General features: G+C 36.5%; 4 protein-coding genes and 1 long non-coding RNA gene across 18 annotated transcripts; 4 read left to right on the top strand and 1 right to left on the bottom strand.

Moving 5' to 3' along the window:
- Positions 1-31,770: 31,770 nt before the first annotated feature.
- On the top strand, positions 31,771-47,529 carry LOC131149756 (peptidyl-tRNA hydrolase, mitochondrial). 14 transcript variants are annotated; one of them, XM_058100483.1, is made up of 13 exons: positions 31,788-31,929; positions 32,013-32,115; positions 32,262-32,303; positions 32,414-32,473; positions 35,416-35,517; positions 42,124-42,292; positions 42,391-42,475; positions 42,566-42,633; positions 43,288-43,338; positions 43,426-43,499; positions 45,601-45,659; positions 45,759-45,835; positions 47,064-47,529. In XM_058100483.1, the coding sequence occupies exons 6-13, from the start codon at positions 42,185-42,187 to the stop codon at positions 47,193-47,195; spliced, it is 654 nt and encodes a 217-aa protein (XP_057956466.1). In that variant the 5' UTR covers positions 31,788-31,929; positions 32,013-32,115; positions 32,262-32,303; positions 32,414-32,473; positions 35,416-35,517; positions 42,124-42,184; the 3' UTR covers positions 47,196-47,529. The 14 variants fall into 14 exon arrangements, with proteins under 14 accessions (XP_057956465.1, XP_057956469.1, XP_057956470.1 ...); XM_058100489.1 differs by lacking the exon at positions 35,416-35,517 and having other exon boundaries at positions 31,777-31,929; positions 32,057-32,115; positions 42,128-42,292; XM_058100488.1 differs by lacking the exon at positions 35,416-35,517 and having other exon boundaries at positions 31,777-31,929; positions 32,057-32,115.
- Positions 33,427-35,091, top strand: LOC131149757 (uncharacterized). Its single transcript, XM_058100491.1, has 2 exons — positions 33,427-34,582; positions 34,861-35,091. Exons 1-2 carry the CDS (start codon positions 34,285-34,287, stop codon positions 35,016-35,018), a joined length of 456 nt encoding a protein of 151 aa, XP_057956474.1. The 5' UTR covers positions 33,427-34,284; the 3' UTR covers positions 35,019-35,091.
- Positions 47,530-50,577: 3,048 nt separating the features above from the next.
- On the bottom strand, positions 50,578-61,257 carry LOC131149755 (uncharacterized). Its single transcript, XR_009135291.1, has 3 exons — positions 56,283-61,257; positions 52,538-53,347; positions 50,578-51,421 (listed from the first exon to the last, which is right to left on the bottom strand). It is a non-coding gene; the product is annotated as an uncharacterized LOC131149755 (long non-coding RNA).
- On the top strand, positions 51,417-53,695 carry LOC131149754 (myb-related protein Zm38-like). The gene is made up of 2 exons (XM_058100475.1): positions 51,417-51,978; positions 52,468-53,695. The coding sequence occupies exons 1-2, from the start codon at positions 51,584-51,586 to the stop codon at positions 53,330-53,332; spliced, it is 1,260 nt and encodes a 419-aa protein (XP_057956458.1). The 5' UTR covers positions 51,417-51,583; the 3' UTR covers positions 53,333-53,695.
- Positions 61,258-75,637: 14,380 nt separating the features above from the next.
- On the top strand, positions 75,638-106,618 carry LOC131149753 (pheophytinase, chloroplastic). Its single transcript, XM_058100474.1, has 8 exons — positions 75,638-76,069; positions 77,493-77,585; positions 87,914-88,125; positions 101,299-101,443; positions 101,542-101,614; positions 105,082-105,228; positions 105,345-105,470; positions 106,264-106,618. Exons 1-8 carry the CDS (start codon positions 75,783-75,785, stop codon positions 106,354-106,356), a joined length of 1,176 nt encoding a protein of 391 aa, XP_057956457.1. The 5' UTR covers positions 75,638-75,782; the 3' UTR covers positions 106,357-106,618.
- Positions 106,619-144,179: the final 37,561 nt, after the last annotated feature.

The raw sequence follows: 144,179 nt of genomic DNA, 5'->3' as shown, positions 1-144,179 counted from the left end.
ATATTTCACTGTACTCTCAAGAACTACTCTTACTAATACCAGGCTAACAAAATTGTACCCCAAAAGCACTCACCCTCAAAAAGGACGGACTAACAGCTCCTCTATCTACGAGCCTGCTCCGCTCGCCCTGCTAGCTCACCTGAAAAATAATTCAACACTGGAATGAGCCAAAGCTCAGTAAGACGAAACATGCTATCACTAGTGTGTGGCTACTAAGATGTAGATCTGTAAAAATTAATCCGAGTTAAGAGTAGTACAGATAACTAAAACTGAAAATGTTGATGTTATATAACATATTATAAAACCTTTAACTACATAGTTTAACATGTCAAACTGTATGAAATTACTTTTCATAATAATATTACTATTTTGGAAAATCTGATAATACCATAATATCTAAAAATATTTCCCTGGATGGTTGTATGTCATGATTTAACCCCTCATGGCAGGGTTGTGCGGCCCGAAGTCTGGATCTATCCTAGCTAGCCTACCAAGGTAAACCACTATACTCCTCGGTCAGATAGGCCCTCCTCAACCCATATCTGATGGGGAGCCTGTCCACAACTAGGCACGATCGACCTCATACCACTTACTATCTGTGTTAAGAGGTTGCACTTTGAACTGAATATTTGTATATCTGTAGCTACGATACTGTGCTCTGCTATCTAATCCATCAGAGTCTGATACTATATAAAACGTTTCTATATACAACTAACTGTTTTACCATGATTCTATAATAACTATATAAACCATGACACAGTAATAATCTGTAACTATATCAACTGTATTTTTATGAGATAAATTGTAAATCTACCTGTTATGGTGCTGTAAAACTGTAAAATCATGGTATTCTGAAAGATACTGTAAACGCATTTCACTATTTATATATTTTGTAAAACATATTTCTGAAAATACTATAAAAACATGTTTCTATACTGTATTCATACTCTCATGCCACACAATAATTTAAAATATTTTGACATCAATAATAAATTACATGAATTTCTGCTCTGAATAATAATATGGTAAAAACATAAACTTCATACTAAAATCATACTAGGTTTTCCTAGCATAGCATCTTTCCCTTACCAAACTGTTGAAAAGCCCCTATCGTCCAATTCCATACCCTGAAAACCACATTTGCCAAAATCGAATATCAATATTTCTTAACCTACGTCATTTCCTACAACTACTAGAAGGTTAAAAACTGAATAAAAGACCTTACCTTGATTCTGGGGAGAAATTCGACTCAATCCCACCGACGATCCGCCCCAGTAGACTTGAAGAGAACTCCGCCAGGAGCATCGTGGTGGCCTCAGATCGTCGATTCGGCGACTAAAGGAACCAAAATCAAAGAAAAAGGGAGGAAGAACCGTCCAGGAGAGAGAGAGAGGAGAGATTTAAGCTGAAAATTATGCGTATAAACCAAGTTTAGGCTATTTATACTGCGGATTTCGTCAACGAGGTCAGGAGACAATTCGTCGACGAACCTTGCCCTTCTTCGAAGAAATTCAAAGTCACCCAAACATCCTCTTAGTATTTTCTTATCGACAAAACTCGCCCTCGTCGATGAGGTTCTGCTATACCCTCATCGATGAATCCCCTGTATTCGTCGACGAGGACAAAGGAAAAATTTTCAGCTATTACCCCCAAAGTGTAATGTCATCGACGAACGTGACCGTCTCCTTCTGTTTCTTTTTCCATTTCTATCCCTCTTTATCATTTAAATACCATTATTCTTCGAGTCACTACATTCTCCCCTCCTTATAAAATTTCGTCCTCGAAATTCACTTATTCATATGTGTAACGACCTGCTCCTTTTTCACATATATTTTTTTTATATATAAATAAATTATCATCACATCATACATCCCAGCTCAGCAGGTCACAATCCACCTGGGCCCGTGGGCACCAGGGATATAACAAAACATACAGCAGAAGCCTACGCAGCAGAAGTATAAAATCATATACATCTCATCATAATGTGCATAACACATACCAGAGTCACTACAATTACTATCTCACAGTATATACATCTCAAAAATGAAATCTAGGGACAATCCCCCACAAAACCTAACTGTCCCTACCAAAAACTTACCCTTCCAAAGAGGGCAAACAACTGATCTAGATCAGCGGGGCTTTTCCTGCTCTCCTATCAGGGGCTCCTGAAAAATATATAAGATTTAGGGGTGAGACACCTCTCAGTAAGGGAAATAAACTAATACCAGTGTGTGGCAACATGAGTATTCTGTGTTCTACATATACCATACATAACATATTCAATACTGTTTATCAAATATGGGAAAACATATGCATATCAACACATAGCAGAATATACTGCATTTTCATAAACATATCTCATCTCATACACTAATAATAACATAAAACAATCCTGGTAGGTTAGCTGGCTGTTGTCATGTATTACCCCCACATGACTGGGTTGTGTGACCCGAAGGCGGGACCTGACAATGGTTGGCCGACCACTGCCAAGTCAAACAGTAGTCTGTAGGTCCGATGGGTCTACCCAGATTGGTCCGTACACCAGGGGCGATAACAGCACACTTCTTGAAAATAACCACATCGACCATCCAATCTCACACCACTCCGTACAACGGCGTTAACACAGATATCATGATCACGAGGACCATGGACACATAGCAACGGTACCGTGCAAGTGCTAGCCTAGACCAAGCCAACCAGGTTCTGATATCATATACATATACTAAAACCGTGATACATAAATATCTCATATCATTTATTTTCACATCAATCATATCATTTCACATATATACATGTATCATGAAAATCATCGGCCCGTACGCCGGTATTACACATTTTAACATAGCACGGCCCGTACGCCGGCAAATCACATAGCACGGCCCGTACGCTGGCGAACCACATAGCACGGCCCGTACGCCGGCAAATCACATAGCACAGCCCGTACGCTGGCAAATCACATAGCACGGCCCATACGCCGACAAATCTCATCCACATAGCACGGCCCATACGCCGGCAAATCACATATACATATAAAAATATCTTGGCCCGTACGCCGGTTTTCCATCATAGAAATCCATATCGTCCCCATTCCAAAAAAAAACAGTATTTCACAACATTTTTATACTCATGCCACACTAAACAAATTTTCTACGTATTCAACATATCATCATTTAAACAGTATTTTCCAAATATAAATCATATATATAAATATATTTATTTTTCCTGAAACCAGATGCTATATATATATACATACATTTTCTCAAAACAAAACTAGCTTAGTTTATCCCCTTACCTGATTCCTGAAAAGCCCCTAAGAAAATCTTCCCCGTACCCACAAGGTTCTCAACTCAACACCCTGAAAATGAAAACTCGTAGAATTAAAGTTTAGTATTTTCGTACGTATAACATTTTCTATAACTACCACTAAGTCAAATTCGACTTAAAAAGTCTTACCTCAACTTAGGGATGATTCCCAACGTTCCCAATCAACACCTTGGAACTGAAAATTTTCAGTATTAAAGTTCAGTATTTTTACGCGTATATCTCTTTCTTCAACTGCCAAAAATCCAAATATTGAATATAAAGCCTTACCTTGGATTTGGGATGAAATCCAACTTTGTTTTCCTGACGATCCACTCCGGCAGACTTGTAGAGAACTTCGCCAGGAGCGTCGTGGTGGCTTCGGTTTGTCGATCCGGCGTAAAACTAGCCCGGAATAGAAGAGAGAGAGAGTCGTAGGAGAGAGGGAGAAGAGAGAGAGAGAGAGAGAATGAACTCAAAGCTTCTTAAAGAAGCTTGTGTTATTTTATATATATATAATAGTAAACATTTATTAAAGTGTAGCTTCTTGAAGAAGCTTTTATACTTTATATATATATATATATATACATGCTTTAATATTTATATATATATATATATATATATATATTTGTTCCTTATCATACTATTCATTTTACTTGTTAATTTAATTAATTAATTTTATTTTATTATTTTATTATTATTATATATATATTTTTTTTTTCCCGGTTACTACAATATGATTTTTCCTTCTCGAAGGTAAATGGTTTACTTATTTTATTACTTGCCCTCACTTTTGGCGGAGGAATACCATGGTTACATGGGTAGTCCTGGGAGATTACAACCATAAAATAAAATTTTCCCCAAAACCAAAATACTACCTAACCTATGCTCTACATTACAATTACACTGGATTCAAAAAAATAAAATTACCATCTTAGCATATACATCAATACTATAATTCATCGAACAAGTGGGGATATTTCTGTCTGATTTCATATTCAAGCTCCCATGAGGCTTCCCAAATTGCGTGGTTTCTCCATAGAACTTTTACTAATGGTATCTTCTTACTGCGCAATTCTTGTTCTTTTCTATCTAAAATTTGTACTGGAGCTTCTTTATATGTTAAAGCCTCACTAACTTCTAGTTCTGCATGGCTGATGATATGGGAAGGATTTGGATGTATTTCCTTAACATAGAAACATGAAATACGTCATGAACTCAAAATAGAGATGACGGTAAAACTAATCGATAAGCTACTGACCCAATCTTCTCAAGTATCTCAAATGGGCTAATAAACCTAGGGCTCAACTTACCTTTCTTCCCAAATCTCAAGATTCCCTTCAGTGGAGTTATTCTTAGAAATACATGATCACCTAATTCAAATTTCAGTTCTCGGTGGCGAATATCCGAGTAACTTTTCTATCGACTCTGCGCTGCTCTAATCATGTCTCCAAGTTGGACTTTATTACACGCTTGCTGAATTATCTCTGAACCCAAAACTCGCCTTTCACCTACTTCATCCTAGAAAAGAGGAGATCGACATCTCTTTCCATATAATGCATCGTAAGGTGCCATGTCGATGCTAATCTAATAACTGTTATTATAAGCAAATTCAACTAGCGGCAAAAACTGAATCTAGCTACCTCCAAAGTCTAGCACATAGGCACAAAGCATATCTTCTAATACCTGGATTATTCTTTCAGTATGACCATCGGTCTGAGGGTGGAACGCAGTGTTGAATGCTAGCTGAGTCCCCAAAACCTCCTGTAGACTCTTCCAAAATCGTGATGTAAAACGAGGGTCACGGTCTGAGACTATGGATACCGGCACTCCATGGGGTTGAACAATCTCTTGTATATAAATCTCTGCTAACCTGTTCATAGGGTAGCTGACTTTAATGGGCAAAAAGTGCATTGTCTTCGTCAACCTATCAACCACCACCCAAATGACATTCTGACCATGTGGCACTGGCGGCAACCTAGTACAATATCCATGGATACGTGATCCCACTTCCATTCGGGAATGAAAAGTGGTTGTAACTGACCAGCCGGTCTCTGGTGCTCAGCCTTAACCTGCTGGCATGTCAAACACTGCTGCCACAAATTTTGCTATTTCCCTCTTCATTCCACTCCACCAGAAATAATCCCGTAGATCCCTATACATTTTCGTACTGCCAGGGTGAATACTGTATAGAGATCTGTGTGCCTCTTCTAGAATCATTTTTCTGATGCTGACATCCGCAGGCACACACAATCTGGTGCGAAATTTGAGGGCCCCATAGACCTGGCAAAATGGATAAAAATCCGTTAATCTGACCCGCATCTGATCCGTTTTAACCGACTTATCATCAACCGCTTGCTAAATGAGTCGAATATGGTTTTTAATTTTCATATCCGCCTCCTTAGCGGGTCAGGTCGGTTTTATTCGGTGGATATCCGCCAAACCGCTTAAAAATCCATAACTAATAACCCATAAAAGCGCAAGCCTAGCAGCCCGCCCAAGTATGGAAATGGCCAAATGGGAAAGCCCAGTGCGACAGTGCCCACTACCCACTGCCCACACAGCCCACGCTCGCCACATATTGGCATTTGGCACGCACGGACAAGCCCACAGCCCACTGCCCACACCACATGGCCTGAGTCGCCTAAGGGCCACAAGCAGCCCCTTGCCCCCCTCTCAAATCTTAACCAGATTCCTATTAGGGTTTCATTTTCATCCTGAGCTCCTGACCTTGAAAGTTTCATCCTTTCCAGTTTCCAGCTGCGCAACCACATCCCACGAGTCCATGACGTCGGGTCGATGGTGATTCCTATTGCTGTCGCTGATTGCCACCCACAGCCACGGCCACGACTCATGAGCCACCATTTCCTCACGGCCTCGCCGACGCCCAGTCTTCCTTTGCGGCTTGCAGTTTCTGTTTTGTCTAGTCATCTTCGTCTCTCGCCCAGTCGCTAGCCACTCAGCCTCGCCCAGACTGCCCAGTCTTCCTTTGTGGCTTGCAGGCCTCGCCCAATCTTCCTTTGCAGCTTGCAGGTTCTTAATATTGCATAATTTGCATATGTACAATTTTTTCATTTTTTTCATTATTTCATTTTTTTTCATTGCATATTGTTTGAAATTTAAATTTAAATTTCATTGTTTCCATAACCAATGGCTAGTTAGTTATAATGTAGAATATGTAAAACATCAAATAATTTTTATTTATTAAAACACTCTTCTATAAATATTTGTTAAACAATAAAAAATACAATATTAGAATAATAAATTTACACATAAAAATAATTTTCTTGCAGTGCAAAAATATAAAATAAATTTAAAAAATTAATTAATTTTATAATTTTCTGCTTCAAGATAAATTTAATCCTTTGCTGGCCAATGAAAACATTTAATCCCATTTCATAATTTTTTGCAGTGCATTACAAGGATTTGGAAAAAAAAGTCTCAGTCAATAGCCAATTCAATTGGTCAAAATGATGAAATGAGTGAAGAAGAAGTTCAATTGTCAGATTCATCAAACACAGAACCTACAAAAGAAACAACTCCACAGGTAAAAAGAGCGAGGAAAAAAACATATAGTATTTGGACAGATTTTGAGTTGATTGAAAGTGGAGATAAACAATATGCCCAATGTAAGTATTATCCTAAGAAATATTTCTACCATAGTAAGAACTCTGGGACATCAAACTTACATTGTCATACAAAAAAATGCATGGGAAAGAAAAATAATGATCTGAAACAAATGCTAATGAGTCAAGGTGATGGAAAGTTGTCTCTGCATACATGAAAACTTGATCAAGTTGTACAACGTAGGAAGTTGGAAATGACAATTGTGAGACACAATTTGCCATTTTCTTTTGTTGAGTATGAAGGAATTCATGAATGGGCTTTAGAATTAAATCCAGAGACAAAATTTGTGACACGAAATACTGCAAAAGCTGATGTTATGAGAGTTTTTTTCAAGGAAAAATAGCACATTCGTGAGCTTTTATTGAATAATTCTAGTAGAATTTCTCTTACTTCGGACTTATGGACTTCGTTAAATACTGATCGCAATTTATGTTTAACTACACATTTTGTGGATAAAAATTGGAAGCTTTAGAAGAAAGTATTGAGTTTTTCAAGCATGCCTCCTCCACACATTGGTCTAGCACTTAGTAACAAAGTCATGGACTTATTGGTGAATTGGACAATGCTACATCCAATGATTGTTTTGTAGAGTATTTGAAGTCTAATTTGAACTTGAAAAATGCTTTGGTAAGGGAAGGAAAATTTTTTCATGTTCGCTGTTGCACTCATATATTAAATCTCATTGTCCAAGATGACCTAAAATTATCTCATTTCGCTGTGGACAAAATACGAGATTATGTCAAATATGTGAAGCATTCACAACATCGAAAGTTTAGATTTCATGAATGTTGTGAAAAGGTGAGAGTGCCACGTGTGAGAGGATTTCGCCAAGATTGTCCTACTAGGTGGAATTCTACTTATATGATGCTTGAAAGTGCTTTATACTATAGAGATGCTATTTGCCAATTCAGGTTTAGTGAGGAGAATTCAAGTTTTGCCCAAACGATGATGAATGGAAGGAAATTGAGAAAATTGCTAGTTTCTTGAAGGTTTTTTATGACTTGACAAATCTTTTTTCTGGGACATCTTATCCAACTGCAAATTTATACTTTCAAGGAGTATGGAAGGTACAAGTAACTTTACTTAATGCAGCAGTGGGTGATGATGTCTTTTTAAGGAATGTGGCTACTCAAATGCAAGGGAAATTTGACAAATACTGGTCAGATTATAGTAAAATTTTGGCAATGGCTGTTATTTTGGATCCTCGTTTCAAGATACAATTTGTATCTTTTTGTTTAAAAGAAGTGCAACCAACGTCTTGGAAAGATCGAGTAAACGACATCCAGCGTGAGATGCATTCACTTTTTGATGAGTATGTGAATCACCACTCCCCTTCAACTTCTAAGAAAATGCCTTCCTTTGAAGCAACTATTAGTCATGATCGTGGTCATATGACACCTATTGCAACATCAGTTGATATGACACTAAAAGTAAGATTTTTTTTTAGTACAAATTTTATTTTACTTTTATTATACATCTATAGAATTTTTATATTTCTATTGTTATATACTTGTTTTTAGGGTTTTAAAGCTTTTGCTAAAGAAGATGAAGAAGCTCCAATGTCAAAACTAGAAATGTTTTTTAGAGAGAGGATGGTAGATTGTGATAAAGAATTGGATATTTTGGACTTTTGGAGGAGTTATGAATATAGGTATCCGATTCTTTCTCGAATGGCAAGAGATATCTTATCAATTCCAATATCAACTGTTGCATCGGAATCAGCATTTAGTATTGGAGGAAAAGTGATAAATATGTCACGTAGTTCTCTTACGCCTGATAATGCTGAAACTATCATTTTAACTCGTGATTGGTTGTATAGTCGAGGAGGTATGCTTATTTAATTATATTTCTATGTTATTATAATTACTATGTATTATGCAATATTTATTTATTTATTTATATTTTGAATTTTGAATGCAGTTGAAGATTTTGTAGATAAGGAAGAACTTACCGAAGATATTGCTCAAGCTGAAAGAGCAGGTCGTACCTCATCTAGTGTATCATCTTGCTCTGTTTGACTTTATTTGAATATTACTACACTAGCACAGGTTGTGCAGCTAGTGCTTTTATTTATCTTTGAAAATTATGTAGTCAATAAATTATTGGTTATTTGTTGTTTTAACTTGTTGTGTTGAATAAATTATTTGTAGATTTTTTTCTAGTTTGATAAATTGTAACTTTTGAGATGCTAATTAATAAGATCAATTTATGTTATTCGATTCATAACTTAAATTATATTTTGAATTCTTTCATGATAGGCACACGAGGAGAAGAAGATGAAAGCTTTGATGTCACAAATGAAAGCATTTCAATTAATTCAAGGCATTCAAATGATTTTGAAGTTATTTGAAGGATGGATTGAGATTTTTTTTTTAGTTTGTTGATTGTTTTATTTTGGGAGATTCACACGATTTGACAATAGTTGTATTTAAAGAAACTCATATGCTGTAAGAACAATTATAATGTTTAGATTTTAGACTCACACGAGTCACATAGTTTGAGTTTTTATTTTGAGTTGAATTGAGATTAATTTATTATGTTTTATTGCTTACAGTTTTACTTGCATGAATTAAGAGTTGTTAATTAGTATAAATGATTGAATGATTGATATAGTTACTAAAAAAGTTAATACACAAACTAATTGCAAGTTATCGTATACAATTTAAATTATTATGACAAAAATAAATTATTAATAAAATTATATTTGAGAATGGCGGATTATCCGCCCATCCGCCACATAAACGAGTCGAATATGGATTATGATTTTTTCACCCGATAATTCGCCTTATCCGTCATGGATAAATCAACCCGATCCGCTTTGCCAGGTCTAGGGCCTCATCATCGGCAATACTGAATTCCTCTCCTTAACCCTCCTGTATTCTGGCAAGCACCTCCACTAACTTTGGATCATCTCTCTGAGTAGTTTTAATTCTCTCATACAGTGCAGATTGTATCACTAAACTAACAACAAGCACCTGAGGATCATCCTTCACTAATTCCACACCGAGCCTTTCCAAGTCCATTTGAATTGGGTGTTGAATTGCTACTGCTAACTGCACTGTATCCTCTAGCTTACGGCTCAAAGCATCAGCCACCACATTTGCTTTACCTGGGTGGTAACTGATGGTGTAGTCATAATCCTTAATGAGTTACAACCATCTCCTTTGCTGCATATTCAACTCTTTTTGTATGAATAAATACTTTAGGCTCTTATGATTAGAGAATATCTCACACCTCTCACCATAAAGGTAACGCCTCCAAATCTTCAGTGCGTGTACAACCACAGCCAATTCCAAATCGTAAGTAGGGTAGTTCTTTTCATATTCTTTCAACCGCCTAGACGCATACGCTACCTATAACGTCCCTTAATTTCTTAACATAAAATATCACATAATAAATAAAATGGTCAACCCGAACCCGTGGGTAGCGGGGACACCTGTCAAACACAGCGGAAAACCTAGCAGCAGTAAACATAAAATCTCAAACATCCAATCATAAAACATAATACCAGAGCATTCCATACATCCTCACATACATCCAAATATCTCTAGGGTCAACACAAAATAACTCTGACGCTATTACAAAATCTTACCCTTCTCACAGGGTAATCTCACTAGCTCAACGGCGGCCCTGACCCGCCAGTCTCTCAGAAGCTCCTGAAAAATTAATTAAGTTTGGGGGTGAGACACTTCTCAGTAAGGGAAAATAAACTAAATACAGCTATGTGGCAACATGAATATTTAATGCATTTGTACGTATACAGTACATTTCATAATTCTATAAACATAATCATATCGTACTGGGTAAACATATATTTTCACATCTGTTAATAAATCATATCATACATAAAATCATCTGTTATAACTGTAGTACTAAAAACAAACCCAGGATGACTAGCTAGCTGGTGTCATGTATTACCCCCCATGACGGGTTGTGCAGCCCGAAGGCGGGACCCGACAATGGCTGGCCGACCACTGCCGAATCAAATATGTCTGTAAGTACGATAAGCCCGCCACACCCTGGTCCGGACTAACAGGTGGACGTCCACACTCTACTGAAAGCCACATCAACTATCCATCTCCCATCCCCTCGTGGGACGGTAGCACTAATAAGGCCTCGTGCCAAAATGAACCCATAGTTACGGTACCGAGCTCCTGGTCTGAACTAAACTAACATCCTGGTTGTGAAAGCATATAATACATGATCACACGTAACATCATTACGGCCTCGTGCCGAAAACATAGATACGGCCTCGCGCCGAAATCATACATATGGCCTCGTGCCAAAATCATAGTAAATATGGCCTTGCGCCAATAATATAAATACGGCCTCGTGCCGATAGCATAAATACGGCCTCGTGCCGATAACATAAATACATGGTCTCGCGCCAATAACATAAATACGGCCTCGTGCCGATAACATAAATATATGGCCTCGCGCCAAAATTGTTTCAGGTATATATATACTGAAAATACATCATTTATTACATAATCGTCAAAACCATCACAACATAACTCATATTTTCATAATACCTGAAATCATGCTTGGTTCGTAAAATCTTTCACATCATAATACATTTCACATAAAATAATATTCATGCCACACATATGCTGTTAAAAGTCATAATTCATATTCTAAAATCGTGAATTCCTTACATCTCATACATACATATACATTTTAATCATCATAGCAGTATTTTCCCAATCCTACATTTCGTTTGTAATACACAATATAACATATGCTTTTCTGAAAATAAATTTACTCATAATCAATAATAATTTGTATGGAAAAATTACTGCTTTAGTTTATTCCCTTACCTGGTTATTGAGAAATTCCTTAGGACCCAAATCCTATGCCCTTAGCACCCGCAATTCAACTCCTGAAATTTACATTTTTCCCCAGATTAATTAATCTATTTCTCCAAAATAATACTCATCTAGCCTTCCTTAGGCTCCAAATACCTCAAATTAATATTTAAACTATTATTTAATATCCCTACTTAATTTTTCAAATTTTGTCTGCGGGTCCCAAAATTATACCCGCGGCGCTCACCCGAGCCCTAAATTTCAGAAATCCTACTTCAGTCTCAAATGCTTAATATTTTAGCATTTCTAAATTAATGCTAATTAATTAAAAATAAGCCCCTTAATAATTGCCGCACCCCAAATTTGGAGTTTTGGCCCGACACCCCCACGAGAATTTCGTCTCACTAGACTTGTAGAGAATCATCTCTAGATTCTCGTGGTGGTGTCCGTTCGTCAATTGGGCTTATAGTTTGCAAGAAATTAAAGAAAAAGGAGAAAATGACTTACCCTAGGGAATACGCTTACACCACTCCTACCACCGATCCGCTCCGATAGAAATGACGGCGGCGGCGAATGGAGTCCAGTGGTATCTTCGGACTTTCAATTGGGTGAAAATCCGTCACGAAATCGAGGAGAGAGAGAGAGAGAACGTGAGGAAAGAGAGAGAGATTGCAGTTGCAGGAAAATAAATAAATAAATAAAGAAGAAGAAGAAGAAGAAGAAGAAGAAGAAGAAGAGGATAGAAGATAAAGTGGGGGGGGGGGCGTGAATAATTAATAGAACTCACCTGAAGCTTCTTAGGTGAGTTTGATATATATATATATATATATATATATATATAAAATAATAATAATTTATTTAATATTAATAATAATATATTTTACTAATAAAAATAAAAATAAAAATAAATTTTTAATTAATAATTTTTTTTCTTTTTTTTCTCTTTTAAATCCGATTAATTAATTATTATTATTTATTATTATTTTTATTTATTTATTTTTTTGAAAATCAATCCACTAATATTTTATATTTCTTTTTGGGGTTTTTACACTACCACCCTACCATGCTGCATCAGTACACAACCGAGCCCTTTCAGAGACGCATTACTGTAGATAACATAACTATCACCTCCTGATGGAATCGTCAGTACTGGTGCAGTGATGAGCCATTGCTTTAATTCCTGGAAGCTCTGCTCGCATTCTGCATCCCACACAAACCTGGTATATTTCCTAGTCAAATGCGTGAGAGGTCCTGATAAAGCTGAAAACCCCTTAACAAAATGACGATAATAACCTGCCAGTCCTAAGAAACTCCTAACTTCCTGCACATTCCTCGGCCTAGCCCAACTCACCACCGCTTCAATCTTGTTGGATCTACAGAAATACTGTCTCCTAAGATCACATGACCTAAAAATGCAACCTTCTTAAGCTAGAACTCACACTTGCTGAACTTGGCATAGAGTTTCTCTTCCTTGAGCGTCTGCAGTACCTGCCTCAAATGCACCTTATGATCCTCAAAACTTCTTGAGTACATCAGTATATCATCAATGAAAACTACTACAAACTAATATAGATACTGGTGAAAAACTTTATTCATCAAGTCCATGAACACGACTAGGACATTCGTCAGACCAAAAGGCATAACGAGAAACTCGTAGTGCCCATACCTGGTCCTGAAGGTTGTCTTTGCGACGTCCTCTACTTTTACTCTCACTTGATGATACCCGAATCTGAGGTCGATCTTGGAATATACCCTTGTACCCTGGAGCTGATAAAAAAAATCGTCTATACAGGGTAGAGGATATTTATTCTTAATAGTAACCTTGTTGATTTCTCTATAATAGATACACATCCTCATAGACCCATCTTTCTTCTTTACGAACAACACTGGAGCTCCCCACGGCAATACACTAGGTGTATAAACCCCTTGTCCAGCAAGCCTTGCAACTACTCCTTTAATTCTCCCAATTCGGCTGGAGCTATACGGTAAGGAACCTTAGAAATTGGTGCAGTCCCTGGAGGTAAATCTATAGGAAAATCCACCTCGCGTATAGGAGGCAACCCAGGTAACTCCTCTGGAAAAACATCTAGAAATTCTCATACCACTGGGGTGCTGTCAATTTTCAATTCATTTTCAGATACTTCTTTCACAAACGCTATAAACCCCTGACCTCCATCCAGGAGTAATCTGCTCACCTGCACGGCTGACACCAACTGCATTGGAGCACATACCCATGAACCAATGAATTTGAATTTCTACGTACCAGGGGGTTTGAAAATTACCTCTTTCCGACAATAATTAATGCTGGCGTGATTGGTAGCCAACCAGTCCATACCCAGTATTATATCAAATCCACACATATCAAATACAATCAAATCAGCTGGTAACACTTTCCCCTGAATTTCTATCGGATAGCCCCTAAGCACCCTCCGATATCTGATCACTAACCCTGATGGTGTAGCTACTGACAGTTCTATATCTAATGACTAGGTCTCACTCTCAGATAATTTAACATAAGAAACAGAGATGAAAGAATTAGTAGCACCCGAGTCAAAAAGAACAATAACTAGATATGATAAAATAGTAAATGTACCTGTCACCACATCTGTAACAGTCTTAGCATCACCTGGCGTTAGAGCGTATACTCGCGTTGGGGCCACATTCCTCTGTTGGCCACCAAGTGACGCCTGATATCCTCCCCAAGCTGCTTAATATCCTTCCCGGTAGGGTCTAGGAGCTAAAACGTGGTCCTGCGGTCCTAAGCATACACATGTCATATGGTCGGGTCTCCTACAACGGTAACATACACCTCTCCCAACCAAGCACTCCCCCAAACGACGTCTTTCACACGTCTGACATATCGAGAAAAACGGTGTGTCCTGATTGTCATGGGGTCTTGTGGTCTGCCTCTGACCTCCTCTATCATGACCTCCTCTCCATGGACCCCTATTGGAGCCAGCCTGGAAACCCAGAGGTGCAAGCCTCTTCCGCTGACTCTGAGCTGCTAAACCCTTTGAATACCACTCTCAATGATCGCAGCTTTGTCTATAACCTCCATAAAATTCTGAGCCCTAAAGCCAATCACCTACTCAAATAGATTCTTCCTCAGTCCCTCTTCAAACTTCCTTGCCTTTTTCTCTTCATCAGGTGCTAGATGTGGAGCAAAATGTGACAACTCGATAAACTGAACCGCGTACCGAGATATAGTCACTCGCCCCTGTACCAGATACATAAACTTTGTTGCCTTCGCACTCCGAACGATAGTAGGAAAATATCGCCTAAAGAACAGCTCCTTGAATTGGTCCCACGTCACTAGCATTGGAACCGGCCTATGCTCTTCTATCAGTCGCGCTGATCTCCACCAGCACTTCGCTTCTCTCATCAGCTTAAATACTGCAAATACAACCTTCTATTCATCTGTACAACGAAGCACTGCCAACGTCTCTTCGATGTCCTGGACCCAATTCTTAGCTACAATCGGGTCGTCTCCTCCCGTAAAGGATGGGGGCTTCATCCGCGTAATCTACTCAATCAAATAGCTACACTCCCCTGAACTCTTGGCCATCTCAGCCATCACCTATTGGGTGACGCTGTGTAGAACGAAATCCGTATCGACACCTCCCATACTGGAAGGTCCTAGCCTGTCTCCCCCAGCATTTGTGCCGCTGCTTCCTAGATCCATCCTAAAAATAAGAAACACACTTAAGAACTTTATCTCCTGTACAGACCTACCCTATACCCATTCAGAATTAGTTATCTTCCCTAATCTTAATTCAATATCTAGTTCTGTCACCTAGACACACGACCCAACAATAGTTTACTATGGTCTTCCTGAAATTGTCACTGTAGTGACCCGAAGAATAATAGTATTTAAATAATAAGAGAGAGAGAAATAGAAACAGGAACAGAAGGAGGCCGTAGAGTGTTCGTCAACGACATTGCATTTTGAGGGAAATAAAAATTTCAGAAAATTTATAGGGCTTCGTCGACGAACACAGGGTTTCGTCGACGAAGGTATAAAGGATTTTGTCGATGAACACAAGGCTTCGTCAATGAGCAAATACCGAGAGATGGTTCGGGTTGCTCTGAATTTCGTCGACGAATACAGGCTTTAGTCGATGAATTTTATAAAGGGCTCGTCGACGAGGTGACGTGTCTCGTCGACGAACCTGACCCTATAAATAGTGGAAACTCGGGATTTTTATCATTTTCACCGCGCCTCTCTCTCTCCTCTCTCTCTCTCTCTCTCTCTCTACGTCTCCCTCTTGCTTCTCTCTTCGATTCTGGGCCCACTAGTCGCTGGATCGACGATCCGAAGCTACACTCTTGGCAGAGTTCTCTGCAAATCTGCCAGAGTGGATCGTCGGGAAAACAAAGTTGGATTTCATCCCAAATTCAGGGTAAGGTCTTTTAGACCCTTTTTGGCCTTATGGCTGTTATAGAAAATGATGTAAGCAGAGAAGTACTGATATTATGTTCTGGCATATATTATTTTTAGGGTGTTTTGTAGGAAGCCCTGCGAGTGTTAGGCTAGTATTCCCTAGGGGCTTTCCAATAGTCAGGTAAGGGAAATATGCTATGCTAGACATTTTTAAAATATTATGCAGTTCATTAATTGATGAAAATTATGTATTACAATATCGTGTGGCTTTTGATTATGAATATAATACGAATATATATTTTATGATATTTCAGTATTCTGATTTTACGATATTTCAATACCATGATTTTATGAATCTCAGTACCATGATTATACGAATATCAGTATTATGATTATGCAGTTTCAGTATTATGATTATGCAGATGATAGTGTTATGATTATACAGTTCTCAGAATTTCGTATGAACTACAGTTACAGTTTATGCAGCATCATGGTTATTTCAGTACTTCAGAATCATGGTAAATCAGATATATATATATATATAGAAATATATTATATGATATCAGACCCTGTTGGACTTGCAGCTACAGAGCACGGTACCGTTGCTACAGATACTATGTTACTTTATAAGTGCAGCCACCTATTTAGATAATACGTGGTAAGGTCGATCACCTAGGCCCTTGAAGAGGTCAGACTCCCCATCCAGATATGGGTTGAGGTGGGCAGATCGACTGACGAAGTTGAGTGATTTATTCCTGGTTAGCCAGCCAGGGTAAATCTCGCCTACGGGCTGCACAACCCTGTCATGAGGGGGCAAGTCATGACACACAGATAGCCACAGGGAACAGTTTCAGTTACTATTACATACGTACGGATTTATAGAAACAGGGACCATACTTATGTACACTAGAATTACTTTGAATTATAACCATAATACTGTTATGTTAAGCAATAGGGAAAATGGGTGGTGTATTTTATTATTTGTACGGTACTTTTGTATTCAGCTAATCATGTTTATGTGAAAACAGATTTCATGATATATAGTAGCTCATTTGCCACACACTAGTAATAGCATATTTCTTCTTACTGAGCGTTGGCTCATCCCAGTGTTGATATATTTTTTTGGTGATCCAGGTAGGCGAGCAGACCAAGCTCACAAATAGAGGGGCTTCAGTAGTGCCCTATCAGTGGAGAGTGAGTATTTTTTTTGGGGAACATGTAGTACTCTGGTATTGGTTTTTGTATTGTATATATTTACATATGGATATGTTTATTCAGTTTTGCTTCTTACTACTTAGGTTTATGATTGGGTTATTCCACTATGGTATCAGAGCATGTAGAATATTATAGTATATATATATATAAACCCAGTTTATTAAGCAGGTCGTTACAGTCACCCTAGGAAAAACACAGAAACCACCACAGTAAATCCTGTACTCAGACAACAGAACCAATCTCAAATCCTTTCCTATACTCTGGTATTGCTTCCGCAACACTTTGAAGTCTACAGAACCTAACAACCTAAGCTCTAATACCACATTGTAACAACCTCCTTATAAAGATAAATTCTCTACTATTTTAAATTAAAACAATTTCCTACACAGCGGAAAGCAAATAACATGAAACACAACCTTATATATATACAATACCAGAGTGTCTAAATATTCCACAAATATTACATATTTCACTGTACTCTCAAGAACTACTCTTACTAATACCAGGCTAACAAAATTGTACCCCAAAAGCACTCACCCTCAAAAAGGACGGACTAACAGCTCCTCTATCTGCGAGCCTGCTCCGCTCGCCTTGCTGGCTCACCTGAAAAATAATTCAACACTAGAATGAGCCAAAGCTCAGTAAGACGAAACATGTTATCACTAGTGTGTGGCTACTGAGATGTAGATCTGTAAAAATTAATCCGAGTTAAGAGTAGTACAGATAACTAAAACTGAAAATGTTGATACTACATAACATATTATAAAACCTTTAACTACATAATTTAACATGTCAAACTGTATGAATTTACTTTTCATAATAATACTACTATTTTGGAAAATCTGATAATACCATAATATCTAAGAATATTTCCCTGGATGACTGTATGTCATGATTTAACCCCTCATGATAGGGTTACGAGGCTTGAAGGCTAGATCTATCCTGGCTGGCCTATCAGGGTAAACCACTTTACTCCTCGGTTAGATCAGCCCTCCTCAACCCATATCTGATGGGGAGCCTGTCCACAATTAGGCACAATCGACCTTATACTACTTATTATCTAAGTTAACGGGTTGCACTATGAACTAAATATCTGTATATCTATAGCTACAGTACCATGCTCTGTTGTCTGATTCATCAGGGACTAATACTATATAATACGTTTCTATATACAACTAACTGTTTTACCATGATTCTATAATAACTGTATAAACCATGACGCTGTAATAATCTGTAACTATATCAACTGTATTTTTTTGAGATAAACTATAAATCTACCTGTTATGGTGCTGTAAAACTGTACAATCATGGTATTCTGAAAGATATTGTAAACGCATTTCACTGTCTGTATATTCTGTAAAACATATTTTTGAAAATATTATAAAAACATGTTTCTATACTGTATTCATACTCTCATGCCACACAATAATTTAAAATATTTTGACATCAATAATAAATTACACAAATTTCTGCTCTGAATAATAATCTGGTAAAAACATAAACTTCATACTGAAATCATACTAGGTTTTCCTAGCATAGCATGTTTCCCTTACCAAACTATCGAAAAGCCCCTATCGTATACCGATCCTACACTCGCAGGGCTTCCTATTCCACACCCTGAAAACCACATTTTCCAAAATCGAATATCAATATTTCTTGGCCTACATCATTTCCTACAATTTCCAGAAGGTCAAAAACTGAATAAAAGACCTTACCCTGATTCTGGGGAGAAATTCGACTCAATCCCACAGACGATCCGCCCCAGCAGACTTGAAGAGAACTCCGCTAGGGGCATCGTGGTGGCCTCAGATCGTCGATCCAGCAACTGACGGAACCAAAATCGAAGAAAAAGGGAGGAAGAACCGTCTAGGAGAGATAAAGGAGAGATTTACGCCAAAAATTATGCGTATAAACCAAGTTTAGTCTATTTATACTGCGGGCTTCGTCGACGATCAACGTCACCTCGTTGACGAGGTCAAGAGACAATTCGTCGACGAACACTGCCCTTTGTCAATAAAATTCAGAGTCGCCCAAACATCCTCTCGGTATTTTCTCATCGAAGAAGCTCGCCCTCGTCGATGAGGTCCTGCTAAACCCTCGTTGATGAATCCCATGTATTCGTCGACGAGGACCAAGGAAAAATTTTCGGTTATTACCCCCAAAGTGCAATGTCGTCGACCGTCTCCTTCTGTTTCTTTTTTCATTTCTATCCTTATTTATTATTTAAATACCATTATTCTTCAGGTCACTACACCTTTAACTGGGACGGAGTTTCCCTTACATCCGCTGCTTATAAGAGACACAACTTCCTCCTCACCCGGTTCACAACCCGAACCATGATTACAATTATAGAATTTCAAATCTGTAAAACCACTCATTATTACTTCTAACAAAGCTAGTGAGTACAATGGAAAACCTAACACATATCCATATAATGAAACTTGAAGTTCAGTATGTATGTAACAATATAATCGTTATATGAATGATATGCTTCACAAAATTTTTCTTTTATCAAATCTCCCAAAATAATTATATAAGTAAATACTTTAGAGAACTTAGGGTTCTAGTTCAACTTTCTAGATGCAAGAATACCAAATGTGATCTTATTAAAAACTTTGTCTTGAATATTATAAAGATCTAGAACAATAAGTTTTCTTCTAAATATCGAAGACACAATATGATTTTTGTATATGGATATGTATATGTATATATGATATGAGTTCCAAAGATTAGAAACCTAATATAATATTTTTTAGAAAATATCCCACAATAATATATATAGTTATGAACTCTAAGGATGTTTAATCAAGTGGTTTTGTAATATAAAAAATATCGAGTCTTTAAAAGAATATACACTTGAATTAAAAATATTTAACTAATGGCAAAACTTTTCTTAAGTAGTAATTGTAGAGACCCAAACCCAAAATAAGCTAGGTTCGTTGACGAAGGAGTCACGTTCGTCGACGAAGTCCTTCAAAGCCTTGTCAATGAGCAAATACCGAGCGGGTTAGAGAAATATCTAGAATTTGGGCTCGACGACGAAGGGATGGCTTCCTCGATGAGCTGTGTGACGGATTCGTTGACGAAGACGCCGCCTCATCGATGAGTTTGACTCGGTCAAAGGATCTATAAATATCCATTTTTGGTTGCTTAGAAGCTAAGTTTCTTTCCAAAGCTCTTTCTCTCTCTCTCTCTCTCTCTCTCTAAACCAGCGGAGTTCCTCTCTCTCTCTCTCTAAGATTCTTTGCCGTTCGACGTCCGTTTCTAAAAACGGAAGTTCTTGCGAGGATCAGAGGAGGAAGTTCCACAACTTTAGCAAATCGGATCGTTGTTTTGAAGATTTTTAGGTTTTCCCAAAAATCGAGGTAAGGATCTGATTTCAATTTCGATTGAACATTTGGATAGTAATCGAAATTATAGTAAGATTTTGTTCAGTGGTTTTTAGGTTTTGAAGATCCCGGGTTGTCGGTTTGGATCGATTTTCGTATGTAGTTTCGTTTCGACTTTAAGGTAAGGGGAACTTGATTACAACAACATTTTTGGAAAACTAAACCGCTAAAAAGCTAGTTTATACTTATATGTATGATTTAACTGCTTATTTGCTAAATTCTACCAAGTAGAAATGTCAGTTTTATGATTTTACTTTTTTTTGGTAAAAATGAGGATTTTGGCGTATGATCTCCAAATTTTATGAAAATCACCTATCTGCATTTATACTGTAGTAGGAGATGCTTGAATCCTTTACTTTTACATTCAAATGATGTTTACTGGATTGTTATCATTTAGCGGATTTTTGGATTAAACTCGTGTGATATATGTTGAAATGGAAATGTATGAATTTTCTATACTATGTATATGAGATATGGGAGCTAAAGTTCCAAATTTGTTATATTGAGAATCTGGAAAACAGAGACCGGTTATACACCGAGCTGTATCAGTGAAATAAAAAGGGGTAAACCGAGTGGATAGGCGTCGGTTTGAGCCCGATGTGATTATTTAAATTTGTGAAAATATTGGAATTGCATAGGTTACTATATTTTGCTATAAATTACATATATGATACCGGAACCACAGCTTGCGACCAAAAGAAGTTGAAAAAAACTTCAGTGATGGGGTTGAAAAATACTTTAAACTGTTATAAGCACGGTTCCGAAGCCGGCAGTATAGTGCAACCATACATGAGGGATCAGTATGGGTACTTTAGATGGTTGACCTGCGAGGAGTTAGTAAGCTGCTGGTAAAAAAAAACCAGGGGGCGATCGAACTATAAAAGATGCTCGACTTTGTCTACATGAACATGACACTATCAGAGGTATCAATGCACAACCCGTGCCATAGGGTAAACAGGAAAATTGTCATACCAAGCTGGAAGTGTTCTAATAATCATATGCATGATTTAAATACTTGATTGTGCAGATAAATTTTATATGTTACAGTATTATAAAAAAATGTTCCATATGTATGAGTTATGTGCTTATATGCAGTCACATACTGTTGTAACACTTTCTTCCTTACTGAGAGGTGTCTCACCCTATTATACAACCTTTGTTTTCAGGTCCATCAGTACATCGATCCTAATAGCTAGAGGGACTGGGAGATAGCCTTTGGTTTAGCATTACGTAAGCATTCCAAATTATGTACTAAACTTTGATGAAGTTCCTTTTTAGAGGGTTGTAATAACAGGTCATATTTTATGTTCGAATTTATGTACTTGAGGATGTAATAGTAAGCTCTGGTATAAGTCTAGTAGAAATCTTAATGAATGTTTATGTTTTTTCGCAACATTTACATTGTAACTATATATGGGTTACACTCGTATGTCCCTGTTTAGGGCGGGTTGTTTACGTATCTTGAACAGGTACAAGTATTTTGTATTTGGGTTAACGGTGCTGGTCTGTATAAAGGGCCGGGTCGTTACAGTAATCTTGTCAAAATAATCTATATGTATATAAGTACACTCAAGATCAATCTCTCAAATAATATTCAATAATAGATATTGAGATGAAAAAACTCTTTGAGAAAAAGTATTAACAAACAAATCGATTTACCAAACCTCAATACCAAGTTGAATACACAACAATTGCTAGAGTGCCTTTTGAAGATCAATGTAGCCTTGGCTCAAGTATAAGCTTTGAAATTCCAAGCAATAATTCAGTAGTGTGTTCAATGTTCTCCCAAGTTGTGCTAAACGTTCAAGACACTCAATCGTATGCCAAAAGTTGAGGCACTAGGGTTTAGATGTTGATTATATAGGTAACCTTGCCCTTAGGATGAGTCATAACCGTTGGATCAACTTGATTAAAAAATAACTCATGTGTTCTCTCATTTAAAGATTAAATTTTTAATCTTCCCAATTCAGACGACTGAGTAGTAAGGCTCAGACTACTGAAGTTCCTTAGAGCTTCTAAAAATTAACCTGGACATAGGGTCAGACATCTGAAGTTTGGGTTCAGACTTCTGAAGTTACGGGTTCAAACGACTGAAGTAAGGGTTCAGTCTTTTGGTGTGCTTCTACCTATTTCTGTGTTTCTCCAATAATTTTTTAGACGACTGAACTTAATTTTTGGTCTTCTGAAGAAATTCTTCAGACGACTGAGTGTACACTTCAGTCTTTTGAAGTTGACACTTCAGACTTTTGGGCAAGGAGTTCGGTCTTTTGAACATAACATTTTCTCGATTTTTCTTTTTAGTTTCAAAAATCTATTTTTGCTCTCTTTCTTTGCTCTTTTATAAAATATTTTTGGGGGTTTTAAATATCTTTAAGTCAATAAATATCCCCTAAAGATGTTCATGTGATGCATGAGCCTTAAGGTCAGTCTAGGGTATATTTTAAGCTTCGAATTAAGTCATATGAAATATGTAAATACATTCAATTCTAAATACCCATTCCCATGACATTCTTGAACTTGCCGCTTGCATCTTCATTCTTCTACTATTTTTAGTTCCATGAATTATGCCAAGATGTATATACTTTAATCTTCATGGCTTCTATGACTTTCTAACCTTCCGTGTATGCTAAATATTGTTCCTGTTCACAATCTCAATGCACATATCAAATACCAAGTAATTTGTTATAATTAAAACATGATTGGACTTATAAAGTCAACAATTTCCCCCTTTTTGATTATGACAAATACACGAGTAAAAATATAAAATGGGTTACGCCTAACAAGGCTCCCCCTCAAATAATGCACAAACAAATATGTAGCAATATGAAATATGCCCATACTATAAAGACCCAAAGAATTATGGTATTTAAATAATAAAAGAGGGAGAAAAAGGAAGTTGTAAAGGAAGGGTCATAGTCGCTTATTGGGGTCGTCGATGGGGGTGCGTCTCGTCGACGAAAAGATACCGAGAGGATATTTTTCTAGTTCTGAATTTCGTCGACGAGGAGTAAGTGTTTGTCAATGAACTCCCTTCGTGGCTTCGTCAACAAGGTGACGTGGCTCGTCGACAAGTGCAGGTGTATAAATAGCTTAAACTCGATTTTTCCAGCAGAATTTTCACGCAAAAACTCTCTCTCTCTCTCTCTCTCTCTCTCTCTCTCTCTCTCTCTCTCTCATTCTTCCCCTTTCCCTTCTCTCTAAGATTTGGGGCTTATTCTTCACTGGATCGACGATTCGAAACCACCACGACACTCCTGGGGAAGTTCTCTTCAAGTCTGCTGGAGTGGATCATTGGTGGGGCTAACTTAGACTCCATCCCAAATTCAGAGTAAGACTTTAAGTTAAGTATTTGACTTTCCTACAATTGTAGAAAATGTAGTACTCGAATAACTACTGAAATTTGGTTCTGCGAGATGTTGTTTTTAGGGTGTTGAATGGGGAACCCTGCGGGTGTAGGGCTAAACATTGTAGGGGCTTTTCAATAGTCTAGTAAGGGAAATATGCTATGTTAGGAAATTTTAGTATGATAGTCAGCAGAAATTATATGTTTTACTAGATTATTATTATTCAAATTATAATATATTTATATAGCAGAAAACACAGATTTTAGAACAAGCGAATTTATTTATTTAAATTGTGTGGCATGAGTTTATAGCAAACTAGTACAGTATTTGTACGATTTACAAATACCATGTTTTACAGTTTATTAGGAAAAAATTATCATGAAATAAATATATGTTTTATAAAATGATGATTTTCAGTATACATACAGATAGAAATTTTATAGAATATTCAAAATACCATGATTTATCTATTTTCCATGATACTATGATTTATAGTATATGTATATAAACATATATTTACAGCATATTCATAATACCATGGTTTTAGTTAGATAATCAGTTACACAAACAATAAATGCTCAGCCAATTATTTAGATTAGCTGATCAACTTTACAATGTTTTAGTTATTATGATATCATGGTAAAATAATAATATAGATATATCAGTTACATATATAGTATCAGACCCTAATGGACTAGATTCAGTTAGCAGAGCACGGTACCGTAGCTATATTCAGTTCAGAGTGCAACCACATTACTCATATAGTATGTGGTGTTTAGAAGTCGATTGTACCTATGTTGTGGACAGGTTCTCCTTCAGATAAAGGTTGAGGGGGCGGATATGACTGTCAGAGTTCAGTTGACTTACCCTGGTCGGCCAGCTGATGTAGGATGGGAATGGTCGACCTATGTCCTACGATTCAATCCTCACACAAGCACATACACTTAAACACTTTAACTTAAGAATTTAATTATTCGAACATAAACACAATAAATCATACTTTATTTCACATGTTCAAGGATTTTAAAAAGGTATATGACTTGTCCAACAGTTAAGTCCAATTGGTTCTTTCACGAAGGAATCAAGTTATATGCTGAAAAGTTGTTATTTCAAATATTCAAGAATAAAAGTTCTATGTTAGCAAACTAATATTCATACAATTGATTTTAACTCGCAAGTACCAATATTGCAATCTATGGATCAAATGGGTTATTCAAATATGTGATTTTAATCTACTAGAAAAGGTTCACAAAATATAAAAAGGATTCAAACACAAGTACTGAAGTTACTAAGATATTGGTTTGGATGACTTGACGTTGTTCCACACATATTTAGGTCACACCATTGGTCCTTTGTACAAGCTTTGAATCACAAGATGAACGCAGCAATGGAGTGTAGATGATGATCGTCGTGTGGGTGTATGAAGGTGCTGGCCGTGTGGTGTTGATGGGAGCTGTGAGAGTATTAGATGGAGGAGGGGTTGATGGAGTTGTTGGATAGTTTAGTGGTCTCTCACCACTTGATCTCCGGAGAGAAAGTCGTAGCCTCACACTACTCACTCACAAGGAGAGGAACAAGCTTTACAAGCTCAAGCAAAGAGATGTTTTTTCAACATTCAACTTCAACTTTATGTATCTTGTTCTTACAATAAGAAGACTATTTATAGGCATAGCCTGGGAGACAAAGCACTAAACACTCAACAACTCTCAACAACTTTCAATAACAACTTTTAACAATTTTCAACAACTATTAACCTAACACAATTAATACTTGCTAAAAAACAAGGAACTCCAACTTATAAGCACACAAATCAAGCTTAGTTGTCTTGCATTATTACAATTCAAATTTGAAATTTAAACATATTCCAAAAGGAAAGCCAAAGCCGCGTGGGAGCCATGTGAGGTCCACATGGGTTTTTAGTTGGACTTTGTTTCAATAATTCACTTGGGTCTTCAAACATGGTCTTCAAGCACCTAATAATCTTGAAATAACATATCCACAAAAAATATAAATTAACACGATAGCAAAGTCTTCACATAAAAAAAAAGTCTTTCATCAAAGAAGTAGAAGATCTTCAATTAATCCTGTGTTCCTACAAAATAGATATAAACAATAGTGGACATCTGAAGGTCGTCTATGTGTCACCATGTCAGCAAAGGAGTGGACATCGGGAGGTCGTCCATGTGTCATCATATTAATAAAAGGGATACATAAGGCATGTTGATCCCCATCACCAGCCAAGATAGGTCCCGCCTACGGGCTGCACAACCCTATCATAAGGGTTTAAATCACGACTTTCAGTTATTCATCCAGGGAAATTTTCTCAGTTATTATATATATGTATATTCAAGTTTACAGAAACCATAGTTATACCTATGAATATTAGAAGTATTATGTTTAGAAAATTCAGAAAAACAATTTATGTTAAGCAGCATAGGTATGAGCTATATTGAAATGATTTATATGTGTTTCGCAGACTCAATTATTTATGGTAATTCCAAATCAGTTTTATAATATGTAAACTCATCTGCCACACACTAGTAATAGTGTATTTCGTCTTACTAAGCGTTATCTCATCCCAATGATTTAATATTTTTCAGGTGATCCAGCTAGGTGAGTAGATAAGGTTCGTAGATAGAGGGGACTACAACACTGCCCTATTCGCAAGGTGAGTGTTTTGGGGAATTATTTTAAGTAATCCTTAGCTTCATGTGAGGGTATTTTGAGTACCATTGTGTATGTATATTATGGGAAATATTTTGGCACTTTGTTATTGTATATTTATGGTTATGGATGTATGGATTATGCTTCTCGCTGCCTAGGTAGTCTATGGTGTCTCAGATTCCACAGGTCCTATCTGGACCGTGATGTTGGATTGATTTGAAATTAAAAGATATCAGAGCAGTAGAAATTTTACATTTATTATATATATATATATATATATATATATTAAAAAATGGCATGTAAAATCAGGTTGCCACAGTTTGGTATCAGAACCTAGGTTGCTAGGTTCTATAGACTTTAGAGTACAACGGAAGCAATATCAGAGTATAGGGAAGGATTTAAGGTTTTGTTCTATAGTCTGGGTGCAAGATTTTCGTAGTGATTTCTGTGTCTTTCCTAGGGTGATGATTTCAGGAAAGCCACAATAAACTATTGGCGAGTCGTGTGTCTAGGTTACAGGATTTGATTATGAATTAAGATTGAGGACAATAGTTAAATGTGAATATGAGAATTTGATTAGATGAAATAAATTAGATTTGCTTGAGAGATAGGGTCCTTAAAATGTGTTCTCTATCTTTTCATGATGGACCCAAGGAGTAGTGGTACGAATGTTGGGGGTGATAGAGTAGGACCTTCCAGTATAAGAGTTGGAGATACTGATGCAGTATTGCGCAGCGTCACCCAACAGGTGATGGCTGAGATGGTCAGGAGCTCAGGGGAGCGTAGCTGCACAATCAAGCAGTTTACGTGGATGAAGCCCCCATCTTTTGCTGGAGGACCTGGTCCGATTATAGTTTAAAATTGGGTCTAGGACATTGTGGAAACATTGGTAGATCTTCCATGTACAAATGAACATAAGGTAGTATTTGTGGCGTTTAAACTGATAGGAGAGGCAAAACGCTGGTGGAGATTAGAAAGATTGATTGAGGAGCAGAGGCTGGTTCTAGTACCGGTGACATGGAGTCGATTTAAAGAGTTGTTCTTCGAGCGATATTTCCTAGCTATTGTTTGGAGCGCGAAGGCAGCAGAGTTTATGCACTTAGTCCAACTGTCCAAAGGTAGATGATAGTATCTCAGTACGTAGCTCGATTTATTGAGTTGTCTCAATTTGTCTCACATTTGGCACCAGACAAGGAGAAGAAGGCAAGGAAGTTTGAAGAAGGCTTGAGGCACAACTTGTTTGAGCAGGTGATCGGTTTCCGGGCTTAGACATTCACAGAGGTCGTAGATAGGGCTGCGGTTATTGAGAGTGGCATGCAGAGAGGCATCGCAGCTCAGAGTCAGAGAAAGAGGCCCACGTCTCAAGGTTTTCAGGCAGGTTCCATTCGGAGCCCATTGAGAGGAGACCGTTATAGGGGAGTTTAGAGACAGACGACAAGACCTTGTGAGAATCAGGGAGTGTAAACCTACCCTGTGTGTCAGACATGTGGGAAAGGACATCTAGGAGAGTGCCGAGCTGGGAGAGATGTCTGTTATCAGTGTGGGAGACCCAGCCACATGGCACGAGCATGTCCAGGACTGCCGATCCAGGTTCCAACTCTCAGACCCTATTGTGGAGGTTATTAGGCGCCTCGTGGAGGCCAGCAGAGGAATATAGCTCCGGTGAGGGTATATGCGTTGATGCCAGAAGACTCCGAGGCAGCTGGAGACGTCTTCACAGGTATCTATACTGCTTTCCTGTATCAAACTGTCATTTTATTTGATACAGGTGCCACCCATTCTTTTGTCTCAATGGGATATACTAAGTTAGCTAGGATTGAAGCACAATTGTTAGATGTTGAACTAGGTGTAGTCATGCCAACTAGATCTGCTATGAGATGTGGGAAGGTACTTAAGAATTTTCCAGTGGTCATTCAAGGAAAAATATAACCAGTTGATCTTGTGATACTAGACATGCAGGGGTTTGATGTAATACTGGGTATGAATTTGCTGGCAGCAAATCACGCCAGTATACAAACCTATCCTATTCCAATTCAAAATTGACTATCTTCCCTGTCCTCAACTCAATATCCAGTTCTGTCGCCTAGACATATGACCCGACAATAGTTTACTATGGTTTTCCTAAAATCGTCACCCTATGAAAAACACAGAAACCACCATGGAAATCCTGTACCCAGACAACCGAACAAACCTCAAATCCTTTCCTATACTTTGGTATTGCTTCCGCTGCACTCTATAGTCTACAGAACCTAGCAACCTAGGCTTTGATACCAAATTGTAACGACCTGCTATTTAACTTGGGGTTTTTTTATACTATAACATTTATAATGCTCTAGTACCAAACTGGATTAAACCCAACCATCAACCTAAGCAGCGAGAAGCCAAAATCAGATGAACACAACTATATATAATTATATACAATACCAGAGTGCTAAAATGTTTCCCAAAATATACATATATGTCTGTTTTCCAAAAATACCCTCAACTAGCTAGGGCTATACAAAAAAATACTACCAAAATACTCACTTGATTGTTAGGGCAATACTGAGACCCCTCTATCTGCGAGCCTGATCTGCTTGCCTACCTGGATCACCTGAAAAATGTTAAAGTAAGACGAAATATGTTATTGCTAGTGTGTGGCAATTGAGTTACAATACTCTGAAAACCTATTACTATATAATCATGTATCACTGAATCTGTAAATACAATACCAGTAATATAAACCATCACCTTTTTCCTGTTGCTTAACATTTCTGTACTTTAGGTTTCTACTCAAAATACTTCTAATATATATATATATATATATATATATATATTTTCTGTCTCTGTAAATTTGTATAAACATAGTAATAACTGAAAACTTCCCTATGGATAACTGTGTGTCATGATTTAACCTCTCATGATAGGGTTGTGCGGCTCGAAGGTGGGGATCTACCCTAACTGGCCAATTAGGAATAAACCACTGTACTCCATCGGTCTGATCAGCCCTCCTCAACCCATATCTGATGAGGAGCCTGTCCACTCGTGGGTTCTATACGATCGACCCTTATACCATGTATTATCTGAATAGGTGGTTGCACTCTATATACTGTATGTAGCAACGGTACCGTGCTATGTAAACTGTAGGGTCCAATAGCGTCTAATACTATATAATACATCTCTATATACAATTATCTGTTTTACCATGATTCTGTAATAACTGTATAAACCATGACGCTATGATAAACTGTATTTGTATCAACTATATTTTCTGAAATAAACTATAAAACTATTTGTCATGGTACTGTAATCTGTATCTATATCAACTGTAGGATCATGGTATTCTGTAATTACTATAAAATATATATTCACTATCTGTATAATCTATAAAACATAGCTCTGAAAAATACTGTAAAGCATGTCTATGTACTATATTTATATTCACAAGCCACATAGTAATTTTAAAACATATTTAACATACTTGATAAACTGTGTAAATTTTTGCTGTGAACTATAATCTAGTAAAAATGTATAATTTATACTAAAACATACTACAATCGCCTAGCATAGCATATTTCTCTTACCTGACTATTAAAAAGCCCTTGTCGTATACTAGTCCTACCCCCGCAGAGCTTCCTACACGACACCTTGAAAACAACATTCTCCAAAACAGAATATCAATATTTCTTTTCCTACATCATTTCCTATAACTATTAGAAGGCCAAAAATTGACTAAAATGCCTTACCCTGATTATGGAAAGAAATTCGACTTGATCCCACTGACAATTCGCCCCAGCAGACTTGAAGAGAACTCTGCCAGGAGCATCATGGTGGCCTCAGATCGTCAATACGGCAACTGACGGGGCCGAAATCGAAGAGAGAAGGAGGTGGAGCCGTAGGAGGGAGAGAGGAGATGGTTTTAGTGAGATTTCTAAGTAAGAAAATGAGTTTAACACTATTTATACTGCGGGGTTCGTCGACGAGCCACGTTACCTTGTTGGCGAGTCCTATAGAAAGTTCGTCGACAAACCTGCACCCTCGTCGACAAATTTCAAACATCCCAAAAATCCTCTCTCGGTATCTTCTCGTCGACGAGACGGGACCTTGTCGACGAGATCCTGAAGAACCCTCGTCGACGAAACCCCTGTATTCGTCGATGAGGCCTGGAAAATTTCTTGGAATTATTACCTCCAAAATGCAATGTCGTCGATGAACTCCTTCTGTTATTGTTTCCATTTTCCTTCATCTTTATTATTTAAATATCATTATTGTTCGAGTCGTTACAGTTATAGCCTTTAAGGACATTGACTTTGATGGTTTTGTAACTGCCCCCATCAATGTGTGTGATTTGGTCTTATCGTGTGTTTATGGAAGACATTTTAACGAGGAAGTCAAATTCCGGTCTCCCTTTTTAACGATGATATTTTTGGGGTGTATCAATACCAATATTTCAAAACATAATATGTTTGATAAAGACAATAAATTTTTACTAGTTTTGTAATTCATCGAATAGTAACCTAATAGCTAACTTTTTTATAGCCATAAATATTACACCTCCAATTGAAACTTAATTTAAGCACATGGTGAACAAATTGGCTATATATACATATATATATATATATATATATTTCACTGCTAATAAAGTTTTTGCATAATTGTTTTACGCCTAGTAAATGTGCATTAATTCTTTATAAATATTTAATTAAATGGTAAGAATTATTATGTGTTATTTGTTTTTGTAATAGTTTCTTTTATTAATTATTAAAGTTTTTAATTGTGTATAATGCAAAAGTTAAATTATTAAGAAGTCGAAAATTGACTTGCAAATATCAAGAATGTATAAAGAACTATACATGTGAATCAACTAGATTTATAATTAATTTTCTCGATTTTTATTTTTTTACCTAAGATATTTGTTGGTGCTTAATCATTGATTTTTATGTGGTTATTATTATTTTAGAGATGCAATAAAAAAAGGGCATGCAAGATGGGAAGAAATAAATTCTAATTTAAGTATTTTTTTTTTACGATGCCATATTATATGATAAGTTGCATTTTAGTTCAAAGGGCGTGGGGAACGGCGTCGTTTTTTTCATTTGGATTCTACTCGCGCGTATTCTCAATTCCGCCCCAACCTCTCTCCCTCTTCCCCAATCCTCTTCGTTCACGGCGGCCCGCACCACGGCGATACTCCACCAATTCCCGGCCGCCCGCAGCGATTACCGGTGAGCAAAATAGTCCGAAAAGTTCCTAGAACAGTACAACTACTTCTTTGACCGGATTCAATAGTTAAAGTTTAAATTTTTAGTCATTCATCGAGTGTTTTCTTCAACTTTGTTACGTGTATTCAAGTGTACGAGGAACCTCGAGAAAATAGATTTGTTGATTCATTCTGGATCCCACCCAACCCGGTAGAAATTCATTTTTTATAAGTATTATTTATTATTTTATTTTTTTATATTTTTACTGCACAGCTTTATCTATCGAGTTTGTTTACGATGATTTTTTTATTTTATTTTGGGAGTGTGTTTGGCCTAATTTTGTTGCTATTTATCAGGTTCAGCAAATGCGATCCCAGTACTCCCAACTGGATTACTGAGTATGTTTATTGTTCAAATTTATTTTGAGTGCGTTTATCATGCAGCGTGTTTGGCATGATTTTGTTGCTATTATCAGGTTGATTAACGCAATTTCCTTGCTTGCAAACAGACCTTGGAATGCTTTAAAGAAACAAAATTTCCTAATTTTCTGTGTCCTCAAAACCTGGAAGTATAGCCCTTTCCTTCATATGTATTTTCTTTCAATATCACATCTATAGTTCTCGCGTTATACTATATTTATTTGAATATTGATTTTGATTTGGAACTTGTCCTTGGTTGTCGCTTCATTCACGTAGCTCTGCAACTACTAAATTCTAGTTGATTGACCTTTAACTTCGAAAATTCTAATCAGCACCCTCCCCTCAATTCTTAAATTGTGCGATTGATTTGTTCAATTAACACATGTAAATATTTGTTTTTTGTTGATTTGAGGAGCATGTATGAATGATTTGGTTTACAAAGACGTGCAATATTTCATTTTGGTTTACAAAGATGTGTGATTATTCAAAATTTTGATATGGGTAAGTGGACTTGAAAGAGTGGCTTCAATTAAGTTTCTGCTTTTGAGGTGGTTAGGGCCACAGGTTTTATTTGATTGTCTTATTCTTAGAATGAATAATGTTTTATTATGTTATATTACTATTAGAGTTGATGCTTTCTTTGATCTGTACTGATTATCCATCATAGTAAATTTGTCAACCTCTTGTTTCTTCTCTCTCATTATTTCTTCAAAGATGCTAAAGATCTCTATTCAATTCCTTCAGAAGAGATCCCTATTGATTTGTGGATGGCTTCCACTATGTGGAGAGTGCTCCCCAATTCTTGTTGGACGACTGCATCTGAGGATTCGACAACCTTTCTTTTTGTCAATCATTCCTTCTGTAGGGACCTTTGATCCTTTGTGCTGTTATCTTCCTCATCACCATCACTCGCTTCTCCTACCTTAGAGTTTTTTTTTTGAATTTGTTATCACTCGCTTCTCCTGCCGATTGCTAATTTTTTTTCCCTTCGAAGTTTGTTTTTTTTTTTTCATGTCTTCTTGGTTGCGGAGGTGTCTCTCGTTTCTGTGGCTATTGTGGGTTTGTTCTCTTCTAGAAGTTTTTTGGTTCTCGTTTTTTTTTTTTCCCGATATTTTTGTGGCTGTGGCTGTTGGAACACCTTTTTGTTGCTATTCCGGTACTTCTCTGTCATTGTGATTCTCGGAACAACAGTTTTTTTTGGTTTGCAATTTATTTTTAGTGTGGGGAGGTTGATTGGAACAACTTTCTGTTGCTGTTTCTGGTGCTTCTTTGTCCTTGTGATTCTCGGCACAATAGGTTTCTTGGTTCAAGATTTAATTTGTAGTGCAGGAAGGTTGATCTTGGTTCTTGCTGTTGTTGGTTCTGGTGCTTCTTTGCCCTTATGATTCTTGGCACAACAGGATTGTGCACCCAATCCTAATAAATCCAATGATTCAACGACTTGTCCTTCATGGGCTGTGCTTGATGCTCGGATTGAGCCGCATATTGTCCCCAACTTACGACCTTATCGCACCGTTTAATCCACGTGGACTTATTTAAAAGCAGTATATCATCAAGATAACAATGCCCGTCGTTTTCAATTAGGGCATGCGATTGCCATATTTCAACATGACAATCGTTCCATCCAAGACTATTATTCGGCATTTTTGACTCTTTGGAACGAATATTCCAATTTGGTTACCGCGGATGTTCCTGTTGCCTCTCTTCTCATTGTTCAACGTCTTCACGAGACTAATCGTCGTGATTAGTTTCTTATGAAACTCGGCCTTGAGTATGAATTTGTTCGCTCTTCTTTGTTGAATCGTTCTCCTGTTCTTTCTCTTGATGTTTGTTTTGGTGAGTTACTTCGTGAAGAACAACGTCTTAGTACTCAAGTTACTCTGACACAATCTCATGTAGTTCAGGTTCCATCCCTGTGGCTTATGTTGCTCAACGATGAGGACCGCCTGCGCATTCTAGCATGTTGCAGTGTTTTTGCTGCAAAGAATTTGGGCATATGGCTGCTAATTGTTCTAAGAAATACTGCTCTTATTGCAAGAAGAAGGGTCACATTATCAAAGAATGTCGTATCCGCCCGCAGAATTGTCAGGCCCAAGCATTACAGACTTCTGTTATTGTACCCCCCACAATGACTTTTGCGGCCCTTGGCTCTTCTTCAGGCGAATCCTCTATTCCTGCACCTCCTACAGCGAATTACTGCACACCCAAAATGGTGCAACGGATGCTAATTTCAGCATTATCAGCAATGGGGCTCCAAGGTAACAATTCTACTAAACTTTGGTATGTGGACTCGGGTGCCTCTAATCACGTAACAAATAATCCCACTACTCTGTGTCATGTGCGGCCCTACGCTGGTAAATCTGCTATTCAGACTACCAATAGCCGTTCTTTACCAATAGATGCTGTCGGAGATGCCTTTTCTAAGTTCACTAATGTGTTTCTTGCTCCTCAACTTTCCACGAATCTTATTTCTATGGATCAATTAGTTGATAACAATTATGTTGTTAATTTTTCTAGTGATGATTGTGTTGTGCAGGACCAAGTAATGGGGGGAGCCGATCGCGAAGGGACCTAAAGTGGGGCGCTTGTGTCCACTACTTTTGCTTGTCCCAGCACTTTCTTCAGTTTCTTCTATTAAGTCTTTTGTTTGTAATAATGTTTCAGATCTTAGTATTGTGTGGCATTGTCGTTTAGGCCATCCCAATACACAGTCTTTTCTCATGTATTGAACTCTGGTTTACTTGGTAATAAAAAAACATTATTCTTTTTCTCTTGAGTGTGCTTCTTGCAAACTTGGTAAAAGCAAAAATCTTCCCTTCCCTTTGCATGCTAGTAGAGCTTCTTAGTGCTTTGATCTTATCAATAGTGATGTTTGGGGGATCTTCCTCGGTTACTTCACATGAAAAATTTAAATACTATGTGACTTTAATTGATGATCATAGCAGATACTTGGGTTTATTTTCTTCTCTCTAAATCTGAGGTTTTTCGTACTTTCACTAAGTTTTTCGCGTATGTTGATAATCAATTTTTTGCTTCTATTAAGACATTATGCACATATTTCGGTGGTGAATATTTGTCTACTGAGTTTCAGGCATTTTTGGCTTCTAAAGGTATTATTCATCAACGTTCATGTACCACTATTCCCCAACAGAATGGAGTAGTAGAACGCAAAAATCGTCATCTCCTAGATGTGGTACGTACTCTCTTGCTAGAATCCTCTGTTCCATCCTTGTTCTAGGTTGATGCTTTGAAAACTGCTACTTACTTGATTAATCGTTTACCTTCTCAAGTCCTACTCATGGAGTCTCCCTATTTCCGCTTATTTGTTAAGCAACCTAGTTACGATGACCTCCGTACCTTGGGTTGTGTATGTTTTGTTCATTTACCTCCATATGAGCGACATAAATTGTCTACTCAAATTTGTTCGATGTGCATTCTTGGGATATAATGTGTGTCAAAAGGGATTTGTTTCCTATGATCCTACATTACATCCTACATGCATTTCTAGGAATGTTATTTTCTTTGAAAATCAACATTTCTTTCCTGTGTCCTTTGTACCCTCTTCTATTGTGATTCTCCCCCCCTTTGAGGAGTAGTTCTCGGATCCTCATCAAGTCAGTTCTCGTTTTAAACTAGGTATTGTGTATATGCGATGCTCCCGCCCACAGTCTCTTCCGGTGGCTCATCCGATATTTGATCCAACCACGCTCCAAATTCAATCAGTTGTAGCACCTCCAAAGCCTTTGGTACGTCGCTCTTCTCAAGTGTTTGTACCCCTGGATAGGTATGGGTTTCCCTCTTCCAGTTTTGGCAATTTTGTTTCAGCTCTTACTACTACATTTCCAATTTAGATATTCCCATATCCTACTCACACGCTGCCAAACATGACTGTTGGCGACAAGCTATGCAGGAAGAAATTGCCGCTCTAGAGGCCAATCACACCTGGGACATTGAGCCTTGTCCCCCCACCATTGTTCCTCTAGGTTGTAAATGGGTTTACTCAGTCAAAGTTCGATCTGATGGAAGTCCGGATCGTTACAAAGCTTGCCTTGTTGCACTTGGGAATAATCAGGAATATGATGTCAATTATGAAGAGACCTTTGTGCCTATGGCTAAGAAGACTACTGTTCGTACGATTTTGGCTATTGTTGCTTCCAGTGATTGGCCACTACATCAAATGGATGTTAAGAATGCTTTTCTTCATGGGGATCTTAAAGAGTGTATTTACATGAAGCCACCCCCGAGCTTGTTTTTCTCTCCAACTTCACATGTGTGTAAGCTTCGTCGCTCTCTTTATGGTCTCAAACAAGCTTCGAGGGTCTGGTTTGATAAATTCCACACCACTTTATTACAATTTTTATTCAAGCAGAGCAAGTATGACACTTCATTGTTTCTTCAAAAATCAGACATGGGTATTGTTGTTCTTTTGGTTTATGTTGATGATATTGTGATTACTGGTTTCGATTTTGCTTTACTTGCTCAGCTCAAGACTCATCTCTCAGAATCCTTTCATATGAAAGATCTTGGGTCTCTCACATATTTTCTTGTTCTTGAGTTGAATCGTAGTCCCTCTGGTATTTCACTCAATCAACATAAGTATGCTAGTGACTTGGTGGCTACAGCTGGTCTTTAGGATGGTGATTCTGTTGATACTCCCATGGAATTAAATGTCAAGCTTCACAAAGAGGAGGGTGACTTACTTGCTGATCCTAGTTTATACCGGAAGCTGGTAGGTAGTCTTGTCTATCTTACCATTACTAGACCAAACATTTCTTTTGCTGTACAGCAAGTTAGTCAGTTTCTTCAGACTCCTCGTCATCTTCATTTGGCTGCTGTCTGTAGGATCATATGCTATGTTCGGGGCACTTTTGCCATGGTTTATTCTTCCTTGCAGGCAATTCTACTCGCCTTGCTGCTTATAGCAATGCTGATTGGGCTGGTTGTGCGGATACACGTCGCTCCATCACTATTTGGTGTGTGTTCTTAGGTGATGCATTGATCTCTTGGAAGAGTAAGAAGCAAGACAGAGTTTCTAAGTCATCAATGGAATTTGAATACTGGGTGATGTCTCTTGCTTGTTCTAAAATTATTTGGCTTCGAGGTTTGCTTGCCGAGCTAGATTTTTCTGAGATCGAGCATACACCTCTAAATGCCGATAATACGAGTGCTATCCAGATCATGGCTAATCCTGTCTATCATGAGCGCACGAAGCATATTGAAGTCGATTGTCACTCTATCCGTGAAGCATTTGAAGCTCATGTTATCACTCTTCCACATATTTCCATTGAATTACAAATTGCTGATATCTTCACCAAGGCTCTCACTCGTCATCGACATTGCTTCCTACGTAGCAAATTGATGCTTGTTGATCAACCCGCATCAATTTGAGGGGGGCTGTCAACGGAACAGCAAACAACAAAAGATTTCTTTCCCTATTTCAGTTTCCTTATTTCAGCCCACAATTATTTCCTTATTTCTCCATTCATTATTTTGTATAGTTAGCATATATATTTAGTTTACATGTATAGGGCTTGACAGATTATAGTTTACATGTATAGGATTAGAATCATGCTAGAACTTACGTTCCATGTATTGCATTCTTGTAAAGTCTATATATAATATACAAAACTCAAGGCCAAACTATTCGGCCATTCACACAATACTTTGGCAAGCATTCCAATGGTCCATGACAGCCTGAATAAGAGAGATAATTCCTTCGAAGGCTCTTATGTTCTTTCTCTCTGCACAACCCAAAAAATAGCGAGGGGAATGAGGGAGAGAGATCTTCTCCACTCTCTTATTTGATTTGATCCCTTTCCAAGTAAGCCTGGCAAAATGGATAAAAACAGAATGCGACCTGTTTAATGACAGATCTGCACATTAAATGGGTCATATATGACTTAAAATTTTTTTGATCTGCCTCTAGATGAGTCGGTTGGTGGATTTCGGGTTTTATCCTTTGGATATCCACCAACACGTTAACAATTAATGCCCGAATCCATAGATAATTCCATATGCTCATGCTTATTAGGCATCAAACCTGCTAGCATAAGCCCAATTGGCTAAGAACCAATACCATACTCCCAACTCTTAACACTAATGTATGCGCCTCTTGATCTGCCCCATGCCCCCACTCAAACTCAAACACAAATACTCAATTCTCGTGGTCAAAACAAAAGTCCTAAATTCATGATCTGAAAAATAAAAAAAAAATTATAATTTTGCGATTGGTGATTAAATGTTTAGCAATTTTTTTTTTTTTACCAAATTATGATTTTAAAAATAACTTCACTTATTATGTTATGAAATAAATTGTTCATTGGATGGTAAAAGAAAATTATACTTGGGATGGAAATGACGGATTATCCGATCCAAACGGCCATAAATCTGCCACTTATCTTAGTCGGATATGGATTGTAATTTTCTCAACTGATAATAGCCTAATCTGCCATGGATTATTCGATCCTATCCGCTTTGTTAGGTCTATTGCTAGCCCACATTTCACCTTCCAATGTAGCTGCAGTGACTTTTGATTTACAATGAAGATGGCTAAGTTCCACCATTTCTTGGTCCATGAACAATGCAGGAGGACGTGATCCATCTATTGACAAGAAGGAGACCTTTTTTCTTAAGATTATCTATAGTAAGGTTTATTCCAAGAGTAGCTTCCTATGTGAAAACAGCAACCTTTGAAGTGGCCGCCGTTCTCCAAATCAGCTTCCAAAGGAAGTTAGTGCTGCTCCCAGCTGGGGAACTAAGGTGTTTATATAAAGGGCTGACAATGAAGTTCCCATCTTTCCCTGAAACTCTTTCGGGCTCATCAGAATTGGCCTAATAATGAAACTAGGAGAGACTGTTTAAAAAATCTGTAAGAGTATCAAGTTCCCAATCAAAAGCATTTCTTGGAATATCCATACAAACCCTTGACTGGTGAACTCCATCTGTTGGCTAATAAGGGCATCTTTGTTGCTCGCAAATCTGAAGCTGGAAGGGAAAGAGGAGCTGACTCGTGAATTACCGCACCAAATATCATACTAGAATAAAATATCAGCTCCGTTCCCATGGAAAGAGGGAAGAAATTCTCCCATCCCCATCTAATATATCTGCAATACTTGTACTGTGAGCTTCCTTTGAAACATTGGAGGTCCAACCATTATGATAAAGACCATACTTGACAGCAATGACATCCCTCTGGAGGTGTTTTTTCTTAGTTATGATTCTCCAAATCCATTTCCTCGAAATCGAAAGGGCCTTATTAAAGATAATAAGGGATCTGAGCCAAGGCCACCTTTTTGTAAAAATTGTTTAATTACTCCCCATTTAACAAGATGATACTTGAAAACCTTTCCCTTGTTCCCCCAGAGGAATCTTCTTTGGATACCCTCAGATCTCTTGGCAGCTGCACTAGGGATAGGCGAAAGAGGCATCAAGTAAAACCGGCAGATTAGACAAAGTACTTTTAATGAGAGTGAGTCTCCCACTTTTGACAAAAAGTTCCATTTCCAACCAGTGAGTTTCTTTTTGAACCAGTCAACAATCGGATCCCAAATCCCCATGTCCTTAAACTTTGCCCTCAAAGGGAAGCTGAGATAGGTGAGAGGAAAGACACTGAGTTTACAACCAAGGATACTTGCAAGCAAAGGACCACAATTGCTGGTCCCCAGTGGAATGGTTTCACTTTGTGCAGATTTACTTTTAAGCCCAAAATCACTTCGAAACTGAGGAGGATGCATCTAAGATTAGGAATTTGTTCCAGCTCATCCTCACAAAAGATGATAGTGTCATCTGCAAAAAGGAGGTGGGTGGTTTCCAAGGAATCCTTGTTCGTTTGATGCTAAGACCCTTTATAAGGCGGCTTCATTTGCACTAGTTATACCAAGACTAAACACTTCCATGACATGATAAGCATATGAAGGGAAGGGGGGGGGGGGGGGGGGGGGAGGGAGGAGGGGGGCCTTGCCTTAGACCACGAGATGGTCTGAAGAAATCAATAGGGCAGCCATTAACCAGAACCGAAAAAGATGATTTCGATATACACTGCTGGATGCATCTGCATCAAGATTCCCTAAAACCCATTCTTCTGAGAATGTATAGCAGAAAACTCTAGCTAACGTGGTCAAAAACCTTCTCATATCTAACTTGCACACTACTCCTTTTCCCACCCTTCATGTTAGCATCAACAACTTCATTGGCTATCAGAGCAGCATCCATGATTTGCCTACTCGCAATGAAGGCGTGCTGGTGCTTACTGACAACATCCGAGATTTCATGTTTGAGCCTAGTTGCTGGGACTTTGGATAGGATTTTATGTAAGCTGCCAACCAAGCTGATCGGGTGAAAATCTATGATGTTGCAAGCCCCTGGTTTCTAAGAATCAAGGAGATAAATGTTGAGTTGATACTGGACACAAAATTGCCAGTTCTATGAAAGTCTTCGAAAACCCCAATGATATCCTGCTTGAGAAAATCCCAGTCTTTGACAAGAAAGCCATATTAAAGCCATCTGGACAGGTTCTTTATCCCCGTTGCAACTCTTCAGAGCTCAAATATTTTCCTCTTTCTTAAAAGGCCTCTCAAGCCACCGGGCTGTGGAAAGGCTCAGGTTTCTAAACATAATACCATATTACCATCAACTGTTGGTCTCCAAGACTCTGCTTCAGTGTTCAAGGTTTTAAAAAAGTTGCAAACATGACTCGTGATTTCCCCCTCATCCACCAACATCTCTCCATCCACTTCTACTCTTGTTATCATATTAAATCCAAGGGGCATATTACCTGCACGATGGAAGAAACTGGTATTTTTATCCCCGTCCTTGAGCCAAAGAGCCCTAGATTTTTGCCTCCAAGCCACTTCCTCTAAAGAGATGATAAGGGCAAGATCTCTTTTGAGAGCTAATCTTTTAGTCCTGTTTTCGGCATTAACTCGCAAATTTCCTTATCATCCAGCTCCTTAATGCTGTCAATGGTCCCTTTTTTCTGATAGTGATGTTGCCAAAAACTTTTTTGTTCCACCATTTCAATTTTTCTTTGAACAAATTTTCAGCTTTGAGGCAACCACAAAGCTGGCCTTCGCTTCAATTTGCAGCTCCGGCCACCATTTCTTTACTCGTTCATTGAACTCTTCATGTTTAAACCCCATGTTCTCAAATCATATCGGGGTTGGCCCCCAGTTGACTACCCCTAAGTCAATGAGGATCTGGCTGTGGCCTGAGATAGGGTGCAGTAGTAAGGATTGAGTAACCTTTGGGAAGTATTCCTCCCAATCAGAGGAAATTAAGAATCTATCAGTCCTAGGGTGTGACCTCGAGTTTGACCACGTGAAAAGGCCACCAATGAGAGGGAGGTCAATGAGAGAATAAGCATTGATGAAATCATGAAACTTTTTCAGAAGAAGTCCATTTCTTTTTGTGAGGATAAAGGATCATATTGAAAACACCCCCAAATACCCATGGATTATCCCATTTGTCTTTATTTTCCTTCGTTCCCTCTTATTTCCTATTGGATTGGCCCTCTTTCAGCAGAAAGGTTGCTGGGGACTGGGGATATTGGGTTTCTGTTATCAGCAGTAATTTATCTTCTTGCAAGTTGTGGGTAATGATATAAATATTTTCAAGCCAAGAATCCTACTCTTCAGTATCTTTTGGTTTTTTAAAAAATTTAAAATTTATATATTTTTTAAAACCATTGTTAGTGCAGGAGGTTCAGTCAATTTTTTTGTTTTTTCTTACCTAGATCATGTTTGATGATTGTCAGGAATTTTAAGTATTTATTGATTAATAAACTTGTCTCTGAAAATGTCAGCCAGTTGTGTAGTTGGAGGTGAAGAGTCTGCTTAATTTAGGAATTAAAGAGATGAGCAGAGATGCTTAACAGATTTTCTAGACGTTGGTTCTGCAGTGCTTCTCCATCGCCATGGCTTTTCGTGGGCTTGGGCAACCCTGGTGATAAATACAAAGGAACAAGACATAATGTACGCCTAGAGTTTTCTTTCTTAGAACTTCAATTTTAGCTTGCTTGATGACTTGATGTTATATAACTTTAGGTTCTCCCTATCTTGGCATGAAGCAGGTGGGTTTTGAGATGATTGATGCATTTGCTGAATCTCAAGGGATCCCATTGAATACAGCTCATTGTAAAGCTATATTTGGACAAGGCTAGTTTGCTTCATTCAACTCGTTCTCTTTGGATGTTTATTTCAAATTGCACACTTTTTGCATGAGGTTATATTTAAATTTCATTTCAGGATTTGTTGGTGATGTTCCTGTTTTCCTTGCAAAGCCCCAGACTTATATGAATTTGAGTGGTGAATCTGTAAGTGATGGTGACATTTTCTTGAACTCATAAAGCTATTCTTTTCAAAGTTAGTAATTTCTTCCACGAGGGGTATTATTATTATTTTTTCATTGTTAAATTGTTATTGGTTAATTGATTGAGTTGTTTTATCAAGTGTGATTATTATTGTTACTGTTTTGGAACACCGATGTAAGATACATCCACATATACATGGTATTCTACTGAGATGTACAAGGGTGAGGTACACTTGTGGAAGTTGAATAGCATGTGAATGCTAAGTTTAAATTTTTTTATGAAATAGGATTTCACCACAGACACAAGCACTTCAGTATAGGAAGTTCCAAGTGGGGATTGCATACCCAAGCCTAGACTTTTTTGGTAAGGAGTTTGGAATTATATAGTTATTTTCTAATTTTGGACGGCCTTACCTAGAGCTTCTTGAAAATATGAGGCCCTATTTGTAGAGGGTCTTTTACTCACTCAGGCCAGTGAAGTGACAATAATGTTGCTGCTCTAAGCGTGCTGTGCAGTGCTTTGATTTCCACTCAAATTCTGTTTGTTATGTTCATGAATACATTTGGAAAAACTCATGCATAATTATTTTTCTTGGATGTTAGTGTTTGAAGTTTGTAATTCTATGCAATAGACCTCACTTTCTTTATATGACTGCAGACTGGACCACTTGCTGCTTACTATAAGTTACCGCTTAATCGTGTGGTTGTGGTAATTGTCTTTTACATGATTGCTTTATCCTTCTCCTTGTGGGTTTTGGCTACATGACACTTGTGATGTATATGTTTGTGATTGTAGTTTCATGATGACATGGACTTGCCATGTGGCGTGCTCCGTCTCCACCACAAAGGAGGTCATAGAAGGCATAATGGGTATCCATAGAGAACCTTATCTCTGTAATTTTCCACAACCATGGATGGGAATTTATATAATAGGATTTTGTTGCTGAGTGCCTTGCCACCCTTTTGGGGAATATTATTTTGTTTAATGCACTATATGTCCTTAAGTGTGATGATTTCAACAGCATTGAATATTAAACATTTCCTGACCTGTCTTGTGATTGAGTGCCCTTTGGCATATACTATTTTATTGGAATTTATATTGCATGTAGAAAGTGGATAATTATAACTGAGGGTCACCTTGTGCACCTAGCTTTTATGTGTTTTATTTTTGGAGGGATGAGGAGTGCTTCATCAAGTAATTGAAGTCGGGGCATGTTTAGGATTTAAAAGTTGCTCTTATTTTTGATGGGATGACTAGATACTAAACTGCAAGGCAAACTTGTTCCTTAATGCTTCTCGTTCTTACCAGCTAAACACCAATTGGCTAAAAAGAAGCTATATTTAAATGCTAAATTGGAGAATATTTTTGAGTTAGTTGAATATTTAACCTGAAAATCATTTCAGAACTAAGTAAAGTTTCTTGAGTACAAAAGATGATGATTTCTTTACATTTATTATATTTGGTCTTAAATGCAAATATTCAGAGGATGGTGATAATTCTGGCTTTTTGCATATTGTTGGTTGAATCCCATCCTGTGTGCTGCTTAACATAATAAAAAGTTTGTGATAAATGATTGAAATTGTTAGATGAATGAGTAAGGTAGAAGAAATAATATTGGAATATGTTAGCATCTGTTATCTTCTGATTATGTACTCATTGCATGGTAAAAGAAAGGAGCATTCTTTTCCAAATGGAAAATATGTTAGGATAGGAGAGGTTGCTTCCTATCTGTCTCCCGTACCATTTGTTTTTTGATATTTGGAAGTGCTTCAAACAATGAGAATGGGAAAAATTTTTTTTTTTTTGTGCTGTAAGGATAGAGTGGAATTGGCCTTGTTGCATAACTTGATATTGCTGGTGCAATATGTATTGAGAGAAGAGAAAGAGAGGATAAAAATGAGTACTGGAGGATAGATTTCATTTTTCTTTATATGTTTTTGAACACAAGAAAATTATTGGTGGAAATGGAAGGGCACAAAATTTTTATTATATAGACGCAACATAGTATGGAAGGAAAATGGTAGATGGCTGCTCTTTTACATGCTTCATGTAGTGGTCAATGGCTTGAAGAAATTAATAGAAAGTCTGTGTACTTGTTGGTGTGACAAGGAAATCTTTAGTAGTTCTTAGTAGAAAAATAGCTTATTGATCTTAGAAAAGATTTAGGAATTTGTAAAATTTTGAAAGACGCAATATGAAACAGCAATTGCTAAGTATTTTTTCTAAAAAAATGGGGGCATTCCCAGGCCGCAAAGCTCCCCACTTTGTAAAGGTATGGGCAGGGTCATCACAGCGTATGCAGTCTTACTCCTGCTTTTATGCAGAGAATCTGTTTCCTTGGACTCAAACGCGTGACCAACTGTTTACACCATTGATCCAAGGCTCGCCCTATAAAATGCTAAGTATTAAGTCGAGCCTAAAGTTAAGATATGTAATGACCCATTTTGTAAGTTGTGTACAAGACGGGGAGAAAAAAGATGTCTACAGATATTCTTGGGTAAGAGAAAGTTTTAGATCTCTGTTGTGGGGATTGATGGGAATCTAGCCTAATGATGCTGAGGCTCTCCCTCTCAAGTTAGAATCATGTATGCTAGTAAGTGAAAAATTTAGAGATTTGGATTCCCAATTTAGAGTTGGCGGAAGCCTAGGGCAATGAAAACACCACCTAATTTTCCAAATTTTCAACATTTGTATAGGAAACTTGGAAAAACATCTTTTGTTGTTTTCCATGTCATCCATATAAATGTTGGAAAGCTATAAACAAGCAGAACTTTGATGCATGGCATTGCTTTCTATTTAATTGCAAAAGCTTATAAACTTTGATGTATGTTAGTATTTTCTTGCTTGTCAAGGATGTGGACTGGTCATAGTTTACAGATTGGGAAAATTGGTTGTCCCAATTCATGAAGGCCTATAGTTCTGCTTTTTGTTTGGGATTCTTCTTTTTAACTGCTCTTATGAAACATCTAGGCTGAAGAGTGTGATCCATCATTTTCGAGGGAATAGAGAGTTTGCTCGACTGAGGATTGGTTAGTTCAAAATCCTATGTGTCAATGTATGGGTACTGGTTCTTTAGATGCCTCAATTCCGATGTTTATAGACAAAAAATATTTTTGTTCTTGTTGTAGGTATTGGGAGGCCGCCTGGTCAAATGGATCCAAAAGCATTCTTGCTTCAAAAATTCAATGCGATGGCTCAAGAAAGAGTAAGTCTGGTTATTTGCTGTTATATATTTTAGATAATAATGTTTTTCATTTGAACTTCATGTCCTTAAGAAAACTTCCTTAATTGGAGAGCAAAAATTATGATACACCGTCTGGGTTGCTTCTGAAAATTCTACCTTTAATTTCATTATCATGAATATACTGAATAGGCATTTTTGCTGGTTCTGCTGGCTACAGTACTTACTGTATTTTTCAGATTTAAAGTTCACAAATTCCACACAGTAAAGTTTTGATTTGTCGAGAACTTCAAACTTGTTTGCCATAATTCAACAATGCTCTGTGAGCACTTGCGCAGTCCAAATGAACTATGTTATTACTTGGTATGGGGATTTTTTTTTAGCTGTTTGTTGATTTATGCTATGTTTGTTTAGATGCTTGGGGAGGAGAAGGGAAAGGAAAATGAAAGAGGGCAAGCAAGGAAGAGGAGAGAAAAATTTATCCTCTCTTTATCATTAGTTTGTGAAGGGAAAGGTAAAGGGAAACTGAAATAGGAAATGCTAAAAAAATTTAGAAAACATTAAATATACATTCTGCATAGGGTGAGTTTTGCCCCATTTTTTGATGAATTCATATGCTTTTGAAATTTAAATTGAGTGCGACAGATTTGGCAAACAACCTTTGAGTTTTTTAAAAGCTAGCTTTTAGCTTTTCTGAGGGAGCTTTTTTCTATGAATTTGAAGCTTGAAGATAAAAGCTGCCTTCCTCACCACCACCCCCCACCCCAAATATTAGAAAATTACCCTCACATTCCTCACATTATTTATGTTTCTTAAGTGACATATCTATTTTTTGGTCATTGCAAACGTTTTGATCAGCTTACGAATTTTTTGCCAAGTACTTGGAATCATTATTTTCTTTCAACAGTTTCTTTTTCACAGGGGTAAATAGTCGAAATAATTTTTACAATAATTTGAATCAATTCCTTTTTGCACCCCTGGGGGCTAAACTATCCCTTGGAGTGGTATATAAATAAGCTTCAATAAAATTGCCTTCAAATCCATTCATATTGGAAAGGAAAAATTTGTGGGCTATAGAAAAACAGGAAGTTCTATAAACTGTTCCTTTTCTTTCCATAACCTTGCCATGGAATGCAGAAGATGAGGAAAATAAAAAGGTTTCCCTCCTATTTCTTTTCATTTCTCAAAACCAAATGCAATGTTGATACAGGTGCATTTTTTTATCTAATAGTTTTAATTTTTCCTGGGCAAGATTGATGTCGCTTTAAAAGAAGGGGTCGGCGTATTGAAGCTCCTTATTTCCAGAGGCTTGACAGAAAGTGCAAGATGCTTCAACAAGGAGCAAAAGTACAAGCACATAAGATTGCAGACAATGCCAACATGAACAGCCAATGTTTCAAGCTACACTTAAGATTGGTGAGTCCTGACGAGTTCTGCTAGAATTTGCTGGATTGTAGTGTGGTTTTCCTCGAGCAGTCTCGCAATGAGATGACTATCCGCTAACAAAGTGAATCGATATTCCAACACTACTTTATTTCAATTGGTGGTGAGATTGCTCTATCAAGCAATGATGAATGCCTGTATGTATATGCACTTAGACAGGCCCTGTTTTGAAACTTGAAGAACATGATGTAATGGAAAGGAAAATATGAACCTTTCAATTATCAAGGAAAACGAGAAAAATTCAAATATATGATGATGCAAAATTCTTGATCCAATCGTTTGATTTCATATATATATATATATATATATAATGCTTTGTGGAGACTAGTTGCTTGTGTACGGTCAATTTATACAGGTAAAATGCTCATGTTCTGATGCCATCGTGTGGCACGGAAACACATGGAATTTTTAAACCTGCAATGAGACGAATGGGCGTGATCAATCCAATTGAATTGAATTGAATTTTAGGGCATATACAGAAACTTTTGCAGGAACAAAATAATATTTGCAGGATCTTTGTTGGGTAATTACCTGTTCAAAGTTTATACAAACAATGATGCTGTCTCCTGAGCAAAGCAATTGGCTTTTAATCTACTTCATGATGATGTTAATTAGTTTCTTCTCATGCTATTATTTTTGGGGACAATGTGCCATGCAACTTTTGGAAAAATTTGTGTCACAAGGCTAGCTGTTGGGTTAGGGAATTTTTGAGGATTATTGGAAACTAGAAAGACTACCCTTGCTTCGCAGTGGAATAATATAAAAGAAAAAAATAAAATACGTATGAAATTAGTTAAAAAATAAATTTAAATATTAAAATTAATGTTAATTTTTTAAAAAATTAGTGGAATCAATATAGAGAGAGGAATTTAGTGGGGCTTGTGTGAGGTCAAAGAAAAAGGAAAAAGTGTAAAAAATAAATGAAAAACTATTAAAAATTAGATAGGCCTGCATGGAGCCCTATTCAGAGAGAAAAGAGGGGAAAAAAAAAAGGAAAGATCTTATAAATTGTGGGGCTCGCATGGGTCCCATATCTACTAGAAAAATGTTTTCTTTTAAAAAAATGGGACCCTCTTAGTTGTAAAAGACAATCAAAAAATAAAAAATAAAAAATCCCAATGCCACATGTTGGCGCTGGATCTAGAAAAAATGATTTTTTTAAAAAATAGTGAGGCTCGCATGGGACTCCCTCTATTATCAAAGATAGAAGCCAAAAAAAAAAAAAAAAACCCTAATGCCACATGTCGGCATTAGGTTGAATCTCTGCGTTCAAAAATCAAGAGAGAGAGAGAGAGAGAGAGAGAGAGAGAGAGAGAGAGAGAGAGAGAGAGAGAAGAGAGAGGGGGAAAAGGAAAAGGCAAAAGAAGGGGAAAAAATAAAATAAAATCAAGTGAAACAAAATTGGCCAAGTTCAATTTTAATGTATAGTATAGATGTGATTTGGAAAATCTTGAGTAATATGTGTATTTTGTTATAGAAATCCTATGTAATCAACCTCAACTATATTTTTTCTTCTAAATTTTGGTAATCCAAATTTTAATAGAGAATGATATTTTTTTTCCCAAGTATAAGATCTACAAACATGCCATTTCACGATTTTTTTTTCGTCTAAATTTTAGTAATCCGAATTTTAATAGAGAATAATATTTTATTTTCAAATATAAGATCTACAAGCATGCCATTTCATGATTTTTTTTCATCTAAATTTTAGTAATCCGAATTTCAATAGAAAATAATATTCTATTTTCAAGTATTAGATATGCAAGAATGCCATTTCACGAGCGAATTTTCGTAGATGTCAAAATATGCATAATATTGTGTTGTTGGTTCCTTGTGCAATATTTTATTGAGTTGGAGATAATGAGCATCATCACTATCCCAAGAAATATTTATCATTCTATGAAGTTGAAAATGCTAGCCAATGCATTAAATGAAAGACCATATAAAGAAAATATCTTTTTGTCTTTCATTCTTCACTTATATTTTTCCAACTAAATTTCTTAATTTACCCATTTTAGCATTCATGACCTAAAAAACATTTGAAGCTATTATTGAAAAAAACCTTTCAAAAAAAATTTGAAATTAGTAAATTATAAAATCCCTTCTCACCCACCATTATCTCATCACATTTGTGATCGTTGTTATGAAACTAGTAGGATTAACTAAGGATGAAAGTACAAGAAAGTTGGCTTTGTATAATTTGAGAATTACTAAATTACATATTCAAAAACAATGAAATCGGGAGATCGATTATATTTTAACACATTAATAGTGTTAAATACTAGTTTTTGCCAAAAAAGGGGAACAATATTTGAAACTAAACAGTAGTTCGAAGAAGTAATTTATTAGAAATAATGTGTACAAGTACCGTAAAATAGGGATCATAGTAATATATAATATATTGACTTAATATATGTTTAGCACAATTTACTCGATGAGTATGGCTTCAAACCATTTATATAATGATAAGTGAATATGTGTCAACTACTATTTTAAATTATATTTTACATCTTAGTGAAAAAAGAAAAAAATCTCTTTTGCTTATTTGTTAAAAGATGACTTGTCAAATACCAGCACTCACACGTTGACATGCTATTGAGAAATTTATTACTAACTAATTAAATATGACCATTCATCTATACGGAGATACCTTATCAAGTAAATAGTGATGCACCGAAAAGCTTTTAAGGAGAGTCTTTTCTTACAAGCTAATTAACAACAACAAATAAAGCCCTAGATCCTGTTCGGTGGGATCGATTATATGAATCTTTTTCTGCTAATTTATTTGATCATGGACAATTTTTTTCGACAAATTCAGGGTTAATGATTTTTTTTTACTTATTATCTCTTTTCAAGTTATTTTTAGTCTACATCTACCCATACTACTATTCAATCCTATTATTATATTGTATTATCAACTTAGATGAAGGTGAGATAAAGAGTATTGACTCTTTAAATTTATGACTTATTAATTATCTGCTAACTTTGATCACTTTTCATCGAAGTTACCCTTACATCAATAAAATCGATGTTTCTATCTTTTAATCGATCCCTAATTTATAAACAGTACTACTTTCTTAAACTTTTATCTGAGGCTTTTATCCCAAAATTTTGAGGAATTTAAACATGTTACTTTATTGCTAATATAGTCTTAAACATTTTTTTTATGAAAATTATTTTTTTTTTTGGTAATGTTATATCGTGAAATATACATGAATTTTTTTCTTCTATTATTCTTATTTTTTGACATCTTGAATTTCTCCTTTAAATATAAATTACTCTTCCCATTTACTAAAAAAAGAAATCAACAAGAACATTAGTAAAAATAAGAGCATAGAAATTTTTTAAATAAAAAAACTACTTATAAAGAAATAATTTTTTACTTCACTTCAACACAAGGGAAAATGGGAAAAAAAAAAAACAGAAACTTAAAAAGAAAGCCCAAGTGAGCTGGGGGCCGTAGGATCAGCAATCGGATGAATCGAACGGCGGGGATTAGATCAGGGGCGCGTCATTATTGGGGATTAGTGGATTACTTGCTCAAGGTGTATTTAAATATTTAAAATGCAGTGTGCACATGGGTTTTTATTCAGTGCTGCGCGGCGTACACACATTCATTTATCAAACCAGATAAGCAACGGGACCGCATTATATCATCCTCAATCGGTGCCAGCTGGCCCAATCGATGCGCAGCAGGCAAGTGGGTCCCCCCTCCCCACAAATCAGACCTGAGCAAGTCATTTCCAGGGATTGGCTCCTTTTTCTCATCATTTCTAGCACGCAGGCCATCGGAGCGTGGCAACCAATCCGTCCATCCAAGCCATTAAACCACCCCGCCAGCAAGTTGTAAACCTCTTCTACGATAATGCTTTGACTTCGCAAATCTATAGACCTTCTAATCTACTTTGTAGCGGCGCGTGGTAGTAACGTTCATAGATGCGCCTGGGATTGGACAACTTTCGGAATTGTTTATACACGCGCCATGCCGGAGCGTAGAACCAACCGTAGCAATCTGAACCAGTGGAACCTCCTCGTCAGCTGCTTTGCAACCCGAAGATGCGAGATCCTTCTGGTTCCCGAAACCCATACACCATTATAGACTGAGGCTGAGCTACAACCGATGGCGCGTGAATGTCACGATCTCGAAGGCGCGTGCTTTATTTCAGCCTGCATTGCAGCATGATCATACAAATGTGTGTGTGTGAGAGAGAGAGAGAGAGAGAGAAAAGAGGATTAGCACACCAGAGCCTGCGTACCAAAAAGAAGGAGAGGAAGAGATCGATAGGTGTGTGTCTGTGTGAAGTAATAAACTTCTAGAGAGAGAGAGAGATGAGGAACCCATCATCGGCGAAGAGTGGTGGAAGCAGTGCAGTAGCAGAGAATAATAACAATAATAATAACAACAATAATAATAGTAAGGGGAGCAGCGGCGGTAGTAGTGGTGGTGGTGGTGGTGGTGGAGGTAAAACCACGCCGTGCTGCAGCAAGGTGGGGCTGAAGAGGGGGCCGTGGACGCCGGAGGAGGACGAGGTGCTGGCGAGGTTCATAAGGAGGGAGGGGGAGGGGAGGTGGAGGACGCTGCCCAAGAGGGCGGGGCTCCTCCGCTGCGGGAAGAGCTGCCGCCTCCGGTGGATGAACTACCTCCGCCCCTCCGTCAAGCGCGGCCACATCGCCCCCGACGAGGAGGACCTCATCCTCCGTCTCCATCGCCTCCTCGGCAACAGGTAATTAGCTTACCTAATTCATTCATGCATATATCATAACGCTCTTTCTTGTGTTTTTAGGGTTTTCCTTTTCAATTTTGATCAGCTCGGGTTTCACTTTATCATACACACGCATCCACCATACACACGCATCCACCTCTGATTTTAATCAATCTCCCATATGGGTCACTCATGTTTTTTGTGTTTTCTTTCTGTCTAGGGTTTGTTCTGCTTCTACATAATTCTACTTTCAACTAAATAGTTAGGGTTTCACTTGCACACACACACACAGACATCCAAATCTGTTCCTCATCAATTCTCTCATCTGGGTCTCTCTTCTTTTTTGTGATTTCTACTTCCTAGGTTGTGTTTTGTTCTTTCTGATTCAGCAGCTAGGGTTTTTCACTGTACATGTAATACTATATAAACATAATTGAGCTTTCTTTAGGGTTTCACTGTACATGCACTACTAATTTAGCTTTTTTTTTTGGAAACAAATGAAATGAACAGATGGTCATTGATAGCTGGGAGGATTCCGGGACGCACAGACAATGAGATAAAGAACTATTGGAACACTCACCTCAGCAAGAAGCTCATCAGCCAAGGCATAGATCCCAGAACACACAAACCCCTAAACTCTAACACCACTACTTCTCACCTTAATCTCCCCCAATCTTCTGCTCCTTCTTCCTCATCTATACCAAACCACCACCATCATCATCTTCATCAAACTCGGCCAGTCGAAACCTCCCCTCAAAACCCTAATCACCAACACCACCATGATGATCCCGATCCGACTCCTCACGCTTCCGCGATCATCAATACTACTCACCACCATCACCATCATTTACATGAATCACCGGCGGCTCCGATAATTAATTCAGGCATCGTAAAGGGTGGACCGTCCTCTTCGCCCTCCTACGGATACTACGACGGTAGCGCTGCTGGATTTGATCAATATCACGCCCAAGCCAATCTTCCGAATTTTGACACTCCCGTGCCGGGTTTGATCAGAAACAATAGCAATATTCATATTACATCCGGGCTCGTCTACGAGGAAGAAGAGGACGAGATGATGAACCAGTGCCCCACCGACGACGTATTCTCTTCCTTCTTGAATTCGTTAATCAACGAAGACATGTTTGCCGGTTCAAGTGCTCAACACCAACTGCTGCAGCAGCCGAATGGGGCTAGTAACAACAGTATTGCACCACCGCAGGGTACTTCTGCAGATCATGCTACTTTGATCTCTTCTGCTCAGGCTTTTGGATTCGGCACAAGCTGGGAATCTGCTGTATTGTCTTCTACGACGTCTCCATTTCACAACCAGAGCGATCCAAAGAGGATTAGTGATCATATTGAAAAGCATCTCTGATCAGTAATCAATGGCCTGCAGTAAATATAATTAGTTAATTACTCGGTATCTTTCTGGGGTTTGGATTATTATTATTATCATTATCATTATTTTGAGTGTGTTTTTTTCGATCTAGCGATTTAGCAGTCTTGTGATTTGACGATCGTTGTTGTGTGTAGAATACATGCGAGTATGCATCATGTGTCGTTATATATATATTTTTTTTCTAAAGAAGCCTATATTGACTGGGCATATATACTGATATACGTAAAAGTGGGTGTGTACTTAATTACCTTATTAAGCTGCTTGAAGTAATTGTGCACATTTGTTTGTAACTCTGAGAGTACTTATATATATATAAAATTAAATTTCTTGATTTATTAGTTAATTCGAAAACAATTTAGCTGTTTCTTTCATATCGGTTAATGTCTCGATCATTGTAGTTTCATGCCACTGCAATATGCATGCTTCTGCATGTAGGTTAATGATATGTAGACATTTATTTGATCATGCAGTACTCTAGAAATGTAGGATGTTAGTTACAAGATGAAAACCCTAATGATCATTAATCATAAGTGATAGAATGTATATTTTATTTTTCAATAGAAGGCCTAATGCTGTTGTTTGTTCACATGATGGCTTAATTAAACTTTTATGATTTTAGAGATTTTGTATATATATTATGTGTGTGTTAATTTGGAATATATGCATCACGCCTGGAGGAGTACTTATATCTATAGATATACATTATTTGAAGCTTGATGATCGACATTATATTTCAAGGTAAAGCTTGAGATATTTGAGTTAGATCTTAATTTCATGAAATATTAGCTTGTATCTTGCATGCAAGCATGTCATGGTTTTCATGTCATCTTTGGGCTAATATTGAAGAATGGCTATGGAAATACACACACACACACACACACACACACACACACACACACACACACACACATATATATATATATATATATATATATATGTGGCGCGCGCGCGTGTGTGTACGTGTTTTTTATTTCGATAGTCTCACTATCCGATCAGGAAATTATACAGGGACCTACCCCTCCATGTATTAAGTGTATACTTATTTCTTAAACTCTAGACATGTGACAAATGAATCCTACATTCGTTAATATCATACATATAACCCATTCATATACTTGTTTTCTAAACTTTAAACATGTGGCAAATGGATCTTACATTTATTAATACGAGACATATAAAGAGAGGAACCCATTAGACCGATTCATTAATATCAAACATATAAAGATAGGGGCTCATTTGCCACAAGTTTAAAATTTAATTAATGGACATACAAACACGTGGATGGGCAAGAAATGATTCATTTGCCATATGTTTAGAATTTAAGAAATAGAAATATGGACATATGAAGGGATAAGTACCCTATATAATTTCTCATCTCACTAGGTTTATAAGGAAAAATTATACAAAAATCTCCCCTCCCACATGTTTGTATGCATGGTTGTTTCCTAAATTCTAAATATATTGAAAATGGGTCACTCTCTTTATATCTCTAATATTATTGAATGTAGAATGAATTTGTCACATGTTTAGTATCTAAAATGCAGACATACGGACATGTAGAGAGGGAGACCCCTGTATAATTTCCCAGTTATAAGCAACTATCGATCGAACTGGTCAATATGTTTATACACATGCATACACACACAAAGACACAAATATATATATATATATATATATATATATATATATATCTGTGTGTGTGTGTGTGTGTACATTATGTATGTTATGTATGTATATACATGCGTGCATATATTATTTGAAATATATGCATGCATGCCTGGAGTATATAAGATGATCAACATTATATATATTTCAAGGTAATGCTTGAGATATTTGAGTTAGAACTTAATTTCATGAAATATTTGTCTGTATCTTGCATGCAAGCATGTCATGGTTTTCATGTCATCTTTGGGTTAATATATATCTGAAGAATGGCTATGGAAATCTATGTGTGTGTGTGTGTACATGTTTTTTTTATTTCGATATATAGTCTCACTATTCGGAAAATTATACAGGGACTTACCCCTCCGTGTATGTGTATACTTATTTTCTAAATTCTAAACATGTGACAAATGAGTCATACATTCATTAATATCAGACATATAAAAAAAGGAACTCATTCATATACCTGTTTTCTAAACCCTAAGCATGTGGCAAATGGATCTTACATTTATTAATATCATATATATAAAGAGAGGAACTCCATTGGACCCATTAATCAAACATATAAAGACAGAGACTCATTTGCCACATGTTTAGAATTTAATAAATAGACATTCAAACACATGGATGGGATGGTAATGACCCATTTGCCATGTGTTTAGAATTTAAGAAGTATAAATACAGACATATGGAGGGAAAAGTACCTTATATAATTTCTCGTCTCATTAGGTTTATAAGAAGAAATTATACAGGAGACATTTTTCTACATGTTTGTATGCTTGATTGTTTCCTAATTCTAATACGTCTGATATTAATGAATGTAGAATGAATTTGTCAGATGTTTAATATATAAAATACAGACATACAGACACATAGAGGGGTAGACTCCTGTATAATTTCCCACTTATAAGAAACTATCGATCCAATCGGTCAATATATTTATACACATACATACACACACAAAGACACACACACACACACACACACACACACACACACATATATATATATATATATATATATATATATATGTATATATAGTTACCATATATGTACATATAAGCATGCTTACTGTATATTTATTTTCTAATATCAAAATCTACTATATATTATGAAATGGTTTTTGTTCACATATACTTAAAGCAATTAGAGTTACAAATTAAGTGGTTCCTTGATTTATTCTTGTGCACTACTAATACATATATATAATAGAAACTAATAATTTCTTTGGTTTGCATGTATATATAGAAAAAGATCCAAGTACCTTAATTCTAGCTAGCACAGCTGATGATGATCATGATGCGCCATGTTTTGAGTAGCTCTATCTTCATGCATATTTGCGGTATGCCCTTGAAATCCTCAATGGATTTTAATTCCAGTACGTACCATTCACAATAAGAATGTAAAGTTATAAGAATAATTTTGAAGAAAAAACATAGATAGATGGTGTAAAATGTGAAATATTAATTGATCGAGATATATTAGGCAGATGCAAAAGGTTCGAGAAGTAGAATTAGAAGCTTGAAAGTTAGAAGGTAATGATTTTAATTGATCATAAAATTAAAAATAATTTCACTAGGATAACGTTTGGAAGCTAACATAAACTTAATTAGAGGCTTGGATTTGGATTTGTGTGATTTAGACAAAATGTAATATAGAATTGTATTGGGTTTCTTCTAAATTCATACAAATCTAAATCTAAGCCTTTAAATCCATACTTTTGAATGCAAAAATAAAATTAAGTAGTAACCGCCACATACATTTTTTCACACGCTTCCTAATGGTAGGGTAAATATATATATGGGGAGTTAGTCTAGGCAGCACACAAGTTCAATTCTTCTACGATAGAAATTTGATTTGGTAAATTTGCAACTTTCAAGTTAGGTAAATGCTTCCAAAGTTTAAAGGCCACTAAACTTTGATTATCATGAGAATTGCCCATCTTTAATTTCCTTAATAGGACGTTCCTTAATTGGCCAAACTTCTCCTATAATAATTATATATTACAGGTTTTCCTTAGGTTTGATAAAGATTTATTGATGCGACGTACCAACCAATCTCGGCCATCCATGCATTCCACGCATGCATGCACGAGAGCATTACAATAACATGTGAAATGCACGAACGACCAAGATTGGACAATTACATCAATTTCAATTAGTCACTTCATTCTAGTTTATACTCTTTTTTCACTCTAACTTGAGCTCTTACACGAGAATAGTGTGTGTGTTTTTAGGTATACACCAAGACAAATTTAGCAACACCTTAATCAAGAATATTGCTAAATATATGTTCACTTAATTGGTTTACTTTTTCTTTTAATTAGTTTCACTTCGTTTATATAAGAAAGCAAATATATATAAGTGTTTCTATCCATCACAAGGAAATATTCATAAGATTTTTCACAACATGGCATTTAAGAATTGATTAAACCTTTTCCCATCCAATTAATCAATCCTAATATTTATCGGATGTTGCATCACTTGCAAAAAAATCTTATGAAAATTTTTTGCAATAATTTTTTTTTATTATTGATTCCTTCCTTGAGACTTGTTACTAATACGTGACTGACGCAACTGACCAATCTCGGCCATCCATGCATTTCACACATGCATACCGGCACACTAGCTCAAGAAATTTTATTCACTAGAGCAAGATATATGTATGGGTGAACACAACATAAAACAATTCTAAAGAGTTGTGTATTGGATTTGTAAACAAAAATTATGATAGACTATTCAATAGCGAAGTATTTTGCATTAATTTAGGAATAATTTTTTTTAATAAAAGATTGTAAAATTAACTTTAGAGATTAAAATTTCAAATCTTTTGATACGGACATATAAAAATAAATATTATTTTATTTTATTTTTTTTGGAAGAAGAACGTTAAAATTACTGTAGGACTCTAAGATTTTTCTAAAATTTCATTCGCCTAGTGCTCCCAGCCAATGGCTAGGTTGAATGTGGGTATACCGTAGGGTACAACATGCTTGAAATGCACGATTGGCTAGGATTGGACAACTGCGCCAGTCCCGACTATTTCTATTGATGTCTAACTTTATTTTATTTTTCTTTTTTGGTACATAGGTGAAAATAAAATATCTCAGGATAAGAAAATATCAGGCCCAATTTAGCCTATTTTCTGAAGTTTGCAGCTGGACCTAAGCCCAAGCCCACAAGGAGCCCAAGTGATAATTGGGTTTCTGCTGGACTCTAGTCAGCCTAAACTTCACTGCTGGCTAACCATTTTGGGTTGGGCCTAAGCCCATAAGGAGTCCAAATGTTGAGCCTCAAACTACAAGAAATGGACTGAGGCTTGGGGCCCACAAAAGCATATGATTTTGGAAAATAATAATAAAAATAATGTCCATTTTCCACATCAATGACGACCCTTTAATTAAGTCTTCACAGTGAGTAAAAAAAATAAAATAAAAAATAATAATATAATTTCTATTCATAGTCGAATGGGGCCAGCCAAACTAGCACAACTGATTTACTTGAAACTTAAGGGTCCGTTTGGATAGAAAAGGAAAAGAAAAATGAGAAGGAAACTCAATTTTTGATTATATTTTTTTCTTTATTTCAAATACCACTAAAAATAAATTTTTTTGTAATATGATTAAAAAAATAAGAAAAATCAGACGGGAATGGTATATAAGACCAAAATTTTGTTCATTGATTCGATATAATTTTTTTTTTTAATTTTCTTGATAATTAATCACGAGAAATTAAATTTTTTATATTTTTTTTTCCTTTTCCTCATATTTTCTAACTCGGTGTAACTGAACCAATTGATTCAATTTTACAAATATCGAATAAAATTGATAGTACAAAATGCCGGTAATAAAGGGTCGTGCAAAATGGAAGGGATGATCAGAATGAAAGTACAAGGCTGCCATTAAACCTTCACGGGTCTGAAAAATCTGCAGAGAAATTAAATTAAATAGGGTTTTTGGCTTTTAGGGAATGTAAAAATTTGAATATAGTGGGAGTGGGGGAAATGAAAAATGGCCATAAATTAAATTGGTGTGGGTGGGGATTTGACCTAATGTTCTTTTGACCCATATCTGATCCTCAAACCCAAAACTACTGGTCTTTATTTCTCCTAACTATCCTATTTTCATATCTGATTGGTGGATGGTTGACCTCCATTTGCTTGACCGACTGATGTTTCCACCTGCTGCTCTTTTTTTCTTTTTTCTTTTTAAGGAGTTTATAATATATATTATATTGGAAAAATATAATTCACCAGATTCTATAATGTGGGTGCCTGTGTGGCCTACTACTAGGATTTGCTCAAGTGATAAGGCCGAAATACCCTAAAGTCTTAGGTTCGATTCTCCACTTGCGATTTTATCGGGTGATTTACCAAAGATATGATAATGGGTAGATAGATTTTGCTCCGATTGAAGTTCCAAGCAAAAAATATGTACAAGTCTATTATTTGTGGAAGTTTTTATTTTCCTTTTTTTAAATTCTTTTTTTTTTAATATAAACATATGTCGGTATTTGTATATGATCGAATAAATATTTAAAATTAATAAAAATGATTGGGATATTCGACCGTAGTGCCTTGTAGGACCCACTTCTTCAAAAATTTTTAAATTAAATTCAATCACCTAATATAAATTCATGTACACTACAAGTCGATGCCCCAAATTTAGAATTATTTTTTTGACGAATTCAATTCAAGCACTTCATGTATTTCTTTTTTCTTTTTGATGTGTATATTTCTGAAAGAAAAATTAAAGTTAAAGACCTATTTCGAGTTTTTGATGGTCATATTATTGTATTCATGTATCACCCGTGTGCACGGATGTGTGTTACACTACTCAAAAAACTTTATTAATCATGATAAGCTTTTTATTTTTTGGTTTTTAGATTCTTATCATTTCACCAAAAGTATACCAACTTTTCAAATTCAATCATTTTACTTTCTTGATTAAATGAAATTAATCATGATTTATTATACACAAGCCTAGAAAAATTATATGTCATCATGGCATCTCAGCATACCATCTAGAACAACGGGATACATGTAAGAAAAAAAAATTCATATATTTCTGCACCACCACAGTAATCTTTTCTAAGGATGACCCACTAGTGACTACCCTTAGAAAATAAAAAATAAAAAATAAATATGGCCCACTTGTCGAAAAATTCCAAGATATGCCACTATCGATTACAAAGGAACAATATCATTTATCACGAGCCCGTGACCATCATGGGTTCACGTGACAAACAAGAATTTGAGGCTAGCTATGAGTGCAATTTTTCCTCTTTTCTTTGCACGTCACGTGGCTCGTGATGGTCACAGGATCGTGACATGTGACATTTTCCGACTACAGTTTAGGAAGAAGTTGAAAACTACACCCTTTCCCGATTGAGAATCCCTTGGGTTTGTTCATCTGACAATATTAGGTTTTAGAAACAGAGCAGAAGCAGGGGAAGCATTTTGATAGACAAGAAATGTCTTACCTTGGTTTTGTCATGAGCTTAGGTTAACATAAAGCATTACACAACAAAATCACCATTTCTCTGGTTTTGTTTCTACTTGTTTGTGGCCTTCCATTTTTTATTCCTAGATATTCTTCGCATGCACGAATAAAATTTTTCATCATTTAACAAAATTATATACATACGTACAAGACATGGAAGTTAACTAAAAGAAGAAATAACGGCAAGAAACTACGCATTTTGATCATCATTCGGCGAAAACAAGAACGAGAATGAAAAGAGAAATAACAAAAATTTGGTACGCTATAATTTGAAACTGAAAAGAAAAGGAGAGGCATTAAGTAGACGCACATACCTTCAGGGGAGCTTCAGAAAATACCACTAATTAGAAATGCATAGGATCCTCAGGCAGATGATGATACATTAGTAACGAAGGATTAAGATACAATCAATGGCATGGGTATATGTAAACTTTGGAACGAAATGCAGAGAGAAACAGAGTATATAAGAACAGAGTGGTAGTTTGTAATAGCGGAAAGAAGAAGAAGAAACAGAGTATATAAGAACAGAGTCGTTGTTTGCAGGAGTAGAAAGAAGAAGAGCAGACTCTATAAGAACAGGTTCATTGTTTGTAGTAATGGGAAGAAGAAGAAGAAGAAGAAGAAGAAGAAGAGCTCACGAACAGAGTTGTTTCCTTTCAGTTTAAAATATTATGACCCACACGGCCTTATAAGCACTTGCAAGTTGGTGCTCCATTAGAGCTAGCCAATTAGGACAGGTCTTGGTGAGGTGATCATCAAATGGTCATATATATATATAATCTTGTATCTATACTTTGGCTTGGATTGACCGGTAGATGAGAGAGAGAGAGAGAGAGAGAGAGAGAGAGAGAGAGAGAGAGATGGGTTTGTATCTATGTGTGTGGGGAGAAAATGGCAAATGGGTTATATATGTTGAGAGAGAGGCCATAGGGAAAACCAACCAAACGTTCTCACCAGAAATATTTTTGGGTCAGAACTCAATTTTCAGACAAACCAACCTTTCTTCTCCTCTCTCTCTCTCTCTCTCTCTCTCTCTCTCTCTCTCTCTCTCTCTGTATATATATATATATATATATATATGTATGTATGTATATATGTAGTGTGCCCTTGGGTCCTGCAAGCTGCCCTTAATTTTTGGGGCATCTGCCCTGCATCTAGGATTAAATCCTCGTACGTACAGAGGCTTTAGGAATCAGAAGTTTCCATTTTTTTCGTTTTTTTTGTTTTTTTTGGTTTTAGGGAGTGCTGAAAGGCAGCCATACTTTATTAGTATTTTTTTTTTGACACATGTTATGTATTTTAATTACAAAAATGATCATACCAATCAATATTGAAATCTCCATGGGTTTATCGGCAAAGCATTGAAAGGTAGATCGCGTTTTCAAGTAGATTTTAGGTGAAGCTAGAGATAAACTAGACACATTCATACTCTCAACTTTGTCAAACCTATTTTCATATAAAATTAAGTTCTTATCTTGTCCTCCTCTTAACATGAAACAAAATTTCTGTTGGGTTATTACCTTCCATGTGGAGGAAAGCCCGAGTCGATTCTATTTAAGTCCAAAGCCCAGCCCTTAGTGTGATAACTTAAAGTAAGTCAGAAAAAGAGATGAGATGAGTGATTAGTTGCAGCTTTCCCAAGAGAGAGAGGAAAACATTGGGTTTTTTTTATACTATCCAGATTTCATCAAGACTCTGATCCCACTTTATCCGTGGTCCGATCGAATTGAAATTTGGAGGAGAGGTTCACAACTCAAGGAGCTATACGGTGAAGATTGGATTTTGAGCTTAGGAGTTGGGATTTGTGCTCGTGAATAGTGATTGCAATTTTGGTATATTCTCTCCAATTCTTTTTGTATTTGCCAAGATTGATGATATCTTGATGAGATATATTTATAACCTTTAATTGCGATTAGAGAAGATTTTGTGTACCTATTATTTTGTTGATAGTAGATATTTCAACTGGACTAGGTCCCATGATTCTTCTTTCTCACACTAGGGAAGTTCTCTACGTAAAAAATTGTTTGTGTTCTTGTGGTTTGGTGTGATTGATTATTTTTCGTATTATTTTAATTTTAGTACGTATAAAAGTAGAGATACACTATATTTGTTTACATATAGGGAGAAAAATTATTTCGTTGTGGTTGTTTGTTGATATCTCTCCCATCAAAGTGGTATCAGAGCCAGGTTGACAGATTGACAGGTTAGCAGTTTAAGTTATGGAAGTAAATATGAGTAGAATGATTAATCTCAATGGTTCAAATTAGTACATAGGAAAAGGAAAAATGGAGGATCTTCTTTATGTGAAAGTTTATTACCTACTGGTGTTTAGTGTTTAAAAATTAGAAAAAAAGTTTGATGTGGAATGAAATTTGTTACATCGATAGGTGTGTGGGTATATCAGGCAGTGGGTATATGATAATGTTTTGAACCATATTAGTGGAGAGACAAATGCGTGTTCTCTATCAAGTAAGCTTGAACATCTATATGCTAGAAAGACTACAAATAATAAGTTGTTTCTGATTAAACAAATGATGGCTTTGAGGTACCAGGACGGGACTCCTTTATCTGATCACCCGAATACATTCCAAGGAATTATTAATCAGTTGGCTGGAATGGATATTAAGTTTGATGATGAGATATAAGGGTTATGGCTGCTTGGTTCATTACCGGACTCGTGGGAGACGCTCAGAACTTCATTGTCTAACTCCACTCCAGAAGGTGTAATTATAATGGATATGACTAAGAGGTATTTGTTAAATGAAGAGATGAGAATAAAAACACAGGGATCCTCTTCACAGTTAGAGATCTTGGTTACAAAAAAGAGGGGGAGAAGTAAGAACATAGGTCCGAAGAATAGAGATAACAGTAGAAGCAAGTCCAACAAGTTTGCAAATGTTAAGTGTCATCACTGCGGGGAAAAGGGACACATCAAGAAATATTGCAGACAATTGAAAAAAGAGAACAAAAATGAGAAAGGGAAGGGAACGAAGAATGATGATGACAAAGATGATGATGATAGAGTTGCTACCACCACTTTTGTAGACTTCCTCATTGTTTATGATGATGAGATAATAAATGTTGCATACCATGAGACTAGTTGGGTGATTGACAGTGGTGCCTCCATTCATACTACATCTTGGAAGGATTTCTTTACATCCTATAGATTTGGTGACTTTGGAATATTAAAGATGGACAATGATGGCTTGGTAAAGTCATTGGAATTGGGGATGTGTATCCGAAGACAAATAATGACATGATCTTAGTTCTTATAAATGCGAAGCATATTCCTAACATTAGTTTGAATTTGATTTTTATCGGTAAACTTGATGACGAAGGGTATTGCAGCACTTTCAATGATGGCCAGTGGAAGCTCACTAGGGGTGTTATGGTTGTGGCTCGAGGCATGAAGCACTCTGCACTATAAATTATGCAAGCAAAGATCTCCAATGGCATTGTTAATGCGATGGAGAATAATGGTACAATAGAGTTGTGGCACAAGAGATTGGCTCACATGAGTGAGAAAGGATTAGCTCTACTAGGGAAGAAAAGTTTACTATGTGGACTGAAAAGTACACTTCTGAAAAGTTGTACTCATTTTTTGTCAGGGAAGCAAAGCAGAGTTTCCTTCAAGAATTCCCCTCATTCGAGAAAGTCAGAAATACTAGATTTGGAACATTCAGATGTGTGTGGCCCTATGAAGACGAGAACACTTGGTAGCTCTAGATACTTTATGACCTTCATAGATGATTATTCACGGAAGTTGTGGGTATATACCTTGAATTCAAAAGACCAAGTGTTCGCTGAGTTCAAGCAATTTCAAGCCATAGTTGAGAGACAGACTAGGAAGAAACTGAGGTACATTTGGACTGATAACGATGGAGAGTATTTCGGTCCATTTGATAAGTATTGCAGACAACAGGGTATTTGACATCAAAAGACAACTTTGAACACTCCTCAGTTGAATGGCATAGCAGAAAGGATGAATAGAACATTGGTTGAGAGAGTGAGATGTTTGCTTTCACAAGCCCAGTTGCCAAAATCCTTTTAGGGGGAGGCATTGAACACTATTGTTCATGTGTTGAATCCTACACCCTATATTCCTTTACAGTTTGATGTTCTAGACCGAGTTTAGACAGGTAAGGATGTTTCCTAAAATCACTTGTGTGTTTTTAGGTGCAAAGCATTTGTGTATATTCCAATAGATGAAAGGTCCAAACTTGATGAGAAAACGCAATAGTATATATTACTTGTGTCACGACTTGCTCATTTTCTACTTTTTTTTTCTTTTTAATATAATGAGATCAACATCATACATTCCAGCTCAGCAGATCACCATCCGCATGGACCCGTGGGTACCGGGGATATAACAGAATACATAGCAGAATCCTAAGCAGCAGAAAGCACATAATCATATACATTTCATCATAATATGCATTACAACACCAGAGTTACTACAATCACTGTATCTTAGTATATACATCCCAAAAATCATAACTAGGGACATTCCCCGCAAAATCTAACTGTCTCTACAAAAACTTACCCTTCAAAAATGGCAGATAAGCAACACTATATCAGCAGGGCTTTTCCCGCTCTCCTATCTGGTGCTCCTGAAAAGTTTATAAGATTTAAGGGTGAGACACCTCTCAGTAAGGGAAATAAACTAATACTAGTGTGTGGCAACATGAGTATTCTGTGTTCTACATATACCATACATAACATATTCAGTACTGTTTCGCCAAATCTGAAAAAGACATATATATATATATATATATATATATATCAACACATGGCAGAACATACTGCATTTTCATAAACATATCTCATCTCATATAGTAATAATAACATAAAAACAATCTTGGTAGGTTAGATGGCTGTTGTCATATATTACCCCCACATGACTGGGTTGTGTGGCTCGAAGGCTGGACCTGATAATGGTTGGCCGACCACTGCCAAGTCAAATATCCAGTTTGTAGGTCCGATGGGTCTGTCAGACCTGGTCCGTACACCAGGGGCGATCACAGCACACTTCTTAAATAACCATATTGACCATCCAATCTCACACCACTCTGTACAGCGGCATTAACACAGATATCATGATCACGAAGACCATGGACACATAGCAACGGTACCGTGCAAGTGCTAGCCTAGACCAAGCCAACCAAATTCTGATATCATATAATATATACTAAAACTGTGATAAATAGATATCTCATATCATTCATTTTCACATCAATCATATCATTTTGCATATATACGTGTATCATGAAAATCATCGGCCCATACGCCGGAATTACACATTTTATCATAGTTCGGCCCGTACGCTGGCAAAACATAGCACAGCCCGTACGCTGGCAAATTACAGTCATATAGCATGGCCCGTACTGATGTTTTGTTCTGGAGGATTGTGTTTTTAGGATGTTGAGTTAGGAACCCTGTGGGTATAAAGCCAGAATTATACAGGGGCTTTTCAAAGTTAAGGTAAGAGAAATATGTTATGTTAGGAATTTTCATAATGCTATCAGAGTCTTCATAAATACATATTTATACCAGTTCATTATATAGTAATATGAGTTTAAATACATGTGTGGCCTGAGTAGATTTTTATGTAATGAAGAAATGTATACAGCTTTCATGATGAATCATACTATACTAGATATACAGATATAGGTATATATATATATACGTATACATGTGTATAGTTTTGTTCAGATCAGTATTTATATCACAACTTTATACAGAACAATATATGCCAAGTTATAGTATGCCATGTTTCCTATTACCATAACATACAAAGTATATAGATAGAGTATATAGACAGAGATACAGAGGTAGCATCAAGATGCTACAGATACAGTATACAGAAATTACAGTATTTACAGTACGTAAAGATAACGTTATGGTAATTTTGGAAAACATGATGAAAATAGTAAAAGAGTATATATGTATATATGTATATATAGTATCAGATCCCTGTGGCAAAATTACAGATAGATACAGTTTACAGAGCACGGTACCGTTGCTAGATACAGATAGAGTGCAATTACATATCTCAGATAGTATGTGGGTACCGTCGACCGTACTCGAAGAGTATGCAACTCCTCAGTTCACTGGATGGAGGGGGTCGATTTGACGAGGTAGCAGCCAGTCCCAAGCTTAGGAGTGTATGCAGTTTGGCCGGGCCGAGGTAGTGTAGAGTGTACTGACTTATCTAGAGGGCCGACCAGGTAAAGTCCGGCCTACAGGCCACACAACCCTGTCATGAGGAGTCAAATCATGACGTACAGAGTCCCAAGGATAAAACACAGTTATGTATATGTATACAATTTTACAATATATGATGAGTATAGTATGATATTATCAGTATGAAAAGTAGAAAAACAGACGATACAATATATTTTAAATTGTGAAAGAAAGATATGCTATACAGATGATTTAATGCATTACAGTTCAGTTAATATTTTAAAAGTATCTTTAACTTAGTTGCCACACACTAGTAATAGCATATTTCCACTTACTGTGCGTTGACTCACCCCATTACTTTACCATTTTTCAGGTGAGCCAGCTAGGCGAGCAGATCAGGCTCGTGGATAGAAAGTTGTTTGATCACCCTAGTTATAGGGTGAGTTTTTGTCAGAGCTGAGTATTTTGAGTAGATGATGCTGGAGGGGTATTTTTGTGTGACTATGGTCTGTATATACAGAATTCTGGTATTACATAGTAAATATGTAAATTGTTGCATGATATGTGTTTCCGCTGCTTAGGTATGGATATGGATATATATATATATATATATATATATATATATATATATATATATATATAAATGGTATGAATTTTGAGGTCATTACATAAACGCCATTATCCACACAGGATATAACGTGGCCCACACAGGCACCACTACCCACACAGGCGCCATTATCCACACATGATATAACGTGACCCACACAGGCACCACTTTAGCTTCCGCAACGCGTGGCCCACACAGGCACCACTATTCACCAGTATCCAATCCCCATGACCTACCCGTCATACATTAGTAGAACAAGCTCCTCGACCTGCTAATGTCCTACCCCATATAAATGACAATATGACAAGCTCATCGACCTGCCAATGTCATATCATGATTTACATCTAAGCAATATAACAACCTCCTCATGCCAACGTTATATTGAGATGCATACGAATAACCAAACCAATTAGTTCACACAGACACATCCATGCATTACCACATCCGTATCCAACATATCAATACATTCCCACATAGGAGTCAAACATAAAAATTCATTCAGCATGTCATAATCATTCTAAACAACCCCTCATGCAAGCCCAAATACCACAGAAATTCATATTCAATTTATTAGAAAGAAATTGTTCTCATACCACAAGGTTTTAATATCATAAGAAATTATCCCAAATATAACCTTAAACCAAAATCATCATTTTTCCAGTAATCAGACTATTCTGAAAATCACATAGATAAATAATAAATTTCATATGCTCGTAAATAACTGGTTCATTTTAATAAAATACTGATATAATTTTATTCCCCCTTACTTGATTCCCTGAATCACGCCTGCAGGACTCCCAAAATTATACCCGTAACGCTCACCCGAACCCTGATTCAATCAAATCAACCCTAATAAAATATTATTTTAACCTTTCTTAATTTATAATAATTAAATAACAATTAATTTCTAAATAACTTATTTATCCTAACTTTGGGGCTATTTCTACAACGACCCTACGAGAAATTTGCTCTGCTAGACTTGTAGAGAATTATCTCTAGATTCTCGTGGTGGTGTTCGATCACCCATTTGACTTAAAATTTAAGAAAAATTGAGGTAAAAATGAGAATTTGTCTTACCTCAGGAGATATGCCCACGTTACTGCTACGACAAATCCACTTCGGTAGAAATGTCGGTGGCGGAGAATGGAGTTTGGTGATATTTTCAGATTTTCAATTGGAAGAATATTTGCTAGGAAATTGAAGAGAGAGAGTGAAGTGAATAGAGGAGTGGGAAGGAGAAGATGGACGTTGCTAGGGAGAGCTGTTGTCTTCGTAGGAAAGAAAGGAATTTTCCTGAAGCTTGAACAAGCTTCAAGAAACTTCAATCCTAATGTATTTATATATCCTATATTATAATGTTATCATTTTATATACTTATATCTATATATACACACACAAAACCCTCAAATTTCTTATTTTAATTATTTTCTTAATAATAATAAATTAATTAATAATAATTTTTTATTTTTATTTTTTTTTGGTCGTTACATTCTTCCCTCCTAAAAAGAATTTCGTCCTCGAAATTCGTAATCAATCCTTTTATAATACTCTAAAACTACTCAATCATCATTATATCACAAATTAAATATACTCCACAATTCTAAGAAAGCATATGAATCTAAACTCAAATCAATCTTTAATATAAAATCATACCTGCTCCTGCACCACGAGCAATATCCTTATCACCCGGAACCATGGTATACACACGCGCTGGACCACCACGAGGCAGTGGCTCATTCCTCTGGTGCTGATCAAGAGCAGGTGTGTTGTTCGGCAGTCCCTGACAATCTCGGGCCATGTGGCCATATCTGCCACACCGATAGCACTTAATGTTTCTGGCTAGGCATTCTCCCCAATGCCTCAACTTACAACGAGCACAATAGGGAGGTGACAAATCGTTCTAACGTCCTCTATCACCTCTATCAGATCTATGTTCCCCAACATATCTGTCCCTTTTCCACGAGCCTTGTCTGGTATCATCTGAAAAATAGGGAGGCATAGGCCTCTTCCTCTACTCTGCTATCTCTGCACTCCTCTGTAGACTCAATTCTGCCATAGTGGCTCTATCCACTAATTCTGAAAAGTTCTATACCTTCAGGACTGCCACTTGCTCGTGAATTCTCGATTTCAATCCCCTTTCAAACCACCTCGCCTTTTGGAACTCATCTGGAACCATAAAAGGTGCAAAACGGGATAGCTCCATGAACTTCGCAGCATACTGCTGCACAGTAAATTGCCCTTGAGTCAGGTGGAAGAATTCCTCTGCCTTCGCAGCCTTGGTGGTGGCCTGGAAGTACCGATCATAGAAAAGCTCCTTAAATCGACTCCAGGTCATATCCGTGGGTACTGCCCGCTGTTCCTCCAACAGCTTCACTGCTTGCCACCAGCGCTTGACCTCCCCTATTAGCTTAAAGGTAGCGAAGAGAACCTTCTATGCCTCAGTGCAAGATAATAATGCCAAGATTTTCTCTATTTCTTGCACCCAGCTCTTCGCTACAAGTGGGTCAACACTGCCCGCAAATGCAGAAGGTTTCAGGCGAGTAAATTGGTCAATCGGACAGCCCTGGTTCACAAGTGGGTAGTTCTGTCCTTTAGAGTCTCGCCTAATTTCTTCCCGAACCTGCCGAGCTAAACTCTGTAGTAGAGTGGAGGTATTATCTCTTCCACACTGGTAGCTCCTACATCATTCTCCCCTCTAGCATCAACGTCCTTTCCCCTGGAATCCATCCTGTAAACACCACATAAGCGAATTTAAAACCTTCATATCATATTAGGTACAGTTATAGAACAATGAATCAGTTTAACATTTAAATCCTCAATTAAAACATCAAACAACCAGCTTATCCCCAAATCAACCTAATTCTCAAGTTCTAATTCTGAGTTCCAGTCTCTCTACTCAGAAACATCACCGTCAACTGATTTACCGTGGTTTTCTGAAATTGACCGGATTCAAAAACTCACAGAAGTCCATCAATGGATTTCTGCCTCTAAGCTACGAAACAAAACTCAAAATCTCCTCTCAACATCCTAATCTACCCATTCCTATCCTTATCTTTATTCGTACCTTTACTCTGGTATTAATCAATCCTAAAGTCTGTAGAATCTATAACCTAATGCTTTGATACCACAATGTGACACCCCAAACCCACCAAGTGGGGCCCGGGTGCCACGTGTTCCAATCACTTGTATCTGATACCATAATTAACATGCACGTAGCGGAACATAAATAAATAACCTCAAATAAATACTAGAGTTCTATATAACAACCCAAAAACGAACACTACAACGTCTAGATATCCACATCCACAACTAGTATTTAAAACATAACCCAGTACAAATATATCTGTATATATATACCAATATCTCACAATACCCCAAAAAGAAACCACCAAAAATAATCCCAGCCTAGGCCTTCAAACTCGATCTCCAGAAGAACCTGAAAAGTTGTTAATCCACTAGGATGAGACACTTATCAGTAAGGGTTGAATAAATTATAACAGTGTGTGACAACTGAGTTTTAATATTTATATTTCAAAATAAACTGCTTCTCATATAACATCAATAACAACCGAGAGAACGTATCATTAATAACATCACTGACATCTAATATTATACACACATCCAATATGCACAAGTACATAATTTTTATGTAGGCGAAAGTCCCCAAGGATAGGGAAGATTACCCGCCCATACAAGTAGCTTTCCTCTGCTCTAGTACAAAAAACTACCTACCAGAGCACTCACCTTACTCAGTAAGCCCTTAGGTGAAGTATTACCTCACCGCTAGTACACACATCTTTATTATTTTAAAGGCAAAGGTTTCTGAGGATCGGGATGTCTACCCGCCCATACAAGTAGCATCCCTTTGCACTGATACCAAGAAACTACCTAGTAGAGCACTTGCCTTTCTCAGCAAGCCCCCAGTGGTATGTTTACCTCGCCGTATGCACACACATGCATTCACAATATGCTATACCATTATTTTTGTGCTATAATTAAATTCACATGCGCACAACACATCCACACAGGAATCATGCATCTCATACTTCATTTTCTAAAGTCCTCAGTACGTGGCCCATACAGAGCAACTGCGTACATGTCAGTACGTGGCCTACACAGGCACCTACGTACTTCTTATCTACACGTGGCCCACACAGACACCACTACCCACACAAGGTACATAACATGGCTCACATAAGCGCCATTATCCACACATGATATAACGTGGCCCACACATGCACCACTACCCACACAAGGTACATAACATGGCCCACACAAACACCATTATCCACACAGGATATAATGTGGCCCACATAGGCACCACTCCAGCTTCCGCAACACGTGGTCCACACAGGCACCACTATTCACCAGTATCCAATCCCCATGACTTACCCGTCAGACATCAGTAGAACAAGCTCCTTGACCTGTTAATGTTCTACCCCATATAAATGAAAATATGACAAGCTCCTCGGCCTGCCAATGTCATATCGTGATTTACATCTAGGCAATATAACAACCTCCTTATGCCAATGTTATATTGAGATGCATACGAATAACCAAATCAGTTAGTTCACACAAACACATCAATGCATTACCACACAGGTATCCAACATATCAATACATTCCCACACAGGAGTCAAACATAAAAATTCATTCATCATGTCATAATTATTCTAAACAACCCCTCATGCAAGCCCAAATATCACAGAAATTCATATTCTATTTATTAGAAAGAAATTGTTCTTATGCCACACGATTTTAATATCATAAGCAATTATCCCAAATATAACCTTAAACCAAAATCATCATTTTTCCAGTAATCAGGCTATTCTGAAAATCACATAGATAAATAATAAATTTCATATGCTCGTAAATAACTGGTTCATCTTAATAAAATACTGATATAATTTTATTCCCCCTTACTTGATTCCCTGAACCACGCCTGCAAGGTTCCTAAAATTATACCTGCAGTGTTCACCCGAACCCTGATTCAATCAAATCAACCCCAATAAAATATTATTTTAACCTTTCTTAATTTATAATAATTAAATAACAATTAATTTCTAAATAACTCATTTATCCTAGCTTTGAGGCTATTTCTACAACGACCCTACGAGAAATCTGATCTGCTAGACTTGTAGAGATTCATCTCTAGATTCTCGTGGTAGTGTCCGATCGCCCATTTGACTTAAAATTTAAGAAAAATTGAGGTAAGAATGAGAATTTGCCTTACCTTAGGAGATATGACCACATTACTGCTACGACAAATCCACTTCAGTAGAAATGTCGGTGGCAGAGAATGGAATTCAGTGATATTTTTGGATTTTCAATTGGGCGAATATTTGCTAAAAAATTGAAGAGAGGGAGTGAAGTGAACAGAGGAGTGGGAAGGAGTAGATGGACGCTGCTGGGGAGAGCTGTTGTCTTCACAGGAAAGAAAGAAATTTTCTTGAAGCTTGAACAAGCTTCAGGAAACTTCAATCCTAATGTATTTATATATCCTATATTATAATGTTATCATTTTATATACTTACATATATATATACACACACACACACACACACAAAACCCTCAGATTTCTTATTTTAATTATTTTTCTTAATAATAATTAATTAATTAATTAATTAATAATAATTTTATTTTTATTTTATTTTATTTTATTTTTTATTTTTTTGGGTCGTTACATAGGTATTCACTGTTTGTTGCATAATCATATAGAAGTTCCCACTGAGCATTTTTATCAAACAGATAGAGTTCAATGGGAATTTTTTTCCCTAGGAATCTTTATACTACAAGAAGAGAGGTGACTTCCAGCCTGATTAGGAGAAGCTATGCTGGCTATGGAGGAAATGAATGAGGAAAGAAAAGAGACCAAACCATCACATCACCACATCCTTAATTAGGAAATTATATAGACTAATTCTAAGGATCTTGTTCCTAGTAACAACTATAACCTAGACCCCCAAAGAAGGGGACAAAAAATAGGTCCTCTCGATGACCAATGTGGTTCTCTTGCCAAACCCCTTCACCCAATAAAATTGTTCCAAACAATAGGTCCCACGTGGATTATATGTGGGTCGATTTGGGGCAATTTCATTAGAAGGACCTAAGTCAAACACCCATACTTCGATGTTTTGGGGCCTCAATGAACCTTACAAAAGTCTAAACATGTGATCACTTAAACGAAGCACATCAAAATGCATATGATCATTGAGATTCTTGACAGTGGCGCTTGGCATGAGTCTAATAGTTTTTTCGACTCAAGCACAAGACCCTATTATGAATCACAATATGGGGGCTTTATGTAGTGATACATGTACGTGGTGTAGCTTTGCTTTGCTATGACTATTACAAGCTATGTAGTAGAGTCATACCAAGAAGCCTATGTGCATAGAAAAACAAATTCAAAAATAAAAATGATTACGAAAGAGAAACCAATAGTTGATACCTTTACTTTTACTAGTGTAAAAGACTATTAAAAAAAAAAATACCAGTCTAGCTGTATTTAAAGACAAGCTCGGCTTAGCAAAAATATTTTCTAATTTGCTTTTACTATATCAATATTACGTATTCTTTTTATTAGTTCGCTTTCCTGCACATCATCACATCCTTAATTAGGAATCACATAACCAATTCTAAGGATCTTGCTCCTACTAATAGCTACAACCTACACTAGTGGGGGGGGGGGGGAATTAGATCCTCCCGAGGACCAAGGTGGTTTTCTTGTCAAGCCCCTTCGCCCAATAAAATTGTTCCAAATAATAAGTCTCACATGGATTACATGTGAGCCCTATCAAGTGGGACCGATGGTTTAGAGTAATTTCATTGGAAGTATATAATTTTTTCTTGCCCAAAGAGACGTCATATAACTCCTAATATGACATGAATATGCTGCTTCTCTAAACCCCTTCATTGGCCTAAGTCGATTTTGGGTGTCAATTAAGAAACTAAATATCTAGAAGCTCCAAACCACCCATACTCCAATGTTTCATGGCCTCGATGAACCTTACAAAAGTATATCAAAATGCATGTGACCATGTGATCATGTGAACAAGTGATCACTTAACAAAGTATATCAAAGTGCATGTGACTACTGGGATTCTCGACAATGGAGTGCGGCACAAGTCCAAGAGTTCTTCCAACTCAAGCATGAGACCCTTATATGAATCACCATATAAGGGCTTTATATAGTGATTCATGTACATGGTGTATCTTTGCTTTGCTGTGACTATTGCAGTCTATGCAACGGAGCCATACCAAGAAGCACTCGGCCATAGACAAAAAATATTTAAAAATAAAAAAGGTTAAGAAAGACAAACCAACAGTTGATGTCTTACTTTTATTGAAGGGTAAGAGACAATTGAAAGAAAAGTAAGTTTTGTTGTATTTATAGACAATATTTTCTAATTTGCTTTTATTACATCAATATTAATTAATCACACTTTTTTATTAGTCCACTTTCCTTGAATTACTTATCCCGATGAAGTCTTGCTAGTGTCTGCCGCCGAGTTCATATAACTCATGAATGAACTTTAAACTAATGTTGGATCATTGATTAGATATAACCTTTTATAATTTCAATAACACAATAAATCTTTCTTTCTTGTCTCTCCATCCATGTAGGTAAAACTCCCCCCCCTCTCTCTCTCACTATTGCACATTAGTGAAATTCCTTCAACCTAAAAAATTGACTCTTATGATATTTTTTAAATTATTTTGAAAAGCAAGCCCCCTTTCACCAAAATTAAAGGTTCATTCTTATCACCATGACCTTAACACCAGATAAATTGTATAATTGCCAGTTTTTGATATTTATCATTGTTTTCGAGTCTTAGAATTGGACAAAATGTAATGTAAAATTTATTTAATTTATTTAAATCCATACAAACTTAAATTCAAATTTCAAAATTCATGCTGTCAAATACTATTTTATGCAATATTATCGCTGATTTGGATTCTAAAATTAATAAAGAGTGAAAAGATAGAGGCATCTTTATCTAGATTATAGAAGCTTCTAAACATTATTTATGTTCTCTAAATAAGTTTTTGAAATTTTTAGAATTACTCCCACTCAAATAGATTATTTAATACAGGATCAAATAAAAATATTTTTTTAAATTATTTTAAAAAGCAAGCCTCTCGTTCGCTCTATTATTTTGTGTGCTTAACTTGATCACTCGGTTTATAGTAATATACATTATAATCAGAAAATAAAATTATTTTTATTAAATTTAATTCTAAATATTAAGTTGCTCTAAGAATTTGATTTTAATTTTTCAAAAAACAGTTAAAAAATTAAAAGCAAAAATAGGAAACTCTGTTTGTTTTATTTTTATTTGTATTTTTATTTTTAAATGCTGCATGCTGCCACTCCTGCCATGGCTTGGGGTGTGGGCGGCAGCCACTGGGCCATCTTCTCCATTCCAATTTTCTCGATTCGCAAATGAGTGATCCTTATTTATCTTCTCTCTCTAATGGCGACCACCACTCCCCTACTGCCGCTCTCAAACATCGATTTCTCGGTCTCGTACTCCAGAGGAGGACGATGGAAGACTGCCCCGCCCATCCCTTTTCTCAGTACCCGTCGCCCAGAACTTAAGGTTTCGCACAGATTCTCAATACCCACTCGATTTGAGCCAAATGGGCGTGTGGTTCGTTCGCGCTCGAATGATTACTCGGTTGGTGACTCATGCGAAGAGCAGAGCCTCTCCGACGATAAACCCACATCGGCGGAGAACCCAGAACCTCAAGTTCAAAGCCGGTAATCTCTTGAGCCTGTTCGGATAATTTGTTTTCTCGAAGAAATTTCGTGTTCTTGCTTCAATGAGACACTATCACTGCAATTTTTTTGCTTCCAGCAGCAAGAAAATTACATCCAAAATGTTCAGTGGGGGTGAAGTATATGCATGAACAAAAAAATGTGCATTGTGTTTGTAAGAAAACTTGGAATTTTGTATTGAATAGGTCAATATTTTGCATTAGTTTAAGGAAAAATACATTTTTAATGGGAGGAATTGTACAATTAACTGCGAAATCAAAATTTTCTGGAGTTTCAAGCTTTCAGCGACGGCATAGGGGAACAAATGTAATTTTTTTTTGGAGAGCAATGATTAAATTATAGAGCCCTAGGTTTTTCTAGAATTTCAGTGCGGGCACCCTGCCCCCACTGGGTTGAATCTCTGCCGCAATCTAGTTTCTTAATTTTTAGGAATTTACATTCTCAAATTTTTGTGCATTCTCTGTTAGCAGTTGTGGGAGTGCTTCTCAATGCTTGGGATTTTTTTTTTTTGGCCGAGACGCAAGATTTCTATTGGGGGAAATAATGAAGTAAATAATGCATGCAAAGTTTGTCATCTTTGTGTTAAAAATATATATATGCAGTTCCATAGAAACAAAATATATTTAAATTTTGGTGAAAAAATGTCTGTCAAATGAGGGGACAGGATAAAAGAAGAAAAAACAGATGGAAAGCTGAATATTTGGGTGATTATGAAAATTTTGCCTTAAAGCAGATTGAATCACTTGACCTAGCATAAGGTGAATTTAATGACATTATTTGTTGACTGTTCTCTAGTGCTAAAATTCTTAATTCATGGTGCTAAATGGACTCTGGCAGTAAGGAGTTGTGTTATTAGTTCTGAATAATAAATTATGATGGATTCTTCAAGTTGCAAGCCTAATGAAGCATTCCCATGTAGCTGTTTTTTCATGAGCCCTTAATTGTTTCATACTGCAATCCCAAAGTCATAAAATTCTCAGCATAATACTTGGGAAAGCACACTGTTCATGTTCCCCACTTTGGTGCTGGGATGATCTCCACCAGCATTGGGAAAACTTGGAAAGTAGCATTTGCCACGGGTGGGTGGGGCTTTGTTCATTTGTCATCTATTCCAGGCAATAAAAATGTAACTTGTTCATTTGTCATCTATTCCAGGCAATAAAAATGTAATCCTTTAGATGCATTTTTCAAAGGAGACTGTAATGCTTAGATGTATATTTTCAAAGGACTTTTCTCAAATCTACTCATAGGCTCATAACATAGGTTCTTTGTGTTTATCGTGGTTTTGTTTGCTATCTGCCATTGTCATTCAACTGGGCATATTGTGCCTCTTTTGTTACGATGATGGATAGAGATTTCTTCTTGTGAAATTTTTGATGTGACATTTTTTTTTGGGTCTTTGTAGCTTATGGAATTGGAGAGGTTATTCTGTCCGCTATCAGTACTCTGGCAGCAGTGGTCCTGCATTGGTTTTAGTTCATGGTTTTGGAGCAAACAGGTCTACATCATTCACATGTTGTTTCTCTTTAGCCAGCAACTAATTGCTATAGGTATTATATGCGCAAATTGCTTGATATGTCATGCTTTAGTTTTATTTTTTATTGTACATATCCTTTGAAGCTTCAACTTTAGATTAGGATCACTGGAAGTAAAAATAGTTATATGGAAGGTTTAAACAGAAACATTCCTACTAGTCATATAAGTTTTACACTGTAACACTGGTTGCAATTCATTCATTTTAAAATTGGCATCGATTAGTTTTAGAAGTTCTTGGAGACCTTGATAAATTTCATCCAGTTGCAGTGCTGCATTGTTTTTAATTCTTTATTGCTAAGCACTTTGTTATGACTTCCAATAAATATTAGTTTGGAGGAAAACTAGGAGCAGCTGCCGCATGCATTCTCCTTAAACACTTTCTAACAATTGGGCCACTTGACACTATTTTCAAAACAAAAAATGGCTTTGTAAAAGAAATAAAAAACAGGTAGAGCTTAGAATTTAAAACCATATGAAGTGGTTACCCCCATTAAGACCAAGACCCAATCTCAGGGAGAGTGTATGAGGAGAGTGCATAGAGCATCTGCTTCTAGCATTCCCTCTATTAGTTAATGCAATATTCCAAGGTTTTTTTTCAATTTTATTTAATTTTGTGAGGGGTGGATTTACTAAAACATCTGTATGAATTGAAATATATTGCGACTTGGATGGTTACTACCTTTTAAAACAAATCATTTTTGGACCAAAATATCCTTAATTGCATCGTAAATGAATCATCTTTTTTTTTTTGTTGAATAAATTAGTAGAATTGATGATTGTTTATTATCTGATCCATATAAAATTTAAGAGAAAGTACAAGTAATTTCATCACAAATGAACTATCTTCATGTTTCTAATATTTTTTTAACTTGATTTTTTTTTATTTAAAGAACTTCCATCATTAATTTTGTCACATGGATTAATACGAAATTATTTTTGGATAAAATGTATATAGTTGATTTTGTACTTAATAATGTAATATATTTATCTTATAAATTGACATAATAACTCTTAATTATTATTTAATCAGCATCCAACCTATTAGAAAAAATAAAACTAATTTAATTTTAACTAGCCACAAATGTAATTTAATCCAAAATAATCTCTTATTACATTTATAATTTTCTAATAATTCAGTTCCATACATTAAAAAAGGTTTACATGCAATACTTTCATATGGGTTAAAACAATTATATCTTTATGTTATATAAATTAATATAGATGACTAAATTTCATTGTAATAAAGCTAATTGGATCCTAAAAAAATTCTTATAATAATGTGTGTATTCTTTTCATTTTTAGTTATTTTTTATTGAACTGTCAATTTAATTCTTTGTAGTTTGTATTGAAAGAATTTCCTGTGCCAATTTTATCACTATTATTATTTTTGATTGCAAAAGAAATATGTTAAGAAAGAGAATAGAGAAAGTTTCTATCTTGGGGAAGACAAGATCCTCAGCTGAAAAAACAAAATAAATGAAAAGAAAACCAAAAGGAAAGTAAAAACAGTGCAAAGCAGCACTAACAAACCCTCATTAAGAAAACCCTTCTCTAAACTCTTCCCTTTGTAATTGATAGAACTCTATGATCTCGCTAATTCCTGGTGACCTTTATTCAGTTTTCTTTTAGCTCCATTCAATCAAACTTCATTCCCTTCAGGATCAGCCATCCACAATTCCATACCATCCCAAAGATTTTGAGCAACGCATCTTGCTCACTGATGTTCTCTGCGGAAATAGGTAATATTCCATCGCTACACTGATTATTCACAGCCAAGTTCTTGCCTAGTTTCCCCCTCCTCAGTAATAGATGCATCCTCAAAAGCTTCAAGTGGAGAAGGAGGCACATAAGAAATATCCCTCGAGAGAATCAGAAGAGTCGTATGCAATCTCATCCAACTAATGGACCACTATCTCAAGAAAAATAACTATCAAACTCACTATCCTTTTTCGAGATATACCCCTAAATATTCTCCTTTCATAGATCATTTTTTCCTTTATCTAAGTCATACTGCAGATTTTAGATTCTCAACGTGAAAATTCCTAGAATCATCATCAATTTTTAAGAATTTGCCTATTTGGCTAGAAAGGAATGGCTGGAATGCTAGAACCTTCAATGGTTGATCTAGCTCTTCTACCTTATTTTGGGATACAATGGTGTTTTGGCGTACCTATGGGCTCTTTTTTAGTTGTTTCTGGGGGCTATCTCTGACTTTTGAAGAGATTGGAGGGCAGCTCTAGCTTAGTTTGTTTGTATTGTCGACATTTTTTTTATTGTTTTTCAGAGGTCGTCTCATCCTCCTTGGTGTGTAATTGTGTTATGATCTGTTAATAAAATTTTCTCTTACCCAAAAAGTTTGCCGTTTGGCATGTTTGAATTCATATAGTTGTTTACAAGAAAAATTTACTTACTTCCACTTCGTCCCTGCGAATTAGCTCTAATACACCTTTGTATCCATAGTTGTTTTACATTCATTTCCATCTTGTAATTTCCCAGATATACCTGCCTCTTGATGCAAACCATTGCTAAGACTCTCCTCATTCTTACCTCTGAATTGTAGTTCCTGTTGCACCCGAGAGTTCCACCCCTTTGTATTTATTAAGAATATTGTGTAAATTGGAAGACATAGGCACATTGACAGATCTCTCCTGCTATTTCTAGTATATGCCAAGTACATAACAATGACCATAATAATCTTAATAACTCACGCTTACTAACACAACAATAACACACTGCAATAATGCTAAATAACTGAAGTAACCAACACTCGCCTCCAAGTTGGAACATAGATATCATATGTTGCTCACCCCTGAAGGCTTTAGTGAATAAATCAGCAAGCTGGAATTCACATCTCACATGAGTGATTGTAAGACCTTCTGCACAGATTTCCAGCTAGCAAAGTCAACTTCAATGTGTTTTATCTGCTTGTGGAAGATTGACTTGGATGAATAGCAGCTTGATTATTACACATATAGGTTGAGAATGTGGAAAACTAAGTTCTTCAACATGTTCTTTAGCCAAACAAGCTCACATGTAGTGGTGCCCTGGCCTGATACTCTTGATTCAACACTCAATACTACAATTTGTTTCTTACTCTTACAGGATACCAAGTTACCACCAAGCACAATACAACACTTGATTGTGGATCTTCTGTTGGAAGGTGACTTAGCCAACCTGCATATGCATACCCTTGAACTTGAGTGTGACCTTGATCGTGATATAAGAGACCTATTCTAGTTTTACCTTTAAGGTATCTCAAGATACTAATGATTGCTTCGTGTGACTTGTTATTAATTCATGTAAGGATTTCACCATTTTAAGATGTGATTTCTTCACATGATTACATAATCATATTGTCATGGACACATCTTATTCTAAGCAATATCGTCATCTAGATTTACCATCGCAAGACATTCAAATAGCATGCATTCCAACATCATTCGACATAGTAGTGCAGTCTCAATTCAGTGCAAATTTTAATCTCAAACAAGTGCCAATTTCCAGCTTGGCCGACCACCACTTAATGTGGAACCCTTTCAGATTTAGAGCTTTTAACCCAAGGGAAACAAAATTTCTACTTGCTCAAAAATCAGAATACTATTGGCACAAACACACTAATGCACTATGCCGCATCACATCAATTCATTTTGCACAATAGGACATACCATACCATCTAAAAAACGTGTGTTGTTATCTACAGTAAGTAACCAGCAAACAACTTACAAATCCTTTCCCTGTAGGGTTCAAATACATTCAAGTTTCACCCTTTCCCTTGAGAATTTCCATTTTAACCCAAAACCTCTGAATGAGTAAACGAAAGCTAAGAATACCTACCTTCATTATCACTTTTTCCAATTTGTTTTCAGGTCTCTCTCTCTCTCTCTTTCTCTCTTTCTCACGCGCTCGGGCGCGATGCACACGTGCTAGGGTTTAAAGCAAAACTTAATTTTATATTGTGTTGTTGCTGGTACATGGCTAGAAAAGGATTAGGACAGCTCTGCCAAGTCTCCACTTCTGGGCTGGAAATGTCACATCTCTATTTCTGGCACATGATAGGCTGTGACTCCATCCAAAATCCTATGGAGGTGTTAGGCCTAGGGAAGAATCGGTTTTCACACTTCAAACAAACAAAACACATGCTTTATTCCTTCCTGCCAACGTGTAGTGCATGTTAAAAAGTGGCAATTTCTTTGAAGAACCCAGCAAGTGGGGCTTTGTTTCAGTCCAATTGAACCAGAAATTGTTATAGAAGTAAGGTGAGCAACCACAACCTCAATAGACATTCTTATCCCTCCTTATTCATACAAACCATTTTACGATGTGATTTCTCTATATGCATACATAATCATATTGTCATGAGCACACTCTTTATTCTAAGTAATCTCTTCATCTAGAGTTTCCATGTCAAGATATTCAATAGCATGCATTTTGACATCATTTCAACAAAGTCGTATTGTCTTAAACAAGTGCGAATTTTCATCTCAAACAAGTGCCAATTTCCAGCTTGGGCAACCTCCACTTAATGCAGAAATACCCTCTGGAGGTTTAGGGCCTTTCATGCAAGGGAGACTCAATCTCTATTTGATCAAATTTCATAATGTCACATCTACAAACAACACACACAGCCAGCTGTTTCACATAATTGCAATTCATGCACACACATGCTATGCCATAGCAAACAAGCTAACTTATCCATCTTATGTAAATTTCCCAACTAAACAAAAATATCTAATAATTAGAAAATGATAAATTTAAAATCCTACCTTATTATTATTCGATTCCACGCAAGTTTCTATCCTTCTTCCTCTAACATCCTTTGATTAATAAATGAAAATTAAGAACACCTACCTTGTTATCAGCTTCTCTAATTTATTTTGGGGTTTTTCTAATTTTTTGTATTTTAATCTGATTTTACTGATTTTCTGCAGAGTTTCTCTCTTCCTTGCTCTCTTTCTCTCTCTCTCTCTCTCTCTCTCACATACACACACACACACACACACACACTTGGCTTTAGAGCAAAACTTAATTGCATGTTGTGTTGTTGCTGGTATGCATGGCTCTCCTCTATTTCTGCCCCAAGTTCCCAACTCCTATGGAATTATGTTTTGACATGGACTTTCTAATTTCCTTTCATCTAAACTCTCTTACCACTAATAAATTAAATGAAAGTTCCCATATCAATTAACTTTACTTAATTAATGCACAACATGCTCAGTGTAAACTCATTCAACACAAAAACAAAAGCAACAACCATGCAATTTATGATAATAATTTGAATTTACCATGGGTTAAAGGGTATGGTTATCACAGGAAACAATGTAGGATAGCAGCAGCTTGTAACAAGGGCTTTGCAGTGCTGCTAGCTGTTTGCGACATGTCCCCTCTGGCATCAGCATGCCCCCTCTTTTATTTTTGTTTTTGTTTTTTCCCCCATCTATTTCTGCCAAAACTCATATGTTATTATGTAGCCCATGATTTCATTTCATCTAAACCCCTCCTACCACTAATTAATTAAATGAATTTTCAATTTCAATTAACATAACTTAATTAATGCACAACATGCCTAATATAAACTCATTTAATACAAAAGCAAAAGCAACAATTATTTTAAATTTACCATGGCTTAAAGGGTATGGTTATTACAGGTTGTCGCCCAAGATAATGTATATCAAGCCTTAACACTCCCTTGCATTTGCAGCCCGGTTGCATGTGGATAGCCAAACGAATGATAAATAATCTGCATTACATGGAATAAGATAATTTTTAACCACCACATAATAAACGATGACTCTAAGACTAGAACCTATGACCTTGTGGCAACAATAGTTTCGATACCATGTTAAGAGTAATGTTAAATTGGAAGACCTATACAATGATGGATCTCTCCTTTTATAACATATGCCAAGTACATAACAAAAATCACCTTACTAACTTACCCAGTAACTTACTCTTAATAACACAAAAATGACACACAGCAGCAATGTTAAATAACTAAAGTAAATGGTAATAGTATCTTTGACTGAATTTCCCTTCCCAAACCATCACCCCATCTGAACAGTCTTGCTCACACTTATCCCTTAAGCCTTGGTTCTTGCTATAGGAAACTTGAATCTCTCTACTGCATGAACCCCAAATAAAGGGATCCCCCTGCCCTTATTAGATGGTTGCTCAGACCCATGGCCTGTAAAATTTGCCCCCTAGGCTTCGTCAATGACATTTGGATAATGGGCCTGGTCATTAGAGTGGCGCAACTTGGAAGATTAAGAGCCTTCCTTTTTCCCAAAGAAAAAAAAAAATTCAAGTCTGACCCATAGATGCTATGGTCCTGTTCAAGAGCCTGGCCCAACTTAGATAATAAAGGGACGACTCCTTTGTCAAATAACTGGCTGAAGTCCAAATCAATCAGCTTGCTTCCCAGCTCAATCTTGATCAATTCATCACTTCATCCTCCCCAGGGGAAATCCTGCCCGACTCTTCCCACTTTGCACCCAGCCAAAACTATAGCCGCCCTGACTGTCGGTGTCATTGTCTCTGAATGAGAACCAATGACTTCTGGCACTGAATGCCCAGGATCCTTCAATTGCAACTCACCACTACATCGAGAACCAATCCGCCCTTTCCCTGTAATCACACCCTGGTTCCATAAAAGATTGCTACTACTTACATCCTTCACCTTTGACATTTTTCCCTGCTGCCGCCACCTGACTCCACAGTTGATGATCTCACTGAGTACCTTCATCTTTGCCACCAGCCTCATGACGGGATCCCTAACCAACTCACTGAACTCATTTCCAAAACTTCGCCATCCATCACCTTCAGTACCACCATGGATGAAAACCATATATATATATGTGTGTGTGTGTAACTCGTGTATGCTGGCCTGCACAAATCTCTAATGTAGAGTGAGAAGATGAGAACTAATAATAGGTAAAGGCTATGCTTATTTTTATTTTGTATACATTATACAACAACAAAAACAACAACAAAATCAAGCCTTAAGTTCCACTAGGTGGGGTCGGCTATATGAATCCTTTTCCGCCAATTTATGCGATCATTATATTCAAAATTTTTAAAATTGTTTTACTTAGCATGTTCTACTTATTTTTTTTTAATTTTCTCATCATAAAAATTTTTGTCACGTGCGCATTGCACGTGCTTTTGTGACTTGGTTCTTTAATTTTAGTGTAAAACAATGCACCAACTCATTCCATCCTTGATTGTGAAATTTAAAATAACAATATGCTTTTTTTTTTTTTTCCAGATAAATTTAAGAATCTCTATTTATAATAGTATTGTTGGCAATGTACCTTAGTCTTGGCTGATACTCCTTTATATGCAAGTAGGATGTACTCACACAAACACACACACACACACACACATGAGTAATGAAATGGCAACATCTATAGTTTTACTACAAAATCTGTGATAAGAAATTTTTTTTTAATAATTTGAGCTAATTCTTGGTATCATACTGCTATTTATATGTATTTGGATCCATCCTAAAGGGTGTCCATTGTCTATAAATGCTATAAAAACTAAATATTGTTTTTCCATTCATCATGAGGAGTTTAATTTATCCTTTAACTTAGAGTTTGTGATGGGGCCTATTCAAGATGTTTCCTTCAACTAAATATCTGTGTTGAACTATAAAACAACTAGCCTACCAATGCCATTATGTGTATTAGAGCATATTGCTAGCAATACTTCATATTTGGCAAGACTGCATACCTTGCAATACTCCGTAAAAGGCAATGTTCCAAACCATGATGTCAGCCTACACTTTTTTTTGGCTTGCATATCTAATGTGTGTACTTTTCAGCTGTTAATGTGCTTGAGGAACCGTTTGCAATATAGTTTTGTAGAATTGATGCGTGCTAATTTATATTCTTGCTCATAGACATGGTGTTGTCTCTTGGGATGCGCAAAAGTCAAAATAAGACACTCAAAAGTGAGCTTATTATTTTTCCCTCTATATTGGTGGTGAATTTACCATGAAAAATCAGAGTGATAATTGTGAGGGAGATGCTCATGATCTACCTCTTAAAGAATTATAGAAATTGTTTGATTAACACTTTACCTAGAAGCTTAAGCTATTAGGTTGTGGGGGGCCAACTATGTATATCATGCTTTAATACTTCCCCACACTAGCAGAACAACAGAACATGGAGAGATAAACAAAATGATAAACAACACTTGTTGTAGGAAATAAGATAATTCTTAGCAAACAAATAATAAATGCAGGAAGAAGGCTAGAACCCAGGACCTCCTGGTAACTAGCTATGATATCATGTTAGACTACCACTTTGCCTAGAAGCTTAAGCTATTAAGTTGTGGGCCAACAATTTATGTCAGGCCTTAATAGAAATAATATGGTATACTTAGATTTGCAAGTAAAAGTGGTATTAGATATATGCTTGAGTCGGGAATGTGTAAGGTATTTGTTAAGAAGCCTAAAGTTAGATAATAATGTTGTCTCTAAGAACTTTTCCTCAAGTTATAGTAATCTTGATTGTCAGCAAGTATGATGCTATCGTGGAAAAACACTTTAATACCTATATACAAAAGTAAAGGAGATATTCAAAATTGTAGTAACTATCGTGGAATTAAACTTATGAGTCATACGATGAAACTATGGAAAAGGGTAGTTGAACAAAGATTAAGGTTAGAAACGAAGGTCTCAGAAAATCAAGTTGGTTTTATGCCTGGGAGATCTACCACAGAAGCTATTTATCTTTTAAGAAGATTAATGGAAAAGTTTAGGGAAAAGAAGAGGGACTTGCACATGATATTTATTGACTGATAGGATACCTAGGGAAGTTCTATGGTGGGTTTTAGAAAAAAAAGGTGTATGTAGTAGGTATATTGATGTCATTAAGGATATGTACGATGGAGTAATGACTAGTGTAAGGACTATAGACGGAGAAACTAGAGAATTGCCAATCACCATAGGTGTACATCAAGGATCTGCTTTGAGTCCTTATCCTTTTGCTTTAGTGATGGACCAATTGACTAAGAGTATTCAAAAAGAGGTTCCATGGTATATGTTGTTTGCAGATGATATTATATTAATTGACGGAACTAGGGACGGAGTAGAGACTGAGTTAGAATTATGGAGAGAAGTTTTGAAATTTAGAGACTTTAGGATAAGTAGAAATAAAACAGAATATATGAAATGTAATTTTAGTAATGATAGGAGGAATATTGGAGACAAAGTTAAACCTGATGATGAGGAGATAAATAGCACTTGTAGATTTCGATACCTTGGATCTATTATGCAAGCTAAAGGAGAAATTGAAGATGATGTAATGTAGAGTTAAAGTAGGTTGGGTAAAATGGAGAAGTGCTTCAAGTGTGCTCTGTGATCGTAGAATACCATTAAAATTGAAAGGGAAGTTTTATAGGATAGCTATAAGACCAGCTATGCTATATGGAACGGAATGTTGGGCGACGAAGAAACATAATATCCAAAATGTAAAAGTTGTAGAGATGAGAATGCTTAAATGGATGAGTGGTATAACATTGAAAGATAAATTAAAGAATGAACATATTCGTGGTAAGTTAGGTGTAACTCCTATAGAAGATAAGATAAGGGAGGGACGACTCAGATGGTATGGACACCTTCAATGTAGGCCACATAGTGCACCTGTGAGGAAGAGTGACTTAGTTACTGTGAGGGGCAGTAGAAGGGGTAGGGGTAGACCTAAAATAACTTGGGAGAAGATAGCAAGTAAGGATTTAATATCCTTGAATCTATCAAAAGAAATGGTCCATGATCGCATAAATTGGCAGAAAAGGATTCATATAGTCGACCCCACCAAGTGGGACTAAGGCTTGGTTTTGTTGTTGTTGTTGTATGTATGATGCTAAATTTTGGTCCACATCACATAAAATTTCCCATGCAACGCAAAACAAGTACTCTTATGCTGGATTACAAGGTGGTCCAAATTAATTAAGAACACACATGATACACGGGTACTCTTCCCTTGGGGAATTTTGTTAATGCAACACTCTTAGAAAGTTGAAATACGAATTTGCTACATGTTTTTAACTTTTTAATTAACTAGGAGCTGCTTCAGTTCTTTTTCCAGGGCTGATTTTAGACTTTGAATTCATTTTTCGGTTTCCATATTGCTCTAATTTCTTTCTTTAAATTTCTCACAGTTGCATGCTCAATTTTTTTTTTCTTTTTTCTATTTTTTTTGGATGTGCGTGTTTTGCTGTAATTATTGATTGTTGGAAATCTCCTCTGTTCTCATTCTGTATTTGTGACGCTCTTGTCTTTCTTAACAGTGACCATTGGAGGAAAAATATTCCAATTCTTGCAAAATCACATAGGGTATACTCAATTGATCTTATTGGTTATGGTTACTCAAGCAAACCAAATCCTCGTGAGTTTGGCAAGAACTCCTTTTATACATTTGAGACATGGGCTGCTCAGCTAAATGAATTTTGTATTGATGTGGTTAAAGATGAAGCATTCCTTGTATGCAATTCCATTGGAGGTGACCACCTTTTTAACGTTTTGGTTTATGTGGGATTAATGTTTGGTTATGAGTATTTAATCGATCTCTATGTTGATATTTGACTGCAATACTCAAAACAATGCCATTTATCCAGTCATTTTTTTGGCTGAGTTGTGAGTAGCCATATTGCCATATCTATTAGGAAAATTTTTGGTCATATACTAGAATATTGTTTATAGTAAACGCTAAGGTTGCGTTTGGTTTGGGAATATTCTCAAGATTAGATTAGTTTTCGTTGGTTAGTACTTACAATTAGTTATATAAGAAATTATGTTGTTACCATAAAACAAATAACAGTGTGAAACATTTTATGAGTCCATAATAAGGAATAGAAAAAAAATATCTATTCCCAAATTTCACCATGGGGTGTCTATTCCTTTCTTATTACATGTTGAATGAAATAATTAGGAATATACAAGGAATAACTATTCCCTTGATTCCTAAAATTTAAATTATATTCCATCTTATTCCAATGAATAACTATTCCACTAAACCAAACGAGCTGTAATACTACTGATATTGGCAACTACTTTTACATAGTGTGTAAATTTACTTTTAATAGTTAGAGTATCTTTTTAATTTGAAAATTATCTGCTAATTACACATGAAGTGTGACAAACTTAAAAACATTCCACAAGTGCTGATTATCAGTCTAACATTATTTTATGGGTGATGACATGTATTCTTAACATTTGGGTTGTTAATTTAATATTGCTAATAACTTAAAGAGACATCGGAGTTGTTTTTGCAAAATTTATTGTTAAGATCTGAAGGTTCTGAATTTGTGAATGATTACTTGAATCAATATCTGAATTTGAAGTTTGGGGTTTGAAAATTAGCTGTTCAAATATATGAGTATGTGCATTATACCATTTTAACCCTTTAGTCATGTATGTGTTTATGATATTGAAATAAAATTGTTCGATAAAATTAACATTGTTTTAAATCTTCCACTATTAGATCAACATTAAAATTATTTACCAAAACTAAAAAAAAAAAAAAAAAAAAAAATCAACAATATCAACTGTCAACATATATTGTTTGTCCAGTTTGTGTTTTCTATATATATAAATAGGAAGTGTCTTATTTATATGCAGTAAACCCAACTATATGCTACTGGGCTACATTGCTGAAAACTAACATGGCTGTGTTAATTAAACTGCATGTTGGCATATTATTCAATTCATCCTTGAAGATCGAACCCTTTTATGCAGGAGGGATGCAGGAAAATAGAGAAAACAATAGGAAAATAAATAGAAATTTATAAAAAAAAAAATGAAGACAACTCAATAGGGCTGAATCCTCAATACTCTAATCTGCCCTTTCATGGTTACACATTAAGCCTTTATATAGGATGTCTCCTAATATTAGTTAAGTAAACAATCTCTAGGGATTATGATATCAAACCCTAATTGATGAAACATAATATGAAATCTCTAAAAATTAGACCAACACATTATTGTCAAATATTTGTATAAGAAAATCCTAGATAATCCATAAGGACCATAGATATTCGTAGTGACCCTATATTATGTCTATGCCTACTGTAGACATGAAGTTCTTGCTGAGTGTGATCCCCATCAATTCCCCATGTTGAGAAGAACTTGCCATAGGCAAGGAAAGACGAATGTATTGTTTGGATCTAGCTAATGCAACTCATCCTCAATAACCCATGTGGAGTCCGCACCATCGGTTAACTCCATGATGTATTGTCTATGATCTCCTTGTGTGGATGCAACATGTTTTCCAGTTCTAGGATGCTCTCTGTGATAACCATACCCTTTAGGCCGCGGTAAATTTGAACTACTTTGATAAATTAGCATTACTTGCTTTGTTTTGCATTAAACAAGTTCATACTAGTGATGCTATTCATTATTTGAGTTGTGTTAACTGATTTTGGGAATTCCATTTGACTTATTAGAGGTAGGAGGGGCTTAGATGAAAGCAAATTATGAGGGATATGCTAAGACATAAACAACGTAAGCCTTGGGGGCAAAGAGAGAAAAAAACAGGATGGGGCATGCTAAAACCAGGTGTGACACCTGGCAGCACTACAAACCGGCAGCAGCCACCTCACAGCTCTAAGAACCAGCAGCCGACACCTAGCACACAGATGGCAGCACTGCAGGACCCTTGTTGCCACCAGCTGCTGCGGACCTGCCATGCTTCCAGCATAGAAGGAGACACTTGGAAAACAGCTGGCGGCAAGTAGCTGCTGTCTTGACTCTTGCTGTAAACCTAGAGAGAGAGAGAGAGAGAGAGAGAGAGAGAGAGAGAGAGAGAGAGAGAAGCTGAAAATCAAGGTAGGTATTCTTAATTTTCATTTATTCACCTAGAAATTTTGGGCATTCAAAGGAAATAAGGGTAGAAAACTTCCATAGAGCTGAATCCTAATATGGGAGATTTAAGCTTGCTATTTCTAATTATTTGATATGGCTGCATATATGTTTTCTTTGGTTATCGTAGCAGCATATCTTGTTTAATAGGGAAATTTTCATGTGGTAGATATTCATATTGTAAGGAGATTGTTTTACTTGCTATGGAAAAGCTTGTATATGCATATGTTGAATTGCTATTCTGTGAAATAATTGGCACCGTGTGTTCTTGTGGTTGTGATATTGTGGAATTTGAGCAAGTAGGGATAGTGTCTCCCTTGGCTGAAAGGCCCTAAACTCCATAAGTTATTTCCGTGTTAAGAGTTGGTTGGCCAAGCTAGAATTTGGCACTTGTTTGAGATAAAATGTGCACTTAATTGGGATAGCGCTGTTATGTTGAAAAAAAAAAGTGTAAATGCATGCTATTTGGATGTTTTGTCATGGTAACTTCAGATGAAGAGATTGCTTAGAATAAAGAGTGTGTTCATGCATATTACTTAGAATAAAGAGTGTATTCTGCACCATATGATTGTGCATGCATGTAAGAAATCATGTGTCAGGTAAAGGGGAATTAAGAATGCCTACTGAGCTTGTGGTTGCTTAACCTATTCCTTAATAATTTCGGGTTTGAACTGAAGGAGAGCCCCACTTATTAAGTTCTCCAAGAGACTGCCCTTTTTGATATGCATTACAGATTGGCAGGAAGATGATAGGGATACTAAGCATGTATTTGATTGGCTATTATGTATGTAGACTAGGAAGTGTGAAAAAAAGTTGTATGTGAAGTACAACCCATTGTAAAGAGCTTGTCACTGAAAGTAAAACATTTTTAGTTTCTTTATGAAATATATGTATGTATCTTGTGTTTTCAACAAATATACAACTCTTAATTGGTTTCTAACTTGTTTTCAAAGGACGGTTTAGCCAAATAAATTCTTGCCTAGGCCTAGTGCATCCATCGAATTTTAGATGGAGTCAGGACTGATCATGTGCCAAAAACAGGGATGTGATCATGTGACACTCTCAATATGATTTGTATAAGAGGGTGAAGGAGATGGAAGCACTGAAATTGGAATTGATGAAGAAACCACTCCAGAAGGTGAAATATCTGCATGCACAGCAAGAGGCTCAAAGGTGCCCCAGAAAGGGGTCAAGTCCTCAACATTGAAAATAGGACTAGGGCTCATATTGGATAGTAGTTCAAGTACAAAAGCATTAGGGCCCAAATGATGAAAAATGCGAAAAAACCAGAAACACAGGCATGTAACTTCTTGAAGGAATGCTTGTGGTAATGTTAATGTGCACTATCACATAGTTTCCTAATTCTTTGGTCAGAATTATTGATGGACTTGATAGGACTATTAGATCTCAACTAATGGCTTCTGCTTAGTTTCGACCTAGGCATGGGTATAATGATGATAACAGAAAGAAGGTTAAGCTGATATACCTTCCTATGATGGTAGGTTAGACCCTGCTGCACTCTTAGATTGGCTACAGAGTTAGGGGACTACTTTTGAGTGATATGGTATGACAGATGACATCTGGTTTGTGAAGATGAAAGGCTCTGCTAAGTGATATCGATAGACAATTCAACTTGACTTAGAGCGCACAGGTAGGCCACCCATAGTTCAATGGGAGGAGATGAGGAGTGGATTGTGAGAAAATATGCCCCTACCTATTATAGGAGCCAATTGCTAGACCAATTGTATAATCTTAGGCAAGTAACCGTTAGTGTCGATGATTATATGATTCATTTGAGGAATTGATGTTGCACTGCAAAATTTCTAAGGACTCCATGGACATCGTATTGAAGTTTGTTGGTGGGTTAAGGAATGAGTTGAAGAGAGAGATTTCCTTAAAACATGCTTGGTATTTTAGAGGAGGCTAATCATCAGCATTTGGAGTTAGAGAGATAGAATTGGTGCATACTTTGCTAAAATATTATGTGGTGTCTTGCCCAGGAGCTAGCTAGTACATTGCTTGGACGTCCCTAGATCTATGATGTTAATGCCCATAATTTTGGGCAGGGAACACTTAAATTACATGTTCAAAACATGGTTATCAAAATTGCAATCCAGATCCTAAATCCTACAATTCTATGATCCAGATTCATCCCAATAATCCAGATTGCAACTAAAACTGGAATGTGGTAGAATCGTGATAGAATTGTAATAGGAGCGGAGGAATTGTAGAATTGGGATCCCATGCAGGATCATACTGGTTCTACTTTGTCGCCTGGATTGGCTTTCTTCTCTTTTTGGGCTTTCAATGATAAGGCTCAATACATATTTTTATTGGCCCAAAGGCCCCAAAAAGTTTACGTTTGCTGCAGAAGAAGCTTGTTTGGCCCAAATCTTCAAAAACTAGAGCAAAATAGTTCCCCATTGATCAGAAGATTTAGGCATTCGGCATCTGACTTCTCTCCTTCAATACTTCAGTCCTCCTTGAAGTTCAGCAGTCAGCACTTGATTTCTCTCCTGTTCTTGGTGTTTGATCAGCATGTAGCTTCTTTCTTTGGAGTTCAACAACCAGAGAGTCCTCCATCTGGTGTTCAATAGGCAGCAGCCAGCTCTAGCCTCTAGATTCTAAACACAGAGCCTAGTTTCTTTCATTGGAGTGTGACTACCTGAGAGCTCTCCATCTGGTGTTGGATCAGTTGCAAACAAGCACAGATAGGGATCATGCTCAGCAAGAACTTCGTGTCTACTGTAGGCAGAGACATGATATAGGGTCTTTATGAATATCTAGGGTCTTTATGATTATCTTTGGTTGTGTGATACAAATATTTGATGACAATTATGTGTTGGTCTAATTTTTAAGGATTTCATATTATGTTTCATTAATTAAGATTTGTTATTAAATTCCTAGAGATTGTTTACTTAATTAGTGTTAAAGCTTGATATACATTGTTAGCCCACAACCTAATAGCTTAAGCTTTTAGGTAAAGTGATAATCTAACATGGTATTAGAGCTAGTTAGTCCTGAGTTCCAGTCTTGTTGCCCACATTTATTGTGTGGTATTTAAAAAATTATTGTATTCCCTATAATAGGTGATATTATTGTGTCTTTATCTCTCCATGTGCTGTCGTGTGGGGAAGTGTTAACGTGGCCCACAACCTAACAGGCTAACAACTTAAGATTTTAGGTGAAATGGTAATTTAATAGTATTAGGAGAAAGCCTACATAAAGGTTTGATTTGTAACCATGAAGGGCAGATTGGAATATTGAGCATTCAGCACTATTGGTCTTGTATTCATTTTCTTTTTTCTTTTGATTTCTTGTTTATTTTCCTATTATTTTCTCTATTTTCCTGCATCCCTCTCTTGTGCCATTTGGTTGTGCACCACCCTTTAATCCCTTCTCTGCATTCTTGCCATTACACACCCATTAATTGAAACTCCATGAATCAAATAGTCAACTCAGACTTACACACTCCACACAATCAACTCTTTAATCTCATTACCTTTGGAACTCCATTATACCCATTACCCTAAAGTCCTCCAACACTATAATTGTGAGAGAGCTCTAGATTATGTAAGAATACAGGCAACAAAAGCAATCTTGAAATAAAATGAAGTCAACAAAACAAGCTCATTTATTGTGGTTTGGTCAAAGGCTACTTCACCATTATAACTCCCCCAATAATAAGAATTATTACAATTATTTGATTCAATAATTTCTTTCACTAACCGGAATCCTAAACACGCAAAAAACCCTCACAAATTCTTACTATGGTTATCTATAATTATCATTGACCAAAAAAATATAGTCGTGCCAAAGGCACGTGCATCCCCTAAAAGCAAAGATGGTGTGCCACAACTTAAACAATTATTCAACCCAAAGCAAAACACAAACTTCCAAGAGGCTTAATCTTTAACGCTTACACCTTGCATCCTGAGTTAAAATGGCTTGCCTTTTGCATTGGTCAATGCCATGTTTACATGTTTGGTTGGGGTGACCAATTTTTGGCTTGTTATCCATATAGATTTTTGTTTTGTAATGACTAAGAGGATGTTTTTCCAATAAATCATAGGAGGTATTTGTTAGGCCGATCTTGGATTATTTTCTTCTTATTTTGGATTTTTCTAGTGTTAGGTGGCGACTCACTCCATTTTGGTTTTGAAGAAATGTGGTTTTCACATTGTTATTTTTTCGTTGCTTGTGGAGGAATCTTGGCTGAATTAGTCGTGACGGATGGGAGGGTTTTGGATTTATGAAGAGAGGTTGAAAGCTCTAATTGTAGCCTTGAAAAGTTGGAATAAGGAGGTCTTTGGTGATGTGGAGGTGAGGAAGTTTACTATTTTGAAGGAAATGGAGGATATTGATCATTTGGAGGATTTGGGCAATCTAATTTGGCTTATAGGAGAGTGTCTCTTAAGAACAATTTGGGGTTTTGTTGTTGAAGGAGATGAGTTGGAGACAAAACTGGTAGGTACATAGAATGACCAATGGCAGATGCAAGAGGAATGTGATTAAAGAGTTGGAATTTGATGGTGATGTTGTTGTTAGGAATTTAGATGTCATTGAAGTGGAGATTATTGGTTAATGTAGAAATATTTTTGAGGAAAATATTTGTTGTCCTGAGGGGTTGGATTGGTGTGTCCCATTTCCTTTGATAAGTCAGTCTGGTTGAAGAAGCCATTTGTGGTGCAAAGGATGAGGTGAAAGCACGGTGTTTAGCTTGATTGGGATAAAATGTCGGGGGTTGATGGTTTTAATTTAGTTTTCTTTCAAAGATGTTGGGTATGTGGTTAATGTTGACTCGATGAAAGTGTGTCAGGAGTTTTTTGTTAATGAGGCGATTCCTAAATGTATGAACTCTACTTTTATCAATTTAATTCCTAAAGGTAATTGCTCTGTTAGGTTTAGTTATATCCAATCTATTAGGTTGACAATGAGTGTTTATAAGGTTATTGCTAAGGTCCTTGCTGATATGGCGTGGGAAGTGATAAGGGGTGCCATTTCTAGTTCTTAAGCTGGTTTTTGTGGGTGGGAGATGCATTTTGGAATTTGTGATTGTGGCTAATGAGTTTGTGGAAGATTTTAGGAGAAGTAGAAAGAAATGTTTAATCCTTAAGGGATATTTTGAAACGGCCAATAATGATAGGTTGCTTTGTTGTCCCCCCCCCCCCCCCTCTTTTTTTAGGAGAAGTAGAAAGAAATGTTTTTTTTATTTTTTATTTTATTTTAATTTTTAGTCTTTTGCAAAAGGGCTTTAATAGGAAGGGTTTTGGTTGAAAATGGTGAGGCTGGATTGGGGTTTGTATTCTTCTTCTTGTTTTTTTTTTCAGTGATTACTAGTGGTGAACCAAAAATTTGGGTTTCAGCTTATAGGGGTGTGAGACAAGGGAATCCTTACTCTTATTTTTTGTTTATTCTAGTTGCATATGTTGTGAATAGAATGATTGAGAGGGTGATGTATATGGGTTTTGTTTAGGGTATTGCTATAGGGAGGGATGGGACGATTGTCTTACCCCTGCAGTGTTGCTTATGACACTATTTTTCTCGCGTGGTGGTAGTATTTTTTTATTTTTATTTTTATTTTTTGGGGTAATGTTCTTACTGTTTTCTGTTTTAAAGGTGTTTTGAGTTAGTTTCAGAGCTTAAGATTAATATGAGTAAGTGTGGGTTAGCTCCTATTGTTCTAAGTCCATAAGTGACCTCTATGTTTACTGCTCCCGTGGGTTGTGCGATCCTTGAGTGGGCTTTGACTTATTAGGTGTTCCTTTAGGTGGGAATCTTCATGCTAAAAGGTTTAGAGATCTTGTGACTGCTAAGGTTTCTAAACATCTTGATGGAGGGGGGGGGGGGGGGGCATGTTCTTTTCTTTGGGAGGTTGTATTCGGTTATTCGAGGCTTGTCCTTAATTCCCCTTTATTTTTTTCCCCTTGTATAAGGTTTTGGTAGAAGCTTGCTTAGAGATTGGAGAGGATTATGAGAGATTTTCTTTGTTAGTTGTGTGTGAGAGGAGGGACCATCTTGTGAGTTGGGAGGTTATTTGTATGGATTGTAGGGTCCAAGGAGGGGGGGGGGGGGGGGAGGAGGCTTGGGTCTCGATAATTTAGTGTCTTAAAATATTGGTCTAGTGGGTAAGTGATTATGGTGTTTTTTTTTTTTGGAAATTAAGTTCCTTTGGCATATGGTAATTAAAAGAAAATTTGGACTGCAAGAGAATGGTAGGATGCTAATATTGCAACGATAATTTTTTTGTCTGAAAGTTCGGGGAAATTTATTTTGTAGCTATCTCCTTTTTCCTCTTCTTGCACCAAATATGAAGCAGGAGATGGTTGTAACGTTTGTCTTTGAAGCAATTTTTAGTTGGGGAATTATGCTTTTCAGTTACTTTTTACTCTCACTTTTGTCTTACTTTGCATCATGTGTCACCTATTTATTCTTTCTTATTACTGATAGTATTTTTGTTTCTTTGAGACTTGTTTTTTAGGAAGCTTAAGGTAGGGATATGAAGGAGCTTTACTCACTCTCTAGTTTATTGGATTTTTATTTGTATTCTTATTGTGGTGATGCTACTATTTGGGATTTGGATACTTCTAACGCTATTTCTTGTAAGTCCTTTTATTCTCATCGAACTTGGTCTAGGGGGGGATTCTTGAAAGGTAAGGAGAGTTTGTGTTGTACTTGTACACAAGTAGTGGATGTTCTAAAGAGGGCCAAATTGGAGAATCAGGCAATTATGAAGAAGCTCAGGCATGGATAGGGGCATGTGAAGGGATTTGACAGCCGAAGGGATTTCGTGAGTTAATGGTAATATGAAGGTAGGGTTAAAACACTTGAAGAATGATATTTATAGGGGAAAGAAAAACAGGTGTGAGATGTTATCCTCGAATAAGAGATGCTATATTACGTCTCAACTAATGAGAAAGTGATACATTGTTGGCCCAATAAAATAGTGACATATGGTTAGGGTGAGAGAAAAGAAAAAGGAACACATAAAAAAAATAACATGCAGGGGATGGCAAGATGGTTTTGAGTCCATGAAGCCATGATTGTCTCGAACATCCCCAAGACAGGTAGAAACCACGCAACATGTCTCTGTGACCAATTTCATAATCTGGGCAAAACGGTAATTTCATGCAGTTATGCTCGCTCTTCTCAATTTTTCTGTCTTTCTGATCAAATGCAGAAAGCTAAAGTTCCTTCAAAGGTAAATGTTATTGTTTGTACAATTGTTCTCAACAGAGTAAACACCAACAAAAAAGGAAAAAAACTGAAATATGAGATTTATTCGTAAAATTAGAATCAATGAAGTAAAGTTGGTGTTAAAAACGATGAAAACTCAAAAATCTATAGGATTGGATAACATCCCAATTGAAGTTTGGAAATGTTTAGGGGATATTGGAAGTGTATGGTTAACAAATCTTTTCAACACTATATTAAAACCAAGAGAATGCCGGAGGAGTGGAGGAAAAGCACAAACCTTTATGCAAAAACAACTATGGAATCAAACTTATGAGTTGTAGATGAAACTCTAGGAAAGGGTACTTTAAAGAACAAAGGTTAGAAATGAGGGTCTCAAAAAATAAGTTTGGTCTTATGCTTGGGAAGTCGACAACATAAGCTAGTCATCTTCTAAGAGAGTTACTGGACAAGTTTAGGGAAAATAAGAGGGACTTGCATATGGTTTTTATTGATCTCAAAAAAGCATGTGATAAAGTACCTAGGGAAGTCCTTTGATGGGTATCGAAAAAGAAGGGAGTATGCAGTAGATATATTGAGGCCGTTAAGGATATGTATGACAAAGTAATGATCAATGTTAGGCTAAAGGAGGAGAGCCTAAAGAATTTCCAATGATAGTAGGGGTACATCAAGGTTCTATGTTGAGTCCATACCTTCTCGCTTTAGTGATTGATGAACTCACTAGGAGTATCCAAAAGGAATCCCATGGTGTATGTTGCTTGCTATTTGCAGATGATATTGTTCTAATTGATGAAACTAGGAGTGGAGTAAAATATATGTTAGAAATATGGAGAAAAACTTTAGAGTCTAGCGGCGTTAGAATTAGTAGAAACGAGACAGAATATATGAAATGTTACTTCAACACCGTAAGAGGGAATATTAGAGATAAGATTAAAATTAATAATCAAGAAATTAATAGCACTAAAAAATTTTGATACCTCGGATCTATCATACAAACGGAGCGAGAGATCAAAGAGGGTGTAATACATAGAGTTAAAACATATTAGGTAAAATGATGGAGTGTTTTAGGCATGTTGTCTAATCATAAAATACCCTTAAATTTAAAAGGAAAGTTTTATAGGACGGTTATAAGACCCATCATGCTATATGGAACATAAACTATTAAGAAACAACTTATTCAAAAGTAAAAGTTGCACAAATGCAAATGCTAAGGTGGATCAGTGGTATAATTTAAAAGGGGGTGAATAGACTCTTTTGCATATTTTTGATTTTCTCTACAAAATATAAAATCTTGGCAAGATCCAAATGATTATATCACAATATATAGAACATAAACTATGCACTAGTTATAAATTAAAGAGTATAGGGAAGAAAAGCTTGACAAACGATATTGACAAGGTTCAGCCCCTTGCTTACATCCACGCCTCGAGACACACTCAAGGATTCTCAATCTACTATCACAATCTCTTTCATCGGTGGAGAAACCTTTACACCACAAGGGAACCAATCCCTATGCTCACACAGAGCCTTTCAGCAAGGGTCACAAAAGAACCCTTGCAATTCGGTTCACCAAGAACCTTCACACGGGAACAAATTCTTTTTGCTCACACAGAGCCCAAACAAGGGAACCAATCCCTTAAACACTTGGTTCACAAAGAACCCTTACAAGATGAATATGAATTACAACAACAATGCTCCTTGAATGAGCTAATATTTGATACAATGAAAACCTCAAACAATTCTCTCAAAGTAATGAATCACTTAAAGAGTAAGAGAGATGTTGAGCACAAATGTGCTGAACTAAAATGTAGTGTGCTTGGAAATGATATGTAATTACTAAATTAATGTTAAACAAGTCTTTGGACTTGTATTTGTAGGAAAATTGAACTACTAGCCGTTTTATGGCTATTGACTTTATAAAATAATTAAACACTTTGAAAACTAGTCGTTTATAGCCGTTGGGTTTAGAATCCCAATGCAAACCGTTGATGAATTCCCCAAACCGTCGACGGTTTCCCATGAAACCGTGTACGGTTTCATTCAGGCCAAATTCCTTTTAACTCTCTACTTGAAACCATCAACGCACCTGGGCCAAACCTTCGATGGTTTGCCCTGTTTCTTCATTAACTTGATTTTAAGGTGCATGAATGAGGTTTTAACCCAACCGGGACCAAGTCTATAAAAGATTACAATACTAAGATGATTTAAAACTTGTCCCATATTAAAACACATTTGAGTATAGGATATTTTTATCAAACTCTTTGTTTTGTCTTTGAAAACCATGAGTCTTAAACTTATGACTTAGTGAAATCCTATGTACTTTTATGGCCTAGTATGCACATGCAATTTGCTTAACTCTTTTTCAATAAACATGCATGAAATAATACTACAAGAGTTGCAACAGTTTCTACTTCAAACACTCCCCATCATATTATGAATTTACATTTGATTTATTGGATGTGCTTGAGTTCTTCCGATTGATTGTTCACTTTGATCTTTCCTACTCGATTGTCTACTCAATCTTTGCCTATGAGAATGTTCGCTTGATCTTTGCACTAAAACTCGTATCTGTGTGATTTCGCCACTTTTACCCGCCACAACTTAGTATGCAAAGATTAGTTTAACTTAGAACCACTAATGGGTTGTTATCATCAAAATACGACAATTAGGATCATGTAGAAGATAAGATAAGAGATGGGCAACTTAGATGGTTTGGGCATTTGAAATGTAGGCCAAGTAGTTTTCGAGTGAGGAGGACTTAGCTAGTTATTGTTAATGGTAGTAGAAGGGGTAGAGGTAGACCTAAAATAACTTGAAATGAAGTAGTGAGAAAGGATCTAATAGCTCTTAAGGTAGCTGAGGAAAATGCCCTGGATCATGTAAATGGTAGAAAAGGATTCATATAATTGACCTTATCTTGTCGTATTTTTTTTCTTCACTTTGATGTGGGTTTTCACTATAAGGTGTTCTGGCAGTGTGACTTTCTTTGATATCCAGTCGATGGGTTGGCTTTGTTAGCTTAATTTATTTATTTTTATCTATTCGTATTGTATTTGATTCTTTTGTTTCTATTTTTACATCTGATTGTTTTGAGGATTTCTCATACCTTAATCAATTTCTTTTGTCATAAAGAAAAAAAGGGTTTGCATTAGATCTTTGCCTTTAAAACGTGATTCTTGTTCTCTGGGTTTATTTATGTTCCCTTCCCTACAAATAATAAATAAATATATCCTGCATTTGCTTCAGTTGTTTAATACTCACGACCTGGACTCATATTGTCATAAAATTAGCAATGTTCTTAGATCATATATTAAATAAATGACACACAATAAAGAACCCATCAAATTAACTGTTCTAGCTTGGGATATCTTGTTGTATACAAACTTCGTTATTTTCATCTTTAATTTTTACCTGAATTCACACTTTATTGTTTAGGTTGCAGACCCTGTCTAATTATGACAGATTTCAATTATAACATGATATATAGGTGATTCACAACACCACTCATACAGAGAATTCAGAATTTATGTTTGTGCACACCTACGTGTGTGTGCTTGCATGCATTTGACATTTTGTTGTTTAGATAGGTTTGGACTTAATATATTTTTCTGTCTTTGCATAGGACTTGTTGGTCTTCAGGCAGCTGTTATGGAGCCAAATATATGTAAGGGCATTATTCTTCTAAACATATCACTTCGGATGCTTCATATAAAGAAGCAGCCTTGGTACGGAAGACCCTTGATCAGATCATTCCAGAATTTTCTGAGGTAGAAATTGGTTTTATGGTTTCTTTCTTTGAACTTAAGGGTTCAAAACATGTATGCTTAGGATTTAAGATAGCCAAGCGGTTGTTGGGCTGTGGCAGGAATACTGCTGTGGGAAAATATTTTTACAAAACTGTTGCTACACCAGAGTCTGTGAGGAGTATTCTTTGCCAGGTATATCTCTATAACAACATGGAAATGTTGCCCTTCTCAAGTGATGGCACTTCTTACATCAAGGCTTGCAACAGAAAGAAGGATAAAAAGGTGTTGCAGAAAAATGAATTTGTAAACCAATGGTACTAACCAGCACCATTGCAACTGTCAATAGTAAATAGAAAAGAGGGAAATCAGGCAAGGAGAAACATGAAGAGTATAGGAAGAGATGGGTGAAAAGTTGCATCTTTCATCCTCAATTTTTAGTTGACACAGATGAGAGATTACAATAAAATCTCAAACTAATTACTTAGTCATGGCATTCTCCTTCAAGCTGGAGAATTTATATAATGTGTCTAGTTTGTTATGAATACAACTAACTCAATAGTCTATAGCCCCCTAAAGGTTTGGTAAATAAATTTGCTAATTGCTCTGTCAATGTGACATGTGATGTACAAATCACTTTCAATTTCAATTCTTCCTTACTTTTGGCATCCAACGATACCATGCTTTGTGACTTTTGTCCTCTAATGGAATGCTAGGTTAAATGCAATATGAATGGCAGCTTGTTGTCACACATCATATTCATAGGCTGAGGACGTTCAAACCAAAGCTCTTCCAGCTCATGCTTCAACTGTTCCAACTCATGAGTAGTATGTGCCATGACTCTGACTTGTGCACAATCTAGCTCCAAAATTATGCCTCTTACCCTTCCAAGATAGAAGGATACCTCCAACAACTGTACAATGTTCAGTAGTTGACCACCAATCAATTGGAGATCCATCCCAATTTATATCAGTGATACCGTAATTCTTATACAGTAACCCACATCCTGGTGCATCTATGAGATACCTCAAAATGTGCATGACCACGTCTCAGTGACTAGTTTTTGGAGCGACCAAGAATTGACTGACTACACGTACTGCAAAGGCCATATCATGACAATTAGATAGTTCAATTTTTCCCAGCCAACATTCCTCTATATTGCTCTGGATCAGTTTATTTCCCCTGATTTGGTAAAGGTTTTAGATCTTAGCATCCTTGTGTTACGTAGTAAATCAAGCGCATTTCACTGGGACAACACAATGCCCTGTTGTGCATGGCAACCTCAATACCCTACAAAATACCTTTGTTCACCTAAATCCTTTGGTTTGGAACTTTCCCTGTAAAAACTCATTTAAATAGTAGATTCCTTTGTTATCTTCTCCTGCATTCACGTTTCATCTACTTACACAATCTTCAAGTTTTTAACCAGCATTGGAATGTTGATAAAGCACTGAATAATCCACTCCACATGCTGAAAAACAAACAGCATTACATCAATAAAATTTCCTAACAATGCCCCGAGAGATTGCTTAAGATCACACACAGATTCCTTCAATTGTTGACTTCCCTTGAGCAACAAACCCTGGCGGTTGCTGCATATAAGCCTCGCCTTGAAGTTACCAGGCAAACAAGCATTCTTGACATCTAATCTAATTGATGTGGGGACCATTACGGTATAGTAGCAAGGATGCAAACAATCTAAAAAGTGTAATTTTCATACATGGGAAAACATATCAGAATAATCATGCCTAGGCTTAACTGCTTAAGTGTACGCTTCTGCAATAAACAAGCTTTCATCACAATAGATTTCCTAGGAGCATATCTGATGTATCAGCTGGTGTAAAGCAAGCATTTCTTCTTATGTGGTTGCCTTCCATTCAGAATGAGGTAAAACGTACAAAACAGAAACAAAAGATGAAGAGTTGACGAAGGATTTGTAGGAAGGGCTCAAATATGTTTGTAATTCTTTATAACGGGAGGAATATCCAAGTCGGGTGACAAAGGAGAATGGATGGGGAAAGCCAGATCTTGGGATGAGGGAACAATTGGTTGTAGGTTCTAGTCTCTCTAGTGTTTTGAGGGGGTCGGGGAGTTGTTGGCTCTTTCTCTTTCCTTCCTCGGGGTAGAGTGTAAGATGTGCGAATATGTGCTGGCATTTCAATAAAATTAGTTAAGCCACTCTTGATGACCATTGCTTTTAGGAGAGTCGGCAGCCTAATGATATAACACAATGTTCTTCTGAGACTGGAAAAGGCAGTATACTTTAATGCTGCTCAAATAATTTAAAAGATTTGCATGACATGATTGAATTGGACTTAGAAGAAAAGTGAGATGTAATTTTTTGAAGTTATGGTTGGAAGATGTTCATGGTGATGCTTATGTGACTCTCTGTGGGATAATAGCATCATAAATGTACCATCATTGTACAAATTCTAAGGCTGGTACTGGTACTGCCAATGCCAGTTAAAGAAGTTTTAATTTGTGCTGTGAGATTAGTTGCTTGAAGGTTACAAAGTTATGTCTAAATTTTGAACAGAAGAAATGATAGATACTTAAATTCTGGTTGAATGAGAAAGAATCTCATGGGGCAACATTGGAGTGAATTTAAGGGAAAACAGAAAGTAGACTGCACCCCTGCCCCCACCACCCACATTTATATTCAAAAAATAGGGGGACCCAGTGAATTTAAGGGAAAACAGAAAGTAACCCCCTCTTTATATTCAAAGCCTTTTCTGGTACTGATTGTGTGGGTGCACATGCACATCATTCCTGTAAGAGTTTTGGATGATAGCAAAGTGCCTAGCATTGGGAGTGTTAGAGAAGTAAGACACAACAAGATATAGAATTTGGGAGTGTGCCTGTCAGCATGTGTACAATTATTTTCTTGAACTCTTTTCATATTTTAATTGATTTTGATTATTATAATTGGATGGCTTATATCAGTGTGTTGTTTATGATGGAAAAAGGCACTAAAAGTGAAGAAGATTCAATTAATCCTCCAGCAGGATGGATGCTTATTTTTACAGTTTGAGCTCCAAATCTTATTGCTTTTGCTAGATTATATGTTTGAAGTTGATGTGCAAGATGCTGTAGTGTTTGAACTCAAAAGCAACACTTTTAAGGACATGTGTAATGATGAAGATTGAGCTTCAAAAATAAAGAGCCTTTGGCAGATGCAGAGAGGCATGCCGATTTATAAACCTATACTTACTAGGCGTTATTATTTTTAAATTTTTTCTTCTGAAAAAAGGGTGTGGAATTCCTTCTAAATTAGTTTTTAGAACTTTTTATGATTCTAGTTGTTTGAACTTTTTTCATTTTTAGCATGATGAATTATATGTACGAGAGCTTAAGTTTGTCTTGAGCTATTTTTGAGCTGTGTGGTTTGTCGCTGTGGGAGTGAAATTCTTTCATGGCAGGTGAAAGGTTGTATCAATATTGTAAGAAGTGTCGAATTGTGGTTTGGTAGTGGAAGTCTTTTGCTGGCATAGGAGGCTTTTCTACTAAGCTAGAAAAAATAATGGGTCAAGTATCACAGAGAAATTTAGTATTAGTATTATACTAGGATAACACTTGGCATTGAGAAAGTATCTTGATAAGAAAAGAACAAATCCAATTACATGTCATCTGTGTCGACTGGTTCTGATATTTTGCATTTTCAGTGTTACCATGACACTTCCCAGGTGACAGAAGAACTAGTTCAGAAGATCCTTCTTCCAGGACTTGAGCCTGGTGCTGCAGAAGTGTTTCTTGAGTTCATTTGCTACTCAGAGGGACCTCTTCCTGAGGAACTGCTGCCTCACGTGAAGGTGAGTTCTGTAACTTTGCCAGTTAGCCTTAATGTGCAAAAACTTATTCCTGCTGATGAAATGCTGCTTGTGATGACATGTATTTGTGCTGCATCTTCTATTTTCTCTTTTTACAGTGCCCTGTTTTGGTAGTATGGGGTGATAAGGATCCATGGGAACCCATTGAGCTTGGAAGAGCATATGAAAATTTTGATTCTGTTGAGGACTTCGTTGTCCTCCCTGATGTTGGCCACTGCCCTCAGGTCTCTCTCTTTCTCTCTCATACTACACTGGACTTTGTTGTTTGTATAGTATGAGTAGCATTTATGCTATGTTTAGTTCACTAAATGGAATAGGGTGAGAATAGAATTGCCATTGTAAAGGGATGTTACAATTGACAGTAAAAAAGGCACTGTTATTCTAAGGCAAATGTCCATACAGAAGTTGGTGTTATCCAACCAAATAGAATTGCATGGGAATAGACATTCCTGTAGTGAAGTTTGGGAGTAGTCGTTCCGTGTCTATTCCGTATTGGCTTTGATAACATCAACTTTTGTACTTTCCTTAAAATAACACGTTCTTTCTTATAGGCTACTATATTTCATGTCTATCTCATATTGGTTGGAATAACATCAACTTTTGCATATTGTCTCAAGATAACACAGCCTTCTTATAGATTATTATATTTCATTACAATGGCTTGTTCTACTCCCATCCTATTCCATTCAGCAAAATGAATGTTGGCTAAATCAAAATTTTAGGACAATTAAAGGGAACTGGGTGTTTGCCATTTGTATTATGCATTAAATTAGTTTTCGGAATGGTATTTGACTTGAGTTATTGGAGTCATGCATGTGCCGAAATTAGGCACGGAATGAGATTCTGTAAATGCAAAACTGGATGCACTCCAAACTCAATTTGTGGATGAAATTTTCCTTTTCCCATCTGCAGCAACAAAAATCAGTAATTTTGTGAAGATATTAACCCTTTGATTGCTTTGTGATTGTGATGACAATATCACGACATGATTATGACTATTCCTTAATTTGTATGAAGGATGAGGTACCTCATCTTGTGAACCCGCTTGTTCAGTCTTTTGTGGCTCGGCATGCTACTCCGGAAGCTACTGTTTCTGCAAAAACCATATGATAAAGCTCCGTCGGTTTGAAATCTTTTTCAAGTTTCTCTTCTCAACGCCATTGCACATTAGATGCGACTTCTCATCCACTGGAAGTATTGTACTCAGCTTTGAATTTTGATAAGATATTGCATTTCAGTGTCATGATTCTTCATCTTGGAAATCCAAAACTTGTGCCTGTCAACTGTATTTGCTAACTTCTGTGCATGACTTCACTCTTTGTAAACTCCACCCTACTAAACTTCTTCATGTAATACCAAATCAATTTTTCCATTGATCTTCTTAGGCTAATCCTCGTATGCAGAATCCAAGCCATGGTTCTGTGTTATTTATTGATGTCTTGGTTGAGCTTTGATCAATTTATGTTGTTATTTTTATTTCTACTTAAAATGGTGTCAATTTTTTGTTGGATTAGTTTTTCAATGCCTACTTGATTGACCTTAATCGTTCTAAGTTCCCTGTACAAAGACCGTTCGGTTTGATTCTTAAATTGTACATGCCTGACTTGCACCTCTATTTGGAATTTTACGCCAGTAGGTTTTTGTTTGGATTAGGACTGTCCATGCTTTTTGTAAAGGGAAAAAAAATAATTATGTCCTGTTTGACTTATGGAGTGAAATGGGATGAGAACAGCATAGTTATTTCCAAGACCATAGTAGTTTACAAAAGAAATTGATGCTATTCCAACCAACATGGAATAGTTTGGGATTAGATATTTCTATATTTAGGAATCATTAGTCCTAGTCAAAGAAGGTCCGAATGGCATCATTTTTTTTTTTTAATTTTAAATTTTCACTTGCTTTAGGATAACTTTAACCTTTTTATGAACTATATATTGCCTTATATTATTTCAAACACCTGTCAGTCCTCAGTGATAATTTATGATATACAAGATGACATTATTTGGATACCGAATACTTTGGATTATTCCATAGACTAAAGGTCATTGTTTTATTTTTATTCCTTATGCTTGCTAGGTTTGATTTTTCCTCATTAGATGCAATAATTAAAACCCATAATGTTGCTCTGTCAATCAGTCATGCCATCAATCATCCACATTTCTAACTTGGAAGAGTTAAAAACAATGGGGAATTGGAATTGGAGGAACATGAAAAATGGGAGTTGGCTTTTTGTCCTTCTTGCACTTCCTTTGTCTCCTTCCGATAGACTTCTAGTGCACAACACCACTAATTATTAAGTAGTTCACACATCAAACAGTAGACAGAGCTGTATTCGAGTTGCATCGGGGCAGAGTTGGTTGAAATGGGAATTCTATTTTATTTGAAAATTTTAAGTTAAGAACTTTAATTGAATTCAAAGTTGACTTTGATTACGGGTTTTAAATATTTGTATGTTTGGAATGTATAATATGAAGAACTGCAGAAAGTGTGATTAGGCTTGTGAATATTATTAAAAGCTCAATTTCTCAAGCTATTTGAGCAATTCAAATTCGATTTGAATTCAAATAAAGTCTAATCGAATTGATTTATGGAGCAAGCTGGTTTCAACTTACATTACTTGGTGTTTTAATGCAGAATGGCATAAACATTATTCATTGAAGAGCTAGAAGCAGCCATGGGCAGCCGCCGCTGGCGGCTTCATATTATATAAAAATGTTTAATAAATAAGAGTAAAGACAGATTAGATTGAACAGATGGTCGACTTCTTTTCAATGTATAGTCCGTTGGGAAGTTGAAGGATGTTTTCAAGGAAAGAAAAATATAGAAGAATTTTTTTCTAATATTTGGTTATCAAGAAAGAAAGTAAAAACTATACTAAATCTATAAATAAAATTTTAATTTTACATATCATTGACATATAGTTCTTTCTTAATTTTTAATCATTGAAACAAGTTTCATTTTTGATTGTATTTACAGAATGTTTGGATCAATGATTTTACTCGGAAAGGAAAAGAAAGAGGAAATTAATTTTTCATTGTATTTGCCTTCTATATTAAAGACTAAAGAAAATAAAAATTTATTTTAATATGATTAAAATTATGAAAAAGTAAAACATTAATGATGTATAGAGTTAAAATATTTTTCATAGGTTTGGTTTATTTTTTATATTTATATTTATATTATTTTTTAGTAATTAAATATAAAAATGTGAATTTTTTATATTTTTCTTTTTTTAGTAATTTTTAAATTCCAAACGGAGCCTTAATAAAGAAGGAAAATATAAGGGCAAATGAATTTCCTCTTTATTTTTTCTTTTCTGTTTTCAAATAAAAAATTCTTGATCCAAATGAGCCCTATTATCTCTTTTAATTATTCCAAGTTGTTCTCGCCCTCGCGCGCGCACACACACACACACACACACACATGCGCGCGCGCACACACATAGACACACACACACACACACGTTAAAAACACTAATTTCTTTAGGGTCCGTTCGGATGAATGATTTTACTTGGAGAAAGAAAAAAAAAAAAGGAAATAAGGGGAAAGTTTATTTTTCCTTATATGTTTTTTATTTATTAAATACTATAAAAAATAAAAGTTTATTTTAATATATCTCAAAGTTAAGAAAAATTAAATATTTATAATGTGTAAAATTAAAGTCCTTTTTTCATAGATTTGGTATATATATTCTTTTTTTTTTTTTAATTTTCTTTAATAATCAAACATGAGGATGTGGATTCTTAGATACTTTCCTTTTATTTTCCTAATATTTTTCAAGTTCCAAATGGAGTCTTAAGATTTGGTGCAAGATGTGGATTTTTTTTTTTTTACAGATTTTAAAATTTATTTAATTTTTTTAGATTTGATAAAAAGACTGAGATATTTTTATATTTCGTTTGGAATTTTAAAAATATTAAGAAAATAAAAAAAAGATATGAAATAATTTATTTTTCATGTTAATTTGGTTATTAAGAAAATTGAGAAAGAAAATAAAAATTTCAAATCAACAAATAGAAATTTTATTTTAGACATCTTTAGCATTTAATTTTTCTTACTTTTTAAATTATATTAAAATACATTTTTATCTTTATTCATATTTGATGCAAAGAGAAAATGTAAGGAAAAATAGATTTTTTTTTCCTTACCCTTTTCCTTCCTTCTCTCAAACAAAAGTCTTTGTCCAACTAGCCTCTTAAGGTTTTGAAAATTTCGCAATTCTCTTTTGATGTTTGACAAAAAAAGAAAAAAAGAAAAAAAAATGATTATCTCTTTGTTAGATTATCACTTTATCTAAAAGTTTAAGTATAGAATAAAGATGACATGACTAGAATCTAAGACCTCCTAGTAACCAAAGTGTCGATACCATGTTAGATTATCATTTTACCTAAAAACTTTAATTGGGAATGTTTTATTATACCAAAGTTGTAGTAGGTATAAGTGGTGAAATCATACAGATACGAATTTTAGTACAAAGATCAAGTGAACATTCTAATAGGCAAAGATCAAGTGGACATTCAAGAAGGGAAGATCAAAGTGGACAATCACTCGAAAGGACTCAAGCACCACCTTCAGAGCACATGCAAAGTCATTTGTATAATTGGAAGTGTTTGAGCTAGTGTTAGTTTATTATAACTCTTGTAGTTATGACATTTTGTTGTAAAATGGTTCTTAGTGAACTGAATTGCAAGTATTCTTGGTGAATCTTCTTTGTCGGTGAAGGATGTTTATAGTGGATTGTGGAATCTTTGAGTTTGTCTCAAGGTGTGGCCATAGGGCGTAGGTAAGGGGCTGAACAACGGTAATATCATTTGTCGAACTTTTCTTCCCTACTCTTTTATTTATGATTTATGCATGATTTATATTTTATATATTATAATATAATTGCTAGAATCTTGCCAAATCTTATTATTTTGTAGAGAAAAATAAAAATACATAAAAGAGCCTATTCACCCCCTCTAGACTCGACTCGACTCTTGGATCAATAATAATAATAATAATAATGAACCCCATCACATGGACTCTCCCTGTTTATGCATTAGCAGACAAGTAAATATAATGGTCACGTTCAAAAAGAATGTTCTATAATATATTAGGAGATATGATAATTAATTATATACGTACATAGAGTGTGAATAGTTTGACTTTGTAGCAAGACATTATTGTCTTGTCAACAACTCGGACTGCCTATGAATGGAATAGGGAATTCTGATTCTCACTTCTATATGCATTGAATGGAAATAGTTTTGTTTCAGTCTCATATTTAAATCATTGAAGTAAGACTCATAATCATTTGGGCATATACAATCCGTGTTTAATGAGAGAGTCCATCAAAAATGATTTGCAGAATAAAGACACCAAATTCATTTTTATTGCAAACGTATTCTCATCTATGCAAATTCATTTCAGTATACCAAACACGACTTATAATTTGGGTTGTTTGGTTTGAAAATTTTTTTCTCCCAAGATTTCTCTCATTTCTTTGCAAACGAAAAAGTATTTATCCCAAAGTAAAAATGAAAACTCTAAAGAAAATGTGTCTAGAAAGAAGTAAGAAAATTAACTCTATCCCAAAGTAAAAATCTTTGATGCTTGAAATTTCTTGCATTCTTCAACAAAAATTTAAATCATAGAGCTTTTGGATTTAAGATTAAGTCTTCATTGAAATCTCAATGGAGGAGATTTAAGTGGATTTGATAGAGGTTTGTTTGTTTCATGATTCGTTCAATTCTGAATAAGCTTGAAAAGGTGAAAAAGAGTATAATAGAATCCAAAGAAATTGCAAAACCCTATGTTTGAAGGTCTAGAATTTGGGCTTGTGTTGAATTTGGACAAAATGTAATATAAAATTATATTGAAATTTACCCAAATCTACCCCAATCGAAATTTAAGGTCTAAAATTTATGCTCCCAAATGTAGCATATGTCACGACTTGCTCATTTTTCACATATTTTTTTTTTTTTATATCAATCAACATCAAACCAAAACCACACATCACACATACCAGCTCAGCAGGTCACAATCCACTTAGACTTGTGGGTACCAGGGATATAATAGAACATACAGCAGAAGCCTACGCAGCAGAAAATATAAAATCATATACGTCTCATCATAATGTGCATAACACATACCAGAGTTACTACAATCACTATCTCACAGTATATACATCCCAAAATGAAATCTAGGGACAATCCCCACAAAACCTAACTGTTCATACCAAAACTTACCCTTCCAAAGAGGGCAAACAATTGATTTAGATCAGCGGGGCTTTTCCCGCTCTCCTATTTGGGGCTCCTGAAAAATTTGTAAGATTTAGGGGCGAGACACCTCTCAGTAAGGGAAATAAACTAATATTAGTGTGTGGCAACATGAGTAATCCGTGTTCTACATATAACATACATAACATATTCAATACTGTTTATCAAATCTGGGAAAACTTATATATAAATCAAAACATGGCATACTGCATTTTCATAACATATCTCATCTCGTATCATAATAATAATAACATAAACCAATCCTGGTATGTTAGCTGGTTGTTGTCACGTACTACCCCCACATGACTGGGTTGTGTGGCCCGAAAGCGGGACCTGACAATGGTTGGCCGACCATTGTCAAGTCAAAAAGTAGTCTGTAGGTCCGATGGGTCTACCCAGACTGGTTCGTACACCAGGGGCGATAACAGTACACTTCTTGAAAATAACCACATTGACCATCCAATCTCACACCACTCCGTATAGCGGCGTTAACACAAATATCATAATCACAAAGACCATGGACACATAGCAACGGTACCGTGCAAGTGCTAGCCTAGACCAAACCAACTAGGTTCTGATATCATATACATATATTAAAATCGTAATACATGGATAACTCATATCATTAATTATCAAATCATTCATATCATTTTTCATATATACATATATCATGAAAATCTTCAGCCCGTACGCCGGTATTTCACATTTTATCATAGCTCGGCCCGTACGCTGGCAAATCACATAGCACAACCCGTACGTTGACAAATCACATAACTCGGCTCGTACGCCGGCAAATCTCATCCACATAGCACGGCCCGTACGCTGGCAAATCACACATATATATATATATATATATATATATATATATATAAATATCTCGGCCCGTACTTCGGTTTTCCATCATAAAAATCCATATCATCCACATTCCCAGAAAATAGTATTTTACAACATTTTTATACTCATGCCACACTGAACAAATTTTCCACGTATTCAACATATTATAATTTAAACAGTATTTTCCAAATATAAATCATATATATAAATATATATACATTTTCCGCAAATCAGATGCTAAATATATATATACATACATTCTCTCAAAACAAAACTAACTTAGTTTATCCCCTTATCTGATTCCTGAAAAGCCCATAAGAAAATCTTACTCGTACCCACAAGGTTCTCAACTCTGAAAATGAAAACTCGCAGAATTAAAATTCAGTATTTTTGTACGTACAACATTTTCTATAACTACCACTAAGTCAAATTCGGTTTAAAAAGCCTTACCTCAACTTAGGGATGATTCCCCACGTTCCCAATCAACACCCCTGGAAATGAAAATTTTCAGTATTAAAGTTCAGTATTTTAACGCGTATATCACTTTCTTCAACTGTCAAAATTCCAAATATTGTGTATAAAGCCTTACCTTGGATTTGGGATGAAATCCAACTTCGTTTCCCTGACGATCCGCTCCGGCAGACTTGTAGAAAACTTCGCCAGGAGCGTCGTGGTGGCTTCGGTTTGTCGATCCGGCGTAAAATTGGCCCGAAATCGAAGAGAGAGAGAGAGAGTCGTAGGAGAGAGAGAGAGCACTTCCAAAAAAAAAATCTAAACAAGCTTCTTGAAGAAGCTTGCACACCATTATGTGTGTATATATATATATATATATATATATATATATATATATATATTAATATCATACTAAACATTAATTAAAGTAAAGTTTCTTGAAAAAACTTTCACACTTTATATATATATATATACCTTTAACCTATATATTAAATGTATATCATAATAACTTACTTATATATATATATACACACATATATATTTATATACATGTTTCAATATTTATTTATATATATATATATATATATTTTCCTTATCATACTATTCATTTTACTTGTTAATTTAATTAATTTATTTTATTTTATTTTATTTTTATTATTATTATTATTATTATTTTTTAAATTTTATTTTTTCCGGTTACTACAGCATAAGGATTTATAGAAATTCCTTTTAGAGTTCTCGATTATTGGTGATTACAAAAATCCAAACTTTTTTTATTTATTTTTAACTAAAAGAATACAGTTCCTCCATTTATTTATTAATATACCCTCACTTTTGGTGGAAAAATACTGTGGTTATAAGATAAGCAAAAAGGAGATTACAGAAAAACCCTCCTAAAAAAAAAACAACACCAGCAACCAACCAAAACAGGACAAGAAAACTAAACATAACTAACAAAAAAGATAAAAACATAAACACAACCAAAAACAAATCAATATACACCAAACAAAATTCTAGAATTAAACTAACGACGAATGGAAATGAGACCCCACTTATCCATCCGAAAAATATCTTTCAGATAACGTGGTAGAAGGTGTTGTTTTTCGTAAATTATATTGTTTCCCATTTTTCCTAATAGAATCTAATGATTTCTTAAAAAACAAAAAATTAAAATGATTATCACAACTTGAAGATGATTATGACAAAAATATATTACAACTTGAAGAGGACTAACTCTGGTCCATGAGCTAGAGAGCTGCCACACCAAGGCAATCTTCTTTCTCTTCCCTTTATCCACTTGTTATATTTATTAATTAATTACTTATGGAATTCATTCTAATTTAACCACCTTGTGAGCTGCAAGTTGCTAGTTTATTTTTCCTCAATTATATAAATTTTAAATAGAGAAAAGGGAAAAAATCACAATATTAAAGTAGAACTCTTGATTATGGTGCATAATCATCTAACATATTAGACAACCAGTCATTTATTTTTAAATTTTGGATAAATTTTAATTAATTTTATCAGTTTAAGTAAAAAAATTATTTTAAAATTATTCAAAATATAGAAATATGACTTATTATTTAAAACATAGCATGATTAGACAGTCTAACTTAATAATTTACTGAACATAAAATTAATTTTTTCAACTTTTATAGTTAAAATATTGGTTTCTATTAAACACGTATTTGTATCTTCACATAATTTGTTCGATATGCTTTTTAATAACCCAAAGTCAAATTAATACCTAAAGTTTTCTTTTGAGAGGACATGTGGTGCCCTATGACAAATTCTAATCCTCTAGCCCTATTTCCACAGTCTTCTCCTTTTTCTTCTCTTCTCACATGGTTATTTATGCTTTCAAGGTTTTTTACATGGTTTTATATTTCTTCACAATGGGAGAAGTGAAGAAGAAGATAGAAGATGGGGATATGGAATAATAATCAAATGGCCGAACATATGGTCTAAGCAGACTTATTCAATACACTTGTTGAGAATGGAGAGTCAAATATGCATCAACACCAAAAATTTTACCTTGATAACTAATAGATATGGTTACTTGCAATGCACAAAATAGAATCCTTTGCCTTTGTTTTGTATCTCCATCATCTATTTTCTTCTTCTCTTGTCATGTCAATTGTGCATTCAACACACAAAAACAATGGCGTGACAAACCAAAAAGGAGATAGATATGTTGGGAATACAAAATGAAAATGAAAGATTCGAATTCCCTTTGACTTGGTCTCTACATATAGAGCAAAAGCTCAATCATAAAATGCCTTGTCTCCTTTGAAACCCTAAAAACCATAATGACGTGTCAAGGATCATTTCTACAATCTTTGGGATTCTACTACCTAGATTTTTATATATATATATATATATATATATATATATATATATATATATATTTTCTCACTACTTTGTGACCGAAAAATCTATATAAGAATTAAGTAACATGATCATAGAAAGCTAGAAAGTGAATAAAGCATGAGATCTTTCATGTGTGTGCTGTGGTCAATCAGTGGCTAGGGCCACCATGGCCCTCGCACCATCATCATCTCTAATGCCTCTAGTTTATATATATATTTGTGGTCAATGAGTAAATCATGGGTGACATGCATGCATGGTGGGGCATCATATGCAAAAAAAAAAGAAAAATCTAAAATATATAAGAGATCTTGCAGTCTCATGGAATCTGAGTCAAACGTAATAATTGCTAGACAATTTCGCATATGGGGTTTAATTATTTCCATTCCATTGAATTAGAATGAGTGCTGCAGGAGATAGGTCTGATTCATAGTTGAAATTCTCTCTCTTCTTCTTTTTTATATGTAAGATTTTAAAGTGGAACCACATAAATTTTGATATTTATATTGCATCATTTTTGTTTTGCTCAATCATTTACTTTATTGATTTAAGGTTTAATCATAATAATAGCATTATTATCAATAGTGTTGTCAACCTCGATCGAAGCAAATAAAATGTTGCATCTTAGTGATAGGAATCCCTCCCTTAAGAAGTCTTTAAAAGGTTTGATAATGTAAAAAGGGTAACTAATTTTGTGCAGGGTGCTCGCGTTGAAGAGCAAAATTAGTTTTGTAAATAGAATATTCAACCCCCACCCCCCCAGGGAAATTTGTGAACCCTATCTGTAATGACCCGAAAAATAATGGTATTTAAATAATAAAGAGAGAGGGAAATGGAAACAGTATCAGAAGGAGGCAAGTGACTTCGTTGACGACATCGCATTTTGGATGGAATAACCTGAAAGATTTTCCACAGGGCCTCGTCGACGAATACAGGAAGTTCGTCGATGAGTGCATAAGGGATCTCGTCGACGAAGCTACGACTCATCGACGAGAAGATACCGAGAGTAGAATTTGGGCTACTCTGAATTTCGTCGACGAACCTTCGTCGACGAAATTACTTAAGAACTCATCGATGAGATGACATGGCTCGTCGAGGAATCCCGCAGTATAAATAGTGAAAACTCAGATTTTTATCCTATTTCAGTGCAAATTACCCTCTCTCTCTCTCTCTCTCTCTCTCTCCTACGGCCTCTCCCTCTTCTTTCTTCGATTTCGGCCCCGTTAGTCGCCTGATCGACGATCTGAGGCCACCACGACGCTTCTGGCAGAGTTCTCTACAAGTCTGCCAGAGCGGATCGTCGGTGGAACGAAGTTGGAATTCATCCCAAATCTAGGGTAAGGTCTTTTATTTAGTTTTTGGCCTTCCGACAGCTGTAGGAAATGATGTAGGCCAAGAAATATTGATATTTTGTTCTGAAAAATGTGGTTTTTAGGGTGTTGAGTGGAGAACCCTACGGGTGTTGGACCCATTATAGTAGGGGATTTTTAATAGGAAACAGATAAGGAAAATATGCTATGTTAGGTTATTTGAGTATGGTTTCAGTATAAAATTATAAATGTTCCACCAGAGTATTGTTTACAGTAGAGATTTATATAGTTTATCAAGTATGATTAATATGTTTTAAAATTACTGTGTGGCTTGAGAATATAGATATAGTATAGAAACATGCTTTACAGTATTTTTCAGAGATGTGTTTTATAGAATATAAAGACAGTAAATATATTTCACAGCAATTATAGAAATACCATGATTATACAGTTTTACAGTACCATGACATGTAGATTTATAGTTAATTACGGAAACACAGATGATATAGATACAGTTTTCCACAGCATCATGGTTTATACAGTTCTTACAGAATCATGGTAAAACAGATAGTTGTATATATAGAGATGTATTATATAGTATCAGACCCTGTTGGACCATACAATTTACAGAGCACGGTACCGTAGCTACATATAGTTTATAGAGTGCAACCACCTATTCAAATAATACGTGGTATAAAAGTCGATCGCATAGAGCCCACAAATGGACAGGCTCCCCATCAGATATGGGTTGAGGAGGGCTGATGAGACTATGGAGCATAATGATTTATTCCTGGTTGGCTAGCTAGGGTAAATCCTGCCTACGGGCCGCACAACCTTATCATAAAGGGTTAAATCATGATACACAGTTATCCATAGGAAAGTTTACAGTTATTACTATGTTTATACAAGTTTATAGAAACAAGAAATATTTATATATTAGCAGTATTTTAAGTAGAAACCTAAAGTACAGAAAGGTTAAGTAACAGGTAAAAGATAAAGATTATATTACTAGTATTGTACTTTATAAATTCAGTGATACATGACTATATAGTAATAGATTTTCACAGTATTGTAACTCATTTGCCACACACTAGCAATAACATATTTTGTCTTATTGAACGTTGGCTCATCACGTTACTTTAACATTTTTCAGGTGACCTAGGTAGGTGAACAGACTAGGCTCGCAGATAGAGGGGCTGCTGTACTACTCTATCAGTAGATAGTGAGTATATTTTTGGAGTATTTTTGTATAGCCTCAGCTCAGTGGAGGGTATTTTGGGGAACAATCATACATGTATATTTTGAGAAACACTTTAGCACTCTAGTATTGTATATAACTACGTATGGTTATTGTTTTATTTAATTTCTACTTCTTGCTGCTTAGGTAGATGATTGGGTTAATCCAGTACGGTATCAGAGCATTTTAAATGTTATAGTATAAAAAAAAAAACCAAGTTAAATAGCAGGTCATTATAATTTGGTATCAGAGCCTAGGTTGCTAGGTTCTGTAGACTTTAGAGTGCAGCAGAGGCAATACCAGAGTATAGGAAAAGGATTTGAGGTTTGTTCGATTGTCTGGATACATGATTTTCATGGTGGTTTCTGTGTTTTTCCTGGGGTGATGATTTTAGGAAAACCATAGTAAACTATTGTCGGGTCGTGTGTCTAGGTGACAGAACTTGATATTGGGTTAAGGTCAGGAAAGACAATTAATTTTGAATTGGTATAGGATAGGTCAGTATAGGAGATGAAGGATTTAAGTGTGTTTCTTGTTTTCAGGATGGACCTAGGAAGCAGTGACACGAATGCTGGGGAGGATAGGCTAGGACCTTCCAGCATAGGTGGAGGAGATACAGATGTTGTACTGTATAGCGTCACTCAGCAAGTGATGACTGAGATGGCCAGGAGCTCTGGGGAGCGTAGCTGTTCGATCGAGTAGTTTACGCGGATGAAGCCCCCATCATTTGCTGGAGGAGATGACCCGATTGTAGCTGAGAATTGGATCCAGGATATCGAAGAGACATTGGCGGTACTTCCATGTACGAATAAGAAGAAGGTAGTATTTGCAGCATTTACGTTGACAAGGGAGGCGAAGTGCTGGTGGAGAGTAGCGTGACTGATAGAGGAGCAGAGGCCGGTTCCAGTGCCAGTGACTTCGGATCGATTCAAGGAGTTGTTCTTTGAGCGATATTTTCCTTTTATTGCTCGGAGCGCGAAGGTAGTAGAGTTTCTGCATCTGGTACATGGGCAGATGACCATATCTCAATATGCAGCTCGGTTTATCGAGTTGTTACGTTTTGCTCTGCATCTAGTACCTGATGAAGAGAAAAAGGCAAGGAAGTTTGAGGAGGGAATGAGACAGAATTTTTTTGAGCAGGTGATTGACTTCAGAGCTCAGACATTTACAGAGGTTGTAGATAGAGCTGCAATCATTGAGAGTGGTATATAGAGGGGCTTAGCAGCTCAGAGCCAGAGGAAGAGACCTGCGCCTTAGGCTTTTCAGGCTGGCTCCATTAGGGGTCCAGGGAGAGGAGGTCATAATAGGGGAAACCAGAGGCAGATGGCGGGACCTTGAGGAAATCAAGGTGCGCCAATCGTCTCGGTATGTCAGACGTGCGGAAGACATCATCCGGGGGAGTGCCGGGTAGGGAGTGATGTATGTTATCGATGTGGGAGACCCGACCACATGGCATGTGCATGCCCAGGTCCGCCAGATCAGGTCCCAGCTCCTAGGCCCTATCGAGGAGGATATCAGGTAGCTCGAGGAGGATATCAAGCACCTTGTGGTGGCCAGCAGAGGAATGTGGCCCCAGCGTGAGTATATGCTCTAATGCCAGGTGATGTCGAGGATGCTGCTGATGTGGTGACAGGTACATTTACTATTTTATCATATCCAGTAATTGTTCTTTTTGACTCAGGTGTTACTCATTCTTTCATCTCTACATCTTATGTTAAATTATCTGAGAGTGAGACCCAGTTATTAGATATAGCGTGTAATGACTTGCTATTTAACTGGGTTTTTTTTTATATGTATACTATGATATTTAACATGCTCTGACACCATACTGGATTACACCCAATCATCAACCTAAGCAACAAGAAGCAAAATCAAGTAAACATAACCACATATAATTATATACAATATCAGAGTGGTAAAGTGTTTCCCAAAATATACATATATGTCTGTTTTCCAGAATACCCTCAGTTGGCAAGGGTTATACAAAATATTCCCAAAAATACTCACACAACTGTCAGGGCAATACCGAGGCCCCTCTACCTGTGAGACTGATCTGCTCGCCTACCTGGATCACCTGAAAAATGTTAAAGTAATTGGAATGAGCCAACGCTCAGTAAGACGAAATATGATATTACTAGTGTGTAGCAAATGAGTTATAATACTATGAAAATATGTTTCTATAAAATCATATATAACTAAATCTGTAAATACAGTACAAGTAATAGAAACCACGACCATTCCCATGTTGCTTAACATATAAGTATTTTAAGTTACTATTTAAAATACTTCTAATGCACATAAGTATATTCTCTGTCTCTGGAAATCTGTATATACATAATAATAACTGAAATCTTCCCTGTGGATAACTGGGTGTCATGATTTAACCCATTATGACAGGGTTGTGCGGCCCGTAGGTGGGATCTACATTGGCTGGCCAACCAGGGTAAACCACTATACTCCCTTGGTCTGATCTGCCCTCCTCAACCCATATCTGATGGGGAGCCTATCAAGGTCTAGGGCACTATACGATCGACCTACTACCACGTATTATCTAGAATAGGTGGTTGCACTCTGTAAACCGTATGTAGCTACGGTACTGTGCTCTGTAACTGTATGGTCCAACATGATCTAATACTATATAATATGTTTCTATATACAATTATCTGATTTACCATGATTCTGAAATAACTGTAATAACCATGATACTGAAATAAACTGTAATTGTGTCAACTGTATCCTAAACTGAGCTGTATAATCATGGTACTGAAAACTGTATAATCATGGTACTGAATACTGTATAATCATGGTATTGAATACTATATAATCATAGTATTGAATACTGTATAATCATGGTATTCTGTAATTATTATAAAACATACCCACTGGCTGTATACTCTGTAAATCATGTCCTGAAAATTCTGTAAAACATGTTTCTTTACTATACTTATATTCTCAAGCCATACAAAAGTTTTAAACATATTATACATAAATAATAAACTGTATAAATTTCTATCGTGAATGATCATCTGATTATAATTTATACTGAAACATGGTAAAATTGCTTAGCATAGAATATTTCCCTTACCAATTTCCTAGCTAAAATCCCCTAGTATAACGGGTCCAACACCCGCAGGGTTCACCACTTAACACTCTGAAAACCATAAATCTCAGAACAAAATATCAATATTTCTTTGCCTGCATCATTTCTTACAACTGCTGGAAAGCCAAATTCCGAATAAAAGACCTTACCCTAGATTTGGGATGAATTCCAACTTCGTTCCACCAATGATCCGCTCTAGAAAACTTGAAGAGAACTCCGCCAGGATCGTCGTGGTGGCCTTAGATGGTCGATCCGGTGACTGATGGGGCCAAAATCGAAGAGAGATGGAGGGGGAGCCGTAGAGGGGAGAGAGAGAGAGAGAGAGGGTTTCGGTTGAAATTTCTGTGTGAAAGTTAAACACTATTTATACTGTGGAATTCTTCGATGAGCCACGTCATCTCGCCGACGAGTCCTTAAGAAATTTCGTCGACGAACCTTACTTCCTTTTCGACGAATTTTAGACGGCCTAAAACCCCTCTTGGTATTTTCTCGTTGATGAAGCTTGCTCTCGTCGACGAGGTCCTGTTGTACCCTCATTGACGAATCCCCTGTATTCGTCGATGAAGTCTACTGCCTCCTTATGTTCCTGTTTCCTTTTTCCTCCCTCTTTATTATTAAAATACTATTATTTTTTGGATCACTACATTCTCCCCTCCTTATAAATTTTCGTCCTCGAAATTTACTGTTTGTATTACCTTCTATCATCCCATAAAGGCAAATGGTCTACTTATTTTATTACCTGCCCTCACTTGTGTCGGAGGAATACTGTGGTTACATGGGTAGTTCTGGGAGATTACAAATATAGAAGAAAATTCCCCCAAAACCAAAATACTACCTATTCTATACACTACATTACAATTACACTGGACTCAACAAAATAAAATTACTATTACTTTAATCATACATCACTGCTGTATTCCCTGAACAAGTGGGGATATTTCTTTCTAATCTCGCTTTCAAGCTCCCACGAAGCTTCTTCTATAGCGTGATTCCTCCACAGGACTTTTACCAACTGTATCTTCTTATTGCGCAATTCCTGATCTTTTCTATCTAAGATCTGAACTGGAGCTTCCTTATATGCTAGATCACCCCTGAGTTCCAAGTCTGCATAGCTGATGATATGATAAGGATCGAGGACGTATTTCCTTAACATAGAAACATGAAACACGTCATGAATCCTGGATAGAGATGGTGGTAAAGTCAGCCGATAGGCCATTGACCCAATCTTCTCGAGTATCTCAAATGGTCCAATGAACCTAGGGCTCAACTTACCCTTCCTTCCAAACCTCATGATTCCCTTCAATGGTGCTATTTTCAGGAAAGCATGATCACCTACTCCAAATTCCAGTTCCCAGCGGCGAGTATCTGCATAACTTTTCTGCTGACTCTATGCTGCACTAATCCTATCTCGAATAAGTTAGACTTTATCACACGCTTGTTGAATTATCTTTGGTCCTAAAGCTTGCCTTTCACCTACATCATCCCAAAAAAGAGGAGATCGGAATCTCCTACCATATAATGCCTCGTAAGGTGCCATGTCAATGCTAGTCTGATAATTATTATTATAAGCAAATTCAACTAGTGGCAAAAACCGAATCCATCTCCCTCCAAAGTCTAGCACATAGGTACAAAGCATATCTTCTAATACCTGGATTGTTCTCTCAGTATAACCATCGGTCTGAGGGTGGAAAGTAGTGCTAAATGCTAATTGAGTCCCCAATGCCTCCTATAAGCTCCTCCAGAACCGTGATGTAAAATCTGGATCACCGATCACGGTCTGAGACTATGGATACTGACACTCCTTGGGGTCGAACAATCTCCTGTATATATATCTCTACTAACCGATTCATAGGGTAGCTGACTTTAATGGGTAGAAAGTGAGTTGTCTTTGTCAACCTATCAAAAATTACCCAGATGGCATTCTGACCATGTAGCGTTGACGGCAGCCCAGTAACAAAATCCATGGATACGTGGTCCCACTTCCACTTGGGAATAAAAAGTGGCTGCAATTGACCAGCCGACCTTTGGTGCTCAGCTTTAACTTGCTGGCACGTCAAACACTGCTGCACAAACTCTGCTATTGGCCTAACAAGGTTTTTTTAATCGGTTTTGGTGATAACAATCAAAGGACTATTTAACTTAGAAAGGTTGAGTTTTTATGTTTCAGGAAATATGGTTCAAGAATGGTTCAAGCTTAAGTATGGTTCAAATCAAGCTCAACTATGGTTAAAATAAAGTTCAAGTATAGTTCAAGTAAAGCTCAAAGCATGGTTCAAGTAAATATCAAGACTGATCAATGATACAAGGAGAAACTAAGATATTTGCATCTCAAGAGCACAAGAATGAGAAAGAACTCAAGCATGTCTTATGAAGGATTAGAAAACATATATTGTAAGTATTTCAAAAGCTAAAATATCATTTGAAATATGTTTTGAGGGTTTTTCAAGAGATTATAAAGTCTTAAAAGATCTTTTGAAGTTTTCTGAAATAAGTTTTTTAAAAATCAAAAGAGAGCAAAACAGTTTCTAAAGAAATTTAAAAAAAAAAAAACAGGTTCTTGAAAGATCAGATGACTGAACTTTTCAGTTCAGATATCTAAAGTGGCAACTTTAGATAACTGAACTTCATGTTTAGACATCTAAAGAATTACTTTAGACATCTAATGATTAAGCGCAGACATCTAATGATTTAAAAGATCTTTGTGAAGGGCTCGTCGACGAGGTGACGTGTCTCGTTGACGAACCTGGCCCTATAAATAGTGGAAACCCGGGGTTTTATCACATTTCTCTCACCGCTCTCCCTGTCCTCTCTCTCTCTCTCTCTCTCTCTCTCTCTCTCTCTCTCTCCTATGACTCTCTCTCCCTTCTCTCTTCATTTACGGCCCCACCAGTCACCGGATCGATGATCCGAAGCTACTACGGTGCTCCTGACGAAGTTCTCTGCAAGACTGCCAGAACGGATTGTTAGGAAAATAGAGTTGGAATTCATCCCAAATTCAGGGTAAGGACTTTTATCCAGTTTTTGACTTCTTGGAAGTTATAGGAAATGATGTAGGCAGAAAAATACTGATGTTATGTTTTGGCATATGTTGGTTTCAGGGTGTTTTGTAGAAGGCCCTGCGGGTGTTAGGCTTGTATTCCCTAGGGGCTTTTCAAAGTTAAGATAAGGGAAATATGCTATGCTAGGAAATTTCTAGATATTATACAGTGTATTTATTTACGAAAATTATGTATTAAACTATGGTGTGGCTTGTGAATATGAATGTAGTACGGGGATATCTTTTACGAATTGTAGTTTCATGATTTTTATGAATTTCCGTACCATGATTTTACGGATATAAGTACTATGATTAAGTGAATTTTAGTACCATGATCTTACGAATTTTAATATCATGATTATATGAAACTTAGTACCATGATTATACGAATTCTAGTATTACGAATATGCAATTCCACGTTATGACTATTCAGATTTCAGTACGTTATGCAGCATCATGGTTATTATAATTACTTCAAAATCATGGTAAATCAGATAGATATATATAGAAATATATTTTATGATATCAGACCCTGTTAGACTTGCAGCTACAGAGTACGGTACCGTTGCTACAAGTATTATGTTACTTTACGAGTGCAACCATCTATTCAGATCTACGTGGTAAAGTTGACCACCTAGGCTCTTGAAGAGGTTAGGCTCCCCATCCAAATATGGGTTGAGGTGGGCAGGTAGACTGACGGAGTTCTGTGATTTATTCCTGGTTCGCCAGCCAGGGTAAATCTAGCCTATGGGCCGCACAACCTCGTCATGAGGGGCATGTCATGACACAGATAGCCACAGGGAACAGTTTCAGTTACTATTACTTACGTATTGATTTACAGAAACGGGGATCCTACTATATACACTAGAAGTATTTTGAATTATAATCATAATACTTATATGTCAAGCAATAGGGAAAAAGGGGTGGTGTACTTTATTATTTGTGCTGTACTTGTATACTCAATTATTCATGTTTATATGAAACAGATTTCATGATATGTAGTAGCTCATTTTCCACACACTAGTAATAGCATATTTCTTCTTACTGAGCTTTGGCTCATCCCAGTGTTGAAATATTTTTCAGGTGATCCAAGTAGGCGAGCAGATCAGGCTCACAAATAGAGGGGTGTCTATAGTGCCCTATCAGAGAGTGAGTATCATTTTTGGGAACGTTTTTGTATAGCCCTCACCAGTTGAGGATATTTTGGGAATACAGTTATATTTGTAAATATTGGAAAATATTTCAGAACTCTGGTATTGTATACAATGGTTATGAATATGTTTGTATGATTTCCGCTTCTTACTGCTTAGGTTTATGAATGGGTTTTTCCTCAGTATGGTATCAGAGCATGTAGAATATTATAAGAAAAAAAAAACCCATTTAACTAAGCAGGTCCTTATAAAAACAGAAAGAGGCAATAGCAGTTTAGACGTCTGAACTCGCAACTTCAGACATCTAAACCTTGAACCTCAGACGTCTGAACTTTGACTTTAGACATCTGACCTTGTATCTAGTTCTATTTTTTAAGGGTTTCAGGAACTTCAAATGTCTGACCTCGAATCCTTAGATGTCTGAACACTGTTCAACGGGCAAATTTTTTAAAAATCTTATTTTTTAAATTATAGCTGTTTGAATCCCAAATTTTCTGATAAATTGGGAAATTCTTTAAGGAAACTCTTGCAACAAGGAAACATGTTTTGAAGCCTATAAATACATGGTTCTTGTTAATAAAAAATCACACCAAGCATTGAAATTCTCTCAAGCTCTCTTGCTCTCAAAATCTCTCTTGATCAAACTCTTGCAAGCTGAAAGTATTGTTATTCTGAAACTCTTATTCATCAATTCCTGAAGAAAGATTACTAATTTCTCATATGGAGAAAATGAATTTGGTGAAATCTCTATTAAAACTTCAAAAGTTTATTTCTTGCTTGATATTTATCTTTCGAAGTACATAGTTTTCAATTTGTACTAATCTGCTCTTTATATGAGCTTCTCTTGTACACCAACATTTTTAATATCTATCTTGTAGATTTTGGACGATTCCAGGCTGTTGGATTGTTCACCAAACAAGGGCATATTATTTGGAGAAGGCAAACTCTAGCCTTGACCAAGGAGTGGTTGTAAACAGGCGTTGTTCCACCGGGTAACGGAACTGCTATAGTGGAACACTTCGGTGTTTTGCCAAGGGTGAGGAAGTAGGCTATGTTGAAGCCAAACCTCGTAAAAAAATCTTGTGTCTTTCTCTCTGCTTTACTTATATTATGTACTTGCTGTTGTTGTATGATCTAAAAGTGCAGGTTGCAGTTTTTAAAGTAAGAAAGAAACAAAGACTCTTAACACTTAGAAAGTATGTTTTGATTAACCGTTTGCGGAAACCCAAAAGGGAGTACGTTGGTTTATTTGCGGAAATCTTAATCAAGAGAAGTGCATACTAAGAGCTTACTCAAAGAAGGTGGCAAACATTTATAGGGAAATTATCAAACATCACTAGTATTCTTCGTTGAGTGATTGAATTACTTTTGTTTCATTGATTGGTTTGTTAATTTAAATTTCTGTATTTTCAAGTGTGAGTATCATTTATCAATTGTGTTTTTCCTTAGTATCATAAGCAAAATTTTTAAAACATTAAAATTAAAAAGAATCCAATTCACCCCCCCCTTGGGAAGCTATTCCTAATTTCATCTGCTATCTCCCTCTTCATGCCACTCCACCAGAAATACTCTCACAGATTCCTATACATTTTCGTACTTCCAGGATGAACAGTGTATAAAGATCTGTGTGCCTCCTCTAGAATCGTCCTCCTAATGCTGTCATCTGCAGGCACACAGAATCTGGTGTGAAATCTCAGAGTCCCATCGTCAGAAATACTGAATTCCTCTCCCTGACCATCCTGTATCCTGGCAAGCACCTCCGCTAACTCTGGATCATCTCTCTGAGCAGCTTTAATTCTCTCATACAGTGCAGGCTGTATCACTAAACTGGCAATAAGCGCCTGAGGGTCATCTTCCACTAGTTCCACACCGAGTCTTTCCATGTCCATTTGAATTGGATGTTGAACTACCACAGCTAGTTGTGCTGTGTCTCCTGATTTACGGCTTAGTGCATCAGCTATCATATTTACTTTACCTGGGTGATAACTGATGGTGTAGTCGTAATCCTTAATGAGTTCCAATCACCTCCTCTGCCACATATTCAACTCTTTTTGTGTGAAGAAATACTTTAGACTCTTGTGGTCAGAAAATATCTCACACCTCTCACCATATAAATAATGTCTCCAGATCATTAGTGCATGTACAACCGCAGCCAATTCCAGATCATGAGTAAGGTAATTCTTTTCATATTCTTTCAACTGCCTGGACGCATATGCTACCACCCTACCATGCTGGGTCAATACACAACCGAGCCCTTTCAAAGACGTGTCACTATAGATAACATAACCATCACCTCCCGATGGAATCGTTAGAACTGGTGCAGTGACGAGCCGCTGTTTTAATTCCTGAAAACTCTGCTCGCATTCTTCATCCCACATGAATCTGGCATTTTTCCTTGTCAACCGTGTGAGAAGTCCTGACAAAATTGAAAATCCCTCCACAAATCAGCGGTAATAACCTGCCAGCCCCAAGAAACTTTTGACTTCCTGCACGTTCCTTGGCCTGGCCCAATTCACTATCGCGTCAATCTTGCTGGGATCCATTGCTATACCGTCTCCTAAGATCACATTGCCTAAAAATGCAACCTTCTCAAGCCAGAACTCACACTTGCTAAATTTGGCATAAAGCTTCTCCTGTCTGAGTGTCTGCAGCACTAGCCTCAAATGCACCTCATGATCCTCAAAACTCCTCTAGTACACCAGTATATCATCAATGAAAACTACTACAACCTGATCTAAATACTGGTGGAAAACTCTATTCATCAAGTCCATGAACACAGTTGGGACATTCGTTAAACCAAACAGCATAATGAGGAATTCATAGTGCCTATACCTGGTCCTGAAGGCTGTCTTCGCGACGTCCTCTGCTTTTACTCTCACTTGATGATATCCGGATCTGAGGTTGATCTTGAAATTCACCCGTGTACCCTGGAGCTGATCAAACAAATCGTCTATATGGGGTAGAGGATATTTATTCTTGATAGTAACCTTGTTTATCTCCCTGTAATCGATACACATCCTCATGGACACGTCTTTCTTCTTTACAAATAACACTGGAGCTCCCCATGGCGATACACTGGGTCGTATAAACCCCTTGTTCAGCAAGTCTTGCAACTGTTCCTTTAATTCTCTCAACTCAGCTGGAGCCATATGATAAGGAACCTTAGAAATCGGCGCGATCCCTGAAGGCAAATCTATAGGAAAATCCACCTCACGTACAGGAGGCAGCCCTAGTAGCTCCTCTGGAAAAACATTTGGAAATTCTCGTACCACTGGGGTACTGTCAAGCTTCACTTCATTTTCAGATACTTCTTTCACAACCGCTATAAACCCCTGACCTCCGTTCAGGAGTAATTTGCCCGTATGCACGGTTGACACCAACTGCGTTGGAGCACGTACCCATGAACCAACGAATCTGAATTCCTGCTCTCCAGGGGTTTTGAAAATTACTTTTTTCCGATGATAGTCAATATTGGCGTGATTGGCAGCCAACTAGTCCATACCCAATATTATATCAAACCCACACATATCAAATACAATCAAATCAGTTGATAACACCTTCCCCTGAATTTCTATCGGATAGCCTCTAAGTATCCTCTGACATTTGATCACTGACCCTGATGGTGTAGCTACCGACAGCGCTATATCTAATGACTGGGTCTCACTCTCAGATAATTTAACATAATATGTAGAAATGAAAGAATGAGTAGCACCCAAGTCAAAAAGAACAATAACTGGATATGATAAAATAGTAAATGTACCTGTCACCACATCCGTATCAGCCTCTGCATCACCTGGCGTCAGAGCGTACACTCACGTTGGGGCCACATTCCTCTACTGGCCATCACAAGGTGCCTGGTATCCTCCCTGAGTTGCTTGATGTCCTCCCTGATAGGGCCTGGGAGCTGGGACCTGGTTTGGCTGACCTGGGCATTCGCGTACCACGTGACTGGGTCTTTCGTAGCGATAACATACCCTTCTGCCTACCCGAAACTCCCCTAAATGACTTCTCCCGCATGTCTGACATACCGGGTAAGTCGGCATACCCTGATTCCCATGGGGTCCTGTCGTTTGCCTCTGATCTCCCCTATCGCGACCTCCTCTCCATGGACCCCTACTGGAGCCAGCCTGAAAACTCTGAGGTGCCGACCTCTTCCTCTGACTCTGAGATTCTAAACCCCTCTGAATACCACTCTCAATGATTGCAGCTCTATCTACAACCTCTATGAATGTCTGAGCCCTGAAACCAATCACCTGCTCAAACAAGTTCTGCCTCAATCCCTCTTCAAACTTCCTTACCTTTTTTCTCTTCATCAGGTGCTAGATGTGGAGCAAAACACAACAACTCGATAAACCGAGCTGCATATTGGGATACAGTCATCTGTCCCTGTACCAGATGCAGAAACTCTGCTGCCTTTGCGCTCCGAACGATCGCAGGGAAATACCGCTCAAAGAACAGCTCCTTGAATCGATCCCAAGTCACTAGCACTGGAATCGGCCTTTACTCCTCTATCAGTTGCGCCGCTGCTCTCCACTAGTGCTTCGCCTCCCCTGTCAACTTAAATGCTACAAATGCTACCTTCTACTCATCCGTACATGGAAGCACCACCAATGTCTCTTCGATATCCTGGACCCAATTCTTAGCTACAATCGGGTCATCTTCTTCAGCAAAGGATGGGGGCTTCATCCGTATAAACTGCTCAATCGAACAGCTACGCTCCCCAGAGTTCCTGGCCATCTCAACCATCACCTGTTGAGTGACACTATGCAGTACAACAGCTGTATCTCCTCCACCTATGCTGGAAGGTCCTGGCCCATCCTCCCCGAAATTTGTGCCACTGCTTCCTGGGTCCATCCTGAAAACAAGAAACACACTTAAGTACCCTATCTCCTATACAGACCTATCCTGTACCAATTCAAAATTAATTACCTTCCTTGACCTTAACTCAATATCCAGTTCTGTCACCTAGACACACGACCCGACAATAGTTTACTATGGTTTTCCTGAAATCGTCACCCTAGGAAAAACACAGAAACCACCACGAAAATCTTGTATCTAGACAATCGAACAAACCTCAAATCCTTTTCCTATACTCTGGTATTGCTTCTGCTGCACTCTATAGTCTACAGAACCTAGCAACCTAGGCTTTGATACCAAACTGTAATGACCTGCTATTTAACTGGATTTTTTTTTTAATGTATATTATGATATTTAACATGCTCTGACACCATACTGGATTACACCCAATCATCAACCTAAGCAGCGAGAAGCAGAAATCAAGTAAACATAACCATATATAATTATATACAATACTAGAGTGCTAAAGTGTTTCCCAAAATATACATATATGTCTGTTTTCTAGAATACCCTCAGTTGCAAGGGTTATACAAAATATTCCCAAGAATACTCACACAACTGTCAGGGCAAAACCGAGGCCGCTCTACCTGCGAGCCTGGTCTGTTCGTCTACCTGGATCACCTGAAAAATGTTAAAGTAATTGGGATGAGCAAACGCTAAGTAAGACGAAATATGCTATTACTAGTGTGTGACAAATGAGTTATAATACTATGAAAATATGTTTCTATAAAATCATGTATAACTAGATCTGTAAATACAGTACAAGTAATAGAAACCACCACCATTCCCATGTTGCTTAACATATAAGTATTTTAAGTTACTATTTAAAATACTTCTAATGTACATAAGTATATTCTCTGTCTCTGGAAATCTGTATATATATAATAATAACTGAAATCATCCCTGTGGATAACTGGGTGTCATGATTTAACCCATCATGATAGGGTTGTGTAGCCCGTAGGCGGGATCTACACTGGCTGGCCGACCAGGGTAAACTACTATACTCCCTCGGTCTGATCTGCCCTCCTCAACCCATATTTGATGGGGAGTCTGTCCACGTCTAGGGCACTATACGATCGACCAACTACCACGTATTATCTGAATAGGTGGTTGCACTCTGTAAACCGTATGTAGCTACGGTACCGTACTCTGTAACTGTATGGTCCAACAGGGTCTGATACTATATAATACGTTTCTATATACAACTGTCTAATTTACCATGATACTGAAATAACTGTAATAATCATGATACTGAAATAAACTGTAACTGTGTCAACTGTATCTTTGAATTGAACTGTATAATCATGGTATTGAAAACTGTATAATCATGGTACTGAATACTGTATAATCATGGTACTGAATACTGTATAATCATGGTATTGAATACTGTATAATCATGATATTCTGTAATTATTATAAAACATACCCACTAGTTGTATACTCCGTAAATCATATCCTGAAAATACTGTAAAATATGTTTCTTTACTATACTCATATTCTCAAGCTACACAGAAGTTTTAAACGTATAACATATAAATAATAAACTGTATAACTTTCTATTGTGAATAATCATTTGATAAAAACGTATAATTTGTACTAAAACATAGTAAAATTGCCCAGCATAGCATATTTCCCTTACTCATTTCCTGCTAAAATCCCCTGCTATAACGGGTCCAACACCCACATGGTTCACCACTCAACACCCTGAAAACCATAAATCTCATAACAAAATATCAATATTTCTTTTCCTGCATCATTTCTTACAACTGCTGGAAAGCCAAATTCCGAATAAAAGACCCTACCCTAGATTTGGGATGAATTCCAACTACGTTTCACCAATGATCCGCTCCGGCAGACTTGAAGAGAACTCCGCCAGGAACGTCGTGGTGGCCTCAGATCGTCGATCTGACAATTGACGGGGTTGAAATCGAAAAGAGATGGAGGGGGAGCCATAGAGGAGAGATAGAGAGAGGGTTTCGGCTGAAATTTTTGCGTGAAAATCTAAGTTAAACACTATTTATACTATGGAATTCATCGACGAGCCACGTCATCTCGTCGATGAGTCCTTAAGAAATTTTGTTGACGAGCCTTACTTCCTCGTTGATGAATTTCAGACGGCCTAAAACCCCTCTCGGTATTTTCTCGTTGATGAAGCTCACCCTCATCGACGAATCCCCTATATTCGTCAATGAGGCCCTGATAAATTTATTGGGTATTTTCCCAACGTGCGATGTTGACTCCCTCCTTCTGTTCTTGTTTCCATTTTCCTCCCTCTTTATTATTAAAATACTATTATTCTTTGGGTCACTACATAGCACTGTCAGTAGCTACACCATCAGGGTCAGTGATCAGATGTTAGAGGGTACTAAGGGGCTATCTGATAGAAATTCAGGGGAAAGTGTTACCAGCTGACTATATTGTATTTGATATGTGTGGGTTTGATATAATACTGAGTATGGACTGGTTTGCTGCCAATCATGGCAGCATTGATTGTCGTCGAAAAGAGGTAATTTTCAGACCCCTTGGTACACAGGAATTCAGATTCGTTGGTTCACGGGTACATGCTCCAACACAACTGGTGTCAGCCATGCAGGTGAGAAGATTACTCTTGGACGGAGGTAAGGGGTTTATAGCATTTGTGAAAGAAGTACCAGAAAATGAATTGAAGATTGGCAGCACCCTAGTGGTATGAGAATTTCCAAATGTTTTTCCAGAGGAGTTACCTGGGTTGCCTTCTATACACGAGGTGAATTTTCTTTTAGATTTACCTTCAGGAACCACGCCGATCTCTAAGGTTCCCTATCGTATGGCTCCAGCTAAATTGGGAGAATTAAAGGAACAGTTGCAAGACTTACTGAACAAAGGGTTTATACGACCCAGTGTATCGCTGTGGGGAGCTCCAGTGTTTTTTGTAAAGAAGAAAGACGGTTCTATGAGGATGTGTATCGATTATAGAGAAATCAACAAGGTTACTATTAAGAATAAATATCCTCTACCCTGTATAGAAGATTTGTTTGATCAGATTCAGGGTACACGGGTATATTCTAAATCGACCTCAGATCCGGGTATCATCAAGTGAGAGTAAAAGCAGAGGACGTTGCGAAGACAGCCTTCAGGACTAGGTATGAGCACTACGAGTTCCTCGTTATGCCGTTTGGTCCGATGAATGCCCCATCCGTGTTCATGGATTTGATGAACAGAGTTTTCCACCAGTATCTAGATCAGTTTGTAGTAGTTTTCATTGATGATGTACTGGTGTACTCGAAGAGTTTTGAGGATCATGAGATGCATTTGAGGCAGGTGCTATAAACACTCAAAGAGGAGAAGCTCTATGCCAAGTTTAGTAAGTGTGAGTTCTGGCTTGAGAAAGTAACATTTTTAGGCCACGTGATCTGAGGGGACGGTATTTCAGTGGATCCCAGCAAGATCGATGCGGTGGTAAGTTGGGCCAGGCCGAGGAATGTGTAGGAAGTTAGGAGTTTCTTAGGAATGGCAGCTTATTACCGTTGTTTTGTTGAGGGGTCTTCGGTTTTGTCAAGACCACTCACACGATTGACTAGGAAAAATGCCAGATTTGTATGGGATGAAGAGTGCGAGCATAGCTTCCAAGAATTAAGCAGCGACTCGTCACTGCACCAGTTCTGACGATTTCATCAGGAGGTGATGGGTATGTGATTTATAGTGACACATCTTTAAAAGGGCTTGGTTGTGTACTGATGCAGCATGGTAGGGTGACAACATATGCATCCAAGTAGTTGAAAGAATATGAAAAGAACTATCCTACTCACAATCTAGAATTGGCTGCGGTTGTATATGCACTAAAGATCTGGAGACATTATTTATATGGTGAGAAGTGTGAGATATTCTCTGATCATAAGAGTCTAAAGTATTTCTTCACACAAAAAGAGTTGGATATGCGGCAGAGGAGGTGGTTGGAGCTTATCAAAGATTACAACTGTACCATCAGTTACCACCCAGGTAAAGCAAATGTGGTGGTTGATACTTTGAGCCATAAATCAGGAGATACAACACAGCTAGCCGCAGTTATTCAGCACCTGATTCAGATGGACTTGGAAAGACTCGAGGTGGAATTAGTGGAAGATGATCCTCAGGCGCTTATTGCCAGCTTGATTGTACAGCCTACACTTTATGAGAGAATTAAAGCGGCTCAGTGGGATGATTGGGAATTGGCAGAAGTAATTTCCAGAATACAGGATGATCAGAGAGAAGAATTCAACATTTATGACGATAGGGCTTTGAGATTTCGCACCAAATTGTGTGTGCCTGCAGATGACAGTATTAAGAGGACGATTTTAGAGGGGGCACACAGATCTCTATACACTGTCCATCCTAGAAGTACGAAAATGTATAGGGATCTGCGGGAGTATTTCTGGTGGAGTGGTATGAAAAAGGAGATAGCATAATTTGTACAGCAGTGTTTGACGTGCCAGTAGGTTAAGGCTGAGTACCAGAGGCTAGCAGGGTAGTTGCAGCCACTTTTCATTCCTGAATGGAAGTGGGACCACGTATCCATGGATTTTGTTACTAGTCTGCCGCCAGCGTCGCATGGTCAGAATTCTATTTGGGTGGTGGTTGATAAATTGACGAAGACAACGCACTTTCTGCCTATTAAGATTAGCTACCTTATGAACAGGTTAGCAGAGATTTATATACAGGAGATTGTTCGACCCCATGGAGTGCCGGTATCCATAGTCTCGGATCGTGATCCACGTTTTACATCACGGTTCTAAAGGAGCTTACAGGAGGCGTTGGGGAGTCAGTTAGCATTCAGCATTGCTTTCCACCCTCAAACTGATGGTCATACTGAGAGAACAATCCAGGTATTGGAAGATGTGCTTCGTGCCTGTGTGCTAGATTTTGGAGGTAACTGGATTCTGTTTTTGCCGCTAGTTGAATTTTCTTATAATAACAGTTATCAGACTAGCATCGGCATGGCACCCTATGAGGCATTATATGGTAGGAGATGCCGATCTCCTATTTTCTGGGATAAAGTAGGTAAAAGGTGAGTTTTGGGTCTAGAGATAATTCAGCAAGCGTGTGATAAAGTCCGACTTATTCGAGACAGGATCAGTGCAGCGCAGAATCGGCAAAAAAGTTACGCGGATACTCGCCGCCAAGAACTGAAATTTGAAGTGGGTGATCATGTATTTTTGAGAATAACTCCATTAAAGGGGATCTTGAGATTTGGGAAGATAGGTAAGTCAAGCCCTAGGTTTATTGGCCCATTTGAGATACTTGAGAAGATTGGGTCAGTAGCCTATCGGCTAGTTTTACCGCCATCTCTATTTCGAGTTCATGACGTATTTCATGTTTCTATGCTAAGGAAATACGTCCCAGATCCTTCCCATATCATCAGTCATATGGAACTGGAAGTCAGTGAGGCTTTAGCATATGAAGAAGCTCCAGTACAGATCCTAGATAGGAAAGAATAGGAATTGTGCAATAAGAAGATACAATTGGTAAAAGTCCTGGGGAGGAATCATGCAATAGAAGAAGCTTCGTGGGAGCTTGAAAGCGAGATTAGACGGAAACATCCCCACTTGTTTAGTGGGTCATAGCAGTGATGTATAATTAAAGTAATAGTAATTTTATTTTGTTTAGAATAGTGGAATTGTAATGTAGTGTATATGATAGGTAGTATTTTGGTTTTGGGGAAATTTTCTTTTATACCTGTAATCTCCCAGAACTACCCATGTAACCACGATATTCCTCCGCCATAAGTGAGAGAAAGTAATAAAATAAGTAGACCCTTTTCCTTTACTGGATGATGGAGTGCATAAAAAAAGATACAGATAGTAAATTTTAAGAACGAAATTTTATAAGGGGGGAAGAATGTAACGACCTAAAAAATAATGGTATTTAAATAATAAAGAGAGAGGGAAATGGAAACAGTATCAGAAGGAGGTAGGCGACTTCATTCGTGTTCGTCGACGACATCGCATTTTGAATGGACTAACTCGAAATATTTTCCACAGGGCCTTGTCGACGAACACAGGGAGTTCGTTAACGAGTGCATAAGGGACCTCATCGACGAAACTACAACTCGTCGACGAGAAGATACCAAGAGTAGAATTTGGGCTAATCTGAATTTCGTTGACGAAGGGCAAGGTTCGTCGACGAAATTACTTAAGGACTCGTCGATGAGATGACGTGGCTCGTCGACGAATCTCGTAGTATAAATAGTGAAAACTCAAATTTTTATCCTATTTCAGCGCAAATTACCCTCTCTCTCTCTCTCTCTCTCTCTCTCTCTCTCTCTCTCTCTCTCTCTCCCCCTCTTATCTCTCTCTCCTACGACCTCTCCCTCTTCTTCCTTCGATTTTGGTCCCGTTAGTTGTCGGATCGACGATTTGAGGCCACCACGACGCTTCTGGCAGAGTTCTTTACAAGTCTGCCGGAGCGGATCGTCGGTGGAACGAAGTTGGAATTCATCCCAAATCTAGGGTAAGGTCTTTTATTCATTTTTTGGCCTTCCGACAATTGTAGGAAATGATGTAAACCAAGAAATATTGATATTCTGTTATGACAAATGTGGTTTTTAGGGTGTTGAATGGAGAACCCTGCGAGTGTTGGACCCATTATAGTAAGGGATTTTTAACAGGAAACAGATAAGGGAAATATGCTATGCTAGGTTATTTGAGTATGATTTTAGTATAAAATTATAAATGTTCCACGAGAGTATTGTTTACAGTAGAGATTTATACAGTTTATCAAGTATGATTAATATGTTTCAAAATTATTGTGTGGCTTAAGAATACAGATATAGTATAGAAACATGCTTTACAGTATTTTTTAGAGATGTGTTTTATAGAATATATCGACAGTAAATATATTTTACAGCAATTACAGAAATACCATGATTATACAGTTTTATAGTACCATGACATACAGATTTATAGTTAATTACAGAAACACAGATGATATAGATACAGTTTTCCACAACGTCATGGTTTATACAGTTATTACAGGATCAAGGTAAAACAGATAGTTTTATATATAGAAATGTATTAAATAGTATCAGACCCTGTTGGATCATACAATTTACAGAGCACGATACCGTAGCTACATACAGTTTATGGAGTGCAACCACTTATTTAGATAATACGTGGTATAAAAATCGATTGCATAGAGCCCATAAGTGGACAGGCTCCCCATTAGATATGGGTTGAGGAGGGCTGATGAGACTGTGGAGCATAGTGATTTATTCTTGGTTGGCCAGCCAGGGTAAATCCCACTTACGGGTCGCACAACCCTATCATGAGGGGTTAAATCATGACACACAATTATCCACAGGGAAGTTTACAGTTATTACTATGTTTATACAAGTTTACAGAAATCGGAAATATATATATATATATATATATATATATATATATATATATATTAGCACTATTTTGAGTAGAAACCTAAAGTATAGAAAGGTTAAGTAATAGGTAAAAGATAAAGATTATATTACTGGTATTGTACTTTATATGTCAGTGATACCTGACTATATAGTAATAGATTTTCACAGTATTGTAACTCATTTGCCACACACCAGCAATAACATATTTCGTTTTACTGAGCATTGGCTCATCCCGTTACTTTAACATTTTTCAGGTGACTCAGGTAGGCGAGCAAACTAGGCTCGCAGATAAAGGGGCTGCAGTACTGCCCTGTCAGTAGATAGTGAGTATATTTTTGGAGTATTTTTGTATAGCCCCAGCCTAGTTGAGGGTATTTTAGGGAACAGTCATACATGCATATTTTGAGAAACACTTTAGCACTCTGGTATTGTATATAACTATGTATGGTTATTGTTTTATTTGATTTCTGCTTCTTGCTACTTAGGTTGATGATTGGGTTAATCCAGTATGGTATCAGAGCATTTTAAATGTTATAGTATAAAAAAAACCAAGTTAAATAGCAGGTTGTTACACTATTGATCGGATATAGTTTCCTCTATGTTGGCCTTGTTGGGGAAAAATTATATACGAACGATTCCCACAAGTAAATCAATGGTGTAATGCAAATAATAAATAAAATGAGACACAAGATATTTAATGTGGTTCCTTCAAATGTTGGGGTACATCCACGGGACACAACGGTTCAAATCCATTATCACCAAATTCATACAAAGTGGGTACAAAAAAGGCACAAGCCTTACAAATACACAAAAAGTGTATAACAAATGGAGCAAGATGAAAAAGGCCTCACCAATGTTGTGAACAAAGCTCCCAAAAATAACCAACCAAAAGAGTACAACCAGAAGCTCCCAAAAATGCTACTAATAAAACATAGCTAAAGTCGCATGAAGAGAAAGAGTAGCAGTAGGTTACTGTTGCAGAGAAGATAATCGGTGTTGGCTGCAAGCGTGAGGAATCTAGTGTTGCAGATGTGAGGAGCTGGTGAGGCGGTTCTGTGTGTGTGGAAAATCTAGAATGGAGAGGCTACTATGGCTTGCTGCATGAAGACCTAAGCTTATACAAGTGAGAGAAGCTGAATAAGAATAGCCAAGGAATAATGGAGAGCAGCTGCTGCACGTGGCTTCTTTTAGGAGTTCCTAAATACAATTGCAGCAACTTTCATGCATTGGGAATCCAACAATAATTAGAGAAGGAACAACTTTTCAAGTGTTGGGCGTCACAAGGAGGGACACCCAATAAATCTCTCCCTCTCAACTTATGGGGACAATTCCACCAATCCGACCAAAATTGGACACTTCACATGCTTGTCTCTAGACAATGCTTTTGTCATCATATTCGAAACATTATCATTCGTGCGAATTTTGTCAAGCTATAATAATTTCTTATCCAACACATCCCGAATTCAATGATATCTAACATCAATATGTTTTGAATTTGAACGGAAGATAGAATTCTTACTCAAATGAATTGCACTTTGACTATCACAATAAAGAACATACCTTTCTTGTTCCATGCCCAACTCTTTCAAGAATCTCTTCAACCAAATCAATTCTTTGCAAGTTTCGGTAATGGCAATAAACTCGAATTCTGTAGTAAATAGAGCAACACATTTATGTAATTTTGATTACCATGCCACAACTCCCCTTGCAAAATTCATCAAATAACCCGAAATAGATTTTCTAGAATCAACATCACTAGCCATGTCGGCATCCGTGAATCCATGGAACATAGATTTACCATTTCCAAAGCACAAACACACCTTTGAAGTTCCTCCAAGGTATTGGAGAATCCATTTTACCGCTAACCATTGCTCCTTTCTAGGATTAGAGATAAATTGACTAACAACTCCAACGGCATGAGTTAAATCCAGTATTGTGCAAACCATTGCATACATTAAAGAACCAGCTACAGAAGCATAAGTAATTTTCTTCATCTCTTCCTTGTCTTTTTCACTTGTAGGACTTTGTTTTATACTAAACTTGAAGTGATTAGCAAGTGGGAAACCAACGGGTTTTACTTTATCCATATTGAACCTCTCAAGAACTTTTTCAATGTACCTTTCTTGAGACAACCAAATTTGCCTTTTTTCATGATCATGAATAATTCTTATGCCAAGAATTTGCTTTGCCAGTCCCAAGTCTTTCATAGCAGAAGACTTGCTCATCTCCAACTTCAACTTGTCAATCTTGGAGGAGTCTTGTCCTACAATGAGCATATCATCAACGTAGAGTAAGAGAATAATATAAGTACCATCCGAAATTTTTTTCACAAAAACACAATCATCCGAAAAGGTTTTTGAGTAACCATGATCAATCATGAAATAATCAAATTTCTTGTACCATCTCTATAACGATCCCAACCCGCCACGTGGGCCCGGGGTGCTACTTTAGTGACATCTATATACCTGATACCTTATCCATCATATATAGAACACGTATACGCAGTAGAAATAAAATACAAAATCCTCAAATTACATTACCAAAGTTCTAACTATCTTTATACACAAATATCTCCATTTTCACATAATTACATCCCATAAAACTAAACAAAATAAAATCTTTGTCCATACACACCACCTACATAAACTTAAACCACCAACCCGACTACTCTAGCCTGCTAGACCCGATCCCTAGGATTTCCTGAAAAGATAGTTTGTAAAGTAGAGGTGAGGCACAACTCAGTAAAGGAAAGACCAAGTTAATGTTAGTGTGTGACTAGCATGTATTTAGTGTACAGAAAATAACCAGTTCACTAAGTAGATAAACACATTTATCAAATCATTCTTATTTAACTCTTTGTGACAAACATGCCATTTACTTCCCCCATGGCATGGGTTGTGTGGCCCAAAGGCTAGACTAATGTCCTGAGGGATCCATCCAGACAATAGTCATCTGTACTCTCTACTAACATACTTTGCAGGTATATGTAGCTCCAGCTGCTGGTCCAATTGCCCTTACCTAGGCGGGTACATTCTCCTCACGTAGGCAAATCGAACAAGGCCACCCTACACCTCTCAACACAGGTGTGGGCGCACATGACCACATAACAAATCCTTAGCAACGGTATCGTGCTTACAATACACGGGTCCCCAAGGTTCCTAAAGCATATCATTCAATTTAGATAATAGAAATCACCATTTAAAACACCAATTCACATATATTTCCTGTTATTCCTAAAACCTGACCCCCGACCACAAAATACAACTCGATGTATACCCATCAATTAAAATTTGGCCCTCGAGCGTCAAATAACAATCCTAGCCCTTGGCCAATCAAACAATACCTAGCCAATCAAACAATTCCCGACCACTAGCTGTTATTTTAAACTCTTGCATTTCATAAACAGTTCTAGTATTTTCGCAAGTTTTTCCAGTATTTCTCAAACAATTTAGTATTTCATTATTTCCCACCCATTTAGATCATCTGCCACACAATTTCACATATAAACACACTCATATATATATATATATATATATATATATATATATATATATATATATATATATATATATATATAATTGTCCACTGTTCATTTTATACAAAATTACATATCATATATCCTAATTTTGTAAAATGAATTAATCCGAATGAAATTTTTGAAAATAACTTTTGAATTCTCAAATCAAGTTATATATATAGACATAACAATTAAATGACTCAAATTACTAATTTAACTTAATCCCTTTACCTGATTTCTGAAAAGCCTAATAAAACCCCGATCTACGCCCCACGACGTTCAAAACCCCTGAAACCCTGAAATTCAAATTTTACCACATTATTCATCACAATCCCCAGCGTAACTTTCACTAAAATCCCCCTAGGTTTTGAATACCCTAAATAGCCTATAAAAGCCTAAATTATTAAACTTAACCCGATTTAGGGTTGGTGCCCCAGAACTCCAACTTGAAAACTTGCTCATACTAGATTGTAGAGAATCTCCCCACGAATCTCCTCATAGTTTTTGTTCGTCAACTGGTTTTAAGATTTAAGAAAAATTAAGGTAAAAGTGAGGATTTACCTTACCCCAGGAGATATGCCTACGTCGCTCCCACGACAAATCCATTCTAGTAGGATTTTCGGTGGCGGAGATAGGAACCCAACGGTATCTTCGGATTTCTGATCGGCTAACTATTGGAGAAGAAATTAAGGAGAGTGGGAGAGAGGAGACGAGGAGACAAAGGGCATTGCAACAACAACATGGGTGGCAACTCTCTGAAATCTTGAGATTTCAATCTCAAGATTGTTCCTTTCCTTCTACATATCTTATATATTATTATAATATTATATTATTTATTTAATTATTAATAATAATTATTTAATTATTATTTTTTGGATCACTACAATCTCTGTGGTGCTTGCTTCAAGCCATACAAACTTTTCTTTAATTTGTACACTAAATTCTCTTTCCCTTTTTATTTGAAGCCTTCCGGTTGTTCCATGTATGTGATGACTTGATTTTTATACCATTATTTTTTTTCTAATAAACAATAATAATTAATCAATATCACAAACATCTCTAATACCATATGTCAATATGACCGAACCCGAAGTGGGCTACCGGGTGATCAATCTATCATATATAGGTATACCTAATAGCTGAAGTCCATATGTATACACCATCCCAAATACAAATACTAGAGCACTAAACCATCACACATACACATATACATATCTATATACGTCCCCAAAATCCACCAAAATACTCCAGGAGTTACACAAAGACATCCCCAACTCAAAATACTTACCCTGACTATTAGGGTACCGGCTCCCCTCTATCTCGTAGCTCTCTCTACTCATCTGTCCTGATTACCTGAAATGTTTAGATTCTAGGTGAGACACCTCTCGGTAAGACAGAATAAATTATTTACAGCGTGTGACACGTGAGTTAAATTATATCATAATACATTTCATTTTAATAAATATATCAATTGGGAAAAAATATATACAGATATGTACTCATAATCACATAAGTATGTGTATCATAGTTTTAAAAGCTTTCATTTCATTTTCATAATCATATATACATATTTGTTCATTCTCGTGTCATATACATACTCATTTATTCTCATATCATTACATACTTTCTCATTCCTTATAATATATTCATATTCTTTCATGTCTCATATTCATATTCACATTTCCTAGCCTATGGGTGTCCACCAACATATAGCACATCGCGTCTGTAACCCATGGTTGTTCATTTCTCATATCAATTTCATATTCTTTCATTTCTCATATTCATATTCACATTTCCTAGCCCATGAGTATCCACCAACCTATAGCACGATGCGTCTCTAACCCACAGCTGTTCATTTTACTTTTCATTTTTCATAACATTTTCTAGCTCATGAGCATCCACCAGTATATAATACACATCGCGTCTGTAGCGCATGGATGCCCTGAGGATATTCATATCATCATGTATTCACCTCACATGACCGGGTTGTGCGGCCCAAAGGTTGGACCTAACTGCGGTTGGCCTACCCGGTTAGATCAAAATAGGGAACGCGTCTATAGTACGATTAACCTACCAAATCCTAGTTCATACCCCAGGGGGTAACACAACCCTTCTCAAGCCCAATCGACTGTCTCACCACGCTCTATACCAGACGTGTGGTTGCACTAAAATAATGCTAGCAACGGTACCGTGCTCTAAATACTACGGTCCACCAAGGTTCTCATTTTCACCTTTCTGTATTCATATATCATCATTTCTATATATTCCATCATATTAATAGTATTCTTAGCATTTTTTGTATCATTCTCATTATATTAATAATATACTTAGCATTTTCTGTTTATAATAGCTCTGTGTATATCACATATATTGTTTTTTTCTAGTAAAACATATTTGTATAACACATTTTATCATATCTCTTTAAAGTATAATTGTATATATCATATTTCATTATTTCTGTATACATCATATCCATATAAATCTCATGTTTGTATCAAACATATCAGGGTTTCTCACATTATCATTTCTGTATAAAAACATCTCCATATAACATATATATATATATATATATATATATATATATATATATATACATTCCATTTTATCGCAATCCCAGTATAAAATATTATTTCACATTCCTTATGTCACACAATTTCGTTTGATATTCACAATATAATATTCACAGGAAAAATTGCATAATATATAGTTCCCCAAGGAAAATATTCATATCACTGTTTTCCCAAAACTATACTCCAAATTTGCATTTTCACATATTTTACTCAACTAGTAATTTCAAAAAATAACTGTTATAATTTATTCCTGTAGTGATCCAAATAAATAAATAAATAAATAAAAATTAAATTTAAATAAAAATTAAATCAATTAAATATTTATTATTAATAATTAATCAATTAGTTAATATAATATAATATTATATATATATATATTTATATAAGTAAACCTCCTGAAGGATTATCCTTCAGGAGGTATTCATCAAGCAGAAGGCCACCACCCCCCTTGAGAATTTTCTTGTGCCCAACGCCTCCCTTCGTCTTCGTCTCTTCTCTCCTCAATTTCTCGACGAATTTATGGCTAATTGGAAAACAGTAGGTGTCATTGGGTTCCTAACTCTATCGCCAACATTTCTACTGGAGCGGATTTGTCGTGGGAGCGGCTTAGGCACTGTTCTTGGGGTAAGACAATTTTTTCCTAATTTCTCAATTTTGCTTTAAATCTACGCTAAATCGACGATTAGAAACCACCACGTGGTCCTAGTTGCGATTGTCGTCATTTTGGAGTCAGTAAATTTTCAATTGAGGTTTTCTAGGCCCCACTCCAAAGCGAGAGTGAGATTTGGGAAAATAAGTAAATTGACTATATTTGAGGGTATAATTAGTTATTTGGAATTTATGGGCCTAGGAAATGTTAAAATAATATTTTATTTAG

Source organism: Malania oleifera, chromosome 2 (genome assembly GCF_029873635.1).
Source record: "Malania oleifera isolate guangnan ecotype guangnan chromosome 2, ASM2987363v1, whole genome shotgun sequence".
Classification (NCBI taxonomy): Eukaryota; Viridiplantae; Streptophyta; class Magnoliopsida; order Santalales; family Ximeniaceae; genus Malania; species Malania oleifera.
Note: the sequence above shows the minus strand (reverse complement) of the source record. Positions and strands in the feature narration are given on the sequence as shown.

What these genes read in the sequence shown, in the direction of transcription:
- LOC131149757 (XM_058100491.1), top strand. Translation starts at nt 34,285, where the DNA reads ATGTTGCAGTGTTTTTGCTGCAAAGAATTTGGGCATATGGCTGCTAAT. An exon ending in ATCAGCAATGGGGCTCCAAG is followed by an intron (nt 34,583 to 34,860) that starts GTAACAATTCTA and finishes TGTGTTGTGCAG; the next exon opens with GACCAAGTAATGGGGGGAGC.
- LOC131149756 (XM_058100486.1), top strand. Translation starts at nt 42,185, where the DNA reads ATGCTTAACAGATTTTCTAGACGTTGGTTCTGCAGTGCTTCTCCATCG. An exon ending in TAAAGCTATATTTGGACAAG is followed by an intron (nt 42,476 to 42,565) that starts GCTAGTTTGCTT and finishes ATTTCATTTCAG; the next exon opens with GATTTGTTGGTGATGTTCCT. An exon ending in TGAATTTGAGTGGTGAATCT is followed by an intron (nt 42,634 to 43,287) that starts GTAAGTGATGGT and finishes ATATGACTGCAG; the next exon opens with ACTGGACCACTTGCTGCTTA.
- LOC131149754 (XM_058100475.1), top strand. Translation starts at nt 51,584, where the DNA reads ATGAGGAACCCATCATCGGCGAAGAGTGGTGGAAGCAGTGCAGTAGCA. An exon ending in CATCGCCTCCTCGGCAACAG is followed by an intron (nt 51,979 to 52,467) that starts GTAATTAGCTTA and finishes TGAAATGAACAG; the next exon opens with ATGGTCATTGATAGCTGGGA.
- LOC131149753 (XM_058100474.1), top strand. Translation starts at nt 75,783, where the DNA reads ATGGCGACCACCACTCCCCTACTGCCGCTCTCAAACATCGATTTCTCG. An exon ending in CATGGTTTTGGAGCAAACAG is followed by an intron (nt 77,586 to 87,913) that starts GTCTACATCATT and finishes CTTTCTTAACAG; the next exon opens with TGACCATTGGAGGAAAAATA. An exon ending in AACTGCTGCCTCACGTGAAG is followed by an intron (nt 105,229 to 105,344) that starts GTGAGTTCTGTA and finishes CTCTTTTTACAG; the next exon opens with TGCCCTGTTTTGGTAGTATG.